The sequence below is a fragment of the Pezoporus wallicus genome, unplaced genomic scaffold (assembly GCF_028554395.1).
Source record: "Pezoporus wallicus isolate ANWC-B61680 ecotype Strahan unplaced genomic scaffold, APGP_CSIRO_Pwel_v1 contig_2348, whole genome shotgun sequence".
Classification (NCBI taxonomy): Eukaryota; Metazoa; Chordata; class Aves; order Psittaciformes; family Psittacidae; genus Pezoporus; species Pezoporus wallicus.
Window position 1 is genome coordinate 1,346,365 of NW_026636985.1, and position 107,608 is coordinate 1,453,972.

Below are 107,608 nucleotides of genomic sequence, written 5' to 3' on the forward strand. Positions count from 1 at the left end.
CATTATAGTAACTGTACTTCTGGCATCAGAGGAGACCAAAGTCCCTGGGGATACACACAAGGAAGATACGTATCATTGCAATGTTGATTTCCCTCCTTCAGCCTCATGATCTTGTCCATGGCTGTGTCACGTGAGGGTAAAACTGAAGTCCTTTTGCCTCCAGTGTTTTGACATGAGGGTGGTGCAATTTATTGAGGCAAAAGTAATAAGCTGTATGAAAATAATCATTCTTCCAGAAATCACGGCTGTTTGTTGCTCAGTTCTTAGACAAGGGGGAAAGGATGCTGAAGACCTGAGGAGGTGCTGTGGCAGGAAAGGAGGCACAATACAAGTAAGAAATCCCCACAAACTACACGTAGGAATGAGCAGAACTTCTTGCTCAGGGCTGTTTCTGCCTCTTGCTGTGTTCCATGTTGTCGTCCCCCTCAATCCCCCCTTTGGGGTGCCCTGTTACAGGCAGCACAGTGAGACATCAGATGCTGCCTGTGCGCTGGAAGGGATTTTGGAAGCCATCCCAGGCTGCCAGGCCAGCTTTTACTTGCAAAGACCACTGTGTAACCCCAATAGTGCGTTTCCTAAAGGTGTGTGATGCTCCCTAAGGAATCTCTCCTTGCTCTGGGTCACAAGCGCTTGGGTAAGGGCAGAGGAGGGCAGCAGAGCTGGATTGCCTTCCCATCGGGAGGGAGGAGTCCCTTTCTGCTCCAGGGCGGGGACATCGCCATCCAGGATAAGCCCCGAGCACAGCTCTCCCATCCCTGCCAAGGCAGCCGCTGGGGACATCAGGTGAGTGCCAAACCAAGCGGGGGTCCCCTCTGGCATGGGGAAGGGGTTGCACGGCGAGAGGTGCCTGGGAAGGTGCCAAACTGGTCCCTGTCTGCCAGACGGCAGCGGCTGAAGTGCGGCTCTGCCGGAGCGAGAGCCCTTGGCTGGGTGGGTGCCCATCAGGGTCATGATGCCAAGGCATTGGGGCAGCCCTAAAGGACACAAGTGTGGGGTGAGGAAGGACTTCCTTTGGGAAGGAGGAAAATGGCTGACTCTTTCCAGGCACAGGTTTTGCTTCCTATGTCTGCCGTGCCCAAGCTGGCACGTCATCCTCGCTGGAGAGTGGAGGGCATGGCAGAGAGTTGTGAAATGGCTTTGGGTGGGTGCACAGGCTGAAGCGAGGAGAACAAGGCTCTGTTACCTCACTGTTATGTTTGTATTCCTTATGAGGGCAGTGGCCAGGCAGAGGTCACGGTGTGGGAGGTGCTGGGATATTTTGGCTGGCTCGGGGCTTGCCAGCAGAAGGGGGATCCTTTCCTGAGCTGCAAACTGGGCTGGGCTCAGAGCCACTCACCCTGCTATGAGCCCCAGACCTACCCCGGGGCACTCTGCTGAAGCACAGCCAGCTGTGGAGGGAGCAGGCTGTATCCACACACTGGAAACCACTGGTGGTGACAGCCATGGAAAAGCTGATCAGGCACAGGGTGTGGGGCTGTGTTCCAGTAGACGAATGAAAGAACTAGCCAAACAAGTCCAGTGTTTGCCTTGCAAGGGGATGGGTCCCAAAACAGTGGTTTTCCACTCCAGGTCCTAGGTGTAGGACTGGACACATGTCTATGGGCTTTTAGAAGAGATCAATGTGCGGCTTACAACTGCTTGGTTAGCTGATAAAGCCTGCCAGGAAACAAGTCATCCATAGGAAAGATTTGAATAATGGGAGGGAAGCCTCATACACCTGCACTCTGGCATCTGGGCACAGTGTTCTGAGCCTGCTCTAAGCCAGGTTTACCTTGCTTAGTGCATCCTTCCCCCTCTCTCCTGGATCCAAGAGCTTCTGTTAGCCTTCACACAAATACATGGAGTGGGTGGCTGGGAACTGCCTGACCATTAACTCACCCAACAAAGGTGGGAAGGGTCCCACAGTAACAGGAAGGCTGGATGCTCCCTTATCATATACCAGGGAACATGGAAATCATTCCCTGATGAAGATCTGAGGCCAGGATGAAAATTTGCACTGATTTTCATCATCTCAAGACCCTATAAATAGTGGTCCTAAGAGGGAGTCCCTTTGAGCTCTCCTGGACCCAGTTATCTCCCTCTGAGTGGGGCACCTCTCGGAGCCCCCAGACTCTCCAAGTTTAGGAAATAGGGGGATCATCCACCTGGGCTATTCCTGCTGCTCACTGACACCCAACCCTGCTGAGCTAGCTGATGTATGTTGTTAGTATAGGACAAGTATTGTGCTATATTTAACATTTATATGTCTATATATATCCATTTATCTCCATCTTAGTGTGTTAGTTTAGATACTTGTGAGTGCATGTACATTAGGTTCAATAAGCAAGTGTTGTTAGAAATCCTGTGATTCATTTAACTATAGAAACTGCTGCTAAATGACATTTATTATGCTTTAAACATAAACCCTTGTCCAGGTCTGGGACTAAGTCTGGATTCACCTCTGAGAGGAGGTTTAGAAAGCAGAGTGGTCTAATCTGAACCTCATGACTCAACGTGTCTCCCTTATTCCTTTGTATTTTCAGTTTCTATACACATCATTTCAATTCAATTCTGTATAAATCACTTCAGTCCTGCATAAATCATTGCCAGTTCTGACACAATCTCTTTTTTGTATCTAACAGAGTGAACCTTGCAATTGAATTCTGTTGAATCACACATTTATCAATTTCTATTAAAATTCCTTCTCTGACAGTGATTCCTTGAGCAACCTTAAACCCTTTGGTTTCCTGACGTGTATCAGCAAGCTCAGGCCTTTATTCTGGGCTGAAGCAAATAACATGAGGACAGGGATTAGCCAGGACACCTTAGCACTTGCGAGCTGCCTCTCTGCATGCATAGTTTAACTGTTCAAAACACAGTTAAGTGTTCCTATCCTGAAGCTGGCTTTCCCTATTTGAACCATGTTAAGCTGCAGAGTGCTGACAAATCTGGCTTTGTGTTCTTTATATGATGCTGAAGCTGGATGAAGAATTGGACTCTTAAAGTCAATACAGTCAATATTCTGTTGTGATTTGATATTGCAGGCCTATATGCAGCACACCCATCCTTTCCTCATGTGTTGGTTTGAACCAGCTCATTTGGACACAGGAATTTTCTGCCTCCCACCCCTTTTTCCTTGTTTATTGACCTTTCTTTTCCCTCTAAGCCACTAAGCCAGGCTGTCAAATATTCCTGCTCCTGTGTACAAGCCAACTGAGTGGTAAAACTGCATCAGAAGCACATATGTGAAATTCAAAGCCGTTACTTAGTGTCTGGCTAAAGCAAACCAAGTTGGGTTTGTACTTCTGTAAAGATTAGAGAAGAGCAAAGATGAGTTTTCCGTGGTCTAGATCAGGTTTTGACTGCTGAAATCTGTCAGCAAAGGAAAGAAAACAACACTAATAACACTAATAACTTTCCATATGTCGTCTGATTGCACTGGGTGGAATAAAGATGACCTAGAAAGCACTTGGGAGTGCCTGTGTGTAACACATCCATGGCAAATGTCACACTGAGCTGACCTGCCTAAACTGCACCCTCCCAGTGTGTTCTGGATTTGTAAGAGTCATGTGAGCTCTTACTCCTGCTCTTGCACAACTGTCTGGGCTCATTGATACCAGCTCTTAAGCACCACGAGCAGGATTAAGGGGAGATGTCATCAGCCACTGGCATCACCCTTAATGGGAGAAGCTCAGCTCATGCTGGGCTGAGTTGGAGTTGGAGGGAAGTGAACCTTGTCCTAGTACTGTTAACCGACCAGGGATGTGAGGAAGATACTCTGGGGGTGTTCATGTGTAGGCCCTGTGCATGAAAGCCAAATCCTAAGCGGAAAAGACAGCCCTGGGAAGATGGCAAGAAAGGGTTTGTCTCTCTTGAGGTCAGTTAAAGCTGCAGCCTACAAGGAATTACACGTTGCACCAAGCTGAGCAAGGGCTGAATGCAGCAGATTTTAAGCAAGACGGAAAATAGTTCTCCCATCCCACTCCTCAAGTGAAGGTATCCTTTGCATGCTCATCTACACCTTGATGCTGTCTCCAGCTCCCAGGGAGTGTGTGTAGAGGCTGTCAGGACACCCTCACCCTAATTCACCCTTAACCTGACGAGGTCAAAGCCGTGTATTTTGGAGGCCATGGGGATTGAAGCTTTTTTGCTCCCAAGGCAATGTTATCTGCTTCTCCTTGTAGCCTCAGCCAGGCTGTCACACCAGTGATAGAAATGTCTTAGATCACTAGTGCTGGTCATCTGCCTGTGCACCACATCCTCCCTTCAGACAGGGCTGGTATCCTGGCACTGATGTTGCAAGCAGCCTCTGTTCGGTACAAAGAAGGACTGGAAACACAGGGATGCTGCTGGGAACACAGGGAAATGAGCTGGTTACTGAACCAGCCCCATTAGCTGGTGAGAGAAGGTATATCCTATTAATTATTTGCTAGAAAACTAACACTCCTTTTTTATTACAGTTGTCAACTGCCTGGAGACTCAGACAGTAACGGCCTGACCCCATCTGAGAGCCATGGTGAGTGTGTGTGTTGTGTACCATGCTGTGCCAAGCAGTTGCTCTCATCAGATAAAACATGGGGAGTGTAGCTCAGATAAGCTCACAACAGGAAGAACACTATCACTGTTCCTTTATGGGGGGACGTTTATCACTTCTCTCTGCTTCCTTATTCTAGAGGAGAATGACCCACACAATTGGGCTTTTCCTGTTTGGGAGTTAATGGAAAATCCAATCAGATATTAATGCATGAATTTCTCCCCATAGACTTCCTGGGTATATTATTGTTTCCAGGTTCAAGCTGCAAGGTAGCCATTTATAGGGTAGTTATCCCTGTTTCAGAAAGCCTACCCTACAGGAATATTAAGCAGTGTTTTGCAGATGGTTTTCCTGGGAATATTAAGAGCTTTGGAAGAGACAATGTAGTCCCACAGAAATGGCACTGGACAGGGGGCAGGAGAAACCTGTTTGTGAACCACTGTTTTGAGTAAAACACTGTGCTTCCTGGCACCTGATGGTACAGAATGATGTTTTCTCTTGGAGAAGGCAGGAATAGGGCTTTGATGGGAACAGCTTCATCTATGATTTACATGGAAAACTACCGGCAAGAAGCCCCAGCCAGACTGAACAGAGATGTCAGGCTGTTTGCCATTGTCTCACTGGAAATCAGATACTCTGTGGGCAGCAAATGAAGTTGTGTCCCTGCAGCTTATTTCTTATGTGGCTGGGAGGTCCCTCTAGAACTCTTTTTAGGAATCCTGGTATAAAATCAGTCAGGTTTTATCAGTCAACTTTAACCAGGAAAAGGGGGTTTTTAATTCAACTCTATTATGTGTATGTCTCCCTTTGAGTCTCTTTTTCATATTTCCTGTCCTGTGGGTTTAGGCAACAATCAAGGGGGCCTCAAGTTTCAGTGCTGAGCAAGAAGCACAGGCTCTAAGGAAGGCTATGAAGGGATTTGGTAAGTTGGTCTCCATCCACTATTAAACCTCTGTTTTTCCCCAGGCATTGGGAATGTTTTGTCTGGTGGTTTGTTAAAGGGGAAGTCCAGCCATTGTCATTGCCCCATGAGGGCACTGAAAGGAATTGAGTGGCTTAAACCCAACTGGAAATCCAAGGCATGGCCACGAAACCATCCTTAGTCAGGCTCTTGTCTCTCCTGTGGTGTGGCACTGCCATGCTGGTGGCTGGGTTGAAGCACTTCTGAACACTGATCTAGGCCCCAGTGCTGTTGAAAACCAGTTGTGTGAGGAACAGAAGATGTTGAAAACCAGGTTGTTTGAGGAACAGAAGATACTGAGAACCAGGTTGTGTAAGGAATGGAAGATTAGGGCTAATGGCACACTCTGGACAAGATCAGATCATGCATCTGGTTCTTGTGCAAGCAGCTTGACTGGTTTGCATTGCTTTCTTCCAGGCACAGACGAAGATGCCATCATTGACACCTTGACCAAACTAAACATTTCCCAGCGTCAGCAAGTTCTGATCACGTATAAAAGCACTATTGGCAGGGTAGGTGGTCTTCAGAGATGTGTGTCTGTGGCTTTACCTGGGAGATGCAGGCATTCTGGGGTAATACCACTTGGGTGAAATGAGAACAACATCCTAATTTCCACAACAGTAAGGTCAGCACAAGCTTTCCCTGGCCAGGTTTGGTTTGGCCTAGTTCTCTTCAGAGCAGTCGTTCCAGTGAGTGCTGGAGCATGAAGAAAAGTGGTGAATGAGTTTGTTCTGTTCTCAGAAGCTGTTTCTCCCAACTCATTTCCCCTCTCTCCATCTTCTAGGATCTGATTGATGACTTGAAGTCTGAGCTGAGTGGGAACTTTGAAAGGGTCATTGTTGGTATGATGACTCCTGCCATCATGTACGACGTGCATGAACTGAGGAGGGCTATCAAGGTTTGGGATTCTCCCTTTTCTGTCGCCTTTTCTAGTCAGTTTAGTATGATAGGCCATAATTATACATTTAGCATTAATTTATTAGTATTAACTGCTATATAATTAGAAAAATATCCTAATGCTCGTGGATCTTGTCTTTGCAACTCCCCAGGGAGCAGGAACAGATGAAGGTTGTCTGATTGAAATCCTGGCTTCTCGCTCCAATGAAGATATTCGGCGCATTAATGAGAACTACCAACTTGGTACGTGGTGCACACTGCAAACCATCACCATACTGACTGAGAGTCACTGGTGTGCATGCATGGACGTGTGTAGAGGAAGGAGAAAGGTCTGATAGCCTTTAGATGTGACAAATGAGCCAGTACAGCTATTGCCATTTGTCCAGAGAGAATGCCTGAGTTAAACAAGTGTCAGCAGCAGCATTGCTAAAGCCTCAAGGGTTAGAGTTTCACCCAGAAATTGAATTGGCATAAATAAAATGGGATGGAGCAGGGCAGGGATTGTCCCCCTGTGCTGAGCACTGGTGCGGCTGCACCTTGAATCCTGTGTTCAGCTCTGGGCCCCTCACTACAACAGAGAGACATTGAGGTTCTGGAGCTGGGCCAGAGAAGGGCAATGGAGCTGGTGCAGGGCCTGGAGCACAAGTGTGATGGGGAACAGGTGAGGGACCTGGGGGGGTTCAGTTTGGAGAAGAGAAGGCTCAGTGGGGACCTTATTGCTCCCTACAACTGCCTGACAGGAGGATGGAGCCTGGAGGGGGGGTTTGGTTTCTTCTCTCAAGTAAGAAGGGACAGGACAAGTGCTGGGTTAATGGTTGAACTTGATCTTAAAGCTCTTTTCCAACCTAAATGATTCTATGGTTCCATGATGTTTAGGGCCATGAGCAGATTGATAAACTTACCACAGCTGGCAAATGCTGTGGACAAACACTGTCCAGGTGGTGGACCTGTTCCTAACAGATGTCATCTGTGTGTGCTCTTGCTAGAGTATGGCCGTACCCTTGAGGAGGACATTGTCTCTGACACATCTTCCATGTTTCGAAGAGTCCTCGTGTCCCTCTCGACTGTAAGTCCCAGCTAAGGGAAGCAGGGAATCTTGCTGTTGCTGATGAGCATGCCTCTCATTTCAGTGAGGAGGTGTTTCAGAGTGGCTTATATTTCACTTATCTTGCTTTTCACCTCAGCTGTGTTTCACACGTGGCTATTCCCTGCAGTGCTCTGAGTATGCATTAATGCTCTTCATAAAATGGGCCAGTTGGAGTGTATTGCTGCTCATTTCAGAAGTACAAATCACATCTGAGCCAGACTTTGTTGTATTTATAAGCCATCGTTCCATTTTAAGGATCCCATTAAGCATCTCCAGTAACTTGTTCTGAATGGGGGATTTGCAGGATTTGCTTCCATTAGTTGCTCTGGTGAAGTGAGTTTTTCATCCTCCTGTCTCCACAGGGCAACAGAGATGAGGGAACCTATGTGGATGATGCCCTTGCTCAACAAGATGCTCAGGTGTGTAGCAACTTGCCTCCTCGCAAGAACTGCCTGTTCTTGTACATGTGGTGTGTGATGAACTCCTGCTTTTCCTAGACCTCACGCTTTTCAAGGTAGAACAGTAAACCTGAAGCATCCACAGCAGTGCCCAAGGTGGAGACCTGGGCTCTGTTCTCAGTTTTGACCCTTAGAGAAGCTGCTTTGCTGTTCTGACTCAGCTGATGAAATGGGGATAATGGTTCTAAGCTCCTGTGCAACTCTGTGGTGAGAGGTCTCTACACAGGCTGGGGTTTTGGGAGGGGAGGTGGCACTTCCATTGAGAGATGCTGTGCTTGGTTAGTAGTTGTTGGAAAAGATCTGTGCTCTGGACAAGCTTCAGGCCAGCAGTGCTCAAGCACCAAGGACCTCCTCTGACAAGGTCATCTGCTTAGTGCACGAGGGAAAGGCTGTGGATGTTCTGTACCTTGACTTAAGTCAAGCCTTTGACACTGCTTTCCAGAGCATTCTGCTGGAGAAACTGACTGCTCATAGCTTGGATGGGTGTGCTGGTCACTGGGTAAACTGGCCTAGGGACATGGTTTAGTGGAGGACTTGGCAGTGTCAGGTTAATGGTCTTTCTGGTCTCCTCGATTAGCCTTACTTTGTCTATTCTTAATGTCTTCAAGTGCCTGTATGAAGCTGGGGAGCAGAAATGGGGAACAGATGAGGTACAATTCATGGCCATCCTCTGTACACGGAACAGATACCACCTACTGAGAGGTAGGATTCTCTGCAGTGTCCTGGATGTTTTTCCTTGTTTGAGGAAGATACTTTATACTTATTCACGAACTGATTGTGAACAGCAGGTACCCTGGAGCCCAGGTGTGTTCAATTCTTTAAGACCATTTTATTCCCTCCTGAGACAAAAAGGGACTGGAGAAAACTATCGGTACAACCTGCCTCAGCCTATGAAGTGTAGAAGTTGAAGTGTGACTTCCTTTGGGGCAGAGCATTTAAACTGCCATCACTAACTAGCAGTTCTGTAGAATGCTAGCAGCCGTGGTAGGCCAATTAGCAAGACTTGATTAATTAAAATGAGTTATTTCTGTGGGTCAAGCCCTGATTTAGCTTACGATGTTACAGTAATGGTACAATGCTCAGACTGAGTATGAGGAGCTTGATCTTACAAAGTGATCCTCAATGGTTTACACACTGTATGCCCTGCAGCTCTTTTTGTCACTCACTCTTCCTCCTAGTTTTTGATGCCTACAGACGAATTGCTGATAAGGACATAACAGAGAGCATTAAATCTGAGATGTCAGGAGACCTGGAAGATGCTTTGTTGGCTGTGGGTGAGTTCCCTGCTTTTAAACTTTGGCTACAAAGTACTTAAGCAATCAGAGATGTTGTATCTTGCCCTGGCTGGCTGCTTACACAGCTTCACAAGGCAGATCCATCTGGGGGCTTTTTGCAATCCACAGTGTTTTAATCTTTGCAAATACAATTGGGCAAGAAAATCCTGTGCTTTATGACATTGTTTGCTTTCCCAAGTGAAGCTTTGGTTGCTGACATTTGCTGTCAGGAAGCCTTAAAGCCTTGAAGAAAATACTACTGTACACTGGGCACGGAGACAGCAATTTATAACAGGTCACTATGGATGTCTGCATTGTACTTGCTGTTTGTTGGTCTTGAATTGAATCTTTACAGAATAAACACCTGCACTGAGAAAGCACTGTAAAGGTTTGGAAGATCCTCTCCTTCTGTTTTTATTGGTATTAATTCTCTTGTTCTCATTCCCTTACAGTGAAGTGCATACGGAATAAACCTGCATATTTTGCTGAAAGACTGTATAAATCCATGAAGGTAAAGAGCTTTTGGTGTCAGGTTATTTTCCCTTCCCTTTGCCTTTCCTTGCTCGAGTCAGTAGCATCACAACAATCATGAGCTGCTAGTGGGTCACTCCATCAATGCAAAGATGCTCTAACTAGGAACAGGTCCCACAGAAGACCAAGTGATAAAACCTTTGTGTCTGTGACTGACTTATCCAAAATGCTCTGTACTTAGTTGTAAAGTTGGTTTATTTCTTTAGGGCTTGGGAACAGATGACAACACGCTGATCCGGGTGATGGTGTCCCGCTCGGAAATAGATATGCTGGATATCAGAAGGGAATTCCTGACCATGTATGGGAAATCCCTTTACTCCTTCATTAAGGTGAGCTTTCCAGTGTTGGAAACAAGGAGCTGGATTTGCTAAGCAGCTTGAAGGAGACAGGTCCCTGCCTGACATCTATTGGGTGTTTCAGAGGAGGTGGAATTAAGGAGACTTTACATTTATGTACTGAAAATGTTCCTGAATGTTCTTAAATTGCCAAAGAGGACACAAACCCTACAACAGTCATATGTGCTGGGAAGAACCCAGCCTTGCATGGAGATGTAAAACCTAACCACGTTCCTTTTTCCTTCTCTTTCCAGGGAGACTGCTCAGGAGACTATAGGAAAGTGCTGCTCAGGCTCTGTGGTGGGGAGGATTAAAGGATGCCTGGTTACTGTCTGGGTGATGGGAAGTAACTGATCCTAAGGATTTCTTTCTTCTAATTTTTTCCCAAATACCTTATTAATTGCAATGAGCATTGACTTGGGTTAATGTTCTGGTTAGATAATGGCCATTCCAGTTGTCCCTTTCAATGTGCTTTTATGCTTGGAACACCCATTTGCCTACTACTTGGGCTAGTAAAGCCCATCTTAAACAGAATGCTGTAACCCTACATATGAAAGCTAAATCATTTCCTGACAAGCTGTCCCTTTGCTACTGCAAAACTTATCGACTGAGGCAAACTTGGATGCAGGATGTGAGAGGCAAAATGAACCTCACTAATGGAGAGTGCAGAATGCTTCAGTTCTTGCAAGATAATTAAACCACAACTCAATCATCTAAAATACAAGCATGTTTAGGTGTTAACTTGCCCTGTTAGTGTGGAGCATTATGCACTTAATGTATATATTGCCTATAGATCTGTAGGAAAGGAAGATGTCACAGGTGACATCAGAGGAATCTCTTGCTGCCCTGGTTATGCAGCAGCCCCATGTTCTTGGCCTGTCTTCCTTGGTGTAAATCATGAGGGTTCTGTTACAGACCCTTCCTCTGGATAAAGTGGTGCCATTAGAATGGTGCCTTTTAAGGACCAGCCTGTCCTCAGAAACCTCATCAGCACTCCCTGGTGCCTTAGAGGAGGTGCCTTGTCCTGGCTGGAGCCCTGTGTGATGCTGTTCTTAGAGGGTCCCGGTTTGTATCTCCAGGCCAACCTCTGGAAGAGGCTTTTCCCTCAGCCCCTACGAACCTGCCTGTTAAGCTGAGCATTGTTTTCACTACAAAAATGTGCTGCTTGCTTGGCTTAGCAATTCAAATAGCTCTTAAATAACCCCATTCTGAAGGCATCAGACAGTGGTTGGAATTCAAAGGTACTGATACAGCCTACACCCAATTTGGACACTCATTTTCTTCTAACCTAGGCTACTGTTGGCTTGAGTAGGAGACACTGCTGTGGCCTCAGCTAAAATCCTTTTCTTCCTTTCTGTGCTGCAACTGGAGACACATTCCTTAGGTTTGGTGGGAATGGAGGCAGAGCTTCTTCCAATGGAACTTTGCCCAGTGCCACTGAAGCTCAGTGAAAGAAGAATTGTCTTACCCAGTGCTTACTCAGATGCACTCAGGCTTGGGTTTGTGTTTAAATGCCTTATGTTATGTTGCTGACTTTTTAATAATGAATAAATGATTTGTTTCCAGAGATACTGCTGGGACTGTGCACGCTGGGGAGGTGATGGGGAAGTAACCACAGCCATCTCATTCTCAACAACTTCCGTGCTCTGCAGGCACTTTCTTAGCCTCAAGCTGTGCTGGGGGAGGTTTAGGCTGGATGTTGGGAACAATTTCTTCACCAAAGGGGTGGTCAGGTGTTGGAGCAGGCTGGATCCATGGGCTGTGGGCAGTGGGATGAGGTTCCACAAGGCAAAGGGGGCCGGGTCCTGCGCTTGGGTCACAACAACCCCATGGAACGCTCCAGGCTTGGGGAATTGCTGCTGGGAACGGCTCATGGGGAAGGAGCTGGGGGTGCTGATTGATGGAGCTGAGCACGAGCAGCTTGTGCCCAGGCAGCGCCCAGCATCCTGGGCTGGATCAGCACCAGTGCGGCAGCAGGGCCAGGGCAGGGATTGTGCCCCTGGTGAGGCCGCACCTCAAATCCTGTGTTCAGCTCTGGGGCCCTCACTGCAACAGAGACATCGAGGTGTGGAGCGGGGCCAGAGAAGGGCAATGGGGCTAGAGCAGGGCCTGGAGCACAGGGGTGATGGGGACCGGCTGAGGGAGCTGGGGGGGGTCAGTCGCAGACGGGCAGCGCTAACGGGTCAGCGGGGGCCGTGGCACCGCCGCACCCGGCGCTTTCCAGGCCCGCTCCCAGCCCCGGTGCTGCCCTCAGCCCCGCCCCGCGCAGGCGCAGAGCCGCCAACAGGCTCGGTGGAGGCTCCGCTGCTCCTCAGCGGGCCGCGGCCATGGGCTCGCTGCTGAGCCGGGGCCTGCGGCGGCGGCGGCACCGAGAGCGGCTCCCCCCCGGTGATGAGGAGCCCGGGGATAGCGGCGGCCGCGGCAGCAAGAGGGGCCGCGGGGACAGCGACTGCGACGACGAACGGCTCCACAGCGGCCGCCGCAGGTCGGGGCTTGGGGCGGGGAGCGGCCTCTGAGGGGGCTGCGGGCCTCGGTCAGGGCCGGGCTGGGTGCTTTGTGCTCGGGGTTGTTCATGGGTGCGCGTTTGCGGCTGTGTACAGGAAGAAGTTCAAAAGCACGTCCGAGTACATTTACCTGACGCTGTTCCTGAACGGCGAGAACAGCGACATCAAAATCCGTGCCCTGGGAGAGGAGTGGAACTTGCACAAGATATATCTGTGCCAGGTGAGCGGCCTGCTTCCCCGCGATGGGAGCTGTGCAAAGTGATGTCGGGTGAATGTTAAGTGTGACTTGAGGTAGTTTTGTTTCCTTGACGGGAGGTGGTCAGGCTCTGCTCCTAAGGAACAAGGGATGGGACAAAAGGAAACAGCCTCAAGCTGCCCCAGGGCAGGTTTAGATGGAGCTGAGGAACAATTCCTTCCCCAAAGGATGCTCAGGCATTGGAACAGGCTGCCCAGGGCAGGGCTGCAGTCACCGTCCCTGCAAGTGTTCACACAGCCTCAGTGCCATGGGTCAGTGGTGGCCTTGGCAGTGCTGGGTTAATGGTTGGACTTCATCTTAAAGCTCTTTTCCAACCTGGTTGATTCCATTATGTTTTGAACTTTGGAAAGGCATTTGTGTGTAGCCAAAGTTTGAGCAGGGGCAGCTAGCTCTGAACAGAACAGTGTTTGCCCAGAGGGCAGCTGGCAGACACAGCTTTAGGGGTCTTTAATTGGCTTTAGTTGTGATTTTGCCTCTCCCTACCAAAGGGAAGGTGTAAGCGGTTGGGCAGCCTTGCCTTGTGCAGCATAAAGTAAGTCCGGTTGCTGTTTCCACTTGTGTCTGTCACTGGAATGATGTGAGTACAGCGGCAATGACTTTGGAGGTTAAATAACTCTGTGAATTACTCTGGGTGAAGTGATGACTCCTCTTACTGTGGTCTGAATGTTTCGGTGTCCCTCATCTCCCGCGTTACTGCATTGAGGTTGCTAAATGACAGTAAGCATTTACTTGCTGCTCTTCCTATTGATGGCAGATCAGCAGGTAGAACAGATCCTCCAGAAATGGAGGATTTCCTTTTACTGATGCTCTTCAGTAAAATGATCATTCCTCATGAAACTGAGGGGTTGATCTACGTGGCAAAGCTCATACAGCCTCATGAGCGTTGATTGGTAAGATGGATGAGGCCCTGCCTTTGAGAGTAGGTTCGACTGTCATCATAGGTAGGGGATATGCTGAAGGTATAGAAGTATTTCCATCATCAGGTAAAATCAAAGTTGGATTGCATGTGACTTGCTGCCCTGAGGTGAAATGCTGAGGTAAGAGGTCAGGGAAGGTGGTGCTGTACAAATAGGATTTATTCATCTCTCAGGTGAAGTTTGATGGGTGATAGCCTCATAATGGGCACATCTGCTGCTGAGAAGGAGAATCATGACTCCTAGTAGAACAGTATGTTTCACTTCATTTGGTTGGAAACTGGCTAATTCTAGTTTTATGTGCCTTACCCTTTAGAATAAAAGGTCTCTCTACATCGGTGCTGCATGTGTATGAGTCCTTGGTATGAGACTACAACCTTGTACCTTTCTATGTCTTGCATGCTTTCCTTTCTACCCCCCAGTACCCAAACTGGCATTCCCTAATGCCTGCAGGATTTGTTGTCCACCAGTATCATTAAGGACTTAGTTCTTGGACTAATTATATCCCTAATGGTGGTGTGATTTGAAGGAAAAGAGCTTATGTGGCTTTTCTGGCCCTTTAAAGCTCTTTACTTACTGTGATTACAGACATAGAGTACAAATCTTCTCTGCACGTTTTCACATTCAGAAACAGAGCAAACACAATTCATCCTTTCTCAAGTATGTCAGAACGTTGGAGCTTGTGGAAAGTTCCCTTAATCCATTTTTGATCTGCATAGAGTTAAATATTAACCAGTTTTCATGCCTTGTGCTGCTTTAACAGCTTTAATTGGAATGAAGTCTCTTACTTGAGTTCTTCTCTTGTCTTCCCTCGTAGTCAGGCTACTTTTCCAGCATGTTCAGTGGATCTTGGAAAGAATCCAGCATGAACACCATAGAACTGGAGATTCCTGACCAAAATATTGACGTAGAAGGTGAGTGGGAACCTTTTATTCAAAGAAAACTCTGGAGCTAGAGGTTAAGTTGAACCTGGCAAAAATAACTGCAAATACATGCTTTATTTTTTTAAGGATAACTTTGAAACTGGTAAATAAGAAACTGGGGAGAATGAGTGCTGTGCTCATTCAGGTTTGAGCTGAACTGGGGTCACCAACAGAGTTGAATTCATTTCTGTACCTCCAAGCTGGGAGGAGCAACCACTTGTTTTGTTGTTTTGGCATCAGTGCTCTTGAGATCAGCTCTTGTGGCCACCCAAGTTTGAGGGTGAATCCCATCTTCCTCTGTCTGGTCTTGAAAAGCTCAATCAGGGTGAGTGGACAGAATGTTTTGCTGTGGTTCCAATCACCATGGGGCAAGAAAGCAGTGTTTTTCAGAGGAGTAGCAGAGGCACTTGTAACATCGTAGGAATGTCTCAACGTTCTGCTAGTGTTTGGCTTCAGAGAAGGATCTTGAGGTTTAACTTCTTTTTATCTGGTTTTACTGCTCTCTTCATTGCTCCATGATGTGACTCTGTGGCTGGTTTAAGACGAGTATTTTGTTTAAGTAGTGAAAGGACAGGACAAGAGGAATGGCTTTAACCTGACAGAGGGGAGACTGAGATGTTCTTCCCTGTGAGGGTGCTGAGGCGCTGGCACAGGGTGCCCAGAGAAGCTGTGGCTGCCCCATCCCTGGCAGTGTTCAAGGCCAGGTTGGACACAGGGGCTTGGAGCAAGCTGCTCTAGTGGAAGGGGTCCCTGCGTGTTGCAGGGGGTTGGAACCGAATGATCTTAAGGTCCTTTCCAACCCCAACCAGGCTGGGATTCTGTATTTAATTGCTTAACACCAAGTTTGTTTTCTGTTTCATGTGTGTTTGGGCTGGTAAAGACTCACTTTATATCCAGAGGCAAATAAGATTGTAGAGAATGGGTGCACACAAGTGGTCTGGTTACCTTGAAGGATTCTTTTAGTTAACCTGTGCTCAGTGTCCTACCTTTGTTTGATGCCTGTGCTCTTTTCAGCTCTACAGGTGGCTTTTGGCTCACTGTACAGAGATGAAGTGTTAATAAAACCCAGTCAAGTAGTTGCAGTTTCAGCAGCAGCCTGCATGCTGCAGCTGGTGAGTGATAAATATGCAACATTTTAATGCTTGTTTCTCAGATAAACAGTTGATAATGCACGTGGATGTGTGTACTGCTTCACCCAGAGAAATGAATCATCTTTTCAGACCAAGCAGGGGAAAAACCCCAAACATAATGCAGTGGTTTGATTACAAATGCTGTGACAAAGATCCTGTTGTAATATTAAGTGCTGCTCTGAGAATCGTATCTAGCAGTAGATTAAAACGTGTTTTAACAGCTCATTTGTTCTGCCCTGAAGGTGTTCATTAAGCTTGTCTTTCATATGGTGTATTCTTGAGAAAAGTCTCTATTTCTGAGGAATGTTGGCTTAGTATTTTGGGTACTTGTCCCTGTAGCATGTGTGGCTTTTGTAACTGTTGAGGCATGGAAATCTGTATGAACTGCCCAATCTTTGACACTTCCCGTTGGGAAATGTAAACTTTGCGTTGTTTTTCCTCCCCTGCAGGATGGCTTAATCCAGCAGTGTGGTGAAACAATGAAGGAAACCATTAATGCCCAAACTGTGTGTGGTTATTATAAGGCAGCGGAGACATACGGCTTAGACTCGGTGAAGAAAAAGTAAGACTTCATTTCTCCAAGCTGCTTTGTCCATTGCTGTTTTAAAGTGTGAATTTACAGTCAGGAGGATGACACCCAAGTTAACTGTTACTGGTTTAAAGCTCTCTGACTTGGGCTTTGCTTGTCCTATTTGGTTTTCCAGTTTCCACTAGAATTGATAACCTTAAAATTGTAGATGAGCATAGATGGATTGGCTTTCGCTGTGAATAAATGGATTACTGAAGTATATTAGGCTTCAGTGTAACAGTGAAATAATGCTTCTGATCATTGACTGTTCTCTCACAAAGCTGCTTTAACGTGCACAACCTAAGCTTAGCTTTATTTAAATAGGGTGGATAACTACACACTGGGGAGCAGAATGCTGAGGTCAGTCCTAACTGCTTCCTTCTGCTGTGAATTCCTATGTTCTCAGACCTTTTTGTGGCATTATTAGGACTTTGATTTTCGCTTTCATTCTACCCTGAGAGAAACTAAATGCAACTTTTGAGAGTTTTAGAAAAAGTTGGAAAAATTAATGGTAAACTTCATGGGTTTTAAATACTTTGTCATGTTTTTATGCCCTCCTGCCTGGGGGTTATGTGGTACATAGCTAGGCTGCGTGAGCCTGAGCAGCTCTTGCAGGAATGTTGACATATGTAATTAAAAATGCAGGTCCTAACTCCTTCTTTTTAATGTAGGTGCCTTGAATGGCTCTTGAATAACATGATGATTCACCAGAGTGTGGAACTCTTCAAAGGAATCGGGTATGGAGGCTTCAGTTAACTTCCAGTCATGAAGTACAATTCCTTCCAAAGTATACAGCTCACTACAAATAACTTCTTAGGCTGTTGGTGGTTGCTTGTCACCTAGCTAGCTCACTTGGTTTTGTCTAGATTGTCTCATAGAACTCTTATGATTTTATGATCTTACTTGCTTGTTTTCAGCATAAACCTCATGAAACAGCTGGTCAGCTCTTCAAACCTCTTTGTAATGCAGGTGGAGATGGATGTGTACACCATGCTCAAAAAGGTACTGTGCAAAGTGTCAGAATCTTTGTAGGAATGAATGCATGATGAAAGTGTCCCTTCAACACCACTTGTGTTCCTTACTTGAGAGCTTCAATTCGCTCACTAGAGGCTGTTTGTTTTACCTAGTGGATGTTCCTTCAGCTCGTGCCTTCTTGGAATGGGTCTTTGAAGCATCTCTTAGGCGAAGCTGATGCCTGGTTTGCTGAGCGTAGGAAAGGTAGGAGTAATTGCCATGGCCTTGGATTGGGGAAGATGTGGGTTTGGAGTGAAATAGGTCTTCCTCCACTTGCAGGCTTTCTCTGTTTTCTCTGGGAAGGCTTGTCCCTGCCAGCACTGCCCAGCATCAGATTCTCAACAGCAATAGCTTTTTCACTGCTTTGTCCACATGTTTTCACGTGAGCAGAGATAGTCGCTGGTTTTGCTTTGTTGCTCTTGCTGTTGTTCCATTAGATTAACCTTTTGTTGCCTTCTCACTAGAAGGCACTAATGGAATTCAGAAAGGGAAAAGTTTGCTTTGACATTGCTGAAAGGATTTGGATGCAAGTGGTTTCGTCATTTCAGCTGCAGAAGGTGGTTTGCCTGCTCATAATAACTTTCTCTGTTCAATGGCTTAAAACTCAATCTCAAATACAAATAGGGTCTGGAAAACAAACTGTAATACAGGTGCTGTGTCTTGCAGATTTTGACAGTGACATTGCATTCCTGGAATCAGAAGAGGGGAATCAGTTCCTGTCAGTGTTCACACACTTGAGGTTACAGCATATCATCAGTGACTTGGCATCGGCCAGAATTCTTGAGAGAGATTCCCTCATACCCTCAGGTGAGTGAATGCTGGGCACTGGTGAGGCTGCACCTCAGATCCTGTGTTCAGCTCTGGGCCCCTCACTACAACAGAGACATTGAGGTGCTGGAGCAGGGCCAGAGAAGGGCACCAGAGCTGGTGCAGGAGCACAAGTGTGATGGGGAATGGCTGAGGGACCTGGGGTTTTAGTCTGGAGAAGGCTCAGTGGGGACCTGATCACTCCCTACAACTGCCTGACAGGAGGATGGAGCCAGGAGGGGCTGGGCTCTGCTCCCAAGGAACAAGGGATGGGACAAGAGGAAACGGCCTCAAGCTGCCCCAGGGCAGGTTTAGATGGAGCTGAGGAACAATTCCTTGCCCAAAGGGTGCTCAGGCATTGGAACAGGCTGCCCAGGGCAGGGCTGCAGTCACCGGCCCTGCAAGTGTTCACACACCGTGTAGATGAGGCCCTTAGTGCCATGCGCTAGTGGTGGCCTTGGCAGTGCTGGGTTAATGGTTGGAGTTGATCTTAAACATCTTTTCCAACTTAAAGGAGCCTATAAATGTCATTTCACACTGTTATAGATTACTGCTATTAACATCACATTATCACTGAACAATAAAAGTCCCCATTCTCAGCTGGCTGCTGAAGTCTGAGTTCACAGAGCAGCTTTGTTCTCTGCTCAGAAGCTGTGTAAGCCCAGCTGCTGAGAGATGAGTAAGTCTGGAAGTGAGCTACCAAGTTGGGCTCTCACTTGAAAATGTTTTCCTTCTATCATTCATGTCTTTTGTCATGGAAACCTGCCCTTTTTTCTCGTTCTGTTTTGGGGTTTCTGTGGGTTTGGTTTTTTTCCCCTCCCCTCCCCTGAGTTAGCTATGCTCCGTGTAACAGGGTTTGGACTTCTCATGTTCTGCCTTTGAATGTGGTTCCTGATATCCTTGCTCCATATTTCCCTCTGTTCATTGTTCCTATATCATAGTTGAATCTTAGTGCTGAATTTTGCATCTTGACTCTGACAGGTTTTGTTCCTGGCTCTCGTGTACTTTGCACATCTCTCTGCACTATAACTGTCCATTCACCTGTGTCTCAGTGATGTCTCCTTATAGGTGCAATTCCCAAATGTAAATTAAGACTGCTTTTATTAGCTGTTTATCATTCTTGACATCTGTGTTCTTGTCCATACTTGTAGCCTTGGGGTGTCCCTTTGGCCATACATTAATACTTAACCTATCTTTGAGTTCCACTGCTGTCTCCCTGTAAAATGAAAATGGTTTTTCTTCATCTTACACTGGCTTTTTCCTTCATGCTGCCATGGATGTCAGCACAATGGTGATACAATGCTAAACCAGACTTGTCAGGGTGTTTCTTGTGAAGCCTGCTCAAGTTGGTAGATGCTGTTGAAACACTTTCCTGACCGTTAAGATGACACAGTGAGCATCACAGATTTGCCTTTCTTGTACTGCTGTATCCTGTCTCTGCTAGAAATAATGGTTTAGTTGCTCTTTGGAGATGAATGAATAACCTGGAGCAGCTCTTTCTCACACTTTGAAGCTGAATTACAGCTCTTGATGATGTGGTAAGATCCTTTCCTCACCAGAATTCTGTCTCCTGAGTGAAGGGGAACAATTTCTGCTGCTTAAATGTACTGGTTTTCCATGCTTTGGTTAAAATTAACACCTTAACGGATGGAGAAGAGACTCTTCTGCACTAGTTCTGACACAGTGAAGTACAAAGGAACTGGGTTATTCTATGCTCAAAATGTCTGTTGAAATGCGTTCTCTGAACAGTAGGTGGAGGCCTAGCATTAGACGCCGCATCCAGCCCGGGTGAAGTGTGTGTGAGCAGCCTGCTCCGTTATTGCCAGTAGATGGGGCAGGTTTTGTCCTCAAGCAAGTGACAGTATTTGAGGTGATGCCTAAAAATCCCGGCAGAGAAGATCTGATTTTTGCTGTGTGGTATTTTACATGCTTAAGTGATGTATAAACTGAATACAATCCACCTTGCTTAAGATTTATATTGGTACGGATCATAATCAAAGTGCAAATGCATCTTCATTCTGTAATAAACCAGAAGATAACTTGGTGGGAACGACTCTTTTAGATCCTAATTTACTGATGACACAGGAGAATTGTGGATTATTTCCTGTTGAGGAGGAATAGTTGAAGGGAATGGTGTAATTATTCATTTCTTTTATACCCTGTGCATACACAGGACCTGCAGGAGGCAACTGAGAGTGTTCTTGTTTGAATAGGAAAGATGTAAGAGACAGAAATGTGTCTGTCTGAAAGCCAGGTGTGCATTGTTCTGTTTTACTTGGTAACTTCTCAGTGTTTCCTAAGCAGTATTTTCTCTCTTAATGTTTGCAAATTAACAGTTGAAATATGCTGCATGAAACAGAAATAGAGAAGATCCTTTCCTCCATTCTCTATTCTTTACCTGTGTAGTTTTCCTTAGTTCATTTTTTATACTTGTGCTTTGGTTAATTCCCATTTTGGCCCTTTCACAGTCTGAATCTTAGCTCTAGAGTCAGTTGTCAAGTTTGCATCCGGGTCTTCTAAGACAATCTCACTTCTTCTCCCTTCTATCATATTCATCAACAACCTCTTGTTTTCGTGGGAGCTGTGGTTCTCACTGTCCCTCTCTTCCATTCCTCCATAGAGTTTGTTCTGGAACATGACCTTGCATACTTGCCCCCTTGCTTGCCCAAGAAGAACTTGCTGTGCTTTTGCTGGCCTGTCATTCCTTTTGTATAACTGACTTTAAGTTATGAGGTTTTGTTCTGCTTTATCCCTTGGTTACAACTGTTACATTAATACAGCCAATAAAATCTTCATGGTGCTGTCAGAGGAAGATGTGATTTATCTTTATTCCTGGTAGGAGACAATTTCTGTTTGTTTCCACCATATCCATTATAAGTCACTGTTTTCTCTATTTCTGTTTTCTTCTTGTTTAGCTCAGGCAGAATTCTGCTGAGGATTCAGAAAACAGCCTCTTTTCCCAGGGGCTTTTAACAAGCTCCTTGGCTTAACAGAGCTTTGCTCACCAAGAAGATGTGTTGGGCTGCATCACTTCTGGCAATCGTGAATGCTTGATCAGATGAATACAGTGCTGGGTTATTTAGTGTTAGTTGTGTGTATGTTGTATCACGGAATCATAGACTCATCCAGGTTGGAAAAGAGCTTTCAGCTCATCAAGTTCAACTGATCCCCAGCACTGCCGAGGCCACCGCTAACCCATGGCACTGAGGGCCTCATCTACACAGTTCCTTGGGAGCAGAGCCCAGCCCCTCCAGGCTCCATCCTCCTGTCAGGCAGTTGCAGGGAGCAGTCAGGTCCCCCCTGAGCTTTCCCTTCTGCATCTGAACCCCCCAGGTCTCTCAGCTGTTCCCCATCACCCCTGTGCTCCAGGCCCTGCACCAGCTCCATTGCCCTTCTCTGCCCCCCCTCCAGCACCTCAATGTCTCTGTTGCAGTGAGGGGCCCAGAGCTGAGCACAGGACTCGAGGTGCAGCCTCACCAGTGCCCAGGGCAGGGGCACAATCCCTGCCTTGGCCCTGCTGCCGCACTGGTGCTGATCCAGGCCAGGATGCTGGGGGCTGCCTGGGCACAAGCTGCTCGTGTTCAGCTCCATCAATCAGCACCCCCAGCTCCTTCCCCATGAGCAGCTCTTCGGCTGCTCTTCCCCAGGCTTGGAGCATTGCATGGGGCTGTTGTGACTCAAGTGCACTTTGCCTCCTTGACCCTTTTATCAATAACACAAGTGTGGTACCAGGTGGTGGGTTTGCACTGGTCAATAAGTGTAACCTTATTATTTCACTGTGATTTTATTTCTTCATGTAACTGTTCATGAATGTCCCATTCCCAGCTCCAGAGACAACACCAAACTTATTTATCCTGTTATTGTTTTTAATTTTAGAATGGCTGTCCCCTGTTTACAAACAGCTGTGGTTTGCCATGCTCAGAGTAGAGCAAGAGAATGATATTGGGTAGGTATATTACAGGCTTTCCTTTCTTTCTTTCTTAAATTAGAAACCTTCCTCTCCTATCAAATCTGACATGCTTAACTTCTGGAGATTAAGAGGAGCAGGGGAAAGGGGACTTCAGTGGTTTTAAACTCTGTTGCTCCCTCGGGAGCTGTCTGTTCCCTTGGGCTAGCTGATCTCCTTACCTTTTAATAGCAGAACTCTGGAAAACTTGAGTAATGCAACCAGAGGTAAACGCTGGGAGGGATCTTCTGTGTTTTCTTTTATGTTGGTTAATGCTTTTCACTGCTACATTGCCCTGATATACATGTCAAGGCTGTGAAGCAGTACTTCAGCCTTCCATGTTAAAGATGACTTTAGAAGTACTGCAGACAGAGAAGCCTCTTCTGTCCTGCTTCTTCCCTCCCTGGGCTGGGTGGACAAGAGGTTGTGGTGCAACGTAACTGTACTGGTGTAGAAGGCAATGTGTCATTTTTGGTTTAGGCAGGGATAACTCCACACTAACCTTTGTTCTGCCTCTCTCAGGCAGCGAGCAAGGGCCCAGCACCCAGCAGGGCTTGGCACCCTGGGACCTCTTTGCCTTGTTCCCTTCTAATATCACAGCCTTTTGCCCAGCCAGTGTTTAAGTTTGATACCACTCTCCATTGTCAGTGCCTCCAGCTTGTCCCAGCTACTGCATCCTTCTCCACTGCTAAGTTGCTGTTTTCTCTATAATCCTATTTTATATCCCATCTTTCCTCCTTCCTAAACCACATGCTGCACTGTGGTGACATTGCATTGCCATTGAGGATATTCCATGGTGGCACTGCCATTGAGGAAAATTCCATGGTGCCATTGCCATTGAGGAAAATTCCATGGTGGTATTGCCATTGAAGAAAATTCCATGGTGGCATTGCCATTGAAGAAAATTCCATGGTGGCATTGCCATTAAGGAGTTTCCATGGCAGCTGTCAGCACACATGTCATTTCTGTGTCCTTTCACAGATGTGCCTGGAGCTGTGCTTTGTGTAACACCCTCACTGGTGTCTGTGTGTGTAAATGTGAGCCTGTGCCCCCCCAGAAGTGGCAGTGGCTTGGGCAGCAAGGCATGGTGGTTATGTTACATGTGTGCATGTGATTGCAAACTGTTTGCCTTCCTTCTGCTTCATTTCTGTGCCTTGCATTGAGCCAGGTCCCATGATCTCTTACAAAATAAATACCAAAACTGTGGCAAGATGCAGCTGAGGGAGTGTTTCCTGCCTTTGTCTTCTCTTCCTAGTTCTTAGTGTGCCTTGTGGAGGAGGAGCCTCACGTCAGGAAGCTGCAAAATGTTTGTTACCTTGCAAAAACCCATAAACCAGCGTCTCTGTGTTCTGCCATCGCTTCTGTTAGCCCAGCATTTGCTGCTCTGAAGATCATAGAATGGTTTGGGTTGCAAGGGACCTTAAGGCTCATCCAGTCCCAGCCCCCTGCCATGGGCTTCCACTGGAGCAGCTTGCTCCAAGGCCCTGTGTCCAACCTGGACTTGAACACTGCCAGGGATGGGGCAGCCACAGCTTCTCTGGGCACCCTGTGCCAGCGCCTCAGCACCCTCACAGGGAAGAGCTTCTGCCTAAGAGCTCATCTCAGCCCCCCCCCCAGCAGGTTAAAGCCATTCCCCTTGGCCTGTCCCTACAGGCCCTTGTCCAAAGCCCCTCTCCAGCTTTCCTGCAGCCCCTTCAGGCACTGGAGCTGTTCTGAGGTCTCCCCTTAAGGAGCCTTCTCTTCTCCAGGCTGCCACTTGTCTGGCAAGTTGCCCTTCTCTGGACCTGCTCCAACACCTCAGTATCTCTTGTGTAGTGAGGGGCCCAGAAAAGGAGTATCATCCTTCCAGCTCCTAAAGATCCATGTCGGGTGGTCACAGCTTGTTTCTGGTACTATTGTTCTCTTGGGAAGACTTTGCTTGTAATGCTGTTGTTGATGGATTTAGCAGTAGGCGATTGGACATTGTGTGTTACTTCTAGCTCATATGGGAGCCACAGTTAACATGGAAGTGAGGATTAGCATAGTCGTCAAAGCTGCTTTTGCTTGTCCAGTTTTCTCTCTTGCAGTATGGGATTTTCTTCATGTTTAAGACAGCTAAATCTGAAAATACCAGCTAGGGAAGGTTGTGCTTAACAATAGACTGTGTTTGCCCAAACCTTTTATTCTGGCCTTCATTGCCAAGGGCTTTCCTCAGTAGCAACGGTAACAAGTGGAAGGGATGTAGTGTTTCTTCTCAGTATGTCTGCTTCTGACTTCAGTAGTTTGCAAACTTACTGGTTCAAGGTGACATGCAGGTTACTGTTTAACAGTCGATAATGGGTTGTCTTGGGACATGGTGTTCTCTCGAGTTGCATGGGAGGTAGTGGGAGTGCAGGCACCTGTGTGTGTAGCACTTCCCTGTAGCTGTGTGCAGCTCAGCTCTAATGTTCCTGGTCCATAGCATGCAGTCTCTTATTGCAGTCCTGAGATGCTTTCTCTGTATTCTGCCAAGCTGCAGTGCCACCTCACTTGTGTCTTAGAAGGGAAGGCTTGAACTGTTCCATTGTATTAAAGCAAATACTTTGGGCATTCGAGCAACCTGTGGTTGAAAAAAATGAGGTTTTATTAGACCATGCTGTTATCCAGATCTGCCGCCCTATCTCTTGCATTTACTGCCTCTTGTTGATTATCTTAACACATTTTTCCCCTTAGAGATAAGGATGCAGACTTGGTAAGCTGAACAGAACGTGAAGTCTGGCTCCCAGCAAGCTGGAGTAAGCCCTGTTCTCACATCCCACATCCCACCCTGGTGCGCAGCATCATTGTACCTGCTTGTTCTAGGACTGCCAACAGGAAAAGCAATGTTGCTTTGAAATGTGCAATGTGGTTTCCTCTTTGATAACTGTAGAGAGGAAAAGTGAACGTTTCTCTCCTCCTTCATGTAGTTTGCATTTAAAAGGACTAAATGTTTTATAGCTCTTCAGAATCTGAGGAGGTTTTAGTGTGACACTGGAGATTTTGGCTTTGGGCTGCAGCTGCTCAAGGTTTACTTGATGTGCTCAAGTGGATCTGTCTTTTTTCATAGCTACACATCTGTACCAGATGCCAGACAGATCTTTCAAGGCTGTGATTGGATTCTCTACTCTAATAGTCACTTTGGCAGTGTTTAAGAATGAAATAGAATCACTTGCCTGTTCACTAAGCATATGGTAGGCCAATGGAAGTGGTTAGAGCTGGAAATCCTGTATCTTCTGAGGCTTCTCAAGGGATTGAGTGAGGGGAATACAGCTGTCTGGTTGAGCATTACCTACTGATGCTTGTGAAAGTTGGGACTGAACAGAAATATCACCATTTATCACCATTGCTGCGTTTAGGCTACATAACCAGTTCAGCTAGAAGATGTGGAAGGAGCAGACAGGAGAGTTTGGGATGAATTTGGTTAGTATGATTTGCTTAACTTCATACAATCCTTCATCTTCCAGGGTGGGTTTGTACAGAAACAGGGGGTGAAAAGACCCCAGACTGAGTTTGTAAAAGCTGTAGCTACAAGTGGGGTGTGTGTCCAGCAGGAAGAGAAGAGCTGCTGCTCCTTCTTGCTTCTCTAGCTCGAAGTGTATTTTTTGACATTGCAGGTTTGTAGTTTAGTGGGGGGGGGGATATTGCCTTTCATTGTGATTTGTAATACTCAGTTTAAGTGTTCATCCTCAGTGTAACGTGAAGGCTTTCTGGCAGTCGTTGCTTCTTTGGTTGCTGATGTAATCCTGTCTGAAGTGAAGTGAGCAACTGGAAAACTGGGGCTGATTTGACTTACACTGGCTCTGCAAGGCTTTGCTACACCTTGAAACGCCGCTGGCAACTCGGGTGAAACAAGTTCACGTTGATAGAGGATGACAGAACCAAGAGGCTTGTGGCACTTTGTGATCCTTGGGTGTAAACTTGCTTTAGACAAGTTGCATAACCAGGTACTTGAGAAATCATCTGGTGTCTCTGTGGGTGCTGCTTCGTGCTGCTGTTCTGCATCGGTTCCTTGGCTGCAGCACTCTTATGTCTGCACCTAGTAACTGCGAGGTACAAACTGTACCTACTGCGTTTAAAAAGGACTTACTTTAGGGCTTGGATTATGTATTTCATTGCAACAGCTATTGTTTTCGTATCTGGAAAGGTTCTTCTGTAAAACTCCTGCCTCTCACAGCTGAGAGAGTTGGAGTTGTTCAGCATAGAGGAGAAGACTCCAGGGAAACCCTGTTGTGGCCTTTCAGTTCTTAAAAGGAAAAGATGGTAAAAGACTGGTTTGTTGTGACAGGGCGAGGTGTGATGGTTTTAAACTAAAAGAGGGGGATTCAGGCTGGGTGTGAGGAAGAAATTCTTTACAATGAGGGTGGTAAAACACTGACGTAGATTGCCCAGAGAGGTGGTGGATGCCTCATCCCTGGAGATATCTAAGACCAGGCTGGATGTGGTTCTGCACACCCTGATCTAGTCGAAGATGTCCCTGCTCATTGCAGGCAGTTGGATGAGCTTTGAAGGTCCCTTCCAACCCAGACTGTTCTGTGATTCTCCCTGAGGTGTCCCAGCCTGGTTTATAGGCCAGTTTTGTAGAGCAGTTGGGTGTTCATGGGACAATTTGGCCTAGAAGGGATCCTGAAAGGTTGCCTGGTCTAACCTCTGCTCAAAGAAGGGTCAGTTGTGTGGTCAGACCAGTTTGCTCATGTCTGTTCACCTTTCCCACGTTGAAATTCCATCCAAAGCTGTTCAAGTGTCCTTAAAGATGCCCTTTTCTTTTTGTAGGCCTCAAGAAATAAATAAAGAGGAGCTGGAAGGAAACAGCATGAGGTGTGGCCGAAAGCTTGCCGAGGATGGTGATGTAAGTGTGGCACGTGGCTCACCGAGCACCACTGACGTGGCTTGGACATGTTGGCTGTTTTCAAAACATGTTGCTCTTAATTGTCAAACTGCATCAAAACGATGTGGTGGAGATGATACGTGTGAGAAATGAGTTTGTTCTCCCTAAAAGGATGAAAGCACTTTGCTGTCTCTGTGATGAATAAGGAATTAGTGGTTTAATTGTGCTCATAGGCTGCAAGCAAGGCCATGTCTGGGGAAAACTTTAGGGTGTGAAAGGAGGGAATGGAGCCATGACTTGTCATTTGAGATCTGTAAAATACAGAGTTAGTAAAAATGTAGCTCTGATCCCTGATGAAAAAGACATTTTTAGCTGGGAAATGAAGTTTTCTGGATAAAAATGTGTAATAGTCACAGCCAGAAGCCCTGTGTGTTCCATACCCATATATATGTGCCTTTAGGTGGTAGGGCCTGTGAAAAACCCCAGGTTTTTTCCCTCCTCAAGTTGCTTAACCTAAGGATTTTATACTCCAAGGAGTGCTTTAGGCATGGATAAGACCTGTAGTTAAGTGCTACTCAGAAATCATAGAATAGTAGAATGGGTTGGGTTGGAAGGGACCTTAAAGCTCCTCCAGCTCCAACCCCTGCCACAGGCAGGGACCCCTTCCACTGGAGCAGCTTGCTCCAAGCCCCTGTGTCCAACCTGGCCTTGAGCACTGCCAGGGATGGGGCAGCCACAGCTTCTCTGGGCACCCTGTGCCAGCGCCTCAGCACCCTCACAGGGAAGAACTTGTACCTTAGGTCTTCTGTTGGAGAAGTGGTGCTTATCATTCATGTTGTAGCCAATACTCAGACTGGTTTGTTTGGGTTTCTTTCCCTTCTTTTCTCCAGTACTGCTGGCGCTGGACTGGGTTCAGCTTTGGCTTTGACCTCCTTGTTACTTACACAAATAGTTGCATCACCTTTAAACGGAATACACTGAGTCAGCCATGCAGTGGATCAGTCAGTCTGCAGCCTCGGAGAAGCATAGCCTTCAGGTAAGCAGTAGCCAAGAAGCAGACCCTGTGTGTATGCCAGAATGTCTTAATCATAACGACGTTTTCCATCTGTGCTTGCAGTTTTGCTGCCTCCAAGTCAGTTAGGGTTGAAAATGGTGTTCTGTCTCCTTGGGAGAAACTCTTGGTGCTGGAAAAACTAAGTTATGGCAGACTTAAGTAATTTACCTGTTGTTACATCCCTAGGTTACATCTCGCCTCTTTTGACAGCACTGGAAGAGTTACTCGCAGTATAACAACAGGGTATCAGATCCTAAGCTTTGAGAAGGACCAGGTATGTTTGTGTGTTTTGGAGCTGTTGAACTTGAATTGTGGAGTCCAAAGCATGACAAAAATGCTGAGAAGTCCACGAGGCTTTTGAAGAGCTGTTGCTTATGTGGAATTTCAGGTTTCCTTTTATAGGTAGTGGATATGAAGCTGATGTGTGAAGTGTAACTAGAGTAGGATAGCATGGGTTTCATTAGTGTTGATAATGATAGTCCCGTGTTGCTGCTGAAGCTGTCTGCTGCCAGTGTAGTGTTCTGCTGCGCTATTCCTTGCTTTCCCAGACTTCCAGCACTGTCCATCAGACTCCTGCTTACTTAGAGGTGAATTTGGGGTTTGAAGACTCTCTTGTATTGGAAGCTGAAGAGTTAAAAGAGTGTCTGCATATTGTTCAAGGCTGGCATTTATTGATTAATTACTATTGTGAAAATGAGATGAAAGCCTGTGGTGTCAGCATTATTCTCAGACTAAAGCCAAAACACAGCACTTTAGGAAGAAAATTAACTCTGTCCCAGCCAAAGGCAGGACAAAGCCTCAGAGAAGAGTTTTCTTAAGAGCACTTGCCCTTTTCTACCCGCTGGTGACAGCAGAATTGTATAAGGGATGTGAAAGACTTGATCACCAAGTCTTTTCCATCCTCATCAGCAGTGGTAAATACATCATGAGTACATAGAAGACTTCTCCTCAAAGCTTTATCCTACGGTAGGGATGGCACACGCAGTTTTGCTGCCCCAAACCCAGTTTGTAGGGTAAAACCCAGCATTTCCTACCTGCTTTGAAGTACACACTGCTCTGGGTTGCCTGGGTGGTTAAACCTCTGGGAACTGATAAGAGGCAGAAAAGTCTCCAGTGTGCTTGAAGAGAAAGTTTGCTCAGCCATTTCGTGTGCTTCTTATCTTTGGTGCAGCACTGGGGCAGAGGGTTATAAGCATGTTAAGAGTATCTTATCAGTGTTAATAACATAAAACATCTGCTGAAGGTGAACTACTGTCTTGGGTGATTTTTTTATCTTTTTTTGATATGTAGTTAATTAAAATATGTGGAATATTGTCATTGATCTGGTTTTCTTTTTGATGTACTTCTAAGAGCATCGCTTACTGTGCACATTCCCCTGTGTTTGCTTTGCAGGAGGAGGTAGTGATGTATTTGGACAGTAGACTCCTGATCTTCCCAGTCTATATCTGCTGTAACTTCTTGTACACATCACCAGAGAAGCAGTGAGGCACTGCCAGATCATTTGGGAGACCTCTTTGGTGGAATCCAGTAGCACTTCTATAACTCTGCATGCCTGCTTCCCATTAAACGCCCTGCTGACGCACAGAGCTTGGCACCAACAAAGGCCTTACACTGTGGCAAAGATACATGGCCTTAGTATCCTCCTATGCACCTCTGAAGAGAAGAGCAGAAATTAGATAGGACCAAAACTAGTTCTCCCATTCTTTTTTATTTATTTCTCTTCTGCATCTTCAGACAGGGGCCATTCCAGGTTTAAGGAATGTTACACTTCAGGCAAAAACTGAGCCAAATTGGAAACAGGGAATTTGTGTGAATGTCAGCTTATAAACGGACCTGTTAAATCCTGAGCTCACATTGTAGGATGTGTAGGTTTTGTCACCACGTTTTGGGGGGATTTAATACCAGATCCGTGTTACTTACTTTTGTGCTCCTTTTCCATTAGGGTCACCTATGTCTGTCGAAGTGTTGCCTGTACATCCTGTTAGTTATTTAACTGTAGAGATTCACAGACCTTGGTTTTAAGCCTTTATTGCCCCTCATCCACGTTTATTGTTCTTGTTCTTGGGCTTCTTTTTAACATTGCAGCATATATTTCATTTTTTTAGCATGTGAATTTGCTATTGAGGAGGTTCATAAGTGAATTATTTGTTTTCCATGGACTGAAAGCACTCTAATGTACCAAGCAGCATTTCAGTCTCAAACAGCAGCTTACTCTGCTCACACCAAATACCAGTGTTTGAATGTTGCTTTTTGTGACTTGTTTTAACTGTTCTTCTGGGATTACACCCTGGTTTAGCTCAGGAACCTGTGACCTTTGAGTGCCTTGGAGTTGTAAGTGTTAACCCAAACCTCACTTCACTTGAGCACGGTCACAGCATTCAAAGGAAGAGCTGGGAAGAAGGGATTCCTTCTGGGTTTTGATGAATGAGTCAAGTGTAAGAGGTACACTGTAGCCTTGCTTTGTATGTGTTGAGTTTTATGTTTCTCTGTTGCAGTTTTGAATTCCTATCAACAGGATTTTTGGATTCAAAGGGAGAATTTTACCTCTTTAGGCTATTTTTTTTTTTAATATCAGAAAAGCAGAAACCCATTTGTACTTTTATAACAAGGATTAAAACGTGTTAGGCAAGATGGAAAAATGGGGCAACTTGTCAATAAAGGACTTCAAGTGGAATACTCCCCCATGTCTACCCTTTTCTGCCATGAATAGCTTTTCCTATTGGATTCAGCCCTCGGATGCACCTCTGTGTAATCTTGCCTTGTGCCGTACTTCAGAAGCAGGAAGCAGAAGGATTTTAAGGCATTCACCTGCTGCAGCATCAAACTTGGTACTTAGATGCTTTAGTAAGCAGTTTTCTTGGGTTTAACTAGAAATACCAAGCCTTTAAAGCCAAGTCATGGGTTGAGTGGAAAGGAGTTTGTGCTGCTGGTTAATGGCAGAACTGGTACCTAAAACCGAGGTTGGTTTTAAACAACTCCCTGGTTTTTGTGGAATATAAAGGTTGAAATTTAAGCTTTGGTGGTGGGTTGTGCTCCACAGGGCTCCTGCTTTGTGCACAGGGCTCAGCACCACCTGTTTTTGTCCAGATCCTGAGCTGCCTTTGCACTTTGCTGGCTCCCAGGGTCAAGCCATTGCTGTGTGTGAACACATCTGGCCAACACATCTGCCCTGCAGCTGGGGAACTACCTCTCTGCAGGGGGGTGAGGGTGTGGAATGTGGAGCAAGAGCTTCCATGAAACTCATCTTGGTATTGTTTCTCAGATATGAATGAGTGTCCTGATCCTACCTGGACCCTCCTGGTTGTGGAGGGACTGTCAATGCAAGGGGACAAATCCCTTCCAAGCTTCAGTCCAGCGGGCAGGATGAGGGCTTTGGGATGGGGCAGTGGTGAAGGTGCCCTTCCTCAGGGGTAGCTAAGGAGGAAGAGGAGCCCAGAAACCAAAACACATCACAACTTACCCCAGAACGTGGGGGGATTGGTTGGTTGTTTTTCTCTCTTTTATTTGTCACTGACTAGGAGCAGCAGTCATGGCAAAGGGGGAGCTGAGAAGTACAACACCACACTCAGGAAAACGGTATGAAAAGTACAAAAATAAGGAAGCCTATTATATATAATATCATTGCAGTCAATTCCTAAAAATAAATACTGTAAACACGACAGAACAACATCAGGTGAATCTACAGTCACTCGTTTCTGCTAGCAGCTGAACAGTCTTTGGCTTTACTTAACTCCCCTGCCCCGCACGGAGCCAACACCCACATTAAGATGCATTTTCTTTGCCTCAGGCCAGAAAGACTCCAGACTTGTCAGGAATGTGGCAATAACATGACTCTTCCTCACTCCAAATGCCCCTGTGACCAGGAATTGCCTCTTTTGTCTTCAGTGAGTGCTGTTCTACCAAAGCAAGCACAAGAAGGTATTTCCCTTTCTATCTGCTGGGAGGGGAGGGGATTGAGGGGAGGTGGGGGACCAAGGATTCCCCCAGGCCAGTTTAGTTTGCTGCTGCCACCTCTGGCATGGGGAACTGTGGGGTTTATCACTCGTTTACACCTCTCCCTGCTCCCTTCCCATGCACTTGGACCTTCACCCTCTTATCTCTGATAGCCTGGCTTGCTGATAAGAGAGAAGATTGCCAGGGCAGCACCCAGGCTGCGAAAACCTTTTGGGACAGGCTGCCCCAGGGCTGCTTTCAGGCCAGAGATCTCCACATCCCCCATACTCCTCATCCTCTTGGGTGATGGAATACCAGCTTCTCCTCTGCCTTTGGGAAGGAAAGAGGCAAATTCCTCTCGCAAGGCTCAATAATTTGCTGTTTGTGTGTGCTCACACATACACATTTATATATAACTTAAAATAAGCAGTGCCAATAACAACCTGACCAAACTACCAACAAATAGAGAATTGCCAGGGAGGAGAGGGCAGTGTCTCCAGTGGAGCAGCTACCACAGTGGAAGACACTGTTCTCCTGCTGCTTCTGGCCAAAGAAGGTGCCCGCACAAGGCCAGGAGTGCGAAGAAAATGCATCCTAATGGGAACAACCAAGCGAAACAAAAGCCATCCTAAATCCACAAAGCAGTGCTTCTTGCTGGAGAGAAGAGACAGGCTGGGCACGTCCAGGTGATCAGTCTGTCTGTCTCTCCCTACATACAATAATTTGATCTTCCCTTCGTATCACGAGTTAGGATTTAATCTTCCCTTCTTCATTTTAAACACATTCACAGAACATCCCACGGCAACGTTTTGGTGTGAGGTTACAGTCCCACCTAAGTTACAATCAGACTGTACAGCAAACATCTCTGGTGCTCACCCCCTTTGAGACAAAAAGGAGCACAAACTTCTCCAAGTGTTGGATGAAACCCTTCCCTGTACAGCCACGGCCAAGGGCATAGCTGTGATCACAGGTTAACATGAGTGTCTTACAGCGCTTCAAGTATTACTCTTTAACTTACGAACACTTCAGACCCTGCTTTATCTGAGCCAAAGCAAAAGGGAAGCAAAAGCTTTCAAGCTTTACAGGAGCCTTGTGGATATCCAGGTGAGCATCCATCTGCCCAAGCCCAGCCAAAAATCCCCCCTAACCTCACAGAAAGCTCAGATCCACATTGGGCTCCATGTGAGCTCCTTCCCTGTGTCAGCCCCGCAGAGCAGATGCTGCTCCAGGTAACTCATCCTGCCTTTACTTCCTCTATTCCAGGAGAGGCGAAAGCACTCAGCACTTCATCACCACCCTGCAAGCTCAGGGCTAATCCTTCCTGCTGCTGTAAAGTCCCAGCCCATCCCTGCTGCAGAGAAAGGGCATGAGGTTACCCTGCTCCTAACCAGGTACTTCACTACCCACGTTTCCTTCTCGCCCTTTTAGTCACCTGCTCCACCAATTCACTGAGCTGGAGCCTGAATCAGCTACCAAAGGGCTGCCCCTTGTCCCAACCCTTCCCACTTTCCCCCCAAAACTACCCTTGTATAGAACGCAGCTCGCTACCTGATGAAAACACTACCTACTTTAAAAGGGGTACAGCTGGATAAGAGTTTAAAAACAGCCACTAATGTAACCTCCTGCAGGGTGCAGTAGGTAAAAAACCCATTTCTCCACGTTTTTCAGTAGGCAAAATGCTGGTTTTCTGGGGAAAGAATCACACACAACTGCTTGGTACCACGTTAGAGGGTTTCTGTATCAGCTTTCCAGGTTTATTTAACATCTGCTCAAACTTCCACTAAACTTAGTCTCTTACGTGGCTTCTCTACACAGGCAGGTTTTATTGGTTAAAATTGTCTTGAGGCTTATAAAAAAAATAAGCATTTAAAATGCCCAAAGAGTAATTTTGCTTTAAAGTTGTGCTACTGAACTTGACCCTCGCCATAGAAGAGAGACTTTTGGTAATGAGGTTACCCCAAGCAGTAGAAAAATATCCATTAAAAATAGACAAAATCTCTATCCTCCAAACTGAAGGGCTCTTGGTGGGATTTAGGAGTTAAATTCTTTTTGTACATCACTGGAATTTCATTCTCTTCTGCTATATATTTACAGGAACATCCCCATCCCTATCTGAGCCTCTGCTCACCCAGAGAACTGCAGCATCTCCTTCATCCACAGGCTTTCTGTTGGTGAAAATGAATCTCTTGCTTTTCCCCATGGCACACAAAGGGATGCTATGGGAGCACAAAGGGATGCTGTGGGCACGCACGTCCCTGGGAACGCTCCCAGACAGCCCCGAGGATGCCAAATGGAACTGAGGTGACACCAGTTATCGCTGCTAACTTCATGGAATGAGTTGGGATCGCCTCTGCCTCGCCGCATCACCCTTGGGATGTGTGACTGGGATGATGGCAGGAGGGACACAGGGTCCCTGCAGAACTCTGGGATACTTCAAAGAGCAAAACGGGCCAGGTAGGGCAGGGGGACAAAAGAAAACCTCTCCTTAGGCTAAACCCAGCCTCATCACCCTGCACACGGCATCCCTGGCTTTCTGGTATCCCTTTTGTTCTGGGGGTAAATCCAGAATGGCCAAACCTCTGGTGTTCCTGCCCTTGGGAATTTGGGATCTCTTTGTCCAGTCTACCCCAAGAAAGTTTTAAATTAAAAAAAATATAAGTACTCTGTACCCTTCTTAAACGACATTAAAAGGTGAAATCAAAACTAAGCAATATAACACCCCCCCCCACCCCCCTCCCCCCCAAAGACTATGTACATACAAAGACATAAGATCTCTTGCAACATAAATACACAGTGTTTGAATCCAGGTGTCACCTAAAAGGCTGAAGACAGAGGACGATTTCACAGCCAAGAAGCAAACCCAACTCACCGCACAGGACCATGACAGGGGGTGAGACCCACCCAGCGTGGTGGCGGCTCCCTCTTACCCGCACATGGACCAGGGAAGGGGGCTAGTGGTTTCCAAGGGGGTGTAACACAACCCTAGACACATGCCACATTCCTACGCTCTAGTCGGGGTACGGGAGAGAGGTTGGGAAATGGGATTAGACCCTGAGTCCCCAGTTATTTCCAGGCACGTGCTCTGCTGGAGCGGTTAAAGGGGCACCTCTAACTTGGCCCAGCAGGTTCTTTATTATTGCTCACCACCAGAGATACTTGGTACCTCTCAGTGCAGACTCACGGTGGTTGAGGTTCTGCACCCTGTGCTTTTAAAAGTTACCATGACTTTCATGGAAATAATACAGCCTTGATCAGGGTAAAAGACTAATGGAGGTCTTTAGCCCAATCTTAAAAGAGGTTTGCTTTCTACAGCACGGACACGCTAGGACTCCGACAGACATAAATAGGTACCAGTTAACCATAAAGTGACAATGCAGCATCTTGATTATTCTAGCATTATCCTTTCTGCTGTTAGGGAAGATGTGAGAGTGGTTAGGAGATGTGGGGAGGAGAGCTGCGGGTGGAACAGGCCCAGCTCTAACTGGAAATGTAGGTAGACAGCCAAAAGACACTTTTAGCTTTACTTGAGAGGCGGTTTTATGGCATGCAGTAAAACTCCTAAGACAACACTTTATAACAAAGCACACAGCATCTCCAGTCCCACTTGGGAGGAGCTCGAGAGAACAAGTAAAGCTAAGAGTCTGCTTGCAGGGGGAGGCTGCACGTGTATGTGTGTGTGTGTGTGTGTGTGTGTGTACGGAGGGAGGGAAGGAAGGGGAATGTCCTGCTTTGCTGACACCAAGCTCTTCGGCAACCCCTCCTTGCTCCTACCGCTGGCCAGCCTCCCGGATGCGGCACGCCACGGCTGTGATGAGCGCTGCGCCCTTGCCGCTGCCGTCCTCCGACTGCAGGAAGGTCACTTCGCACTTGGGGGACAGCTGCTTCACTGTCTCGTGCATGACCGTGGAGAAGCTGCAGGGAAAGGGGAGAGCTGGTGACTCAACCCGCCTCGGGTAAAGGCGCCTGCTCCGTGAGGAGCAGAGCACATCACCCCCTTCGTGTCGAGCTACAGGGACTCTTCCTCAGGGACTGTAGGGGTAGGATAGGGGGGAATGGTTTTAAACTGAATCAGGTTGGAGATAAGAAAGCTCTTCCCTTGGTGCACCACAGCGCCAAGAGAAGCTGTGGCTGCCCCATCCCTGGCAGTGCTCAAGGCCAGGTTGGACACAGGGGCTTGGAGCAAGCTGCTCCAGTGGAAGGGGTCCCAGCCCGTGGCGGGGGTTGGAACTGGGTGAGCTTTAAGGTCCCTTCATCCCAAACCATTCCATGATTCTGGATACACAGAGGAGATGGATGGAGAAAGAGCTGCCACATATGAGGCATTATAAAGCCAATCTCTGTGCTGCAGGCCAAGCCCACAGTTAGCACGATACAATCACGCTCTCCCTCAGGACTAAATCAGCCCCTTCTGTAGTCCCACCAATCCCTAATAAACCTTAATAGCCCTGACCATCCTCACCTGAGGGATCTCCAGAGCCCTCCCTCTACCCATGGGCCCCTGAGCCCTATTTAGGATCAGTCTGTGCCCTTAATCCCTGCTGACCGTCACCGTCCTACAAGTACCACCCTCCAGCTCAGGCATGGTTACAGTTTTGCTTGGCCATAAACCTTCCTGATCCAGATCATGGGTTGACTTCTCGGGTTAGACCTGCTGATGATCTGATTGAACCTGGTCACCATCACTGGGCCAACCCAGCCTTAGGTCCTGCCTGGTGCGGTGTTACCTGGGTGCCCCATCCTTTAGGCCCATCAAGCTGAGCACATAACCCCCCCTTGGAGGACCCTCTTGCTCAACTCACTGCGGGTGCAGCTTGTAGAGGGTCCCGTCCACACCGACGGTGACCTTGAGGAAGTCGAGGCCGCGGTTCTCGCGGATCTTGTCCACCACGGCAGCCATGCCCGCGCCGCAGAGCTGCGCCGCGCGCCGCGCCACCACCGCGCACACCTCCTTCACGATGATGCTGTCGTCGCACGTGCTCTCCAGGCCAAGGTGCTGCAGGATGGAGCGGACCTGGAGCAGGGCTAAGCAGTCGCTAGAGAGGACGCAAAGGGATGGGCAGCGTGAGGAGACGGAGCAACGTGGGCGCGTGGCTTCACCTCCTCTTAGCTACGTCTTGTGTAGCTCTACCGCTCCCCTTTAACTCGGCTTTCAGAGCTGGATGCGGATCTGATGTCACGTCCTAATCCGTGGGGCTATTCCAGCACAGAGGATAAAGAGGCCTCTGTGTTGCCAACCCCAGACGCTTCCTTGTCTCTCATCACCGGTGCTGTCAGAACCACGTGGGTTTTGCTGCTGCATTGCACCCCCCTCTGCCATCCTGGCTCCGGATTGAGAGCTTGGGACGTGTGCCCCAAACCCTGGGAGTGCTTTCCCCCAACTCCATCTCCGATGCGCAGCTGGATCGCCCTGCCTCTCGGTCCTCACCTTTCGATCTGCGACAGGAACTTGGTCTCAAAGATCCCTCTGGTCTTGAGCCTCTCTGAGATCCGTCCCCGGAAGAGCAGCCCTCGCTTGGTGAAATCCATCAGGATGTTGCGGACGATCTCCCCCAGGTACATCCCACTGATCATCTTCTCAAACCTGCAGAGGAGAGGGCAAGGCTGGCCATCAGAAAGATGGGGACCGGCTGAGGGACCTGGGGGGATTCAGTCTGGAGAAGAGAAGGCTCAGGGGGGACCTGATCGCTCCCTACAACTGCCTGAGAGGAGGATGGAGCCGGAAGGGGCTGGGCTTTGCTCCCAAGGAAAACAAGGGATGGGACAAGAGGAACCGGCCTGGACACCCAGCCCTACAAAGCCACCACGCACCTTTGCTTCCCTGGGTTGAGAGAGAGCTCGTCCACCGCCAGGTCGAACTCAGTCCGGATGTCATCCAAGCACCCGTTGTCCCCAAACGCTCCCCACTCCATGTTGATGCACATCCTGCCCTCCTCCCCTTCCACCAGCTCCACGTTCCTCATCTCCTCCATGTAACAGGCGTTGCTGCCCGTGCCTGTAGAGAGAGCAGCAGCTTTCAGTGGGGCTACTGAAGCAAGGAAAAAGCCCTCAGAGACTTCCAGGAACACCCCATGGGGGCAGGTTTGGGAGCCCAACAAAGGAACCCCACGAGAACGTTTCATTCCTCACCAACAATCAGCCCAACTTCACAGTACGGATCTTCATATCCGCAGGTCATCATGGTGCCAACCGTGTCATTTACCACCGCCACCACGTCCAGGTCAAATTCCTGCAGAGGGGTGGGATTGGATGGGGTTATTCCTGAAGGATGCAGCTTATTACACCAGGAAGAGCCCCCAGGGCATGCGCTTTGGGTGGTCTGCACTGAGGAAATGAGCTTTGGTGTCTCCCTGAGTCACATAGAGACAAGTCTGCTCCAGCCTTGGCTGGGAGCCACCTCTTAGCTCCGGGGTCTGGAAATCCAAGCCCTAGTGATGACTAAGGGTGGCTGTTGAAGCTCAGACACTCATTAGGCCTGTGCTCAGCCCATTAATTAGCTTTACAGGCCAATTAAAGATGCCAAAGACATCACCGGGGTGTGGGAGCGAGCAGCAGCCTCCTCGCAGCGATGGGGATGCTCACCTCCCTCCTGTGGATCGCCTCCTTCAGCAGGTTCACCACGTCCTCTCCTTCACACCCGGTCGCCTTGAAACCCTTTGTCCACTTGAGGAGAATTCCCTGCGGTGGGAATGCCCCGTGGTAAATAAATCATCCTGGTCAATGGGAACAGCAGCCCCGTGCCCACAGCAACCAGTGCCAGCCCTGGGTACCAGACACGTATCCTACCCAGGTAGGTTGGGGTTACCTCATCCAGGCTGGTCTGCTGGCAAGGGAAGGAGAACGTGAATCCAAGCGGGAGCGATACGCCCTTCATTCCCATGTATTCCAGGAAGTCGGAGATGCAGTGGACAATGTGGTCAAAGAGCTGGGAGTGCAGAGCCAAACGGAGAAGTCACCATCACAGCAAGAAACAAAGCGGGATGCAGCCTGCCTGACCCATTCCCAACAGGGCTTTGAACAGACCAGGATGCTGCTGTGTGAGGTGAGCAAGCCCAAAGCAGCTCCTTTCCATCCCCTTCCCCAGCACCACGGTTGTATCCCTCTGATACCTCCCTGCAGGTCCCATCCTGCACCCAGAAGGGATGGAGATGACCAGCTGGGAATAACAACCATTTCTAACCTATAAACCAGCCTCGGGCTCCCTAAAGCTCATCTCAGACTGCAGAGCCTTGGGCAGAACTTGCTGCTCTAAAGGCAGGAGAGCAAAAGCCTTCCCCATGCAGTTTTCCACCTCCAGCTGCCCGTCCTCACCTCCTCTCCCGTCCCCTGCATGATCTCCACCGGGATGGAGTAGATCTTGTTGTGCATCTCCACGCCGCGCCTCATCCCGTTCCTCACGCGCACCAGCAGCACACGGAAGTTGGTACCTCCCAGGTCCAGGGCGAGGAAATCTCCTTTCTCTGGAAGCCAAGGGAGAGCCGTTAGGAGAGATCCCGACAACGATCCCAATGATCCCCTCCTGAGCACGGCCCAAAGCTGAGCCGATTCTTCCCTCTGGCTGGGAAAGGACCAGAAACCACGACGTGGCTGGGAATGGAGAACATCGGGTGCAGGCAGGAAGGTGATGGAGAGGTTTGCTCCGGACCCAGGGAGATCCCAGGGCTCCAAGCCAAGAGGCAGGAGCACACCCAAGCCACTGACGGAACAGGGAGCACAACCCAGGACAATGGTGGTGAGGAACCTGCGGTGGTGGGGAGACCACAGGGAAAGCCAGGCTTTGTGTTAAGGCAAGCGCAGAACGGCCTGGAGGCTCAGCTGCCTTTCCCTGTGTCATACTGGAGGCTACAAAGCTCTGTGCCCCTCCCAGCACAGAAGGAACCGGCCATGGCAAAGCTCCCAGCCCTTCCCTACACGGATCGGATGCTGGGAGCAGCGCTGCCACCTCTTTGCCCTATGCAAGGATGGGTTTATAACACATGAGGTGTTACCTGTGCCGTCTGGGGTCGAGCACACGTAGGTGGGCAGCATCTTCACGGCCGCCTCTGCGTGCGTCTCCTTGCCCAGCCCCTTCTCCATCTCCATCCTCATCCTCTGCTTCACCTCCAGGAGCTGCTCGTGGCTCAGCTTGAGCGCCTCGAGGATCTTCTGCCGTGCCTTGTGCTGGGCAGCCAGTCTGTAGGCCACGGCCGTCACCATGGCGGCCCCTTTGCCGCTGCCGTCCTCCGACCGCACGAAGCGGATCTCGCAGTCCGGCAGCAGCTTCCGCACCGTCTTATGGAGGCGCCGGGCAAAGCTAAGGAGGAGGAGGAGGGAGGATGTGGATTACAACCAGAGCCTTTGGGGTTGCAACTGACTGCGGCTCCTTCAGCACCAGAGCGGTCCATGGGAATAGCTGTGCCAAGCTTGACCCACTGCTGGCAGGAATAGACTGGGGGGGGTCCTGGTTGCTCCCTACAACTGCCTGACAGGAGGATGGAGCCAGGAGCGGGCTCACAGGGAACAAGGGATGGGACAAAAGGAAACGGCCTCAAGCTGCCCCAGGGCAGGTTTAGATGGAGCTGAGGAACAATTCCTTCCCCAGAGGGTGCTCAGGCATTGGAACAGGCTGCCCAGGGCAGGGCTGCAGTCACCGTCCCTGCAAGTGCTCACACACCCCCGGTGCCATGGGTCAGTGGTGGCCTTGGCAGGGCTGGGAACGGTTGGACTGGATGAGCTTAAAGCTCTTTCCCAACCCCGTTGGTTCAGTGGTGTCCTCACCCCCTCCCCATGGACTCACTGAGGATGCTTCTTGTAGACGGAGCCATCCACGCCGACCGTGGACCGCAGCCTCTCCACGCCCTTGTTGTCCTTGATGCGCCGCAGCACGGCGGCCAGCGTGGCCCCGCAGAGGTTGGCCGAGCGCGTGGACACGATCTGGCAGATGCGGAGCGTGGCCACGCAGTCCTCGTGGGACGGCTCCAGGCCCAGCTTGCTCAGGATCTCGTGGGCTTTCTGCAGCCCTTCCTTCTCCCTGCGCAGCGAAGGGCAGAGAAGCTGTGGCTGCCCCATCCCTGGCAGTGCTCAAGGCCAGGTTGGACACAGGGGCTTGGAGCAAGCTGCTCCAGTGGAAGGGGTCCCTGCCTGTGGCAGGGGTTGGGACTGAGTGAGCTTTAAGGTCCCTTCCAACCCAAACCATTCCATGATTCTATGATTTCTGAGTAGCACTTAACTACAGGTCTTATCCATGCCTAAAGCACTCCTTGGAGTATAAAATCCTTAGGTTAAGCAACTTCAGGAGGGAAAAAACCTGGGGTTTTTCACAGGCCCTACCACCTAAAGGCACATATATATGTGGGTATGGAACACACAGGGCTTCTGGCTGTGACTATTACATATTTTTATCCAGAAAACTTCATTTCCCAGCTAAAAATGTCTTTTTCATCAGGGATCAGAGCTACATTTTAACTAACTCTGTATTTTACAGATCTCAAATGACAAGTCATGGCTCCATTCCCTCCTTTCACACCCTAAAGTTTTCCCCAGACATGGCCTTGCTTGCAGCCTATGAGCACAATTAAACCACTAATTCCTTATTCATCACAGAGACAGCAAAGTGCTTTCATCCTTTTGGACACAGGGGCTTGGAGCAAGCTGCTCCAGTGGAAGGTGTCCCTGCCCTTGGCAGGGGTTGGAGCTGGGTGAGCTTTAAGGTCCCTTCAACCCATCTCAGGCTGGGATTCTGTGATTCCCTCAGCACAGGTGTCAGGATATGGGCTGGGATCCAAGGAAACCCTCTGGATCCTACTTACTTCTCAATAGCAGAGATGTATCTGGTCTCAAAGTGGCCGGTAGTGAGCAGATCTGGTGTGAGCCTTCCTCCAAACAGGAGCCCTTCCTTGGCCATCTTCACCAGGATGAGCCTCACCAGCTCTCCCATGTACATCCCACTGATCATCTTCTCAAACCTGGCAATGGGGGAAGGCCAAGGTGTGTTTGCTTGGCTGTGTGTGCCGTGAGGTGGCCATAGTCAAAACCATCTGCCAGCCTTCCAAACCCAAAGGCTATCAGGTAATGTCTTTCCTGAGCTCTTTATCCCATCCCCGAGAAGATAAAGCCACGTTGGCATGACCTTCATCCTGCAAGGACAACTTACAGCTACCTGAAGGGGGTCACTTTGCAGGGATACCCCCCCCCAATCCCACCCATGCTGCCAGAATCCATCAGGAGAACAGGAGCTGGGTAGGACCTGGCTGCAGACATTAGGTGGGGGTGTTTGCCGTGCCTGGCAGAGCGCCTCGTTGGCAGGGGGAAAGGGACAGGACTGAAGGCATTCAGCTCACGAGGGAAGCATGTGCCCAGTGGTTCGGTTGGGAGAACCAACCCAAGTGTGTGGCACGGCCCCTGTTTGCATGGGTGCAGCTGGCACGGGATGCGGTGACCCAGTTAGCTAGGACAGCCCCTGTGTGCCGCTGACGGCAGCGCGACGGGAGGATGGAGGGTAGAGAGGATAGAGAGGATAGAGGATGGAGGGTAGAGAGGATAGAGGATGGAAGATAGAGAGGATGGAGAGGATAGAGGATGGAGGATGGAGGGTAGAGAGGATAGAGGATGGAGGATAGAGAAGATGGAGGATGGAGAGGATAGAGGATGGAGGATAGAGGATGGAGGGTAGAGAGGATGGAGGATGGAGGATAGAGAGGATGGAGAGGATAGAGGATGGAGGATGGAGGGTAGAGAGGATAGAGGATGGAGGACAGAGGATAGAGGATGGAGGGTAGAGGATGGAGGGTAGAGGATGGAGGGTAGAGAGGATAGAGGATGGAGGATAGAGGATGGAGGATAGAGGATGGAGGATGGAGGGTAGAGAGGATAGAGAGGATAGAGGATGGAAGATAGAGAGGATGGGGAGGATAGAGGATAGAGGATGGAGGATGGAGGATGGAGGATAGAGAGGATAGAGGATGGAGGACAGAGGATAGAGGATAGAGGATGGAGGGTAGAGGATGGAGAGGATAGAGGATGGAGGATAGAGGATGGAGGATAGAGAGGATAGAGGATAGAGGATGGAGGATAGAGAGGATAGAGGATGGAGGACAGAGGATAGAGGATGGAGGATGGAGGGTAGAAGATAGAGAGGATAGAGGATAGAGGATAGAGGATAGAGGATGGAGGATGGAGGATGGAGGATAGAGAGGATAGAGGATGGAGGACAGAGGATAGAGGATAGAGGATAGAGGATGGAGGATAGAGAGGATAGAGGATAGAGGATGCAGGGCAAACCCCAAGCTCAGCCAAGGCGCTGCTCACAGTTGCTTGCCGGGGTTGAGCGAGCCCATGTCGATCTCGTGGTCGAACTCGGTCCGGATGTCTTTGAGGACGCCGTCGTCCCCAAACGCTCCCCATTCCATGTTGATGCACATCCGGCCTTCGTCGCCTTCCACCAGGTCGATGTGCCTCATCTCCTCCATGTAACAGGCGTTGGTACCCGTACCTGGACCAAGCACAGGGATGCAGTGAGAGAGGAGGCTGCCTTTCCCTTACTCTCATAGTGATACAACCCCAGACTGGTTTGTGTTGGAAAGGAGCTTAAAGCTCATCCAGTCCCAACCCCTGCCGTGGGCAGGGACACCTTCCACTGGAGCAGCTTGCTCCTCAGCACCCTCACAGGGAAGAGCTCATCTCAGTCTCCCCTCAGGCAGGTTAAAGCCATTCCCCTTGGCCTGGCCCTATATCCCTTATATCCCAAAGCCCCTCTCCAGGTTTCCTGCAGCCCCTTCAGGCACTGGAGCTGCTCTCAGGTCTCCCCTTCAGGAACCTTCTCTTCTCCAGGCTGCCCCAGCCCAGCTCTCTCAGCCTGGCTCCAGAGCAGGGCTGCTCCATCCATTGAATTGCACCGCAGAAAGCGAAGATGGAAGAAAGCAATCACTGGGCAATGCTGGGTTTTATCACTCTCCCCTTCCTTCATCCCCACAGAAGCCCCTGAAACCTGCAAGACACATCCCCTCCTTGCTCCCCCTTGGCTCACCAACAATGAGGCCAACTTCACAGTTATGATCATCATAGCCACAGGTCATCATGGTCCCCACGGTGTCGTTCACCACGGCCACGATGTCAATGTCAAAGTCCTGATGGAAGAAGAGATCGCGTCACCACAGCACCTCTGCTGCCCCATGGAGCCGAGCTGCAGGGCCTCAACACCCACCCCACCGCCCCGGGGGGGTGATGGAGCTGCCCAGCCTCTCACCCCTCTCTTCTTGATGGACTTGCGCAGCATCGACACCACGTCCTTGCCCTCCACGCTGCTGCACTTGAACCCCTTTGTCCACGTAACGAGGATGCTCTGTGGAGGAACAGCGAGGAGGAAGGCTCAGAGGAGAGACCCACCGTGTCCTGAGGGCATGGATGGATGGATGGATGGATGGATGGATGGATGGATGGATGGATGGATGGATGGATGGATGGATGGATGGGGACAAAGCCCCGGGGGTGAGTCCCTCCCTGTTCCCAGCTGCGCTATCAGCAGTGATTTCCGCCTCCCTGTGCAGATAACATTTATGGCTGTGAAACAGCCTGGGAGCAGCTCCTGGCTCCTGAGTCCCGTGACTGGGTTTTATGGAGCCCTGCAGGCAAAACCTGCTCCCAAGACTACAGACTGCTCCTTGACCCATCCCTGCCGATGGGGGTCCTGGAGGCACCCACTCAGCAGCGCCCGGCCCGGGTGAAGGGAGCAGGCTCAATTGCACCTGAAACCCTGCATCCTGGAGCCTTTAGCAAGGCAGATCCCTCCCTGCTTTACACATGGGGAAACTGAGGCATGGCGGAGAAGCCAGACAAGGTCACCGGGGACAGACGCTTCCTCTCCCAGCTTCTTTCTTTATGGTTTCACTTTTACAGCCCCACATCCACCATAAGCAAAGCTTTAACCTCCTTCCTCATTCTTTAACCTCCTGCATCACTCTTTAACCTCCTGCATCAGTCCTTAACCTCCTGCATCACTCTTTAACCTCCTGCATCAGTCCTTAACCTGCATCACTCTTTAACCTCCTGCATCAGTCCTTAACCTCCTGCATCACTCTTTAACCTCCTGCATCAGTCCTTAACCTGCATCACTCTTTAACCTCCTGCATCACTCTTTAACCTCCTGCATCACTCTTTAACCTCCTGCATCAGTCCTTAACCTGCATCACTCTTTAACCTCCTGCATCACTCTTTAACCTCCTGCATCACTCTTTAACCTCCTGCATCAGTCCTTAACCTCCTGCATCAGTCCTTAACCTCCTGCATCACTCTTTAACCTCCTGCATCACTCTTTAACCTCCTGCATCACTCCTTAACCTCCTGCATCAGTCCTTAACCTCCTGCATCACTCTTTAACATCCTGCATCACTCTTTAACCTCCTGCATCACTCCTTAACCTCCTGCATCAGTCCTTAACCTCCTGCATCACTCTTTAACCTCCTGCATCACTCTTTAACCTCCTGCATCACTCTTTAACCTCCTGCATCACTCTTTAACCTCCTGCATCACTCCTTAACCTCCTGCATCACTCTTAACCTCCTGCATCACTCTTTAACCTCCTGCATCTCTTGAGCACAACCAGCCCCATCCCTGGTTGCAAACGCCACCATCCCCTCGCTCCCGAGGATGCGCTGCATTTCCAACGCTCCGTGGAGCCTCTCTCCTCCCCGATCCCAGGGAGCTGGGTGGGATAAGGGCAAGGAAAGCACCAGGCCCCCCCCTTGTGCTGCAGCCCCCTGCCAGGAGCAGGAGCGGGGCCACGTGGGATGCTGCATCCCTGCGCGCTGAGCGGAGCTGACAGCCCCGGCTCCCTGCTGCTCCATGCGGGATGTGATGCTCGGCACGTCCTGGCTGCCTCTGGCTGCTGGAGCCGCTCTCCTTGAGCTGCTGCTCCCTATGGAGGTGTTCACACAGAGCAGGGCAAGGAGCTCCTCCTGTACCCCCGTGAGCCCCAGCGCTCGGCCTTTGCTCCCATCAGAGCCCTTGTGTGGTACCCAAACCCCATCAACCGTGGGGCATCTCCATCCCGCTGCGTCCCAGGCTCAGCCACGAGGAGGTGAGACCCTAACTCACCTCATCCAGCTTGGTCTGGTGGCACGGGAAGGAGAAGGTGAAGCCAAGGGGGAGTTTCTTGTCTTTGATTTTCAGCTTATCCATGAAGTTGGCCAAGCACTCAGCAATGTGGTCAAAGAGCTGGGGATAAAAGGGCAAAGAGTGAACCCTTGTGCAGTGCCCCTGACCGAGGTGATGCACCAGAGCAGTGCCTGCGTCCTGGGAGCAGTGCCTGCCACCCCCATCACAGCTCTGTGGTCTTCCCTGGGAATTAACGGCTCCAAAAGGCAGGTAAGGAATTACTGGGATGCTGCAGCAATAGGATGCACAGCCCTGCTCCAGCCCCATTGCACAGCTCAGGGTCTAGGGAGGGGGGGAAGCCCAGGAGAGTGGGGATGGAAGGGAAGGGGTGAACCCACCTGCACCCCACTGCCTCTCATGAGCTCCTCAGGGATGGCGTAGATCTGATTCTCCATCTCCACCTTCTGCAGGCCGTTGTCTGACACCTTCACCCTCAGCACACGGAAATTGGTGCCTCCAAGGTCCAGCGCCAGGAAGTCCCCATCCTCTGCAGGACAAGAGGAACCATTCAGTGTGATGGATCTGCTGTAGGACAGACCCCGTCAGCCCCATCCGGACGAGCCTGTGCCCGAATCCAAGGAAGAGGAGCTCCAACCTCAAACTTCATCAGGAAGGAGGCAGCAGAGACTGTTCCTGACCCTATTGATGCTTGTGGGAACTCCCACATCTCCCAAGTGAACGGTCCTCAATGTGAGGACATGGAGCTGTTGGAGTGAGTGCAGAGGAGGCCACGAGGATGCTCAGGGGCTGGAGCAGCTCCTGTATGGAGCCAGGCTGAGAACATTGGGGCTGGAGAAGAGAAGCTGTGTGGAGACCTCAGAGCAGCTTCCAGTGTCTGAAGGGGGTTACAAGGATGCTGCAGAGGGGCTCTTCATCAGGGACTGGAGGGATGGGACAAGGGGTGATGGGTTCAGACTGAAATGGGGAGTTCAGGTTGGAGATAAGGCAGAAGTGATTTATGTGAGGGTGCTGAGGCGCTGGCACAGGGTGCCCAGAGAAGCTGTGGCTGCCCCATCCCTGGCAGTGTTCAAGGCCAGGTTGAACACAGGGGCTTTAAGGTCCCTTCATCCCAACCCATTCCATGACCAAGCCCTGGGATCCACTGCCTCCAAGACCCAAGGGCTGGGCCCTGTTTGCTGCTGTTTCACCAAGGCTGGGTTGCAAAGCCAGGATGTGGGAACAGAGCCAAGCTGGCTGCTCTGAACAGGGCGCAGCATGGGGAGAGGGCCGGGGGAAAGCCCTCTATCAGCACTGTTGCACTGCTGAATGCACTGAATGTGCTGTGCTGGCTCCCCCGGGGCCGATCGCAGCCCCCGGGGGCCGCTTTGTGCCCGCCGATGCTCACACAAAGGGGCTCCGGTTGGAACAAAACCGGTGGTTTATTGGTATTCCAATGGCACCAGGGCAGCATCCCCAGGGATTGAGCCGGCACGGCCCAAGGGGTGACCGGCTGTCCCGGGGCGAGGGAAGTGGGACAGGGACAGACCCGGAGCCACCCCTCTGCAGCTGAAAAGCTCCATTAAAAGCAGTCGTGGTGCTCCAAAGGAAGGAGAAGATGAGGAACAAGAGGGGCTCGAGGCAGGGTTAACAGCCCTAATGCTTGCATGGAGGGCTGTGGGGTCAGCACATCACCCCAGTGGTGATGCAGGGCAGGTTGGGCGCTAGCTCCCAGTGGTACCAGTCCCCTTCATGCTCTGGCTTCAGTCCCATGGTTAGGGTTACACCAGGAGATCAACCAGCCCCATGTCCCCACGCAGCTCTGGCTGACCCTCACTTCATCTCTGGCCATGGGTTAGTGGTGGGCTTGGCAGTGCTGGGGGTAACAGTTGGACTTGGTGAGCTTAAAGCTCTTTCCCAGCCCCATAGAATCTATGGGTTACACACACACCCCCCATCATCCAGAACCATGGATCACTCCAAACCAGGCCCCCATCAATGCTTCACAGCTCACCCCTCCTCAATAACACCCTCAGCATCGCTGCAAGCAAGGCAGCACGGCCAAGGGACGTGCAAACCAGTGCTTGCAGGGCTGGAGAGCAGCGCTGATGCCCCAAGCATGAGAGCTCCAGCACTGGGGCAGCCGAACCCTGCACATTCACTTCTCCTCCTCGCCTCCAGCCCACGCTGACCCTTTGCAGGGATGAGGTTTAAACCCGTTTGGCAGCTCCCTGTGTCTGCCAGCCACAGGGCATGCCCTGGCCACGTCTCTGCACACAGAGGCTGAAAACACCTCCGTGGAGCTCCTGCTGTCCTCATGTCCCTGCTATTGCCCACAGCAGGGATTTAACCTCGGCCACGGGTGGGCAGAGCTGGATGGGATGCTCGGCTGGGTACCACTGGCATCACGCTCTGCCCCTAACACGGGTCAAGCTGTGCTCCTGCTTCCCTTTGCTGCTGGCACCGATGCTGTTCTGCTTGCTAGCAGAGCATGAAGAACACCTCGGAGCGCTGATAAATACACTAGGGCTGGAGCCAAGAGCCTCAGGGGCTGCTCGGCTCCTTGGGGATAACTCAGGGAATCCAGGGATAAGCAACCTAAAAGGCCAAGGAGCCGTGGATGGGGACCCTTGCCCCAGAACAACACCCAAACCCCCCCTTGAAAGCAGCTCAACAGCCACAGGAGAGGTACAAGCCGTTTGAGTGGCATCTGCTGAAGCCAAGGAGTGGATTCCTGGGAATTGCAGGAGGAAAAAGGCAGCAAATCCTCCCCTGGAAAATCCCCAGGTGGAAGGGATGTGGTTGTGATGGGCTCCATTGCCTGGGCTCTGATTAGAGCTCCCTCCTTATGTGATAACAGAGGCGGCGATGCTGAGCTTCCAAACCAAACAGCGAGGGTAAACACGGAGCTTGGATTCGAGGTGTGTTTGCTCTTAGGAAACCACCCAGGAGGTGTGTTTGGTGCCTTTAGAAGTGGGAGAAAGCACGGGAAGAGAACAGAATAACCCACAGCTTGTGTTGGAAGGGACCTTAAATCCCACCCGGTTCCAACCCCTGCCTAAGATCTAAACACAGGCAGGGCCAGGGGACCAGAGCATCATGTGCAGGATCATGCTCCAGCACCTTAGAGGCTGCTCAGCCCGGACCAACCACCCCAAACCTCATACTCCCAACTGGCTGCAGTCTTGGTTTGGAAGGATCCTTGCTCCAATTGGCTTAATAACTAATGAGAGGATAAGGAAAAGCAGGACCAGCTCTGAGGGATGCAGGGGATGGAGGCAGAGCCCCCCATGTTTCCCACTGCCTCCTTGCAGCAAGCTGAGCAGAAGGACCATAAGAGCCCCGACGCATCAGCACCTCCACTAAATCAGTGCAGCAAAGGGGTTTATGATGGATTGGGTATGAAATTATGGGATTGCAGCAGCAAAAGAGTCAGGATTAACCTGGCTGCTTGGTTTGGATAGAATCGGGTCCAGCAGAGAGCAGCGAGAGTCACCCAGTAGTGATTCCCAATGTGATTCCTTGCTGGGGAATGTGATAAATAACCAGGAGAGGGGCTCTGGGCATGAAATAGGCATTTTCTTTAAGGCTTTAAGGACCATGGCTCATGTTTTCCTACAGAAGCAGCTGGTTGTGGGCAGGAACGGAGCCCATAGCCCAAGGGAAGGGTGTTCCAAAGAACCATCCTTGGAATTCCCAGGGATCTGACCGCCAAGATGCTGCAGCAGCATCCTGAAAGCTGCAGCCATGGATCTCAGCTGCTGGGGCTCAACAGAGGATGCACCAGAAGATCCTTGTGTCAGCTTCAGCATGGAGGAGGAACCGCGGTGACACCGGCAAAGCTTGGGAAAACCAGGAGGGAAGCAAGGAGAGCCCTTGCTCAGGATCACCAGCATCCCAAGGAAAAGCTTGTTTGGGGCCTGGTTTTCCCCACCAGGAACAGTGAAGCCACCAAGAGTGAACCCAAGGAGGATCCAAGGAGGGGAAGAGCTCTCGGGAGCCGCGGCTGTGTTTTGACTCCAAGCTGCAGACGTGACCTTGGGTCTCCCTAAACTCCCCTCATCCGCCTGGATCCAGCTGCCGGCTCCGTATTAGATCCCAAATCCCAATAATCCCAAAGCAGAGACAACTCCTGCTATGGCCATGAGCGGAGGAAGGGCAGGGATGCTCTGCAGGAGCCTCTGCAGCTGGTGTAGCATCGTGTTGGAGCATGGCCACTAGCAGGAGCAGAGGAATAACCCATCTTTTGGGTGGGAATGATGCCCATCCAAATGCAATGATGCCCATCCAAATGGAATGATGCCCATCCAAATGCAGTGATGCCCATCCAAATGGAATGATGCCCATCCACATGGAATGATGCCCATAAAAGAAGCAGAAAGAGGAAGGACATTGAGCTGGACACTGAGCTCTTCCAATGAGCCTCCAAGTGCCCCCTTCCAGCCCATCCTCTCCAAACCCAACAGCAGAGATGCCGATGCTGCGCGCATCCTGGATCCAGCTGGGGCTCATCGGGATTCCCAGGTCTTTTATCCCCCCAGGACTTGCTTGGAAACCTCCTGCTTCCCAGCCCGGTGACTGCCCCAGCATCCCCTTTGCTTCATGGTTTCCATGCTCGATCCCGGGTGGGAAATGCCAGCCGGGACACTGGAGAAGCTGCAAACACGGTGAGGGAAGCTAAGGATTGTCTTGGGAAGGCAAGGAGAGCGCCTGCACCTTCTCCCTACCACCTCCTGCCTCCGGAGAGCTGTGACACACGCTCCAGCACCTTTGGCTGCAATAGTTCCCATGCCCAGGGGCGGCATTCCGGCTATCCCTGTAATTACAAATATTCTCCACCATTTAAATAGATGGAAATCTCGATCCCGGGGCAGGGAGCCCGGGCAGCAGAGGGGCTGAGCACGAGGGATGCAGCAGCAGGATGGCGCTGGATGAAGGGATGCTCCAATACTCATCAGAAAGATGGGGATGGAGGCTTTAGAAGGGCCTGTGGCTACAGGACAAAGGGTGATGGGTTTAAACTGAAAGAGGGGAGGTGTAGACTTCCTATAGCATGTAAAGGAAGACACGAGGGTGCTGAGGCACTGGATGAGGTTGATGAGAGACGGGGATGGGGAGGGCTGAGGGCTCTTTCCATCAGCTCCCTTCCTCTTTCCCCATCTTTTCCGCTGCCATCAGCACCGAGGTTCAGCAAGGAGCCCCTCGGAGGTGCCAGCACTGGAGCAACTGCAGGCAATGGGACCTGGGGGCTTCCCAGGGGCTGCTGCCAGCCCGGCTGTGGAGCCCGGGGCAGTGTCTGCTGCTCAGGGTGCTGTGTCCCTGACTCAGCAGGTCCTGGGTGCATCCGCATCCCATTCCCTGCGGGGGGAAAGAGGCGATGCTGCAGAGCACACACAGCCCGCCCCGCAAAGCTCCTTCCCAAAGCACCGAGAGGCAGACACCGGCTTTCCCATAGGGATGCTTGGGGTCTGGTGCTGGGAGGAGCCCGGAGCAGGGATGTGCCTGCAGGCCGGGGGAAGCGGGCAGAAAGGCTGCATTGTGCGGAGCCCAGCGGGCAGAGCCCCTTCTCCTGCCGTGGCCCCGGTGCCATTCAGGCAGCAGCTGGCACCGCTCCCCCCTTCGCTGCCAATGCAATCGGATGAGCTGGACCCGTGACTGTCGCTGTCCTGCCAGGGAGGGCACGGCGGGATCTGGGGCCCCCCCCTCCCTCCCTCCCATCACTGGGAGCCTCCCAGCACACAGGGGCGGTCCCCGCGCTGAGCACAAGCAGGATGAAGCCCTAGGGGTGAGCAGTGAAGGCGGCCCTGGTGCCTCAGTGCCGTGAGGATGGGTGGCTCCAGACCTCGCTCCTGGCACGTGTTGGTACCAACCGAGACCTCCCTCTGCTGTGCCAGGAGGGAGCATCTCCCATCGTGCTGGAGCAAGGCCACGAGGATGCTCAGGGGCTGGAGCAGCTCCTGTATGGGGCCAGGCTGAGAACACTGGGGCTGGAGAAGAGAAGCCGCGTGGAGAGCTCAGAGCAGCTTCCAGTGTGTGAAGGGGGCTACAAGGATGCTGGAGAGGGGCTCTTCATTAGGGATAGGACAAGGGGTGATGGGTTCAGGCTGAAACAGGGGGAGTTCAGGTTGGAGATAAGGAAGAAGCTCTTCCCTGTGAGGGTGCTGAGGTGCTGGCCCAGGATGCCCAGAGAAGCTGTGGCTGCCCCATCCCTGGCAGTGCTCAAGGCCAGGTTGGACACAGGGGCTTGGAGCAAGCTGCTCTAGTGAAAGGGGTCCCTGCCCGTGGCAGGGGTTGGAGCTGGATGAGCTTTAAGGTCCCTTCATCCCAACCCATTCCATGGCCTCTCGGTACCTGTCCCATCCGGGGTGGATCTCACGAAGGTTGGCAGCATCTTCACCGAGGCGGTGGGGTTGGTGTCTGCTCCCAGCCCCTTCTCCATCTCCTTCCCGAAGCGCTGGGACACCTCCTGGAGGGTCTCCTCGGAGAGCCGCATGTGGTACAGGTACTTGTCAATCTGAAAGGGGGGGGATAAAGCCAGGAAAGTCACCTGGAGGGCTGGAGACACGGGCACAGCCCCTGTGACACATCCAGCACCCCTCACGTCTGCAGGGGGTGATGCAAGAAGCAGGTCATGCCCCATCCCGAAGGACAACAGCTTATCTGCAGGTACATCAGTGACACCCGCTGCTGCACCCAGGGAGCTCACCGAGTGCCACCCCGCATCCCCCTCACCGGCATCCCCTTGGGTACCACCTTGGGAACACTGATCCCCGCATGCTCTTCCCCTCTCATTCACCTATGGGCACCCAAACAGGTTGTGACAGAAGGACCCAAACGGAGCCCAGCCCAGGCTGTGAGTCAGGACGTTGTGGTGGAGCTTTTCCAGCTTCAGAGCTCTTCCTACACCCCGGTGGCAGCACACCTCGACCTTGACCCCCCCCCCCCGGGGGCCTCTTCCCTACGTGAAGGATGCCAGGCAGCAATCCACTGCCCATTCACGTCTTTGCTGCTGAGATCACCCCTACAAAGGGTTACGGTGCCACTCAACCCCCTTGAGCAAACAACGCTGGGGTGACACAAGTGGGTGCTGTGGCCGGAAAGGGAAGAAATCCACCCCCTGCTCCTGGCCATGGCTTACACCCCGACGCTGAAGCTATGAGGATGCCCACCCCCTTCTATAAATGGCACCGAAGCATCGTGTCCTCCCGAGGAAAGGCATGGAAAAAACCCCATCCCTTAGCACCGTGCGTGGCCGGAGCAGGGAAGGCACCAGCTCCCAACTATGCCCCTGTTTCCATTAACTTCACTCAACATTAATTAAAGGGCAGCTGCAAAGTGGAGAGGAAAACTCCACCCAGGCAAGCTCACCTGTCTGCAGGCACGTAAGGAGCGGGTCATCAGAGACCCAGCGTGATTGGGGCTCTTTTATAGGGCTACGCTATAGGAAATGGGCATTTTGTGGGCGAGTAATAGCGTGACCTCGCTCACGGATGCAGCCGCTCGGACCCAGCTCTGCTGTGGGTCAGGCTTGGGATGCTCCCGGTATCCTTTTAACCCCTGCCTTATCCCCAGCTCTAGTGGGGATTGGGGAGCCAAGTCCCTCGTTGCCCCATTGTGCTGCAGCGAGCTCAGAGGATGGGTTTGCTTTGTTCCCTGGGGGGGGGGGGGGGCTGCATCCTGGTCGGTGCGATGGGTGCAGCCTCCTCCTTCGCATTAGTTGGGGATGGAAAGGAAGCAACTGGGAGACCAGGAAGGCGAGAGGGAGCGGATCAGAACCAGGAACGCTGGATGTTTCCCGGTGCAGGCTGTTTACCAGCCTCTCCTTATCCACCGCAGCAGCAGGAAGTCAAACACTCCCCTCCTTCTCCTTCTATTTGCTCTCGCCTGCTGCAAATTGCCACCCGTGGTCCAAGGTTCTGGCTAGCAGGGCAGGAGAGGCGGCTGCTGCCCCAGCTCCATCCCAGCCCCAAGGTTAGGAAATCTCCCATCCAGCTGCCCCGACAGTTATCAGTCAATGGCATCGACCCAGGGCAGACTGCCCAGCCCCGTTTCCAAGCTGTGAGACACAGATAGCCTTATCTCTGCAGGTCGGGACCTTTCACAACCTCTCCTCAAGCCACCATCGTGCCCCTTTGGCACAGGTCGGATCTCAACCAGGCTCCCTCTGCCCCTGCACCAGCACCTAGCTGGGTGTTGGTGACAGACAATTGGGTGCTTTGCCTCCCTGCAGCATCTTGCCCCTATGAGATCCTCCTCCTGTGGTGATGAGGGGGGCCTGCTGGGACCATCACAAGTGGGGATGGGGTCCCAATGAGGCGTTCCCCTTCCCATTCCCTGCGTACCGCAGCAGCAGGGCTCAGCAGAGCTTCCTCTTGCTCTTCCTCTCCTTCTGCCACCCTTTGCTTGCTTTACCTCCTGGACTCACAAGGTGCTGCCCCATCCCATGAGGATCTCACCCCAGAAGCTCAGAGGCACAAGAAACCATTGCTGTTTGCTCCTCCATTCCTGCCCAATGCAAAGGGCAGTGAGGATGCTGCCGAAACAACAGCACAAGGGAACAAGGCAGAGGTTTCAATTCCTTTCCCCAGGGCAGGCCCTGCTCAGCACGATCCCCATGCCAGGAATAACCAGCGGCATAAGAAACAGGGTGACCTTCTTCTAATCCCCAAAGCCCCTTTAAAACCTGGATCATCTCCTACAGACACAGACGTCGTCCCACTGGGCAGCTAACGCAGGTCAGGGCATCCTATCCTGCAAGAGCAGCTCAGCTCCACCCTAACCCTAACCCTAACCCTTCCATGCAAGACCACCTTGACCCTCACCGAAGAAGAGCCATGGCCACCTTCATGCCCAAGGCTTCCCAACCCCATGGCCCTGGTTCATTACTCCAGGTCCCCCCCACTGCACCCGAGCACACCTCAACCTGCAGCAAAGATTGAGTAAGACAAGAGAATTCAGTCTGCATCCCCGGAGCATGAGCATCCTTCATCCCTCTCTGTTGTTTGACCTCTATTTAAGATCACTGACAGTCCCAAACAAACACACGCACGGGGTTAAGAGCTGGGACTGGGATTTCTGGACAGCTTCCATCCTAAATAATAGCGTTTCCCTGAGGAAATCTGAATAAACTGAATGGAGGAGGCACGGATTTGAGTCTGGGCGCGCTCAGAGCCGAGGCCAGCGCACACAGGGCACCACAGTTCGTTAAAGAACTGGATCATTGGAGCGTGCTCGTAGGTGCAATGAGTTTGAAGGGATTTTTGGAACTCGACCCGAGCGATTCCTGGCTCAGGGCTGTCTCCAAAGGCTTGGCTAATTCCTATGCCCAGCATCCGCTGCTGGAGAAGTGCCTGGTATTGCCCTTCCCTGCTGCAAGGCCGCTGTTGGGCAAGCTCCATCCGCCCCAAGGCTGAAGAAACCTCAAGGTGCCCAATTTTTGCTACCAGCTGGAAGAGGGAAGAGCTGAGTAACCCAAAAAAGAGCTTAAACTAACCCAAAAAGAGCTTGAACTAACCCAAAAAGAGCTTAGACTAACCCAAAAAGAGCTTGAACTAACCCAAAAAGAGCTTAAACTAACCCAAAAAGAGCTTAAACTAACCCAAAAAGAGCTTAAACTAACCCAAAAAGAGCTTAAACTAACCCAAAAAGAGCTTGAACTAACCCAAAAAGAGCTTAAACTAACCCAAAAAGAGCTTAAACTAACCCAAAAAGAGCTTAAACTAACCCCAAAAGAGCTTAAACTAACCCAAAAAGAGCTTAAACTAACCCAAAAAGAGCTTGAACTAACCCAAAAAGAGCTTAAACTAACCCAAAAAGAGCTTGAACTAACCCAAAAAGAGCTTAAACTAACCCAAAAAGAGCTTAAACTAACCCAAAAAGAGCTTAAACTAACCCAAAAAGAGCTTAAACTAACCCAAAAGCCAGTTTTGCTTTCGCAGTGATGGTAACTTCCTGCTCCAGCACCGGCACTGCAGCTGGAGGATGCTCTTTTCCCTGAAGCCTCCCTTTAATCAGGACTAGCCCCTAAGGGGCCGGTGCTGCAAATGTGTTAAGCTGGGAATAACTTCGTTCTGACTCAATGCCACTCTCTATGGAGAAAAGAGTTAACTCCTCATCATATGTTTGCTGATGGCCCCATCAACGCTGGATAAACCCACCCCAACAGACCTATCCTGTATTGCTGCCCCCCATGCACCACGCACAGGCAGCAGAATGGCTCGGAAGCAGGGAGGATGAAGGATGCTCTTCCCCTGGCAGGGCTAGCTGGGACCCTTTGCCCCATCGCTCAGTGGGGATATGGGGCAGGATTGCTCTTAGTGATGGAAACGACAGTGTGACAGCAGCTTCCTGCAAAGCACAACCGTTTCCTGCCGGCAAATGGCAGTGGGGCAAGGGGAAGGACTCGGGGTGGTTCATCCTCATGCAGTAAGGTTTTGGCTGCATCTTCCCCATTGATGACCCCAGGCTCTGGAAACGGGAAGAGGCTCATCTTTAGCTTTAGTTTTGCTCTGCATCTCCCTGAAACCACGTGTCTGGTGAGAAACAGACCCGCAGCAAACGTTTCCAGTCCCCTCTTATCTCCCCGCTGCAGTTTTGGGCTGAATGTGCCTGATTTCAGCAGCGTCTGGGGGAAAAGCATAACGCTGGGAGGGGCTGGCTGTGTCCTGAGCCAGATTCTTTTCCTTTCTGGGAACAAAGTCAAGTATTTGTTGTGTATAAGAACAAGAGGGAGATGTTCAAGCGCGGGGAGGGCTCAAACACTCCGAACCCACCACGTGCACAAGCAAACCCTTCTCCAGGGCAATCTCTGCCTGAGATCGTTTTCCCTTTAAATTCCTTCCCTCCCTATCCCAGTTTTTCACTTAAAACAAGCTGTTTTCCTGAAAACCACTTTGTTTTCCCACAACACCAGCTCCCTCCCTGCTCCTTTCATAGGGGGATGCTTCGCAGCCGCGCTCCCATCCCGCCCGGGATACGATGGATTCAGGGACACCGAGGTGAATCCGGGAACGCATCCAGCACACGGAGTGTTTGATTTCCTGGCTCGGGACTGTAATCCAGCACCCTGCAGCTTTATTGTCGGCAGCAGGGGATGGAACCTGTGCCACGTCCTCAGCCCCTGCCCTCCCCGTGTCGCCGGTACCCAACCCCGGGCTGACTCAGTGCTGGGAACCGGCTCGTCCCCTTCCCCACCTCCAGTGACACAGGACTGATGCTGGGCTGCATCCCTGACCCCACGGCAGCTCCCACCCCACGTCCTTGGCTGCTCTTGAGGGCTCTTGCAGGCAATGAAGCCCCACGTGCCCTCCCCGCCGTAGCCAAGCCTCTGATGACACAGGCCCGGAGTCATCTTGAACCCAAGTGAGTCAGATGGTTTCCTGCTCAGCCGGTTCCTCCCCGTCCTCACAGCACATGAACCCCACGCTGGAGGTGGAGCCCAGCACCCATAGTGAAGAAGTCACCCAGGAGCCCATCCCGGGCTGAACCCGCAGCACCCTGATAATGCCGGGTTCACCAGGAAAGCATCCCGGTGTCCAGCTCAGGAGCTGGAGACATCAAACTGCTCCCAACAGCCCTGAGCAGGCTTTGGGACACTGCCCCAAACCCAGGTCTCTGGAGCAGATGCGAGGCAGCATCTCCCCTTTGGGCGCTGTTTGATCACAAACACTGACACCAAGACCTCAACACCGGGAGCATCCCACCGCGCTTAGGGAAACCCAGGTCCCCGCAGCAGCTCAGCCGTGCGAGGAGATGGGGATGTGGGAATGCTCCCCATAGGGGCTACGGATGGGAAAGGCCATCCTGCTGCTGACCTTGGCAGGCCCTAGAGAAGCTGTTCAGTTGGTTTCCAGGAATCAGCACTCAGGCGTCACTCCCACAGCCGCAGAGGAGCCGGGGAGGAAAGAGCGAGACAAAACCAACCCCCCCCAGCAAAGGAATGGGATGAAAAAGAGAGGAAAACCTGCCTGGGAACAGCCTCAAACGCAGGAAAATCAACCCCATCGCCCATTCCTCCTCCGTTTGAAGGAGGAATTGCTGCCAGCCCGGTTATTGAGGCCTCTCACGGCGAGGCTGAGGTTTAGGGATCGGGAGACACAGGGTGAGCCGGCACATCCCAATGGAACACGGGTCATCCGCGGCAAGCTTCCAAGCTGGGATCTCAGGAGGACGCTGATCCCATGGGGGTGGATAAGGGAGGCCTGCAACCCACGGGGCAAAGCGAGGTTGGGGATGCGGGTGGCATCCCCCAGTGTGGGCAGTGGAGCAGGCAGAGCCGCTCCGTGTTAACAGGGAAGGAAATCCCCTTTGGAAGCTATTTTGAATGGACACAAATCACAGCTCTTAGAAAGGGCACTTTCTCCCCATGGCCGAGCTCCTTTTCTGCCCGATCTACAGCAAAAGGATGCACGATTCAAGCACACATCACCCCAAAACCTCTTCCCAAGTGGCCTCAAACTGGGGGTAAAACCTGATACAACCCGAAATCACTGCTTGCCAGGGATTCCACCCCTGCATATCCCTGTGGGGGGGGATTTATAAGCCAGGAATCATTTATGGAAGCATCCAGCTCGGAAACCCATCTGCTTCCCCCCTTTCTCCTCAGTTCCCGGGAGCGAAGCCGAGCTCTCGCTGGAGGCCAACCCCGGCTTTGCCTTCGCAGGAGGATTCAGAGGCATCTGGTTATAAATAACCCAGTGAAATCCAGCGGTGGAGGGCAGAGCCGTCTCTCCCACAGCTTTTCCCTCCCCACACTCACAATCTCAGCAACCCTTTCGGTTTGGCCTTTGGAGCCCGGAGCAAAACGAAGCCGGTTCCCGAGGCTTCGCACGCCCTTCTCCCAATGGATAACGAAGGCGAATTATCCTAAACCAAAGCCTTCCCTCTCCCTTATTCCCAGCTCCCGATAAGGAACTCGTCAGCTGCCCCGAGCCCGAGCCCAGCCGCTGGCCTATTTCTGCCACCAGGTTACACAACCCCTTCCCGAAGCTTGGGCTGTTGCACAATCCCGGGACACTTGCGAGCGGAGGGAGAAGCCGAGCCCGTATTTCCTTACGGATTGCTTTGCATTGGGAAGTTATTTCTATGCACTTTGTTTGGGGTTCTTTTTTTTCCGTGTTCTCTCCCGTTTTACTTCCTATTTAACGCAGGCCAAGGGCCAGCGTGGGGGGGGGGGGGGGGGGGGTTGTGTTTCAGTGAGCCGGGGCTCTCCATGCATTTCGGGTTTGGTTTCGGGGCACTTTTAAAGGGTGCATTTGCACATCCCAACCATCTCACACCCGGACACTGCAACCGCGGTAACAGGAATCACTGCACAGCCTCTGACATATCCTCAGATGCCCCAAACGCTGCCGGCAGGAGCCTGAGCTTCCACACGCTCCTGCAGTGTTGTTTCCTTTCCTAGGACTGTTCCTGGTCGAGCGCAGCCCAGCCGCATCCCACCGGGCACAGGAGAGCACAGACCAAGTGCCTGAACTCTGGAATCGTTGGCGGCGAAGGCTCCGTGCATCCCAACGGGATTTGCGGTCCCCGAGCAGGCTCAGGGCGTTCAGGAACCACACATTAAGGGGATGCTTCCCATCTCCATCAGTGCAAGGGATGGGGGGACCCACACGCACAGAGCCTGGGCTGCCCCATAGGGAACACGGGACCGGGGGGTCCCGAATCCCTCGGGAATGGGGTGGACACACGGATACATATCCCCCCCCCCCCCCATCCATCCTCATCCTCCTCCCCTGCTCGGCACCGCCGGCCCGCGGGGGGCGCCCGGACACGCGGGGTCCCGCCGCCGCCCGCCCCGGCACGTACCGCACGGCGGCCCCGGCAGGGCTGCACCGGGGCCCGGGGGCCACAGCGGCGCCTCCCGCCCGCCCCTGCCCCTGCTCGCTCCCCCCACATTCCCTCTTTTCCTGGTTTTTAAACTCCTTTCCCGTTTTTTTTCGAGTTTTCCTTTTTTTTTTTGAGGGGGGAGGGGGGGTTTACCTTTTTCCCTTTTTTTTTTTCTTTTTCCCCTTTTTCCTTCCCCCCCTTTTCCTTTTACTTTCTTTTTTCCCTTTTTCCTTTTTTCTCCTTTTTCCTTTTCCCCTTCTTCCTTTTTATTTGGCATTTCTTCTCCTTTTTCCTTTTCTTTTTTCCCTCTTTCCTTTTTCCTTTTCTTTTTTCCCTTTTTCTCCTTTTCCCCTTTTTCTCCTTTTCCCTTTTCTTTTTCCCTCTTTCCTTTTTTTTTTCTTTTTTCCCTTTTTTGCCCCTTTTTTCTCCTTTTTTCCCTTTTTTCTCCTTTTTTTTCCCTTTTTTCTCCTTTTTTCCTTTTCCTTTTTCCCTTTCTCCCTTTTTCCCCTTTTCCTTTTTATTTTCCCATCTTTCCTTTTTCCCTTTTTTCTCCTTTTTTTCCCTTTTTCCTCCTTTTTTTCCCTTTTTCTTCCTTTTCCCCTTTTTCTCCTCTTTCTTTTCCCTTTTTCCCCCTTTTCCCTTCCTTTTCCCCTTTTTACCTCTCTCCTCCCCCATTTTCCCCCTATTTCCCCCCTTCTCCCTCTCCCCGCTCACCTTCTGCGCCTGGTCATGGTTGAGCTCGGTGAAGAAGTACGCGAGGAGTTGGGAGGCGATCATGGCGCGGGAGCGGGGCAGCGCGCGCCGCGGGGCTCCCGCGACAATGTGGCTCATTGAGGAGGTTCCCCCCGGCCCACGAGTGACGTGGCGGCGGGGCGGCTCCTGATTGGCTGAGCCGCGAGGGTGTGTGGATGTGTGTGAGAGGGGCGGGGCTAAAGGGGGGGGGGGGTGTCGTGGGGGGGGCAATGGGGGTGAATGGGAGCGCAAGGGGGGGTGGAGGGGGGCATTGGGGTGAACGGGGGGGTATTTGGGGGGTACGGGGGGTGGGCATTGGGGGGCTGTGGGTGCAGTGGGGGGTGCATTGGGTGCACTGAGGGACTGGGGGTGCACTGGGGGGCACATTGGGGTGCATAAAGGGGGTATGCATTGGGGGGCTGTGAGTACACTGGGGGGCATTGGGGTACACAAGGGGGTATGCACTGGGGAGCTGTGGGTACAGTGGGGGTGCATTGGGTGCACTGAGGGACTGGGAGTGCACTGGGGGGCACATTGGGGTGCATAAGGGGGGTATGCATTGGGGGGCTGTGAGTACACTGGGGGGCATTGGGGTACACAAGGGGGGTATGCATGGGGGGCTGTGAGAACACTGGGGGTGCATTGGGTGCACTGGGAGGGCACTGGGGTGCTACAGGTACACTGGGGACACATTGGGGTTGCATTGGGTGCACTGGGGTGCTATAGGTACACTGGGGACACATTGGGGTTGCATTGGGTGCACTGGGGTGCTATAGATACACTGGGAACACATTGGGGTTGCATTGGTGCACTGGGGTGCTATAGATACACTGGGGACACATTGGGGTTGCATTGGGTGCACTGGGGTGCTATAGATACACTGGGAACACATTGGGGTTGCATTGGGTGCACTGGGGTGCTATAGATACACTGGGGACACATTGGGGTTGCATTGGGTGCACTGGGGTGCTGTAGGTACACTGCGGGGCACATTGGGGTTGCATTGGGTGCACTGGGGTACTATAGGTACACTGCGGGGCACATTGGGGTTGCATTGGGTGCCCTGGGATGCTGTAGGTGCACTGGGGACACATTGGGGTTGCATTGGGTGCTCTGGGGGGTGCATTGGGATGCACAAGGAAGATATGCATTGGGGGTGCACTGCGGGTGCATTGGGGTGCACGGGGAGGCTGAAGGTGCTTTGGGGGTGCATTGTGGGGCTGGAAGGGTGTGTGCATAGGGGGTGCACCGAAGGTGTACTCTGTGGGGTGCATTAGAGTGCTCTGGGGGGTGTGCGCATTGGGGTGCACTAGAAGGTCATTTGGGGGAGCTATAGGTGCACTGGGGGAACTGGGGGTGAACTGGGGTTTGCATTGGGTTGGGGGGCGTTCATTGGGGGTGCAGTGGGGGTTCTGCACCGGGGAGGGGCCGGTCGTGCATCGGGAGAACATTGGGGTGCAGAGGGGTGATGCCTTGAGGGGTGCACAGGCGATGGTTGCAAGGCCTGGGTGGGGGGATAGGGGGACGCACACCCTGAAAGGGGGGGGGGGTGTGCACACAGCATCACACGTGTGCACGCGTGTTGCCGTGTGTCAGTAGCATGTACCCGCCATTGCCCTGGCCGCCTGCATGCACGCGGGGCCCGTCACATGCGCCTTAACGTGCGCATCCGTGTGCACCCGTCAGCGCGCATCCATCAGCGCACAGCCCCTGGCGGTCCCTGCGCCAGCACGCGTGGCCTCTGCATCCTGACCCCAAGAAGCTTTGGGAATCATCTCCCTGCGTTATCCCGGTTAAAACCGGGAGGGGAAGGTTGGATCCCTCCTTCCTCCATCCCTGCTCCGTGCAGGAACGCGTGGCCTCTGCATCCTGACCCCAAGAAGCTTTGGGAATCATCTCCCTGCGTTATCCCAGGTCAAAACTGGGATGGGAAGGTTGGATCCCTCCTTCCTCCATCCCTGCTCCGTGCAGGAACGCGTGGCCTCTGCATCCTGACCCCAAGAAGCTTTGGGAATCATCTCCCTGCGTTATCCCGATTAAAACCGGGATGGGAAGGTTGGATCCCTCCTTCCTCCATCCCGGCTCGGTGTGGGAATGGAAGGGTCAAAGCGGAGGAGCCCTACGAGGGCCGTGGCACGTCCTAATCCCGCCTGGTCCTCCCAAAGAGCTCCTGCTGCCCGGATCCTGGCTCCCAGAAGAGCCGGTCCCAGCAGCCCTGGGGCAGGACTTACCCAACCCGTCTGCCTGCTCCCTGCCCCGCTTTCCCAACCAGTTCTGAGCAGCTTCCAGCTCTTCACCTCGCAATGTTCCTACTCTCAGCGGTCATTTACATCATTCTCTTTCCAAGGAATTGAAACTCCATTTCAAAGAGAAAGAAAGGAGGGGGGGGGAACAACCAAAAAGGAGAGGAAGAGAAGCAGAGACGAGACAACCCCATTCCCAGGCTCCCTTTCCCTTGGGTGATCCAGTCCTGCTGGACCCGGCCCATCCAGCCCCGGTTTGTCCCAGGTTTTAGCGCGAGCCCCGTATAGGATGCTCTTTAATTCCCCCTCTCCTCCTGCCTTTTTTATTCCTTGCTAAATACCCAAATTCCCAGGGGTTAAGATGAAACTAAAGCAGGATTTAGCCTAAAAATATCCGGGCACATCTGCCCACCTTCCCCATCTGCTTGGATGAAGGAAGGGATTGTATGCGCAGAATGAGGGGTCTGTCTGGTCCTTCTGTCCCGTTTGGGAGCTCGGTTCACACCAGGTTATTTAGGGAGGGATATTCCTTAAGGCTCAGTGTGCTTGCTGGATAACCCCTTAGTCAAGGAGCAGGTCTCAGTGCATGGGTTTGAGGCGCTTTTTGACTGCAGAATGAGCTTTTATAACCTGTTTCCTAACGCCTTTCGAGCAAGAAACCTCAACATCTGCATGTTTCCAGGCCATCCCTCCCAGCTGCTTCCTGGCTTTTGCATGGACTTGTCCGAATCTATCGGCATTTCGTGCCGCGTTCCTTAGCAGGAGGAAATGGGCTGATTGCAGGCATTGAAGTTACAACCCGCTCTCATTTCTCTAATGGGATCCTTTCAAGGCCAATGACTGCGGTAATGACAACGTCGGAGCTTGAAAGGAAGGGCCGTGCCCAGCGGCCGGAGCAGGGATGGAGCATCCCGGAGCCCCGGGATGGGCTGCGGATGCCATCACCCGCAAGGAGCACCGACTTGACCCATAGGCAAAGCGCCATTAAGGGTGCACAAGGGGTTAATACCCCTCTTTTTATATGGGGAAACCACGGGATGGGGATGGAGGGGTTGGGAAGCAACCCCAGCGCAGGGATCTTCGGAGCTGCTCCAGGAGAGGCGTTAATTCATCTCGGATCACCTGCCCCGTGACTCACGGCTCCATCGGTGCTCCGCATAGTTTCCATCAGCGTTTCATTTGACACACACATCCATCCCAAACGATCCCACGGGCAGCAGGGTGACACCGGTGACCATGTATTTACCTCGCCTGCTCACCCAACGCACCGGAAACCTTGAACTGGGCCGGACCCAGCCCTGGCGCAGGGTTGGGAATGGAAAACCGGTCGGAGAGCTTTTCCCTTCCTTCCCCCGGCAGCCGTGGGATGGAGCGCGTGACCTTGGGGCTGAGCTGGGTGAAACAGCCTTTCCCCGGCTCCGCGGCAGGGAATGAGCAGCACCGGTCCCAAAGGGATCCGCAAAGGTGGAAGGAAAAGGGAGCAATGCTCCTTGTGTGTGCTGGAGGGGGGGGGGGTGTCTGTGCATCCGACTGCTGCTCCCATGGGGATGCCAGGAGAAGCTCCCCATGACCCAGCCCGGAACCCCCCCATGTGCTGGGCTGCACCCCCAGAGCGCGAGCAGCAGCTCAGGGAGGGGATCCTGCCCCTCTGCTCCCATGAGACCCCCCCTGTGTGCACGGTGCTCAACATAAGGACATGGAGCTGTTGGAGCAGGTCCAGAGGAGGCCACGGGGATGCTCAGGGGCTGGAGCAGCTCCCGTATGGAGCCAGGCTGAGAACATTGGGGCTGGAGAAGAAAAGCTGCGTGGAGAGCTCAGAGCAGCTTCCAGTGTGTGAAGGGGGCTACAAGGATGCTGGGAAGGGGCTCTTCATTAGGGACTGTAGGGATAGGACAAGGGGTGATGGGTTCAGACTGAAACAGGGGATGTTCAGGTTGGAGATAAGGAAGAAGTGATTTATGTGAGGGTGCTGAGGCACTGGCACAGGGTGCCCAGAGAAGCTGTGGCTGCCCCATCCCTGGCAGTGCTCAAGGCCAGGTTGGACACAGGGGCTTGGAGCAAGCTGCTCCAGTGGAAGGGGTCCCTGCCCATGGCAGGGGTTGGAGCTGGGTGAGCTTTAAGCTCCCTTCCAACCCAAACCAGGCTGGGTTCCATGATTCTATGATGCTTATAACCTTGGGGTTGACTCCCAAGCCATCCATCCCACAACATCCATCTGCATCCCAAGTCCATCCTCCCCTGAGCATCCAGCGCTCCCTAAAACAGCCAGAGGAACTCCTTATAGATCAAGCAGGGACCAGCAAACCAGATGCCTCCCGCCGCACACAACCAGGGTAATCTCTGTCATACGGCCAGAAAAGGGGAGATTAGATCAGATCAGATGTACCTGCCTAATTTTAGCTCCCTCACATGCTTCGGGCGTGCTGCTCCTGCTCTTCCCTCGCTCCTCTCCAAGCCATGGGGCCACCAGGCAGGACAGGAGGAAACCAGCCTGGCTTTGGCTGGGAAGTGGTACCCAGCGGTGTGATGTGCACTGGATGTGGTGATGCTCCCCCTGCACTGGTGGTGGTCATCCTCAACCTCTGGAGCATCACCTTTCCAAGCCCTGGGAATGCCTCCCTACCCATCCAGCCTGCCCCCATTCACACTGAGCTCCTGCTGCTGCTTTCCCCTCCACCTCCTGCTGAATTCCTGCAACGTGACAGGGACGTTTGCTGTCCATTGCCTGCCCTGACCTCCCTCATGCCAGCCCTAAGCCCTTGTCTTGTCCTGCTGCCAGCTCCATCAAACGTCTCCTGATCCAAGGTGACATCTGACTCCTCATGGGACCAGCCTTGGGGCAGCGCTGCGATGCAGCAGGAACAGAAGACATCTGAGCCCTGAGCTCATCATGAGCTGCACCATCCCCAGCATCCCAGCAGGGTCCCCACGGCCTGGAAGGGGATGGGGAGGAAGGACACAGTCCCTTAAAGCTATCATAGGCAAAGTGAGGTGTCCCCATGCCCATGGAAGGGGGGTTGTAACTGGATGATCTTAAGGTCCTTTCCAACCCTAACTAGTCCATGATTCTATGACCACCCCACATCCCAAAGGGGGTCCTGGTGCTGGTGAGGGCTGTGCTGGGCACCACACAAGCCTGACAGAGCTGGGAGGTCAAAAGTCGCTGTGAGGGCACAGGACCCTGAGTCACAGCATCCATCCCGGGATGAGTAAGTCCCGCGAGTGGCACTTTCCCAATCCCAGCGGAAGGAGGAGGTTTCTCCAGCATCCCCAAGGCGCTTTCCCAAAGGGGCAGAGCTGGGTCACAGCCACATCCCTGGTGTGGGGCGAGCGCACGTCCCCAGGGCCAGCACCCGGAGCTGGGGCATGAGGGCGAGCAGCAGCAGGCAGGGAGGTGCTCAGTGCCAAGGGCTTTTCCTTCACCTGCTCCATGGGATCCCTGGTGCTTCCTCATGGATCAATGGGTGGGAGCAAGCCCAGGGGGTCTATGGTCCATGTGGATGCTGTTTCTGTTTCTGATCCAAGGAGTTTGGGTGTTTAAAGGGATGATCTTAAAGGTCTTTCCCAACCGAGTTGATCCTATGCTTCCAAGTGTCCCCTGGTTTTCCTGCTGCTGCAGCAGATTCCCAGAGCTGGATCTCAGGGATCCCATCCTGGAGCATGATGGCAATGGGATAACGCTGCCATTACCCCACAATAACCCTGCGCCATGGCCGCATCCAGCCCAGGCTTGGCACGGGGTCAGTCCCCAAGCCCTGGCTTGCATAAGGTGGGAATGTGGGAAGTCTCTGGCTCTGTCGGGATGCTGGAAGCAGCAGCCTGGAGCAGGTTGGAGGCTCAGGGGAAGGCGGTGGAGCAGCGTCCGTGTCACCATGGCAAATCCATGTGCGCATGGATGCGCCTCCCCGCTCATCCTTGGTGTTTGGATGCGGCTCTTAAAACCCAGGTTGGTTTGGGCACTCACCTCCTGCCCGTTCCAAAAGCCCATCCTAAGCACTAATGGTGGGATTAACACCCCACTGACCCCTCAAACCCAGAGCAATTCCTAACCCGGATCATGGCCAGCTCTCCCCAGGATGCAGGAGCAGAACCGGGCTCTCCCCTGGACCATTGCTCACAAGCAGCATCTCGCATCCCTCCCTGCAGGGAGGACCACATCCCAAAGCAGGAAACCACCCCCAATATTACATCCTGCCTTGCTTCAACATCAGTCAGGGCCAGAGAATTGGGAAACAGCTCTCCAACACCCTTCCATGAATTATTCCATGCAGCCATCCCGTTATCCCGCTCCCCACAATTACTCCCCTTCCGATGAGTGGCAGCAGGATGAACTGGCCTCACATCCCTTCATGCTCCACAGCCAGATAGAAGGAGTAAAACCACCCCAAAATCCCAAATCCAGGGAGAAGATCCCCTTACCTGGGTGAAGCTCTTGCCATCCATGCCGTCTGCTGCGTGCTCGGGCATCATCCTTGGAGCATCCGAGATGGTTTGCTGGGACTGGGAGAGTTTTATCATCTCTGATCCCTGCGGAGGAAGGTCCCTGCCTGCCATTGGCTGGGCTCTGGGGATAAGTATGGGATTTTAACAGCACCCATGTAATCCCAGAGCTGTGGGATGAGCGCAACGGAGCTGCCTGGGGTGTGATGCCGATGGGGCTGGGTACCCACATTACACAGTGTCACCATCACCCCTCATGGAGCATCCCTTTGCATGGCAAGCAACAGCCACCGGACCAGGGTGACCCCCACAGTGTGCAGGCAGTTTTAGTGATGAATCCCCTCTCCTTTTTCCTAGGCTTGGGAAATAAATGAGGAAATCACCACTGGGATGGATGTGTTTGCAAAGGGATGCTCGGGAGCTCCAAGCTGTGCTTGTGCATCCCCACCCCTGGTAATGCACACGGGTAGATAGCATGCGTGTGCACGTGCTGCATGTGTGCATGAGGCAGGAACATGTGGCTGCACACATGGCTCTTACCCGGCTTAACTGGGATCTGCTTATACAGAGGTGGCTCCTCTGCTTATACAGAGCTTCGGGAGCCCTTTAGAACCCCCAAACACCCTAATGGGGGGTAAAACCTATGGGGAAGAGCTGCAGTGGGAGCGGGGAGCCCCATGGCTTTGCCCCTGTGTGCCCATGGGCATGCGAGGGCCCTCTCCTCACTGCCCAGCAAAGAGGTTTAAGGCTGATGCACTTATTCCTTGTGTCCAGGGCAGATTATCCGGCTGGCGGGGCCGGAGCGCTGGCACGGAGCCCCTGAGCCCTTATCTGGGGCAGGCAGGGCAGGAGAGCTATGGGGAAGGAGGGGGGGCAGAGCTGCAGCCCCACGGTGCCCTATGGCAGGTGGCTGGGCCGTGATGGGGCTCGAGAGAAGGGACAGGGATTGGGTTAGGGGGCAGCAGCATCCCCCCCACCCAGGGCTTGGGCACCTCCTGCATGTGCTGAAGGTTCAACCCAGCCCTAAATCGCAGTCTGGCCTCTGGGTTCAGCACCTTCCCTTCGCAAAGGGAGAGCCCCAGCTTCAGCTCTGTCCCCATCCTGCTCCCTGTCCCATCCCTATCCTCATCCTGCTCCCTGTCCTCATCCTGCTCCCTACCCCATCCCTGACCCCATCCCATCCCTATCCTCATCCTGCTCCCTGTCTCAGACTTATCTTCATTCCCATCCCATCCCATCCCTGTCTGCACCCTGGTCCTTGTCCCAGTCCCATTCCCATCCCCATCCCCCTCCCACCCCCATCCCTGTCTCAATCCCATTCTCCTCCCTGTCCCTATCCCTTACTCCACCCATAGCCCAGTCCTGGTCCTTGTCCCAATCCCATTCCCATCCCCATCAAATCCTTGTCCCTTTCCTCATCCCCATCCTTGCCACCACCTCTGTCTTGGTCCCCGTCCTAGTCTCATCCTCATCCCATCCCACCCTTATCCCATCCCCATCCCTTTCCCAGCCCCATCCCTATCCCTGTCCCCATCTCACCCCTATCCCACGGCTGACAGGGACAGCCCAGGACAATCCAGCCTCCGATGGAGCCAGGAGCCGCTCCGCTCCCACCATGCGTTTGGCAGCACCTTCAGCCGACAGAAACTTCTTTTATCTCCAAAACCTCCCCTTTAATCTCCCCAAAGATCCCTTTCATCTCCCCAAATCCCTTTGCTGCACAGGGAGAGCTCTGCCCGCTCCAGGCCGGGATCCTCCCTCCGTTGGCTTCTCCGAGCCGGGAAGGACAGAGCCACCTTTGTTCTGTCCCTGCTCCTATTGCTGCAGGAAATGTCACAGGGCCCTTGGCGCCGGCGGCTTTGCCATCCCTCTCCTGGCACGTCCGTGCTGGGAATCTCCAGGATAGGGAGAAGAAAGGGACCCACAAGCGCTGGGCGATGGGAGATGCGCTGGGGAGATGGGGGTCAGGGGCATCGCTGCGTGTCCCCACATCAGTGCTTTAACTGGAATGGATGCGGAGCCAAGCCAGGCTTGCTCCATCTCCCACCATCGTGGGGTCAATGGGATGCTGATCCCCACCCTCAGCCATTCCCAGCCTCCCAAAATCCTCCTTGCAGCGGGCACCGGATAAACCCCGTCATTGTCCCCCCCTGCCTCATGTATAATTCAGCACATGGCAAGGGCAAGACCTGCCCTTTCCAGTGAGGGACCCCCCCTTGGGGACCTCAGTGGGTGGCCGGGGACCGTTCCCAACGCGGCTTTATAAAGAGGCGATGGAGAAACAGCCGGCTGGGATGGGAGCAGGTGATTCCCCATGGGATACCCCCTGGTGGCCGGTGAAGAGGTGGTTTTATGGCTTTAATAGTGGGATAAAAGCTCTTAAGGACGCCTCGCTGGTTGTATGGCATTTCCCTGTGCTGGGAACCCATTGGAAGTGGGATGCGCGGTCCAGCCCGGAGAATGGGATCAGTGCAGCCCAGTGAGGGATGCCAGCCTCAAACAATGCCTGGGTGCATTCCTCTTGGAGAGAGGGTGTCTTGGGACACGTTGGAACAGTGGTGGAATGACTGTCCCTGGAAGTGATCACACACCACGTCTATGAGGCCCTGAGTGCCATGGGTTAGTGATGGCAGCGCTTGGGAATGCTTGGACTTGATGAGCTTAAAGCTCTTTTCCAACCTGATTCCATGATTCTATGCCAGCAATCGGAGGAGGAGGGAGAGCTGCAACCCCTGCCCTTGCTCTGCCGCAGCCAGAGGTGAAGCCACCGCTCCCTCAAGCCGCTCCAAGGGCTTTCTAAGGCTCTCCCCATGGATGGCCGGGAGCCAGGCAGCAGCACATCACGGAGCCGGCACGAGGCCGGCAGCTCCGGCAGGGACCGGCTGCATCCGCGACGCCTGGGGCTGAGCCAGCAAAGATTGGGCTTAATCACATGTTAACCTCAGCCCCATGCCAGGATCCATCCCTCTTCCCTGACCTCCCTGGCTCCGGTAACCAGAAACCACCAGGGAATTTTTCCAGTCTCATGATAACAGCAAACGTCACATCCCAAAGGAGCACAGGCGCTGCCAGCTGGGTGGGATGGGGCGAAGCCAATGGGATGGAGCTTCTGGGGGCATCCTGGTGACAGCAACCGGTGCCAGGGGTTTGGGATCCAAACCCGGATCTCGTTTCGGAGCGGGGAAAATGAAAGGGATAACTGGACCTAAAGAGCTGGGAAACAGCCACAGCCTTAAGCATCCCCAGGCTGCTGTTTTCTAGGAACTCAAGCCTGGGTGCTTCCCCAAGCACCATTGACCACGGTGAGGGGGACATTGGGATGAATCCCCTAAAAGTCATCAGATACCCAAAGCATGGGTTGGATGGGGCGACTCCTTTCACTTCTGCTTTCCCTGGCTCACGCTGGCTCCAGGAGGCTGCTGCTCTATTTAGGGAGCTGTGTCCCAGCCCAGCAGCAGCAGAAATAGGGGAGGGGAAATGAAAATGAACCCTGGTTGGCTTCAGAGCATCCTCATCTGCTGCACATGGGAGCAGGGGCTGATCAATCAGAGCCCCAAGAGCTGAGACCTGGAATAAACCATGGCCCCTCATAACAACTGCGACCCCTAAAAGACAAGATCCCCCCAGAACAATGGTCATAATAGCCATGACCCCTAATAACTGGACCCCCAAAACCATGGTCCCTAATACCAATGACTCCGAATAACTACGATCCCCAAAACCATGGTCCTAATAACCACAACCCCTAATAACTGGGACCCCCAGAACCGTGGTCCCTAATACCAGTGACTCCTAATAACAGGGACCCTCAAAACCATGGTCCCTAATAACCACAACCCCTAATAACTGGGACCCCCAGAACCATGGTCCCTAATACCAATGACTCCTAATAACAGGGACCCTCAAAACCATGGTCCCTAATAACCACAACCCCTAATAACTGGGACCCCTAAAACCATGGTCCTAATAACCACAACCCCTAATAACTGGGACCCCTAAAACCATGGTCCTAATAACCACAACCCCTAATAACTGGGACCCCTAAAACCATGGTCATAATAACCATGACCCCTAATAAATGGGATCCCCAAAATCTTGGTCTTAATAGCCATGATCCCTAATAAATGGGACCCCCAGAACCATGGTCCCTAATAACCATGACAACTAATAACTGGGACCCCAAGAACAGGGTCCCTAATAGCCATGACCCCTAATAACTGGGACCCCATAAACATACTCCCTAATAACCTAATAACCCAATAACCCTGACCCCTAATAACCTTGCCCCCCCCAAAAGACATGGCCTTTAATAACCCCAATCCCTAATAACCCTGACCATAGCCATAGCCCCTAATGAGTGTGACCCCTAATAACCATGACCCCTAATAAGTACAATCCCTAATAACCCCAACCCCTAATGATGCTGCCCCCAGGCCTTCTGGCTTCCCAGTGGGGTGAGATTCCTGCCAATCCCGGTTGCACAAGCATCCCCCAAACCCCTCATCACCCTCTTCCATGCTTCCCATTTTCCCTTTGAGTTGTCATCTACAAACACCCAGTTTTCCCAGCTATAAAACAAGGGGCAAGGAGCACATCCCGGCTGCTGGGAGGTGGGAATTTTGCAGCCCAAATTCCCCCTTGGATACTTCCACCTTTGGTTTTGGGGTGGTTCTAAACCCACCTCCCCTCGGATTAATGCACTCCTCCGATGAGGGCAGTAATAATGGGATTATCCCGATCTGGCTGCGGGACAGGGAAGCTCATTATGGAGCATTAAAGAGGGGAAAATTGGGATTTCCGAGGTCTAATGAAAGCTCATTTCCTTCCGGGCATCTCCCAGGCTCATTTTGGGCTCATTTGTGGGGGTTTTCGCAGTTTGCCAGGATCTGGGAATGCTTTTCAGCCCGTTCAGGTTTGGGGAAACTGAGGCCCAGCGGCCACAGCGCTGCATGGGGACCAATTCCATGTCCCTCAATGCACCCCATAGGGCAGCCCAGGACTCAGTGGGTAAAGTGGGGTGAGGCACTTTGGGGGGGCTTTTTTCCTATGAAAACACGGGAAAGGAGGATGGGGAGGGGGAAAACACCCCAATGAAAGCCTTGGGTTGAGGATCCCCCCCCAGTGACCGACCCAGCGTCACCGAGGGCCTCAGTTTTGATGGGAAAAGGGGAATTTGCCCCTTTTTCCAGCCGCCCTTTGGGTTCCAGCATCGCGAGGACCAACAGTGCCACCTACCGAAACAGCCCTCGCCGCTCCTGAGCCCTCATCGCTCCCTTTTCCCCATCCCAAAGCGCATTCCCACGTTCTTAGGGACACAAAACACCCCCAGCCCATCCCCTGTTTGTCCCTATGGGGCAATGCCAGCTGCCCATCCCCATCACATCAAGCCTTGTCCCTGTAGCGTTCCCATTTATACTCCTGGGCCTGTTTTAGGTCCCTTTTAGGGCTTGGAAAGCTCCATTTGAACCCAAACCATCCCATGACCAAGTCTTTGTGCCCACTGAGTCCCACACGTTCTTAGGGGCACAAGAACCCTCATCCCAAGCCCTGTTTGTCCCTATGGGGCGATGCCAGCTGCCCATCCCCATCGCATCAAGCCTTGTCCCTGTAGGGTTCCCATTTATACTCCTGGGCCTGTTTTAGGTCCCTTTTAGGGCTTGGAAAGCTCCGTTTGAATCCAAACCATTCCATGACCAAGCCTTTGTGGCCACTGAGTCCCACACGTTCTTAGGGACACAAAACCGCCCCCAGCCCATCCCCTGTTCGTCCCTATGGGGCAATGCCAGCTGCCCATCCCCATCGCATCAAGCCTTGTCCCTATTTGTCTCCCCTTTATACTCCTGGGCCTGTTTTAGGTCCCTTTTAGGGCTTGGAAAGCTCCATTTGAACCCAAACCATTCCATGACCAAGCCTTTGTGCCCACTGAGTCCCACACGTTCTTAGGGACACAAGAACACTCATCCCAAGCCCTGTTTGTCCCTATGGGGCAATGCCAGCTGCCCATCCCCATCGCATCAAGCCTTGTCCCTGTAGCGTTCCCATTTATACTCCTGGGCCTGTTTTAGGTCCCTTTTAGGGCTTGGAAAGCTCCGTTTGAACCCAAACCATTCCATGACCAAGCCTTTGTGCCCACTGAGTCCCACATGTTCTTAGGGGCACAAGAACCCTCATCCCAACCTCTGTTTGTCCCTATGGGGCGATGCCAGCTGCCCATCCCCATCGCATCAAGCCTTGTCCCTGTAGGGTTCCCATTTATACTCCTGGGCCTGTTTTAGGTCCCTTTTAGGGCTTGGAAAGCTCCGTTTGAATCCAAACCATTCCATGACCAAGCCTTTGTGGCCACTGAGTCCCACACGTTCTTAGGGGCACAACCCCCCCCCCCAGCCCATCCCCTGTTTGTCCCTATGGGGCGATGCCAGCTGCCCGTGCCCATCGCATCAAGCCTTGTCCCTATTTGTCTCCCCTTTATACTCCTGGGCCTGTTTTAGGTCCCTTTTAGGGCTTGGAAAGCTCCATTTGAACCCAAACCATTCCATGACCAAGTCTTTGTGCCCACTGAGTCCCACATATTCTTAGGGGCACAAGAACCCTCATCCCAAGCCCTGTTTGTCCCTATGGGGCGATGCCAGCTGCCCATCCCCATCGCATCAAGCCTTGTCCCTGTAGGGTTCCCATTTATACTCCTGGGCCTGTTTTAGGTCCCTTTTAGGGCTTGGAAAGCTCCTTTTGAACCCAAACCATTCCATGACCAAGCCTTTGTGCCCACTGAGAGGGGAAACTGAGGCACACCCAGTCCTGCCCATTAGACCCCAACGAGCCCCACCTGCGGCTCATTGAGTACTTAAGGGCCCCTATAGAAACCTATATAAACCCCTAACCCCGGCTCTGCTCCATCCGCGGCTATGGAAGGAGCCGGGGCGCAGCCGGCACGGGGGGCGCTGCTGCTGCCCACCCCGGCCCCGGAGGTGCTGGAGCGGGTGCTGAGGGAGCTCCACGGCCCCTTGCCCTGCGCTGCCTCCATCGCCCGCCTGCGGAAGGGGCCGGCCGGGGGGTACGAGCCGGCCGGGGGGGCCGGGGATGCGCTGGAGCGGAGGCAGTTGGCCAATGCCAAGGAGCGGCAGAGGGTGAGGGGGGAGCCCCGGCCCCACACTTGTGGGGGGGATGATGGGGGGGGGCACCCGGGGCACCGCTGGGTGCTTGGGCCGTCGGCATTAGGCTTCTGCTGGGGTCGTGAATAGGGGGAAGTCTTTGGGGGGGTCTGGTTTAATATGGGGGGTTATATAACTTATATATTTAATGTTTATTATATTTAATACAGTATTATTATATTAAATATAATATTTATTATTATACTAATATTCTATTAATAATTCGAATATATTAATTTTTAACATCGATTCAATATAACATTATCATATTAATATCTTAATATATTACTTAATAATATCATGTTACTATATTAATACATTATATTATTAATATGTTTTTTCTATAATATGGGGGGTTTCATATATTTTCAACCTAAAGGGACCTGGTTTAATCCTTAGGGCCTGGTTAGATCCCAGTTTAATCCTATGGGAGGCCAGGTTTAACCTTGGGAAGCTCTGGGTTAGTTTTGGGGGGGGTCCTGGTTTAATCCTGGGGGTTCCAGTTTAACCCTTACAGAGCCCAGTTTAATCCTGAGGGACTGGGCTTAATCCTAGGAGGACCTGGCTTAATTCTGGGGGGCCTGGTGTGACCCTAAGAGGGTCTGTGTTAATGGGGGGGGCTGATTTGATCTTGGAGGACCCAGTTTAACCCTCATAGAGCCCAGTTTAATCCTATGGAGGGACAGGTATCATCCTAGAAGCTTCTGGCTCAAGTTGGGTTGGAGATGGCTTGATCCTAACAGAACCTGGTTTAATCATGGGGGTCCAGGTTAACCCTAAAAGGACCTGGTTTAAATTGGGAAGGAGCTGGTTTGATCCTAGGGGGGCCTGGTTCTATCTCGGGGTGCCCAGTTTAATCCTGAGTAGAGGCTGGTTTAGTCCTAGGAGGACCTGGCTTCATTTTAGGGGGGTGGTGGTTTCATCCTGGGATACACAGATTCACCATAGGAAGGCCTGGGTTAATCTTGGGGGGCCCAATTCAATCCTGAAGGTGCCCAGTTTAATCCTAGCAGCACATGGCTTAATTCTGGGGGTGCCCATCTTAATCTTAGGAGCACATGGTTTAATTTGGGGGGCCCCAGTTTAATCCTAGCAGCACATGGCTTAATTCTAGGGGTGCCCAATTTAACCCTAGGAGCACATGGCTTAATTCTGGGGTCCCTACCTTAATTCTAAAGGGTCCCAGTTTAACCCCATGGTGCCCAGTTCACCCTTGGGGTCCCCCCCCACGCACCCCAATGGGTTTTCCCTCTCTTTATCCCCCCCCTTGCAGATCAAGAACATCAACAGCGGCTTCTCCAGGCTCAAGGCCTTGGTGCCCCTGGTCCCCCGTGACCACAAGCCCAGCAAAGTGGACACCCTAAAGGCAGCCACCGAGTACATCCGGCTGCTGCGGCTGGTGCTGGAGGAAACGGGGGGGCTCAAGGTAAAGGGGGGGTCACCCCAACATCAACCTCCCCTGTTTCAGTCTGAACCCATCACCCCTTGTCCTATCCCTACAGTCCCTGATGAAGAGTCCCCTCCCCAGCATCCTTGTAGCCCCCTTCAGGCCCTGGAAGATGCTCTGGGGGTGCAGCCCCGCACATGGGGGGGTTCTCATTGACTGACACCCCCAATTCTTTGTCCTCAGGCTGCTCTGCATCACTTCTCTGCCCAACCTGCACCTGGGGTTGCTCCAACCAAGGGGCAATCCTTGCCCTTGGTCCTGTTGGCATTGGGCACCCCTCAAGCATGTCAATGTCCCCCTGGATGGCAGAAGGATGGGGGGGGCACAGCACCCCAATTTCAGTGTTTTCTCCCCCCTTCTCATACCAACAGGATGCTGATGCCAATCAGGATCTGGGTGATGCCGCTGGGACCAGGCCTGGCACTGTCCCCCTGTATCCATGGGTTGCCCCTGTGCTGCCCCCCAACCCTGGGCTGCTACGGGAGAGTGGGGAGCTGGTGAGTTGGGGGTCAGGGTTGGAGGGATGGGGTTGGGTGCACCCAAGAGGGGGGACAAGATGGGGACACCCATGAGCCTTGCAGGGAGCTCCCACCCCAGAGCTCAGGCTTTGGGGAGCCTCTGATTTATACCAACACATTATATCTATGTACATGCAGATATTTATGCCCCAAAATGAGCAAAACCTTGCATTTTGGGGGCTTGTTTTTGAAGGTTTTACCAGCCAATCCCTAAAAAAAACCCTGGAATCTCCAGCAGAGACCCACGGGGGACCTGGTGTGACACCAAGTTTGATGCTCCAGCACTTCCTTTGGGGGCTGCCTCCTGTCCCACGGCCGGATCCAGCCCCACATCCCATTACACTGCCCCTCAACCTGCCTATCCCCAACACGGGGGGGGGGGGGGGGCATCACTCCTCAACCACGATGGTGAGGCCAGAGCTGTAATTAATAGCTTTATATGAATGTAATTAGCAATTAGCAGCTCTGCTTCCCCCCCCTTTATTTAATGGAACTCCCAATTCACCATCTATCTCATAATAAAAGAGGATTTTGGGGGGTGTCCATGCTGCTCCTGTGTGCTTCCCACCACGTTTATTTGCACTCAGTGGGTGTCCCGGGGGGGGTCTGTGGATTCCCCCCCCACCTCTATGGGGCGGAGCGTGTTGGCAGAAGGAGCTGGACCTGCGCGGGGGGGGGCCCTTTGTCAGGATGCTCTGAGGAGGAGGAGGATGCTCTGAAGGAGGAGGTGGGTGATGGCAGCATCCTCCCGGCCACAGCATCCCCATCCATGGGAGGGTTTTGGGGCGGGGGGGGAGCAACAAATCGGGTGACCCCCCCCTATCTCTTTCCCATCTTTTATCACCCTCCCTAAGCAGGCTGCATGCAGGTTGGGGGGGCTGCATCTATTCCCCCCCCATTTCCCTGGCCTTTATCCTCTGTGGGCGGTGGGTACCAATCCCCCCCTTTCCCCCCTTCAATCCGCATCCATGGGGGACGCGGTGCTGCATCCAGAACAAGGGAAATTCCCTGTTTTTCATCCTCATCCGCCATCCCTGCGGCTGCCGCAGCGGCGCTGGGTGCGGCGAGGGCGGAGGCGGCCGGGAATGTTGGATGGATGGATGGATGGATGGATGGGGGGTGGGAGCATGGGGGTGTCGTTTATCCCCCCCCCCCATTCCCAGCACGCAGTGATGCGGGGGGGGGGCCTTTAGAGACCCCTCTGCTCTTCCTCCTTCCTCTTTGGGGGGGATTCCTGCTGGGATGCTCAGGATCCTGCCACCCCCTGACGTTCGCCCTTCGGTGGGGACCCTCCCAGGGAATTCAAGCCTGGAAAAGGCTCCCTGCTTCCCTGTGAGCCAGGTGGGTACTGGAGCAGCAAAGCTGGGGCAGGGGGGACACGACGACACGGGGGGCTACGGAGGATATAGGGGGCTATGGAGGATGTGGGAGACTCTGCTTTTGCATCGGGGGAAGCACCGAGCGTTGGGGAGGGGAGGGATGCTCTGTTTGGGGGGGGTCCTGTGGGATTTGCCGGGAGCAGCTCAGGTTTGGACCACCTCTGCACCCCCTATACGGGGGTGTATTTGGGTCTCTTCCCCCCTCATTTTGGTGCAGCAGCACCCCTAAAACACCCCACCGAAGACTTGGTGGCGTTATGGGGGTCACAGCGGCAGGGCTCGGTCCCCAACAGTGGCACAGTGGCATCGATCCCAAGCGCGATCGATTGGGAGCATCCCTCAGGGCGGATGCCGTCGGTGCTGCTCCCATCAGTGCACTGAGCCGCCCGTTCTCAGCCACTGCTTGTTTTGGGGGGGTGATTTGAGTGCTTCAGTCCCCCCCCCCCATCATGTCCTGAAGGTGCCAACTCATCACAGGGATGGGTTGTCCCTATGGGGAGGGCGGAGGCCGGATGGGGCTTATCTCCAGCGTGCAGCTTGGGGTATCCTCGGTGTCTGCTTCCCAACCTGGATCTGCGGAGGGCGCTGGCGCTGACCGTGGCCCCGCGTTCGTGTGCAGGATGAGCTCCGTGGCCAGCCCCGAGCCCCTGCCCGAGCCCCCCGGCCCCGGGTCCCGTTACCTGGAGAGCTTGGCTGAGGAGGACCCCGAGTACCTGCGGGCGCGGAACATGGCAGCGGACCTGCGGCAGGACTTCAACATGATGGAGCAGAAGAAGAGGGTCACCATGATCCTGCAGAGCCCGGTAAGCGGCGGCGCCTCCCGGGGTCTGAACCCCGTCCCTCCTTGTCCTCAAACCCCATCCCTCCTGGTCCCCGAATCCTACCCCTCCTGCGCCCCCAAACCCTGCCCCTCCTGTCTCCAGTCTTGATCCTCCTGCCCCTCTCCCTCCTATCTCCCTTTGTCCCCAAATCCTATCCCTCCTTGTTCCCAAACTCTGTCCCTCCTTATGCCTAAACTCCATCCTTCCTGTCCTTAAATCTCACCACTCCTGTGCTTCAAACCCCATCCCTCCTTGTCCCCAAACCTCATCCCTCCCGTGGCCCCGAACCCCATCCCTCCTGTCTTCCAAACCCCATCCCTCCTGTACCCCCAAACCCCATCCCTCCTGTCTTCCAAACACTATTCCTCCTTGTCCCCAAACTCCATCCCTTCTGTGCCCCCAAACCCCATCCCTCCTGTGTTCCAAGCCCTATTTCTCCTTGTCCCCAAACCCCATCCCTCCTGTCCTCAAACCCCATCCCTCCTGTCTTCCAAACCCTATTACTCCTTGTCCCCAAATTCCATCCCTCCTGTCCTCAAACCCCATCCCTCCTGTCTTCCAAGCCCCATCCCTCCTGTACCCCCAAATCCCATCCCTCCTGTCTTCCAAACCCTATTCCTTCTCGTCCCCAAACTCCATCCCTCCTGTCCTCAAATCCCGTCACTCCTGTGCTCCAAAACCCATTCCTGTTTGTCCCCAAATCCCACCCTTCCTGTGTCCAAACCCCATCCCTCCTTGTCCTCAAACCCCATCCCTCCTTGTCCCCATATCCTCTCTCTCCTCACCCCCAAACCCCATCCCTCCTGTGTTCCAAGCCCTATTCCTCCTTGTCCCCAAACCCCATCCCTCCTGTCCTCAAACCCCATCCCTCCTTGTCCCCATATCCTCTCTCTCCTCACCCCCCAAACCCCATCCCTCCTGCCCTAACTCAGACCCTTCTCTCCCAATCCCATCCCTCCTCTCCCAAGCAAATGCCCCTGTCTTGGATGGGGGCACGTCCCCCGCTGCCCGGTAGTGCCAGCACCGTGCCCCCAATCTGGCAATGTCCCTGCCACCGACCCCATGGGGCTGCGGTCCCCACGTTAGCAGTGGTGGCACTGCCGACCCGCTGCTGATGCCAGCACCGACCCGGTGGTACCCGCACCCCGGTGCCACCGGCTGCTCCCTCTTCGGTCACCGCATCCCTGTGGGGATGGGGATGACACCGGTGGGGCCGGGGTGCCGCAGTCTTTCAGGGAGGAGCTGGAGAGCCTCATCCAGGAGCAGATGAAGAAGGGGAACAACTCGTCCCACATATGGGCCCTGCGGCAGATCGCCGACTTCATGGCCACCACGTCCCCTGCCGTCCTCCCCACCTCCCCCATGGGTACGGCAGCAGCTTCTTTGGGGCAAAAAGGGAATAATTTGGTGAAATTCTTGAGTGTTTTCCTTAATGTATGGGTTTGGAGGGGAGGAAACACCCCATAGCGCTCCATGTTCTCATTCCCAGTGGAGAGGGGTGAGGGTGGAGGGCAGGCATCGAGGACCATAGGGGCAAAGTGGGGGTCACGCTGCAGACCCCAAGTAGCCTCTTCCAAAACCCTGGGATCCCCTAAAACCTTTGGGACCCCCAAAACCTTGGGATCCTCCAAACCTTTGGGACCCCTTTATCTTCGGGACCACCAAACCTTGGAATCCATTCAGCCTTTCGGACCACCAGACTTTGGGATCCCTTTACCTTTGGGATCCTCCAGACCTTTGGGATCCCTTTATCTTTGGGACCACCAAACTTTGGGGATCCTCCAAACCTTTAGGATTCTCCAAACCTTTGGTATCCCTTTACCTTTGGGACCCCCAGACCTTTGGAATCCATTAAGTTTTTGGGACCACCAGACTCTGGGATCCTCCAAACCTTTGGAATCCCTTTACCTTTGGGACCACCAAGCCTTTGGAATCCCTTTACCTTCAGGACCACCAAACCTTTGGGATCTAGCAAGCCTTTGGAATCCCTTCACCTTTGGGACCACCAAACCTTTAGGATCTTTCAAACCTTTGGGATCCCTTTACTTTAGGGATCCCTTTACCTTTGGGATCCTCCCCAGACCTTTGGAATCCATTAAGGTTTTGGGACCACCAGACTCTGGGATCCTCCAAACCTTTGGAATCCCTTTACCTTCAGGACCACCAAACCTTGGGATCCACCAAGCCTTTGGAATCCCTTCACCTTTGGGACCACCAGACCTTTAGGATCTTTCAAACCTTTGGGATCCTCCAAACCTTTGGGATCTCTTTACCTTTGAGACCACCGAACCTTTAGGATTCTCCAAACCTTTGGGATCCCTTTACCTTTGGGACCACCAAACCTTTGGAATCCGTTTATGATTGGGATCCTCCAAACCTTTGGAATCCCTTTACCTTTGGGACCACCAAACCTTTGGGATCCTCCAAACCTTTAGGATTCTCCAAACCTTTGGTATCCCTTTACCTTTGGGACCCCCAAACCTTTGGTATCCCTTTACCTTTAGGACCCCCAAACCTTTGGAATCCCTTTACCTTTAAGACCACCAAGCCTTTGGGACCCCCAAACCTTTGGTTTCCCTTTACCTTTAGGCCCCCAAACCTTTGGAATCCCTTTACCTTTAAGACCACCTTTGGAAGCCTTTATTTGGGACCCCCAAACCTTTGGGATCCCTTTACCTTTGGGATCCTCCAAACCTTTGGAATCCCTTTACCTTTAAGACCACCAAGCCTTTGGGACCCCCAAACCTTTGGTTTCTTTACCTTTGGGACCCCCAGACCTTTAGGCCCCCAAACCTTTGGAATCCCTTTACCTTCAGGACCACCAAACCTTGGGATCCACCAAGCCTTTGCAATCCCTTCACCTTTGGGACCACCAGACCTTTAGGATCCAAACCTTGGATCCTCCAAACCTTTGGGATCTCTTTACCTTTGAGACCCCCAAACCTTTGGTTTCCAAACCTTTGGGATCCCTTTACCTTTGGGACCCCCAAACCGTTTATGATTGGATTCCAAACCTTTCCCTTTACCTTTGGGACCACCAAACCTTTGGGATCCTCCAAACCTTTGGTTTCCAAACCTTTCCCTTTACCTTTGGCCCCCCAAACCTTTGGTTTCCCTTTAAGACCACCAAGCCTTTGGGACCCCCAAACCTTTGGTTTCCCTTTACCTTTAGGACCCCCAAACCTTTGGAATCCCTTTACCTTTAAGACCACCAAGCCTTTGGGACCCCCAAACCTTTGGTTTCCCTTTACCTTTAGGCCCCCCAAACCTTTGGTTTCCCTTTACCTTTAAGACCACCAAGCCTTTGGGACCCCCAAACCTTTGGTTTCCCTTTCCCTTTAGGCCCCCGAAACTTTTGGCACCCCAAACCCAACTCCATCACCGTCCCCTCCCCACGGGAACATCCCGGTGTTGGGAAGGGGGTTTCAAACCAACCCCCCCCCTCCCCACTTCTCCCTCTCATTTTGGGGGTGCCGCATCCCCAGGGCTGGCTTCCGTCACCCCCATCAACGACCTGCACGGCCCCGAGGCGCCGGCGCTGGCCAAGGGCGAGCGGTTGATGCGGTGCAAGGTGGGCAGCATCCACCGCCTGCTGGACCTCTATGGCTGGGCCCAGCTGGGACACGCGGCTGTCACCGTGAGCACCCCTAAAACGGGGGGGGATTGGGGGGTTTTGGGGTGGATTTGGGGTATTTTGGTTGGGTTTGGGGAGAGAAAGATTTTGGGGGGGTTGGGGGGGGGTTTGGGGTATTTTGGTGTGTTGGGAGAGAAAGATTTTGGGGGGTTTTTGGGGGTGTATTTGGGGTTTTTTGGTTGGGTTTGGGGAGAGAAAGATTTTGGGGGGGTTTTTGGGGGTGTATTTGGGGTATTTTGGTTGGGTTTGGGGAGAGAAAGATTTTGGGGGGGTTTTTGGGGGTGTATTTGGGGTATTTTGGTTGGGTTTGGGGAGAGAAAGATTTTGGGGGGTTGGGGGGGTTTTTGGGGGTGTATTTGGGGTATTTTGGTTGGGTTTGGGGAGAGAAAGATTTTGGGGGGTTGGGGGGGTTTTTGGGGGTGGATTTGGGGTATTTTGGTGTGTATTTTGGTGTGTTGGGAGAGAAAGGTTTGGGGGGTGTTTTTTTTTTGGGGGTGTATTTGGGGTATTTTGGTCAGGTTTGAGGAAAGATTTTGGGGGGGATTTGGGGCTTTTTTGGGGTGTATTTGGGGTATTTTGGTGTGTTGGGAGAGAAAGATTTTGGGGGGTTGGGGGGGTTTTTGGGGGTGGATTTTGGGTATTTTGGTTGGGTTTGGGAGAGAAAGATTTGGGGGGGATTGTTTTTTTTTGGGGGTGTGTTTGGGGTATTTTGGTTGGGTTTGGGGAGAGAAAGATTTTGGGGGGGGTTGGGGGGTTTTTGGGGGTGTATTTGGGGTATTTTGGTCTGGTTTTGGGAGAGAAAGATTTTGGGGGGGTTGGGGCTTTTTTGGGGTGTATTTGGGGTATTTTGGTGTGTTGGTTTTGGGAAAGCAAAGTTGGGGGGTGGGCATTTTTTGGGGTATTTTGGTCAGGTTTGGGGAGACAAAGATTTAGGGGGGTTTGGGGGTTTTTGGGTGTATTTGGGGTATTTTGGTTGGGTTTTGTAAGAGAAAGATTTTGGGGGGGGGTTGGGGTGTATTTGGGGTATTTTGGTGTGTTGGGAGAGAAAGATTTTGGGGGTTGGGGGGGTTTTGGGGGGGGGTTTGGGGTATTTTGGTTGGGTTTGGGGAGAGAAAGATTTTCGGGGGTTTGGGGCTTTTTTGGGGTGTATTTGGGGTATTTTGGTGTGTTGGGAGAGAAAGATTTTGGGGGGGGTTGGGGGGTTTTTGGGGGTGTGTTTGGGGTATTTTGGTTGGGTTTGGGGAGAGAAAGATTTTGGGGGGGGTTGGGGGGTTTTTGGGGGTGTATTTGGGGTATTTTGGTCTGGTTTTGGGAGAGAAAGATTTTGGGGGGTTGGGGCTTTTTTGGGGTGTATTTGGGGTATTTTGGTGTGTTGGTAGAGAAAGATTTTGGGGGGTTGGGGGGTTTTTGGGGGTGGATTTGGGGTATTTTGGTTGGGTTTGGGAAAGATTTTGGGGGGTTGGTTTTTTTTGGGGGTGTATTTGGGGTATTTTAGTCTGGTTTTGGGAGAGAAAGATTGTGGGGGGATTTGGGGCTTTTTTGGGGGTGTATTTGGGGTATTTTGGTGTGTTGGTTTTGGGAAAGCAAAGTTGGGGGGTGGGCATTTTTTGGGGTATTTTGGTTAGGTTTGGGGAGAGAAAGATTTTGGGGTGTTGGGGGTTTTGGGGGTGTATTTGGGGTATTTTGTTCGGGTTTTGTGAAAGATTTTGGGGAGGTGAGGCTTTTTGGGGGTGTATTTGGGGTATTTTGGTCAGGTTTGGGGAGACAAAGATTTTAGGGGGGGTTGGGGTTTTTTGGGGTGTTTTTGGGATATTTTCGTCAGGTTTTGGGAAAGATTTTTGGGGGGTTGTTTTTTTTTGGGGTGTATTTGGGGTATTTTGGGCGGGTTTTGGGAGACAAAGATTTTTGGGGGGTTGGGGCTTTTGGGGGGTATTTTGGTCAGGTTTTTGGGAGAGAGATTTTGGGGTGTTTGGGGCTTTTTGGGGGTGTAATTGAGGTATTTTGGTGTGTTGGTTTTTGGAGAGTAAGGTTTGGGGGGGTTTGGGGCTCTTTTTGGGGGTGTATTTGGGGTATTTTGGCCAGGTTTTGGGAGAGAAAGATTTTAGGAGGATTTGGGGCTTTTTGGGTTTTTTGGGGGTATTTTGGGGTATTTTGGTCGGGCTTTGGGAGACAAAGATTTGGGGGGATTTGGGGCTTTTTGGGGGTGTGGGAGGTGTTTGGGGGGTGAGGGCTTTCAGGGCAGGGTGGGTTTGGGGGGTGCAGGGTTTTTTGGGGTGTTTTAAAGGTTTCTTTCACTTTTTGATATCTCTTTGGGCTTTGGGGGGAGGAATTTGGGGGTTTTGGTGGATTTGAGGACTTTGATGGTTCAGGGGGGCTTTGGGCAGGATCAGGGTTTGGGGGTACAGTGAGGGGTTTTGGGGTGATTTTAGGATGTCTTTCCCACTTTCATACCCACGTGTGCTTTCTCCTGCCGCAGCTACGCGTCAGCAAGGAACAGGAGCATTTCTTGGTGGCCCCACAGGGGCTGGCATGCAGCGAGGTGACAGCGGCCAGCTTGGTGAGCATCCCTGTTACCCCTATAGCATCACCCCCACCCCCGTTATCCCTGTTCATCAGCCCCATCCCTGTTACCCCTATAGCATCATCCCCACCCTCGTTATCCCTGTTCATCACCCCCATCCCTGTTACCCCTATAGCATCACCCCCACCCCCGTTATCCCTGTTCATCAGCCCCATCCCTGTTACCCCTATAGCATCACCCCCACCCCTGTTATCCCTGTTCATCAGCCCCATCCCTGTTACCCCTATAGCATCACCCCCACCCCTGTTATCCCTGTTCATCAGCCCCATCCCTGTTACCCCTATAGCATCACCCCCACCCCTGTTACCCCTGTTAATCACCCCCATCCCTGTTACCCCTATAGCATCACCCCCATCCCTATTACCCCTATAGCATCACCCCCACCCCTGTTATCCCTGTTCATCAGCCCCATCCCTGTTACCCCTATAGCATCACCCCCATCCCTGTTACCCCATAGCATCACCCCCATCCCTGTTACCCCTGTAGCATCACCCCCATCCCTGTTATCCCTATCCCTCACCTCCATCCCTGTTACCTCCATCCATCACTTCCATACATGTTATCCCTGTCCATCACCCCCATCCCTGTTATCCTTATCCATCACCCCCATCCGTGTTATCCCTGTAGCATCACTCCCATCTCTGTTATCCCTATCCACCACCCCCATCCCTGTTATCCCTGTAGCATCACCCCCATCCCTGTTATCCCTATCCATCACCTCCATCCCTGTTATCCCTTATTCACCACTCCCATCCCTGTTATCCCTGTAGCATCACTCCCATCCCTGTTATCCCTATCCATCACCTCCATCCCTGTTATCCCTTATCCACCACCCCCATCCCTGTTATCCCTTATCCACCACCCCCATCCCTGTTATCCCTGTAGCATCACCCCCATCCCTGTTACCCCTATCCATTACCTCCATCTGTTATCCCTGTAACATCACCTCCATCTGTTATCCCTGTAGCATCACTCCCATCCCTGTTATCCCTATCCATCACCTCCATCCCTGTTATCCCTTATCCACCACCCCCATCCCTGTTATCCCAATCCATCATCCCCATCCCTGCTATCCCTGTAACATCACTCCCATCCCTGTTATCCCTATCCATCATCCCCATCCCTGCTATCCCTGTAACATCACCTCCATCCCTGTTATCCCTTATCCACCACCCCCATCCCTGTTATCCCAATCCATCATCCCCATCCCTGTTATCCCTGTAGCATCACTCCCATCCCTGTTATCCTTATCCATCACCCTCATCCCTGTTACCCCTATCCATCACCTCCATCTGTTATCCCTGTAGCATCACTCCCATCCCTGTTATCCCTATCCATCACCTCCATCCCTGTTATCCCTTATCCACCACTCCCATCCCTGTTATCCCTGTAGCATCACTCCCATCCCTGTTATCCCTATCCATCACCTCCATCCCTGTTGTCCCTTATCCACCACCCCCATCCCTGTTATCCCTTATCCACCACCCCCATCCCTGTTATCCCAATCCACCACCCCCATCCCTGTTATCCCAATCCATCATCCCCATCCCTGCTATCCCTGTAACACCACCCCCATCCCTGTTACCCCTCTCCATCACCCCCATTGCCGTCCCTTCCCATCACCCCCACAACCTGAAGGAGCTCCGAGCCCCCTCTCTGTCTCCCCCCCCCCAAGATCAAGGTGAACGTGCTGGGGGCCGTGGTGGAGCAGGGCAGCACCAACTTCACCCCGGACACGGGCAGCTTCAGCCTCCACGCCGCCATCTACGCCGCCCGCCCCGATACCCGCTGCATCATCCACCTGCACACCCCGGCCACGGCTGCAGTGAGACATCGGGGTTTTGGGGTGGGTTTTGGGGTGGGTTGGAAGGGGTTTGTCACCCCCCGTGTCCCGCCGCAGGTCTCGGCCATGCGCTGTGGGGTGCTGCCCATCTCCCGCGCCGCGCTGCTCCTGGGGGATGTCGCCTACTTCGACTTCAGAGGGGAGGTGGAGGAGGAAAGCGACCGGGTCGAGCTCCAGAAGTGCCTCGGTCCCACCTGCAAGGTGAGGGGATGGGGACACGCATAAGGGGTGAACCCATTGCACTCGCCTTGCCCCGCTGACGGCCCCATCGGTGCTGCAGATCCTGGTGCTGCGCAACCACGGCGTGCTGGCGCTGGGCGACACGGCCGAGGAGGCTTTCTACAGCATCTTCCACCTGCAGGCGGCCTGCGAGATCCAGGTGAGCACCCGGCCCTGCACCGAGCTGTGTGCGGCCTCAGCACCGTGCCCGTGGGGGTAAGCACTGGGATGTGTATGGCCTCAGCACCATGCTCATAGGGATAAGCACTGAGCTGTGTATGGCCTCAGCACTGTGCCCATGGGGATAAGCACTGAGCTGTGTATGGCCTCAGCATCGTGCCCATAGGGATAAGCACTGAGCTGTGTATGGCCTCAGCACTGTGCCCATGGGGATAAGCACTGAGCTGTGTATGGCCTATGGCATGGGGATAAGCACTGAGCTGTGTATGGCCTCAGCACTGTGCCCATGGGGATAAGCACTGAGCTGTGTATGGCCTCAGCATCGTGCCCATAGGGATAAGCACTGAGCTGTGTATGGCCTCAGCACTGTGCCCATGGGGATAAGCACTGAGCTGTGTATGGCCTCAGCATAGGGATAAGCACTGAGCTGTGTATGGTGCCCACTGTGCCCATGGGGATAAGCACTGAGCTGTGTATGGCCTCAGCACTGTGCCCATGGGGATAAGCACTGAGCTGTGTATGGCCTCAGCATCGTGCCCATAGGGATAAGCACTGAGCTGTGTATGGCCTCAGCACCGTGCCCATAGGGATAAGCACTGAGCTGTGTATGGCCTCAGCACTATGCCCATGGGGATAAGCACTGAGCTGTGTATGGCCTCAGCACTGTGCCCATGGGGATAAGCACTGAGCTGTGTATGGCCTCAGCACTGTGCCCATGGGGATAAGCACTGACGGCCTCAGCACCATGTCCTGTGTATGGCCTCAGCACCATGGGGATAAGCACTGAGCTTCAGCACCGTGCCCATAGGGATAAGCACTGAGCTGTGTACGGCCTCAGCATCATGTCCATGGGGATAAGCACTGAGCTGTGTATGGCCTCAGCACCATGTCCATGGGGATAAGCACTGAGCTGTGTACGGCCTCAGCACCATGTCCATGGGGATAAGCACTGAGCTGTGCCATGTCTCCGCTACCACCATGGTGCCCTAGGACCACGCACTGAGCTCTGCCAGGTCCCTGCTGTCACCATGCTCCCCAGCGCACCCATGGGTGCTGTGGGTGCCGTGGCCATGCCCAGCCCCACCAGCACCCCCCCATACCCCTTTCTGTGCCGCAGGTGTCGGCGCTGGCGAGCGCGGGGGGCACGGAGAACCTGATCGTGCTGGAGCGCAGCAAGCACCGTGCGCACGAGGTGGGCTCCGTGCGCTGGGCGGGCAGCACCTTCGGGCCCATGCAGAAGAGCCGCTTGGGCGAGCACGAGTTCGAGGCCCTCATGAGGATGCTGGACAACCTGGTGAGGATGCGGGCGCGCCGCAAACCCAACCGCGCTCCCATCTCCGCTGCCCCGGTGTCCCGCATCTCACACCCCCAACCCGCCGTGTCCTTCCGCAGGGGTACCGCACCGGCTACACCTACCGCTACCCCCTGGTGCAGGAGAAGAGCAAGCCCAAAAGCGATGTGCTCATCCCCGCCACCGTCACTGCCTTTGTGTTCGAGGAGGAGCCCGCCCCGGTGCCAGCGCTGCGGCAGCACGCACAGAAGCAGCAGAAGGAGAAGACGAGGTGGCTCAACACCCCCAACACCTACATGAGGGTCAATGTGGCTGAGGAGCAGCAGGGCAGCGCCGGCAGCCAGAAGACAAAGACGACGGTGAGGGGCGGCTGGGGCAGTGAAAGGGGAAGGGGGGGGGGGGGGTAAAGGGAGGGATGGGGTCTCACCAGGAACGCACAGGGGTTTGTGAGAAGCTGCAACTGATGCTTTCGGTACCTTTATTAAGCACAAACTTTCCTTTCCTCCTCTATTCCCTGCCGTAATAATGGCCATTGGAAAACCCCATCTCCCCAGCCTCACATAAATCACTTCTGCCTTATCTCCAACCTGAACTCCCCCTGTTTCAGTCTGAACCCATCACCCCTTGTCCTATCCCTACAGTCCCTGATGAAGAGCCCCCCTCCAGCATCCTTGTAGCCCCCTTCAGACACTGGAAGCTGCTCTGGGGTCTCCATGGGTTCCCCCCCCCCCTTCACGATGTGTTGTTTATGGGGGTTTTCTCTCTGGATGCAGTGGCTGAAAGCAGACGAGGTGGAAAAAGGCAGCAGCGGGACCCCCATCCGAATCGAGAACCCCAACCAGTTCGTGCCCCTCTACACGGACCCACAGGAGGTGCTGGAGATGAGGAACAAGGTCCGGTCCTGGCCCCAAACCCGCCCCCTCACGAGGCTTTGGGATGTGCATGCAGGGCTCTTCACAGACCCATGGGCAGGGGGGCAGCTGTTTCCTTGCCCCTAATCCGCTTCTCACCCATAGATCCGGGAGCAGAACCGCCAGGATGTGAAGTCAGCCGGCCCCCAGTCCCAGCTGCTGGCCAGCGTGATCGCAGAGACCAGCCGCAGCCCCGTACGCCACCCCACATCCCAGCCCCACATCCCCTCCCCACAGCATTCCACCCCTCACGGCGGGGGTAACACTGCTCCGGGGCTGTTCCTTCAGTCCACAGAGAGCCATTTGGGAGATGCAGAAGCCAAAGAAGCATCCAGGGATGAGGCCCCCCCGGAGCCGGAGCCCCCGAACCCCTTCAGCCAGCTGACGGACCAGGAGCTGGAGGAGTACAAGCAGGAGGTGGAGAGGAAAAAGCTGCAGGGTAGGAAGGGGTAAAAGGGAGCCCTGATCCCAAATCCCATCCCATGGGGCTCGGGGGCAGCTCACGTCTCTGTTGGCAGGCGAGAAGGCTGCTGTGGCCGAGGAGAGCCAGGCTCCCCCTGCATCCCCACCGCAGAGCCCGGCCCCGACGCCTGCGGAGCCCTCGGAGGGTGAGTGAGCCCATGGGAGCAGGGGACATGAGGATGGGGTCTGCAGTGAGCAACTGAAGCAGAGGGATGCGGGTGGATGCAGCCGGACCCTGCTTGAACACGGATAAAGGTCTTCATCAGCCTGCTGGGCTCCAGTGGGGAGCAGCAGCACTGATGGGGGCTCACACCATAAAGGCAGCCAAGCCACCGCTGGCCTTGATCAGGAGCATCCATTGGTGGCTTTGTTGGGTGCAGGGGACGTCTCCATCCCTCCCCTAACAGAATCAACCAGGATGGGAAAGAGCTTTAAGCTCATCGAGTCCAACCATTCCCAGCACTGTCAAGGCCACCACTAACCCATGGCACTGAGGGTCTTGTCTACAAGGTTTGGGAACACTTCCAGCCTGTTCCAACGCCTGAGCACCCTTTGGGGCAAGGAATTGTTCCTCAGCTCCATCTAAACCCCCCTGGTGCAGCTTGAGGCCGTTTCCTTTTGTCCCATCACCTAAGGATGCGACATTCCCATTGTTATATGGTCCCACGTTGTCACTTCCAGCGGGTCTTGGGGGGGGGGGGGGGCAGTGGGAGCTTCTGCCTTGCTCATCGTGTGTCGTGGTGTCTGTGTCTGTGTCCACAACCTCTTCCTTTCTCTTTCCTCCCCGTGTGGCTCTCACCCAAGGAGTTACCTCTGACTCTGAATGCTTGTCACTGTAGTAAGTACGGAGAGGCCATCCTTAAGGAGGAGGGACACGGCTGCAGCTCGGGGTACCCTTGCTCTCCGTGGCCCCAGCGCTCTCCTGAGGGCTTTGCAGCAGGAAATGCCTTGGGTTTCCTTGTTCTCTTTGCTCCCTGCTTTCATTCCAGCCGCCAGGCCGGGATGGAGCCAGCCGCCCGCTCTGCCTGCCTCTTCCCGGCTCTCCATCCCACCTCGCTTATCCTGCAGGGAGAGGGGGGGGAGCTCAGGGAAGCAGCGCCTGAGGCAGGAGGGGATGGAGCCCCATTGTTCTCTATGCACAGAGGCCGAATCCTGCTCCTGCCCGGGGAGGGGGGGGGGATTTAAACCTCCCCAGCGCCGGGCGCTGATGCCCAAACCTCACCTCTCCTCTTTGCCGTTGCCAAGGTGACAAGAAGGAGGATGGGGACCAAGCGCCGGCTGATTCTGCTGTTGAGAAGGAGCCGCCAGCGGTGGTGAATGGGAAGGAGGAGGAGCAAAGCACCGAGGAAAGCAAAGCCGGGGAGCGGACAACGTCCCCTGCCAACACCGACACGGATGCCCCTAAGGAGAAGGAGACGGTGACCAGCAGCCCCGTGTCCCCCGAAGGTTCCCCTTCCAAATCGCCCTCCAAGAAGAAGAAGAAATTCCGGACCCCGTCTTTCCTGAAAAAAGGCAAAAAGAAGGAAAAGATCGAATCCTGAGTGTCCTCCGAAGCCTCCGCCCCCCAGTCCGCTCCGGAGGGAGGCACCAAAGACGCAGGGATGGCTCCTGCAGCTGAAAAGCCGGGAGATGAGCTGTTTCCTAGGCTATTCCCGGCACCAGGCACCTCATCCCCTCGTCACCCGCTTATTGGAGGCGGTCACTGAGCTTAGGAAAGATTTGTGGCCCCTGTTTGCTGCTTGGGGAAACACCCACCCGCTGCAATGTCCCTTCTCCCTCCTCTCTCCTGGGTACCAGCCCCTTTCCCAGTCCCGGATTGAGGGTTGGATGTGGGGTGTTTGCTCCCCCTTTGTGAATTGCAGGGCGCAGCTCGGATGCGCTCGGTTTGAGGACGAAAAGGGTGCTTTTTGTTGTTCTTTTCCTACCTTCTTGTCCCAAGCTCCACTGGAATGGCTTCACACACCCCCTGGGCAACATCGGGTGCTGCTTTGCCAAGGGAATTGGATCAGAATGGGAGGGGGGGAATTTGCTCTTCCTGAAGGAGAGCCCACAGCCTTGTGAGCCTTTCCTTTATGGATCGTAACCTTCCTCCTCGTGGGATGGAGTCCCCTTCTCCTGGTGCTGCTGCCTCTGTGTGTGTGCGGGATGAGGAAGCGCAGCCGGATTCCCCATCACCGGACCCGCACCGGAGAAGGGAGAAGGAAAAGGAGCCTCTGGGAAGGGTCTGTGCTACTAAAACTGAGCAAAACTTCACTAAGTGCTACTTCGGGATGAAGACGCTGCCACCTCACTGCCGATGCCACCGTCCCCATCGCCCCGTCACCACTGGTTGTGCCACGCCGACACCATCCACGTGCTTTTGCCGAGCTCTGGAATCCCAAGCACTCCTCCCTGGTTGTTTCCTTGCCTCCCAGCCTCGCCTCCAGCTCTCCATACAGCGACATGACCATCATTCCAACCTCCCGGCCGTGCCCAAAGGGAAGACGAGACCCAGCGATGCTTTGCCCTGATGCTGCTCCAATGCTGGTATTAAGGGGACAAAACCAATGGATCAGCCCCTATCCTCCTCCAACACACAGGGATTTGCCATCTTCATGGGGACAGGGCTTCCTCCGGGTCCTGGATCCATGGGCTCTGTGTTTCCTCACCCCAGTCCCATATTCCCACAGGCCACCACCACGTTTTCAAAGCCTTTTTGCTCTTGGCTTTTGTTTTCCCTTCCGGAAGAGCAGAAAGCCAAAGGGAGGAGGTCTGGGAATGCAGGATGGGTTTTCCTCGCAGGGCGAGTGAGTTGGAGAGTAAAACATCAGGCCCAGGGGTCAAAAGAGGGGACCCTGAGCTCCCCCATTCACAATCCACGAGGATAAGCGGATGCCCATCACCTTTATATCAGCCTTTGAGATGCCCCCCGCAGCTCCGTACCCATTTCCCATGGGATGTTGTTAACTGCCACGGGTCCCAAAGCTCTCTGGAGCCCCTTTGCCATGGAGCCTGCATGTCCCAAGCCACAAACCGCCATAGGGATGGCTGTGCTGCCTCTCAGGTTGGTTCATTATAACACTGCCGCAGCCCCCTGCGCTGCTCTGTATCCATGGGCTGCGCAATTCCTTTTCTCCAGGGGTTTTTAGAGGAGACAGGGATCTATTTCCCCACTTGGAATCCTGGGGTGCGTTAAGCATCTCCCGCAGCATAGGGAAGCAAGAGGTACTGATGTCTTCAGCGGTCAAATAGATGCCACTATGATGCTGGTCCTCGCTGCAGATACAGGGTTACAGTGACCTGACTTGACAGGGCATCCCTGGGCCCATTCCATCCTCTGGATAACATGGAAAACTCTCCCTCTACCCCCTACCAGCGTTTTACCCCCTATTGCAGCCCATTGGCTTGCTGCTTCCTTCTCCTTCCAGCCGCGGGATGTGGGAATCTCGTGGCAGGGAACCGGGAACGCATCCCTGGATGCAAACCATTGCTGCCCCCTTCACGCCTGCATCCCCATGGAAGAGGAGAGGCCAGTTCCAACGTGGGCGATGATGATGATGATGATGATGATGATGATGGGGTTCTATGGACTGGGGAGGGTCCCATCGAGGATGCGGGTGATGAAGCCCAGAGGGGGCTCTGCCATTGCGGGGAGCAAGGGGAGGGCAAGCGCCGGTGTCCGACAATCGCTGTGTGTAAATAAACCCCGTGTTTGGCACCTCCAGGGCTGCGGAGCTTCGGGGGGGGGGGGGGGGGGGGCGGAAGGCCGGGGTTGTGGGGCTGGGGTTGTGGGGCTGGGGCTCACACCCGCCCCGTTGCCGTGGGGCGTACGGAGGGAGAGGGGCCGGAACGTTTTGGCTGCGGAACCAAAAGGCGGCGGCGCCGGTTGCCGGGGGAGCCGGAAGTGAAGGCGCTGAGGGGCGGCCATGGGCCGCAGCCGCTCCCGGTCGCCGCCGCGGCGCGGTGAGGAGGGGACCGGGACCGGGATGGGGATGGGGATGGGGATGGGGATGGGGATGGGGATGGGGATCGGGATCGGGACCGGGACCGGGACCGGGACCGGGGTCGGGACCGGGATCGGGTTGGGGGCTCCGGGAGCGGGTAGAGGCCGGGCCCCGGGGGGCGATGCATGGATGCGGGCGAGGAACCGGGGGTAGGGCCGGGCCCTGCGTCTTCCCCCGGCCCATGGGCAGCGGTGAGCGGGGTGAGGCCGCGGTGGGCCCCGTTATCCTCCTGCTCCTGCCGCACGCATCAGCGGTCCGCGGGCGGGTGAGCGCGGCCAGGGCTGGGGAAGGGGGTTCCTGCGGCCGCTGTGGGTGCTGGTGGGGATGTGTGGGGCCAGCGGGGCTGGTTGTGGGGTATCCGTATGGGAGCTGTCACTGCACAGGGTCCCAGCCTGGGTGGGGATGAAGGGACCTTAAAGCTCCTCCAGTTCCAACCCCTGCCACGGGCAGGGACCCCTTCCACTGGAGCAGCTTGCTCCAAGCCCCTGTGTCCAACCTGGCCTTGAACACTGCCAGGGATGGGGCAGCCACAGCTTCTCTGGGCACCCTGTGCCAGCGCCTCAGCACCCTCACATAAATCACTTCTTCCTTATCTCCAACCTGAACTCCCCCTGTTTCAGTCTGAACCCATCACCCCTTGTCCTATCCCTACAGTCCCTGATGAAGAGCCCCTCTGCAGCATCCTTGTAGCCCCCTTCACACACTGGAAGCTGCTCTGAGCTCTCCACACAGCTTCTCATCTCCAGCCCCAATGCTCTCAGCCTGGCTCCTATGGGATCCTATCAGTGGGGTTTGCCCCCAGGAGGGCTGAGGAAGCAGGAACTGACCCCGGCTTTTCCCACCGCAGAACGCAGGCGTTCCCGATCCGCCTCCCGGGACAGGGAGCGGCGGCGCAGGGAGCGATCGCGCTCGCGGGATAGGGACCGGAGGCGGAGCCGCTCTCGCTCCCCGCACCGGCGGCGCTCCAGGTGAGAGGCTGGGATGAGCCCGGCTGAGGCTCGCTGCGGGGCGGCGCCGGGAAGCGGGATGGGGATAACGTGGCGGAGACGGGGCGAACCCGCCTGCCTTTGTAACCTCAGGTCACCGCGACGGCACCGCTCCAGCTCGTCCTCCCCCCCGCGGCTCAAGGAGAGGCGGGACGAGGAGAAGAAGGAGATAAAAGACTCCAAAGGCAAAGAGCGGCAGATCACGGGTAAGGGAAGCGGGGTTTCCTCTTTAAATATGGCCCCAGTGAGGCTGGATTGGTGCTGCTTTAACGTGCTCTTGTCACAGCCTGATGGCTGCTTTTATCCAGCTCTTTCATTCCATTGCCTTGGCAGAGGAGGATCTGCAGGGCAAGACGGAAGAGGAGATCGAGATGATGAAAATGATGGGCTTTGCCTCCTTTGACACGACAAAAGTGAGTGTGGATGAGCACGATGGAGCCTGCAGCCACCTGTGACGCAGCCATTGTGCCCTTTTGGGGGGATACTCATAGAACAGAATCATGGAATCATCCAGGCTGGGAATGAGCTTTAAGCTCATCCAGTCCAACCCTTCCCAGCACTGCCAAGGCCACCACTGACCCATGGTACTGAGGGTGTGTGAACACTTGCAGTGCCGGTGACTGCAGCCCTGCCCTGGGCAGCCTGTTCCAATGCCTGAGCACCCTTTGGGGCAGGAATTGTTCCTCAGCTCCATCTAAACCTGCCCTGGTGCAGCTTGAGGCCGTTTCCTCTTGTCCCATCCCCTGTTCCTTGGGAGCAGAGCCCAGCCCCTCCTGGCTCCATCCTCCTCTCAGGCAGTTGTAGGGAGCCATCAGGTCCCCCCTGAGCCTTCTCTTCTCCACACTGAACCCCCCAGATCCCTCAGCCCTTCCCCATCACACTTGTGCTCCAGGCCCTGCATAGTTTTAGCCGCCGGTCCCGGCCGGGCCTCGCCCTCCCCTCAGGCAATGGCGGCCTGCGGCGGGGTCGGCATCCGGCTGCTGCTGGAGGCCGCCGAGTACCTGGAGCGCCGGGAGCGAGGTACCGCTGCCCCCTGCCGTCCCCCTCGGGCCCCCCCCGGGCCCCGCCGGCCCTCACCGGTTGTGTCTCCTCAGAAGCCGAGCACGGGTACGCGTCGCTGCTGCCCGGCGGGAAGGACGGGGAGGCCGGGCAGCGCCGCGCCAAGGCCCCGAGGAGGAGCGGCGGAGGCGGCGGCAGGTAACGGCGGGGAGCGGGGGTTGAGGGTCGGGGTCAGGCAGCCATAAAGTTGGGGCGGGGGGGGGGTGTCCTGCGGCCGGGCCCAGTGCAGTGGGTGCGTGGGGGTGTCGGGGGGGACCCTGCTGTCAGTGCGGTGCTGAGGGCCCAGTACCCATGTCAGGGGGTGTGTGAGCGGATGGGGACTTCCCTGTCACCCAGTGACCAAGGTGGGTCACATCCTGCTGTCAGTGGGTGCTTGGGATGCAGTGAGGTCCTGGGGGTTGCTCCTGTCACAGGGGTGCTGAGGGTCCAGCGCCGCTGTCATGGGGTGTGTGACCAGATGGGGTCTTCCCTGTCACCCAGTGACCAAGGTGGGTCACATCCTGCTGTCAGTGGGTGCTTGGGATGCAGTGAGGTCCTGGGGGATTGCTCCTGTCACAGGGGTGCTGAGGGTCCAGCACCGCTGTCATGGGGTGTGTGACCACATGGGGACTCACCTGTCACTGTGTGACCAAGCTGGGTTACATCCTGCTGTCATGGGGCATCCTCCTGTCACTGGGTGCTTGGGATGCAGTGGGGTCCTGAGGGGTTGCTCCTGTCACAGGGGTGCTGAGGCTCCAGCACCGCTGTCATGGGGTGTGTGACCAGATGGGGACTCCCTGGTCACCAAGTGACCAAGATGGGTCACATCCTGCTGTCACTGGGTGCTTGGGATGCAGTGAGGTCCTGCTGTCACAAGGCACATGGAAGCACTGGGGGGGATCGTTCCATCACCATGGCTCCAGCACCACTGTCATGGGGTGTGTGACCAGATGGGGACTCCCTGGTCACCAAGTGACCAAGCTGGGTTACATCCTGCTGTCATGGGGCACCCTCCTGTCACTGGGTGCTTGGGATGCAGTGAGGTCCTGAGGGGTTGCTCCTGTCACAGGGGTGCTGGGGCTCCAGCACCGCTGTCATGGGGTGTGTGACCAGATGGGGACTCACCTGTCACCGTGTGACTGAGCAGGGTGACATTGCACTGCTATGGGGTGCCCGGCAGGGCTGGATGGGACCCTCCTGTCCCTGGGTACTGGGGCTCTGCCCTCGCAAAGCCCCATATCCCTCCCCCCTATCCCCATCACAGCTCCATCAACAGGTCCCCATCAGCACCCAAAGCCCCAGGCTGGGCCGGTCCTTCGGGAGCATCCCGGTGGGATGTGAGGGGCAATCTCCTGCCTTGGGGAAGTTGGGGTTGGAAACATGCAAGTGTCTGATGTGGCGGGAGGGTTTGCTGCAGGGAATGGGGAAGTTGGGCTTTTGGTTTCAGGCATGCGCTGCTGAAGCTTGGGAAGGGAAACCACGGTCAGGGCTGGATTCAATCCCTGAGTGCTGCTTTCCTGGGGAATTCCTCAGTTATCCTCCTCAGAATCCATCCAGAGCCTCAACACGGGTTCACCCTCGCTGTTCTGGGGTCCTCAACATAAGGACATGGAGCTGTGGGAGCAAGTGCAGAGGAGGCCATGGGGATGCTCAGGGGCTGGAGCAGCTCCCGTATGGAGCCAGGCTGAGAACATTGGGGCTGGAGAAGAGAAGCTGCGTGGAGAGCTCAGAGCAGCTTCCAGTGTCTGAAGGGGGCTACAAGAATGCTGGAGAGGGGCTCTTCATCAGGGACTGTAGGGATGGGACAAGGGCTGATGGGTTCAGACTGAAACAGGGGATGTTCAGGTTGGAGATAAGGCAGAAGTGATTTATGTGAGGGTGCTGAGGCGCTGGCACAGGGTGCCCAGAGAAGCTGTGGCTGCCCCATCCCTGGCAGTGTTCAAGGCCAGGTTGGACACAGGGGCTTGGAGCAAGCTGCTCCAGTGGAAGGGGTCCCTGCCCGTGGCAGGGGTTGGAGCTGGGTGAGCTTTAAGCTCCCTTCCTTCCCAAGCTGGAATTCAGTGATGTTGAATACCACAACACCTCCTGTCCGAGCTCCAAGCAGTTGTAACCCTGCCAGCCTGGGGGTTACATCTTTTCCAGGCAGTATTCCATTATTCCTTCCGGGATCGCGGACTGATTGCTTTACCCCCTGGTTTGTGCAACAGAAACCTTGGAAAACCTTGGAGCCAGTTTCTGTGTCCTTGGAGTTGCTCTGCTCCCTTCTGCCTTTCCAGCGCCCACTGTGGCTGATTCAGGGTCATCACCAGCTGAGCCTGGGGAGGGCTGAGCCCTGGAATGCTGCCTCTGCACCGGGAAGTACCCGTTGAAACAAGGGAGAGCTCGTTGAGCAGAGCAGAGCCTGAGCAGGTCCATCCCGACAGTCACCGGGAGCCCATTGCTGCCTGCTTTAGAGGCTGTTTGCCAAGGGGGGAACACCAGCTCTGTCACATCCTCCTGCTTGGGAGCACCCCAGCACCGAGGGCTGGACCTTTGAGAGGTGTTATAGCAGCAAACACCTCCTGGAACACCCCCTGAGCTCGCTTCCGACCCTCAATCCCAAGGGATGTTTCCTTCTCCCTCCTGCCATCACCCATTAGGAGGCAGCTTGAGGTCTCTCGGTCTCATCTCAAGCAAGTTCTGAGGGGATCCGTGGTGTTTGTGGCTCCAAATTCCCCTTCTGGAAGATTTGGAGCTTGTTCTGCACTTAAAGCCAAGCAAAGGTTTGCTTGGAGCAAGCTGCTCCAGTGGGAGGTGTCCCTGCCCGGGGCAGGGGTTGGAGCTGGGTGAGCTTTAAGGTCCCTTCCAACCCAAACCAGGCTGGGATTCTGGGATTCTCTGCTTTATGACCAAGGGAAAAGCTTGGTTTCACCACAGTCATGAGGTTTGCAAGCAGTGCTGAAAGGCTTGGTGGGGGGATTTTATCCAGAGGGAAGTGTCATGGAGAGATCCCACGGGAGCCAAAGACCTGAGTCCTTCCTGGCTGCGTGCAGATGCCATTCCCTTGCGTGTCAGGATAAGGCTTGTCTGAGTGAGAGGCTTTTCCATTGGGATTGAGTGATTCTGGACTCTCTGGGAGCAGGTTGCTTCAAGCTGTGCCACCAGGAAGCAAATCCCAAGGAGGCGGGACGAGCATCAGAAAGGCTTCCCAAGCATCCCAAAATGCTGCTGGTGACGAAGACTCCAGCGAGTGTCTTTGGAACATCCCTTATTTTCCCTTCAGGATCAGGCTCTGGGGTAAACCAGCGCTCCCAGAGCCTTTCACTGCCAGTTTTCCTGGAATTTCTCCATTATATTGAGCCATCTGCATCCCTTTGTGCTGCTTTCACTGTCCCCAGGGTACCGAGTGGCTCTGGAAGCTCCAAGGTTTTCAGTTTTCCAGGGAATGTTGATGAAGACGGGCCTGTTGATCCTCATGGTGGTGTCCCCAGTCAGACAGGAGTTAATGAGTGGTTCTTTCTCTTCCAGGTCGACACACAGTGAGATGGAAAAGAACAGGTAAGGGTTTGGGCGAAGCGCTGCTTTTCCAGGGGTTGGGAACCAGGGAGGTGCTGAGATGCAGAGTGGGAGGGCAGGGATAAGGCAACTGCATAAAGTGGCCACCAAGTGGCATCCCCTGGCACCCGCCTGCCTTGGGTAGAGCAGAGCTGTGTTGAAATCGTGTTGGTTCATTGCACAAGTGGGTGCTGAGTGCTCCGTCCTTCCCATCCCTTCTGTCCAACTGCCTGACAGGAGGATGGAGCCAGGAGGGGGCTCCCAAGGAACAAGGGATGGGACAAGAGGAAATGGCCTCAAGCTGCCCCAGGGCAGGTTTAGCTGGAGCTGAGGAACAATTCCTGCCCCAAAGGGTGCTCAGGCATTGGAACAGGCTGCCCAGGGCAGGGCTGCAGTCACCATCCCTGCAAGTGTTCACACACCCTCGGTGCTATGGGTCAGTGGTGGCCTTGGCAGTGCTGGGAATGGTTGGACTGGATGATCCTGAAGCTCTTTTCCAACCTGGTTGATTCCATGATTCCGTGAGCAGGTTGGGAAGCTGAGCTTCAATCCACGCAGGGATTAAACACCCTCCTTTGCTTAATACCTTAATCCCATCCTGTGGTGGTCAAGCCTTGGCTGGCACTGGGAGCAGTGATGGGCAGATGGATATCTCATGGGGTGTAAGGGATTGCACAATGAAACGAGCCCATGGGCTTGGGAGGTTCTTGTGCTCAGGAGATGAATCCTTTGAGGTTTTCCTTCTGCTGTTACATCCCAGTGGGAACTGGGCACAAATGGGTCTGTGCCTGTGTCTGTGTGTGTGCCTCTAGCTTTGGAGCGGAAGCCCCAGGTTATGTAGTGCTGGGGGCCGTCAATCCCAGCCTGGTTTGGGTTGAAAGGGACCTTAAAGCTCCTCCAGCTCCAACCCCTGCCACGGGCAGGGACACCTTCCACTGGAGCAGCTTGCTCCAAGCCCCTGTGTCCAACCTGGCCTTGAGCACTGCCAGGGATGGGGCAGCCACAGCTTCTCTGGGCACCCTGTGCCAGGGCCTCAGCACCCTCACAGGGAAGAGCTTCTGCCTAAGAGCTCATCTCAGTCTCCCCTCGGGCAGGTTAAAGCCATTCCCCTTGGCCTGTCCCTGCAGGCCCTTGGCCAAAGCCCCTCTCCAGGTTTCCTGCACTGGAGCTGCTCTCAGGTCTCCCCTTCACACAGCAGAGGGGCAGGATCCCCTCCCTGAGCTGCTGCTCACGCTCTGGGGGTGCAGCCCAGCACATGGTGGTGGTGGTGGGGGGGCTCTGGGCTCAAGCTGGGTCATGGGGAGCTTCTCATTGACCAACCCCCCTCCAAGTCCTTCTGGGCTGCTCTCAATCACTTCTCATCCCTGAGCCCATCAGTGCTTAGGAGCAAGGACCTCGTGTTCTGTTTGCGCTGGAGCTCAGGAGTTCCTTTGTGCAGGCAGGTGCCTCTTTACCCCTCGCACACCCAAAGAAGATAGGGCAGGAACTTGGCCAAACCCCAGCTCACAGCTGCCTGTGCTGATGGTGTGGATTGAAGGTGGGTGTTGCAAGGATGTGACCTTCACCTGGGTTCTCCATGGAGGAAGGGGCCTCCTGGAGGAGCCAGCCTTCCCCTTGGCAGTGGTAAAGGGTTCGTGTTGCTGCAGCCAGTCTGGGTGTCACACACAGAGGGAGGGATGCCGGGTGCCTGAGGAGCCTGGGGATGTTCAGGGCCGGCGATCCCTCAGGGACCTGGTTTTGTGGTCACTGTGTGCCAAGGTGATGGATCCAGATCCGGAAGCGCTCCCAAGTGGGAACCTGATGGTTCTGTTGTGATCTGCCTGCAGGCGAGCTCACCTGCGGCTCTGCTTGGAGAAGCTGAAGAGGCAGGTCCCGCTCGGGCCCAAGGACAGCAGGCACACCACGCTGAGCCTGCTGAGGAAGGCCAAATTGTACATCAAGGTGAGCACGGGCTTCTTTGGTGCTGCTGAACCCACCCACTGTGGAGATGCAGGCATAGAATCCCAGCCTGGTTTGGGTTGGAAGGGACCTCAAAGCTCCTCCAGCTCCAACCCCTGCCACGGGCAGGGACCCCTTCCACTAGAGCAGCTTGCTCCAAGCCCCTGTGTCCAACCTGGCCTTGAGCACTGCCAGGGATGGGGCAGCCACAGCTTCTCTGGGCACCCTGTGCCAGCGCCTCAGCACCCTCACATAAATCACTTCTTCCTTATCTCCAACCTGAACCTCCCCTGTTTCAGTCTGAACCCATCACCCCTTGTCCTGTTGTTACAGTCCCTGATGAAGAGCCCCTCTCCAGCATCCTTGTAGCCCCCTTCAGACACTGGAAGCTGCTCTGAGCTCTCCACGCAGCTTCTCTTCTCCAGCCCCAGTGTTCTCAGCCTGGCTCCATATGGGAGCTGCTCCAGCCCCTGAGCATCCTCGTGGATTGAAGTTGAACCAAACATCCCAGGGCAGGGCTGCAGTCACCGTCCCTGCAAGTGTTCACACAGCGTGGAGCCGAGGCCTCAGTGCCATGGGTCAGTGGTGGCCTTGGCAGTGCTGGGAATGGTTGGACTGGATGAGCTCAAAGCTCTTTTCCAACCTGGTTGATTCCATGGGCTTGACGTCCCGTGTTGAAGCCAGGGAGCCTCTCGGAAGCTGATGGTGGCTGTGTTTAGGTGGCTTGGGGAGCAAAAGGGACATTGCATATGTGGCTGGAGGCTGAGAGCTCAGGATGAGGCTGGGATCATCAGGATCAGGCTGGGATCTCAGGATCAGGCTGGGAGCTCAGGATCAGGCTGGGATCATCAGGATGAGGCTGGGAGCTCAGGATCAGGCTGGGATCTGAGGATCAGGTTGGGAGCTCAGGATCAGGCTGGGAGCTCAGGATCAGGCTGGGAGCTCAGAATCAGGCTGGGATCATCAGGATGAGGCTGGGAGCTCAGGATCAGGCTGGGATCTGAGGATCAGGTTGGGAGCTCAGGATCAGGCTGGGATCTGAGGATCAGGTTGGGAGCTCAGGATCAGGCTGGGATCATCAGGATCAGGCTGGGATCTGAGGATCAGGCTGGGATCTGAGGATCAGGCTGGGATCTCAGGATCAGGCTGGGATCATCAGGATCAGGCTGGGATCTGAGGATCAGGCTGGGATCTGAGGATCAGGCTGGGATCATCAGGATCAGGCTGGGATCATCAGGATCAGGCTGGGATCTGAGGATCAGGCTGGGATCATCAGGATCAGGCTGGGAGCTCAGGATCAGGCTGGGATCTGAGGATCAGGCTGGGAGCTCAGGATCAGGCTGGGATCTGAGGATCAGGTTGGGAGCTCAGGATCAGGCTGGGAGCTCAGGATCAGGCTGGGATCTGAGGATCAGGCTGGGATCATCAGGATCAGGCTGGGATCTGAGGATCAGGCTGGGATCTGAGGATCAGGCTGGGATCATCAGGATCAGGCTGGGAGCTCAGGATCAGGCTGGGAGCTCAGGATCAGGCTGGGAGCTCAGGATCAGGCTGGGATCTGAGGATCAGGCTGGGAGCTCAGGATCAGGCTGGGATCTGAGGATCAGGCTGGGATCATCAGGATCAGGCTGGGATCTGAGGATCAGGCTGGGATCATCAGGATCAGGCTGGGAGCTCAGGATCAGGCTGGGATCTGAGGATCAGGCTGGGAGCTCAGGATCAGGCTGGGATCTGAGGATCAGGTTGGGAGCTCAGGATCAGGCTGGGAGCTCAGGATCAGGCTGGGATCTGAGGATCAGGCTGGGATCTGAGGATCAGGCTGGGATCATCAGGATCAGGCTGGGATCTGAGGATCAGGCTGGGATCTGAGGATCAGGCTGGGATCATCAGGATCAGGCTGGGAGCTCAGGATCAGGCTGGGAGCTCAGGATCAGGCTGGGAGCTCAGGATCAGGCTGGGATGTCAGGCTGCCTTCTGTCCCTCTCCTCCCCTGCAGAAGCTTGAAGACGACGACAGGAAAGCCACGCACCAGATAGAGCAGCTGCAGCGGGAGCAGCGGCACCTCAAGAGGCGGCTGACGAGGCTGGGCATGGGGAGGATAAGGATGGACAGCATCGGCTCCACCGTCTCCTCCGAGCGCTCCGACTGGGATAGAGGTGGGACCGGGCGCTCGGGATGGAGGGGGTGGGAGCTCTGCCCGGCCGTGCTGTAACCCTGCTCCTCCTGCAGAGGAGCTGGACGTGGATGTGGAGAGCACGGACGACCTCCCTGCAGACCTCGACTGGAGCAGCAGCAGCCCCAGCGACTCGGATGAGAGGGGGAGCCTGCGGAGCGCCTGCAGCGACGAGGGGTATTCCAGCTCCGGCGTCAAGAGGCTGGAGCTGCAGAGCGACTGCAAACCCTCTCTTGGGCCATAAGAAGCGACTCCCGTGGCTGTTTCACCCCTGGCTCTTTCCCGTTGGATCCTGTTAGGTAGCACACCGGGCCCTTCCCATCCTTCTCTTGCGCATCCAAGAACCTTCATGGAGCACCGACCGAAAGGAAGCCAAACTGTTTGGAACTCGAGTCCCAAAATGCCACTTGGGGCTGGGGGGGGGGTGTGTGGTGTGTGAGTGCCTCCAGTTCCCATCTAGAAACTCCTCTCTATGAGATTCCCACATTCCAGCCGCATTTGGAAGCACCTGAGGGTATCACAGCAGTAACAGCAACCTCCAAACCCCTCCCTGGTGCTGTCACTGCCTGGTATTTAGGATCTACTCTGTATTTGCCTGGAGACATCACATCCCAGTAGTTGATGGCAGGGCCCAAATGTAGAGGGTTTTGGGAGCCAGGCACTCGTGTAGTTTAGATCCATGGAGGAATGGAGGCGAGTTGTGTCTTGGGATTGCACTGCCAGTGTTAGTCGGGAGGCTTGTCCCCACCGACTCTAAATATTCAGGGGAGCAGTACAGCCATATACAGCCCAGCCTTGCAGCGTTCCCAGAGCCAATTCCTTACAGCAGGAATGCTGCTCGGGGAGCTGTGGGTCCTTAGCACCCTTCTCAGGTCGGATGCTTTCATTCTGGGAGGTTTTGTGTCCTACCCAAAACCAAACAGCGCAAACTGTCCCCATCCCTCGTGGCTGCAACGGCGCTGTTCCAGGCTCCTGGAATTCCCTTTTCCGCCCTTCTTGTCTCTGGGACAAGACGTTTTTCTACCTCGGAGAGATGAACAGAGATTACCTCCATGCCTTTAGCACAAACCCCCTCCAGAGGATGCCTCGTGTCTCGCACAATAACCCGCTGTGGTTGATGGCTCAGCAATAACCGGCCCATCCCAAGCACTTCTCCATCCAGCAGCGATCTCCTGGGCACTCCAAGGGGCTCCTGGAGGATTTTGGTCGCTGCCTTCAGGGACACAAACCTGAACGTGCCAAGAAGGACCCAGGGCCCCAGTTGGAAAGCACAGAGAGCACAGGAGCTATAAGCAGTTTGTTCATTTTCCTGTGTTCTGGAGGTGACCTTCTTAGGACTTTGTGCTTTTATGGATGTTGTGGATACTTTACACGTAGGGGTCTGCTAATGGAAGTATTCCTTTTCTCCTCGAGCCAGGCAAAGGTCTTTTCCACCCCTCAGCAAACCTCTCGATCCCTGTTGGGCTCCAGCATTGGGCAAGGAACCACTTCGTTCTTCCAGGATTTTTCCAAGTGAAGCCTCCAAAGCGCAAGGAAATGGAGAAAATCCAACTCAATTCCTGGTTTATTTCCTTTTTATTCCTTATTAACATCCCAAATCTGGGTTTGGATCACTTGAAGCCTCTGAGCAGTGGGAGGATGGGGGACAGAGCTGCCAAATCACTGCAGTCTCCCAAATCTCGGCTCTTTCTGCTGGGTTTTAAGAGAGGAAACCCAAACCCAAAACCATTTGGTTTAAAGCAGCTGGAGTTTTCCAACATCCAGCATGGACCCGGATGCCTTCAGCATCGGCATTCCTCAATCCCAGCATCCAGCCTTTGCTACCTGAGCTTTCAAGGCAGAAAGTGGCAAAGCACAGTAAAAGGAAGTGGAATATCAGCCCTTTGCTTGCCAAGAGCCCTCCCTTGCCCTCTTCTGGAACCACCTTGGCATTCCCAGTGGAGCTCCGGATCGCACTACCTCTGAGCAGGGAAGGGTTGAATGGGAGGTAGGAAGAAGTTGAGGTTTTGAGTCTCAAGGTTTCAGCTCAGCATCACTTACTGCTTCTCTCAGTGCTGTGTCTGTTACCCTCCACCTTCTTGCCCTCTTCTTTCTATCCCTACCAAGTACCAGACCTTTGCACTGTTGGGATGATCCCACTCCGGCCTGGGAGCAGAGAGAAACAGGAACCCTCCAAACGGATGCACTAACCTGGAATGGGGCTGGAAACGCGGCGCTGGAACCCTGGTGAGCAGCCGGGCCCGTCTGCAGCGGCTCTGGGTCTCTCCAGGTCCCCCCTTTGCCAGCCTTTTCCTTGGAATTCACTGATCCACCAGCATTCCTAAGAACTAAGCTGCAGGTAGGACACTTGCGTAGATGGGGATTCACAAGAGGGGGCGAGGAGCTGCTCGCGCACCCCACGTTTGCGATGGTCGTGGCACAGACCTGGGTTGAAAACACGCTTTTTTGGGTTAGTTTCCTTTTGCCTTTTTTTTTTCCTCATTCCAAACCACCATTAAGGGAGGTGAGACCCAATTCCAGGCAGGGAATGGGGGGGTCTCTCCAGAGGAAGTGGTGCTTTGCTGCCTGGTTTGTCCCCCCTGTAGCAATGGGTTAGGACCTTTGGAGCCGTTTTGGGGCTGGACACGAGGAAAACCACTGTATCCAAGCCCTGTGCTTCCCGGGAATCATCACCTCCTCACTGCTGAAAGCCACAAGGTTAGTTTCATCCTCTTGCTTTATCCAGCCCGTGAGCCATTGGAACACCCTCACCAAGAAGCATCGCAGCGTTGGGTTGGGGTTTGTTGGGCTTTTGTTTGGGGGTCACATTCGGTGCTTTTCCACCTTTTCTGTTGCATTCATTTCATCTTTTTGCTTCCCGAGAAGCCGATCCCGCTCCGGCTCCGCCAGCTGGGAGAATGGGAATTGTGTTTCCAGCCGTTCTGGTCCTGCTGTACATACCCCGTTGTCATCCCCAGTCCTGTGTCAGGACCATCTGATGGTGCTTTTTTGATGGCGCCTGTTGGAGCACGTGTTGGAGCAGGCGTTTGCTGGGTACAGGGGTAATTCTGTCTCGTTGGACTGTTCTGACTGTTGTTAGAGAATAAATTATTGCAGGATGACAGAGAACCTTGTGCCTCCATCCCGCTGCCTCCATCCCTCCTTTCCCCATCCCACTGCCTCCATCTCTCCCTTCTCCATCCCACTCTTCCCTATCCTGCTGCCTCCATCCCTCCCTTCCCCATCCCACCGCCTCCATCTCCACCTTCTCCATCCCATTGCCTCCATCCCTCCCTTCCCCATCCCGCTGCCTCCATCCCTCCCTTTCCTATCCCACTGCCTCCATCCCTCCCTTCTCCATCCTGCTGCCTCCATCTCTCCTTCCCCATCCCACTCTTCCCTATCCTGCTGCCTCCATCCCTCCCTTCCCCATCCCGCTGCCTCCATTCTGCCCTTCCCCATCCCACCGCCTCCATCTCTCCCTTCTCCATCCCATTGCCTTCATCCCACCTTTCCCTATCCTGCTGCCTCCATCTCCCCCTTCTCCATCCCTCCCTTTCCTATCCCACTGCCTCCATCCCTCCCTTCCCCATCCTGCTGCCTCCATCTCCCCTTCCCCATCCTGCTGCCTCCATCCCATTTTGGTACCCAACAGGACAGAGCTTTGCTGCTGGAAGGGTCTGAGGCTTTCCCTATGGTGTGGGGTTGTCCTGGGGTTTAGGTCCCCATCCCCATCCCTGAATGCAGTCTCTGCTGCTTTGGAAAGCAGGGGACAAGCAGGGCAGGCACTGATCTGTGTCAGGGCTCAGCCCCTTGATTCCAGCCCCATGGAGTTGTCCTGGATAACGGCCACAGTTCCTGTATGGAGCTGCCATGGGCAGGCTCCATCTGTTGCCATACCTTGCACCTGCAGGAAGCATCCTGCATCCTTCATCCTGCACCCTGCACCCTTCCCAGTACATCCTCTGTCCTGCATCCTTCATACCAAACCCTCAATCCCGTATCTCACATCTTCCACTCTGCATCCCTCCATCCTGCATACTTCATACCAAACCCTCCATCCCACATCCTTCATACCAAACCCTCAATCCCATATCTCACATCTTCCACCCTGCATCCCTCCATCCCACATCCTTCATACCAAACCCTCAATCCCATATCTCACATCTTCCACCCTGCATCCCTCCATCCCGCATCCTTCATACCAAACCCTCAGTCCCATATCTCACATCTTCCACCCTGCATCCCTCCATCCTGCATCCTTCATACCAAACCCTCAGTCCCATATCTCACATCTTCCACTCTGCATC

General features: G+C 53.5%; 7 protein-coding genes across 10 annotated transcripts; 6 read left to right on the forward strand and 1 right to left on the reverse strand.

Moving 5' to 3' along the window:
- Window positions 1-307: 307 nt before the first annotated feature.
- On the forward strand, window positions 308-10,632 carry ANXA4 (annexin A4). Of its 2 annotated transcripts, none has more exons than XM_057402561.1 (13): window positions 308-331; window positions 4,440-4,495; window positions 5,360-5,435; window positions 5,892-5,986; window positions 6,259-6,372; window positions 6,524-6,614; window positions 7,358-7,437; window positions 7,821-7,877; window positions 8,525-8,618; window positions 9,095-9,190; window positions 9,643-9,701; window positions 9,928-10,050; window positions 10,311-10,632. In XM_057402561.1, exons 2-13 carry the CDS (start codon window positions 4,493-4,495, stop codon window positions 10,368-10,370), a joined length of 948 nt encoding a protein of 315 aa, XP_057258544.1. In that variant the 5' UTR covers window positions 308-331; window positions 4,440-4,492; the 3' UTR covers window positions 10,371-10,632. The 2 variants fall into 2 exon arrangements, with proteins under 2 accessions (XP_057258544.1, XP_057258543.1); XM_057402560.1 differs by lacking the exon at window positions 308-331 and adding an exon at window positions 510-783.
- Window positions 10,633-12,383: 1,751 nt separating this feature from the next.
- Window positions 12,384-30,673, forward strand: GMCL1 (germ cell-less 1, spermatogenesis associated). The gene is made up of 14 exons (XM_057402549.1): window positions 12,384-12,541; window positions 12,657-12,780; window positions 14,548-14,644; window positions 15,668-15,765; window positions 16,233-16,345; window positions 17,023-17,088; window positions 17,269-17,353; window positions 17,479-17,569; window positions 18,032-18,172; window positions 22,049-22,118; window positions 26,886-26,961; window positions 27,831-27,976; window positions 28,181-28,268; window positions 29,387-30,673. Exons 1-14 carry the CDS (start codon window positions 12,384-12,386, stop codon window positions 29,477-29,479), a joined length of 1,446 nt encoding a protein of 481 aa, XP_057258532.1. The 3' UTR covers window positions 29,480-30,673.
- Window positions 30,674-34,700: 4,027 nt separating this feature from the next.
- On the reverse strand, window positions 34,701-67,321 carry HK2 (hexokinase 2). 2 transcript variants are annotated; one of them, XM_057402542.1, is made up of 18 exons: window positions 67,213-67,321; window positions 52,343-52,505; window positions 46,393-46,541; window positions 45,995-46,114; window positions 44,148-44,243; window positions 43,929-44,028; window positions 43,211-43,394; window positions 41,713-41,868; window positions 40,701-40,934; window positions 39,913-40,217; window positions 39,236-39,384; window positions 38,730-38,849; window positions 38,507-38,602; window positions 38,054-38,153; window positions 37,736-37,919; window positions 37,353-37,508; window positions 36,727-36,960; window positions 34,701-35,839 (listed from the first exon to the last, which is right to left on the reverse strand). In XM_057402542.1, exons 1-18 carry the CDS (start codon window positions 67,309-67,311, stop codon window positions 35,695-35,697), a joined length of 2,790 nt encoding a protein of 929 aa, XP_057258525.1. In that variant the 5' UTR covers window positions 67,312-67,321; the 3' UTR covers window positions 34,701-35,694. The 2 variants fall into 2 exon arrangements, with proteins under 2 accessions (XP_057258525.1, XP_057258526.1); XM_057402543.1 differs by lacking the exon at window positions 67,213-67,321 and adding an exon at window positions 60,533-60,605.
- A 6,814-nt stretch (window positions 67,322-74,135) lies between these two features.
- FIGLA (folliculogenesis specific bHLH transcription factor) lies at window positions 74,136-76,716 on the forward strand. Its single transcript, XM_057402595.1, has 4 exons — window positions 74,136-74,357; window positions 75,655-75,807; window positions 76,200-76,325; window positions 76,585-76,716. The coding sequence occupies exons 1-4, from the start codon at window positions 74,136-74,138 to the stop codon at window positions 76,606-76,608; spliced, it is 525 nt and encodes a 174-aa protein (XP_057258578.1). The 3' UTR covers window positions 76,609-76,716.
- A 764-nt stretch (window positions 76,717-77,480) lies between these two features.
- On the forward strand, window positions 77,481-91,681 carry ADD2 (adducin 2). 2 transcript variants are annotated; one of them, XM_057402544.1, is made up of 15 exons: window positions 77,482-77,687; window positions 78,345-78,528; window positions 79,774-79,912; window positions 82,032-82,183; window positions 84,657-84,737; window positions 86,437-86,586; window positions 86,662-86,805; window positions 86,885-86,983; window positions 88,121-88,297; window positions 88,396-88,653; window positions 89,068-89,187; window positions 89,311-89,400; window positions 89,494-89,644; window positions 89,724-89,813; window positions 90,913-91,681. In XM_057402544.1, exons 2-15 carry the CDS (start codon window positions 78,346-78,348, stop codon window positions 91,206-91,208), a joined length of 2,130 nt encoding a protein of 709 aa, XP_057258527.1. In that variant the 5' UTR covers window positions 77,482-77,687; window position 78,345; the 3' UTR covers window positions 91,209-91,681. The 2 variants fall into 2 exon arrangements, with proteins under 2 accessions (XP_057258528.1, XP_057258527.1); XM_057402545.1 differs by lacking the exon at window positions 89,724-89,813 and having other exon boundaries at window positions 77,481-77,687.
- A 1,811-nt stretch (window positions 91,682-93,492) lies between these two features.
- Window positions 93,493-95,113, forward strand: SNRNP27 (small nuclear ribonucleoprotein U4/U6.U5 subunit 27). Its single transcript, XM_057402566.1, has 4 exons — window positions 93,493-93,609; window positions 94,498-94,618; window positions 94,730-94,842; window positions 94,970-95,113. Exons 1-4 carry the CDS (start codon window positions 93,573-93,575, stop codon window positions 95,089-95,091), a joined length of 393 nt encoding a protein of 130 aa, XP_057258549.1. The 5' UTR covers window positions 93,493-93,572; the 3' UTR covers window positions 95,092-95,113.
- A 461-nt stretch (window positions 95,114-95,574) lies between these two features.
- MXD1 (MAX dimerization protein 1) lies at window positions 95,575-103,733 on the forward strand. Its single transcript, XM_057402562.1, has 6 exons — window positions 95,575-95,656; window positions 95,731-95,833; window positions 99,182-99,211; window positions 101,035-101,149; window positions 103,143-103,302; window positions 103,376-103,733. The coding sequence occupies exons 1-6, from the start codon at window positions 95,584-95,586 to the stop codon at window positions 103,561-103,563; spliced, it is 669 nt and encodes a 222-aa protein (XP_057258545.1). The 5' UTR covers window positions 95,575-95,583; the 3' UTR covers window positions 103,564-103,733.
- The last annotated feature ends 3,875 nt before the right edge of the window (window positions 103,734-107,608 follow it).

Bases quoted from the DNA above. Each gene is read 5' to 3' on its own strand.
- MXD1 (XM_057402562.1), top strand. From the start codon at position 95,584: ATGGCGGCCTGCGGCGGGGTCGGCATCCGGCTGCTGCTGGAGGCCGCC. The intron at 99,212-101,034 runs GTAAGGGTTTGG...ATCTGCCTGCAG, and splicing joins AGTGAGATGGAAAAGAACAG to GCGAGCTCACCTGCGGCTCT. The intron at 103,303-103,375 runs GTGGGACCGGGC...CTCCTCCTGCAG, and splicing joins GCGCTCCGACTGGGATAGAG to AGGAGCTGGACGTGGATGTG.
- GMCL1 (XM_057402549.1), top strand. From the start codon at position 12,384: ATGGGCTCGCTGCTGAGCCGGGGCCTGCGGCGGCGGCGGCACCGAGAG. The intron at 17,089-17,268 runs GTATGGAGGCTT...GCTTGTTTTCAG, and splicing joins GAACTCTTCAAAGGAATCGG to CATAAACCTCATGAAACAGC. The intron at 26,962-27,830 runs GTAAGTGTGGCA...TCTTTTCTCCAG, and splicing joins AGCTTGCCGAGGATGGTGAT to TACTGCTGGCGCTGGACTGG.
- FIGLA (XM_057402595.1), top strand. From the start codon at position 74,136: ATGGAAGGAGCCGGGGCGCAGCCGGCACGGGGGGCGCTGCTGCTGCCC. The intron at 74,358-75,654 runs GTGAGGGGGGAG...CCCCCCTTGCAG, and splicing joins ATGCCAAGGAGCGGCAGAGG to ATCAAGAACATCAACAGCGG. The intron at 76,326-76,584 runs GTGAGTTGGGGG...AATCTCCAGCAG, and splicing joins TACGGGAGAGTGGGGAGCTG to AGACCCACGGGGGACCTGGT.
- SNRNP27 (XM_057402566.1), top strand. From the start codon at position 93,573: ATGGGCCGCAGCCGCTCCCGGTCGCCGCCGCGGCGCG. The intron at 93,610-94,497 runs GTGAGGAGGGGA...TTCCCACCGCAG, and splicing joins CCGGTCGCCGCCGCGGCGCG to AACGCAGGCGTTCCCGATCC. The intron at 94,619-94,729 runs GTGAGAGGCTGG...TTGTAACCTCAG, and splicing joins CCGCACCGGCGGCGCTCCAG to GTCACCGCGACGGCACCGCT.
- ADD2 (XM_057402544.1), top strand. From the start codon at position 78,346: ATGAGCTCCGTGGCCAGCCCCGAGCCCCTGCCCGAGCCCCCCGGCCCC. The intron at 78,529-79,773 runs GTAAGCGGCGGC...GGGGTGCCGCAG, and splicing joins CCATGATCCTGCAGAGCCCG to TCTTTCAGGGAGGAGCTGGA. The intron at 88,298-88,395 runs GTGAGGATGCGG...GTCCTTCCGCAG, and splicing joins TGAGGATGCTGGACAACCTG to GGGTACCGCACCGGCTACAC.
- HK2 (XM_057402542.1), bottom strand. From the start codon at position 67,311: ATGATAAAACTCTCCCAGTCCCAGCAAACCATCTCGGATGCTCCAAGG. The intron at 38,603-38,729 runs GTAACCCCAACC...TTCCCACCGCAG, and splicing joins AGCAGACCAGCCTGGATGAG to GGAATTCTCCTCAAGTGGAC. The intron at 35,840-36,726 runs GTGAGTTGAGCA...CTTTCCCTGCAG, and splicing joins CTCTACAAGCTGCACCCGCA to CTTCTCCACGGTCATGCACG.
- ANXA4 (XM_057402561.1), top strand. The intron at 5,987-6,258 runs GTAGGTGGTCTT...TCCATCTTCTAG, and splicing joins ATAAAAGCACTATTGGCAGG to GATCTGATTGATGACTTGAA. The intron at 9,191-9,642 runs GTGAGTTCCCTG...ATTCCCTTACAG, and splicing joins AGATGCTTTGTTGGCTGTGG to TGAAGTGCATACGGAATAAA.